Here is a 126,701-nt window from a genome sequence, read left to right on the forward strand (position 1 = left end):
GGAGAAACTGGATGAGACATTCTTCTCCACATGCTGCACCGGAGGAGATACAACACATGTGGTATAGACTGATGCAAATGGGCCAGAACTGGGGTAAGGAGCAAGGGTTCCCTCCACCTCACAGGTGAGGAAGGTAGACAATTTGCCACAAATCACCAGGGAAATTCAGGGCCACATCTCAAATTGAACATAAACTGTCCCAGGCTCTGCAGCATGATTTCTGCGTGGCAAGAAAGGAGATGTTCAGTGGGACAGCCCCAAGAGCAGCAGTGGGGCAGTGCCTGCTAGGCCAACATTTATCTGATACATTTATTAGGAAGGGAAAATAAATTAGTGAATAAATTCAGTCTTGTCCCAACATATAAGGGTGTCCCCATAAAAAAGTGTCCCTGCCCACTGCTGGCATATCACAGAGAGATTAAGGGTTTAATGGAGCAGAAAAAGATGGTGTCAACAGCAAAATCTGTTACTGCAGCTGTACCTCTTCAGAGCATTAAACTGCAAATTGGGTATTTGCACCCTTCTCCACAATTTCCTGGGGAGACCACACTAAGAATACAACAAGAGAAGCCCAGATATAGGCTCAGCCCTGCCAAATCTTCATTGTAAACGGAGAGAGGGGTTTGCAATCAGCTTGTAAATCTGGAAATATTTGGCCTTAGGCTCATGTCTGTCATTAAACTGTGGCAGTTTCTGGTAAGCAGGCAAGACTATATTTTTCTCATAACTTACTGGTCTTGCCATCATCTTCCAGTTCACTAAGGCAAAATCCTATTCTACCTACCTCTGATGGCATGTGAGCCTTCTCTTTCAGGCAGGATTACGCAGCTAGTCCCTATTTACAATCCTTTATCATGCAAGCTGGATACTGTACCTGCTTGCACATCCTGAAGATGTGACTCTGCAGTTTTTCATTATTGTCTCTGAAAACCATTCTGTATCCTTTTGTAAAATGCAGGTAGATAAAACTGTTCTCTCCCTCCAGGCCCTATAGTATTTTAATTTTTTCAAATCTTGAATAAAGCAAATTTAAAAATCATATTAAGTGACTCTTTCTACTGCTGTTCATACCTAAGATATGACATTTTGTGGTGCATCAATAAGAAATAGGTATGCCAGAACAAAGAATTACTAAGCTTCACCCACAGTGCATTGTGACAAAGCATTTATTTCTGGCTGTATTCAGCCACCACCTGTGGCTCACAGTGCATCCTGACAACTGCCACTGGTGTGTGACCTCCTGAGCAGTCCTCGTTAGCATAGTTTCCTAGCCTATCATTTCACAAAAATAAATTACTATGGAACAGCTCCCAGATGAGCACCTCTCCCTGCAACTCAAATTCAGGGGATGAGGCAAGAGACAGAACATCTGCCAGAGAACTGGAGATTTTGTATGTTGATCAGCAGTGGAGAGCAAGTAAACCATGCTCTGAAAATAGAAAATTGACTTCCTCCAAATGAGGAGAGATTATAAGCATCTATGCTTACTCTGAAAAGGAAAAGCAAGTGACTGACTCTGCATGCAAGAGTATGCAAGTCAAAGGCAAGGTTACTTCCCAGCCTCGATACTGTTCAGCAGGCAGAGGAAATGCTCCCTTTCCCACAAAGGCTGAGGTTTCTGGATGATGGAAACACTGTCCCTTCAGTGTAGGCATTACTTCAAGGAGAAAAGTAAAAAATAAAAAAAATAAAATAAATTGCCTTCCTGACTTTTTTGGTTGGTACCTTTCAGGCTCTTGGATGCTATGTCCTTGGAACTGAAAGCTCAAATGTGACTGCAGAAACAGAATTTTTCTTCTTTCTTCTTCAATCATTTGTCAGAAACAAATGCATTTGCTTATTGATCTACGTGTAGAGAAACACAAAGCAATACTTCAAATATCCATTCCAAATCAGAAACAAAAGGTAAAAGCCAAACAACTGGGTGCCTGCTCAAGGATCATAAATTTCTTTATGCAACTCCCTTTCTCTAACAAGCTTCTTTTCCTGAAAGTACTATTTAAACTTGAAAAAAAAATTCTCTACTTCAAAGCAATTCTGGAATGGCAGAAAATAATTGATCAGAGTACTGTTTTGAACATGTTTCAAGTATTCATCATGAAGTTTCCTGAATGTATTTGACTGGTAGCTCTGGAAATAAAAACTAGGGCTAGAAAGAGCAGAGCAAGAAACAGAATATGCTGGCTGTTTCACTCCAAACACATCTCTTAAGCCTCACACAAAAGAACATATCTAGAGTGGGGAAGACAGCTCTGTCATTATGTCAAAGATGAATAAAATACCCAGGTATACATTTTAGGTGTTCAAGTATTGAAAGACTGTTTGTCATTAATTATTAGGCTGCAGGTAAAAAGAGAAATTAACAGAAAAAGGAGTTCTCTTATTCCCTAGTCAACCAAATCTGTCAAGCAAAAGTTATTTTCATTGATTTTCTTGTCTGTGTAGTAATTTTGTATATTACAAATTGTTAACGGTTAGTTATGATTATAAAATAATTCTTAAAATATGAAACAGATCCGTTTTATGGCATCAATCCAAAATCATTTGGTGCAGCACATAAGCTAGTATATGAAATTTGCTGAAGCCAGGGTTTCACTCCAGCTATAAAATCACAAGACTAGAATACAAAACAGACCATTCAAATACAAAGACATTTATGAACCTTAACTACCTGTGTTTAGAGACTATGAGATCAGCGATGCTCAGAACAAGAGGAAGTGTTTACAAAGTATACACAGTCCTATTCTTTGGTCAATCCATAATAACAAAAAATACTTTATATTTGGGGTATTTCATCCAATCTTCAAGATCTCTCATAGAGGAGTACAATGATAAAACATGGGGCTGGCTTTGTCTTTCACAACACTGAAATCAATCAAGTAACTGTATGCAGTCCAGAGGGATGATAAATCATGTTTGTCACACCTACAACCAATTTTCTGTGGGGGAAAAAAAAAAATCTAACAATTTAGAGGAGCCTAGATGCCTTATATTTATTCTTTCCCTGAAAGCCAGAAGTGAAGACAGAATGCATCTCTCCTTTATCTTTTTTTTTTTTTTTTTTTTAAATTAATAAACATCTTTGTAAATAGAGCCTTTCTATTTAGAGCTACATTTCTTACTACAGCTGAAGCTTCTGCTTGAGGCAGAAGCTATTTGAAATGTTTGAAACAGCACTCTGGGCTCCATGTAGTGACCTAGACTGTACTTCATAAAATGAAGTTATATTAATCTCAGCATTTATCAGGAAGCATGAAAAAGGTTAAAATGCCTTAGATTTTTTATGAAAAACAATATAATGAAAAATCCTTCCTATTATATCTGTTTAATTCACTATCTCCTTCTACATATATATTCTAGTTACAAGACATTTGTTTTCTTTATTGGTAAATCCTAGACAATATGAGATTTTAAATTAGAAAAAATATGTGCTGTTGTGAGCTCTTAGTTGCAGAATTACTTGTTTCCACTAGATCTCCTAGATACATCACTGAGCTATATAATCCTAATAAATATTCAAGCAGGTCAGTCTCAAATACAATGCTTACCAGGCAGATGATGTTTCTCGAGCTAAGAAAACACAGGAGAGTAATTTTCTCTGCATCATCTCCAGCCACCTTTGGTTACCCCCAGCCAAAATTACCAGGCACACAGAAGCATTCATGCAGGTTCAACATGAGGGGTGAACTTGTGCCTCTGGGTGTGCCGTGAGACTCATTAGTTGCACTGCAACAGTGACCAAACAAGTCTCTGGAGCCTGGGACTGAAAACATAACCTGAAGTCCGGGGTAGAAATAAACCACATACTAAAAAGACACAAGAATAAGAAATATGAAATGCACAGAAGAACATCTGTGTGCAGAAATATCAAACACAGTAAGACTTCTGTTCAGAAAAACAAGGACAGCTAGAACGTGCTATTTTGAGAAGGTGAAAGTAACAGCAGTTGTTTCTCATCGTACAACATAATGATATGATCAGGCACCCAGCTTAAAAAAAGAAACATTTTTTCGTATAATACAAAATCACATCATGGAAACACAAGAATGCCAAGGTAAAAAATGTGAGTTACTTCAAAAAACGGCTTTAAAATTCACAGACTACCCAGAGAACAATCACTGCCCACTTGTTTCCTTCCTTTCCTAAGCATCCAATGAGTTGCAGCTGCCAGGGATGAGGTATGAACTAGAAAGATATAGGACTCACTCAGCTTCATCAGGTAGCAAAAATTCATTTCAATTCAAAATGCTCAGTGAGTACAAAGCAGCAGCAATAGCAATGAAACTTTAAGATTAGCCCATCTGAAAAAACAATATACAGAATAGGCAATAAACATATATCAAGCTTGTTACTGCCATTCTATGCTATGAGAATTAGGGCTGGGATTGAGAGATTCCAAGTAGCTCCAGTACTTCTCACCTGAATTACAGAGCTACTCTCTAACCAAAGGTCTTTAAAAACAGAAGATACCATGACTAGGTTGTGTGCATTTACTTACTTTTATTTGGACTGAAACAAGCAAAGAAATCCAGGCTCTAGGTGCCCTTGTGATCACTCATAAATGCAATTCAGTGCACTAAACCCCAACACATTAAAATAATCTTTATAAATAATTATGAGCTGACACCTAAGAGCTAACATGGCTGAAATGACAAATCAGAAATGTCATCTCATGATGTGTTAGCCCAGTGTCACTCAAAGCCAATGTATTTTAACTCGTATCAAATTAGAATTGCCAGCTACTGCGGACTTTTCTTTCCTTGGACAAGGTATGGCTGAAAGGCCTGCCAAGAGAAACCTGCCTCTAAAGCATTTCTTTTGGAGCAATCTATAAACCTTCTGCATGTGCCATTAATGTTGGACATGGGGCAGGGCTGCTGCATGTCAAAGTGCTTCCATGGTGGAAATGAATGCTTCCACACCCTGCTTTGGAAAATAAACCAGGCTAATAAAAATGTCTATTATAAGCTGACAAAAATATCACAAAGCTGAATGAAAGAGACTTGGAAAACATCAGAAACAAAACCTGGACTGTTCTGTCTCCAAAAGTTCCAGGCAAAGGAACAGCTAAAGCTTTCTGAACACTGAGAAGAGGAACAGTATGACTAAAGGCCTTACCAGACACCAAAGCACCCTTCTCATAGACATATATGAGAAACAGACACATTCCAGTGCCTTTTGTTATCATTGCAATGCCATATCAATAATCCAGAATTAAGAGTCAGAAAGTGAAAACTCCTGTTCATACAAGAGCTTCTGCATTGTCAAAGATCCTGAAAAAGTTTGTGTACAGCAAGAGAGCACAGACAGCAAGGGAGGCACAGACTTCATCTCAGGGTTAATTTGCATATAATTCAATTTCATGTATTTTCTTACCTTTTATTCATTGATTTCAAATCCTTCCTCAGTATCCAATTGCCAGCTCATATTGGATAGGCAAATGGCCAGCTGAGACTATGGACATAATCAACATCTATTTTAGCAACCCACCTCAAACCTTCAGTTTATACAACACATAAATATAAAAATATCTCTGGTCACAGTCCTTTCCATTTTATATTTTTATCATCTGCCCCTCATATTTGTTACATTCACTCATCACATCACATCATCTCATAATTTAAACTATAAACTGTTAGGGACAAAAAATATTCTGTCTTCCATATTCTTATGCAATGAGACCACGAACAGTGAGACCCTGACACAACAGCTCCTTTGGAAATCAATACATGTAATAATGTTATTATATCCTTCCAACCATTTCTTTATCATTTTGAAGTATGTTTTTTGCTATATATTTTTAGGACTAGTAATGGAAGCTGATTTGCACCTCTTTGCATTATGCACTGTGTGCCCCTTACAGCACACATCTTCCATAGGAAAAGTGTGTTGTAGCAACAGCAGAGTAAATTAATTCAGCAGGGTTTGTCCTTCAGAGGAAGATGCCTTGGTTTTTTCACGCTCCATATTTTTGTGGTGCTCTAAAGTCACAGGACAGCAATCCACAGTACACAGCACCTCAGTATTGCAGTGGAGATTAGGAATGGAAATAGTGTTCTCTTGGAAAAAGCAATCTTTCATTCTACATCTAGTGACCAAAGTGCTGCAACTCAGGTGGCTCATTATCCTTTTAGCAACTTGGAAGCAGACGGATCTTCAGACGTCCCTGGTACATATTTTCCCTCTTTCCAATTTGTTGAACACAGAACACACAAAAAGAGACAATGGCAAAATGAAGTTTGCCTGAATGTTTCCATTAAGCCAAAGCTGTTTCTAAGAGCAAACCTGACATTCAAGCCCCATCTGGGGAGTGTTGTCAATTGAAAACCTGCTCAGAGATCGCATGCACACAAAAGGTCTCCTGCCTACCACAGGGAGATGCTTGTGGGATTGAGTCACCCTCTTGTTAGTAACAGTGAATAGGAACAGCAGCATTGTCCTCTAATAATGGAACCACACCGTGCCCTGGAATGATCACTTTGTACTCTTTGGTTTACAGGCAGGTTTAACGTCACAATTCTTCTGATAGTCTGATTCTGTGCATTCATAGAAATGAAAATCTATATGGTTTGGGGGATTTTTTTGAGGTATTTATATTCTAAAAACCATGAGTATTAAAAAAAGTCCCTCAGATGTCACCCACAAGACTTCCAGTTTTTCTAGGTACCTGATGGCTGTTGACACACAGCGCCCACAGCCCATGTCCCATTTACTGCACAACCAGTCCATGCATGCAGAAAACAAACATACTGATGCTTTTATCCCTCCCTTTTCTATTCCAAAGCCACCCTGTGACCCCAAGGACCAGGCTGGACTGTTTTCAGTGCTAACAACTGTTCTGAATCATGAGCAAAGCAGGACTGATGGCCAGCAGGAGCCTTCTTTACACTAGGAAGTCAAGATTTTACCAGTCACTTACAAACATCCACTGAGACTAGTTCAGAAGTATATCTTTAATTATTAGAGTTCAGTCTTCCACCTGGCAGAACAAACATGCAAAATAACCCATGGATTTAATAATTTACCCTCTGCAGCCACAATTTGGCCATACAGCTAATTCATGCTGTAGATTCTGCTCAGTGAGGCACCACAAAATTATCCACACAAGCAAAACTAAAACCACTTCCAGTGAGTAGATTTAGGTTAAGCAACATTCAAGGGTTTGCATGCAAGATTTTCACCACAGTGAACCATGAAGACATTAACACTGTGATACATTAGATGCAACAAATGCATTTATTTACTTAGAGCACAGAAAAGAGCCAACTTTTCATTCCCAAAACAGTCATTCAGCAACTGTTGAAAATTAAAACTCTTCAAAAGTACCTGGGAATAGCATGTGTTGGTGGTGTTTGTTTGATTTTAAATGAAGTATTTAGACATTTGGATTTTACAGGAATGCCATCAACCTTCAACTTACTGGTAGAGAAAGGAAATAAGATACTTCTAGAATATTTCTACCATTTCATTTTAGTTCACAGTATTAAAAACCTTAGTCCGAATCAACTTGCTTTTCTCCTTATGCAGCTATAAACTGAGCATTCAACTTGTGAATGAATTCTCACATTAATTCAGCATGTGAGATCTGAGTTTTCTAAGCAGCTACTCTGATACTAGGAATCTCAGCCCTGTTGAGACATAATTGCAGTACAAACCTTGCTCAATAAAAGGGCTCTATTCACTTCTTTATAATGTCAATTCAATTTAACAACAACTGTTAAAAATAGTCCCTACTAAAGCTTGGGATGCACTTATTTAGACAATTCTTCCAGATTTATGGACAACATCAGCTATTAGTGATTAAATGTTCTCTATAGTTATGGTGATTAGGAAGATGACAACTGGAAGAATAACACTATATACAGAAGCACTACTTTCCTTTCTGTTTTAAGACCTTGTTGTTTCAGGCCATGGAAAGTTCCTCAGGTGATTTTTATTAGAGAAAATTATTACTGCAGTCATTCTGAATGAGGCAGACTCAGGCAGGTTTAGGTCTACTAACATGAAGGGGGAAAAAAGTAACTTATTAGGAACAAACTTCTTTGCTGGCAATAACTCCACTGAATTAAAAAAACTTCAGTAACAGACTGTAATTAAGAAATGCAGCATTTTTTCAGCTTAAATGTAATTAAAACTTTTTTTAAAAAAATCTTATTAACATTACAACAAAATATTGAATCATTACAGCTGAAGAGTGCAAGTGAAATTTTTGAAACAGCATTAAATTCTATTTAGGAAAAAAGCATTTCTAGAGTTTGCTACTTGATGAAAAATAAGATTAACTATGAACAACCTTAAACTGAATCTAAACTGAGAACTGAGATTGCTGGTGGTTGGCATTACTGCAGAGAACTGGGTTTAGTGATCTAAATCTGCATAATAGACAATTTAATAAATATTGAACTTATGAAATCATCATGTGCTAAGAACACTACTTGCAAAAGTATGACAAGTCTGTTAGGATACAGCTGTTGTTATTCAGACATAAAATCCATTTATAGGAAGCACTTTAGCAAAACCAGTTATACAGCTGGATGGCATACACAGAGAGATGATTTTTTCCTCCAAAATAAGTATTTAAGCCCCTTAAGTAAGTGTCACACAGGCGAACCAGCTTTAATAGTTTTCAGCTACCTACCGGAAACAACTGTCTCTCCTCTGCCATCTAATTTGATCCATGCTGGGAGCACACATTGCAGTTAAAAAGAGTGAATATCCCATCAAACTTGCTTGACAGCCAATTTAGATATTCCAGCGTGATGGTTGTGCTTCAGATCACTTTGGCCTTCAGGTTGGAAGCAGTTCAGCAGGCTGAATATTCTATTTTCATTTCTGATAAGGATAGTGAGGTTGGTTTGGCTTTCCCTCAGAAGTGAAGTGTCATTTATATATGCTCCAAAACAATTCAGAAATGAAAAGCTTTGCCTCTAGAACTGGCATAAATATAGTCATGGGACCTCCCCAGTGTAGCTACACCCCCCTGGATAAGTTTAGAAGAAAATTAATTTCTTCACTTATCATTTCATTTGATGGGAATTTTAGAAAGGCAAAGGGAGGAGTTTATTTCATATGACCTATGAAGGTCTTAGGAATTTCCATTGTGTAGGGACTTTTTCCTAGGTGATGCATGAAAAAAAATTGAATTAATTTGGATTCTTTAATCCAAAACTGCAAAATCCTGAGGTTTCAAGGTAAGGCTTTACATAGCTCATGAGAGGGAGCTTAAGCCAAAACAGAGACAAGAGACAGAAAATCCATGAATATCAGTGATGAATTTTAAAAGGACATTCCAATGTATTTTTCCACTGCATAATAAATTTGAAATCTTTACAAAACAAAATTATAACAATCTATAAATGAATGGTAAAAAAAGGGAGAAATATACTTTTTAAGGCTCATTTCTAAACACGCCAAGTAGAAATAGACTGGGAAAGGAATACTGCACTCCTCACATATGCTTGCACTCACCAGATTACTCGGGCTGCACTACTAACATATTTGATTATTTTAACTCTGATCACACACCCTACAACTCATTTGATACACGTATTTAAAGAATTATTTTTATTTTTCTTATTTGTATGTTGATTCAGATATTTTTCCTCGTTATTCTTGACATACTAAAGTAGTGATGAAACTGAGAAGTAAGACCACAGGTGAATACCTAAATCTAAGTGAAAAGTTTCCCCAACTGTAAGAAATTATGTTTCTGTTAATGCTAGGTCCTGGAAAAGGAAGTTTTACAGCCACTCCTTAAGATATCATAATAGAGAGAAAAATTTGATCACTATAAATAAAACCACTCATCAACAGTGCCTCCTGATTTAACAGAGACACAATGTAAGAAAATCCTTGCATCCTTCCTAAGCCACAGTTGACAAGGATTCTCCTTTTCTTCCATTCAAAGTCTTATAGTAATTGCAGTTATTATTGGTTTTTACCTACAGCATGTTAAGAACTTTACGTATTTTTAATTATGCTCCCATACCAAAAATCAAATTAGAATCAAAGTCATCAAAGTCATTCAGCAGGTTTCCTGGTATTTTTCTACAGTCAACCATTTCTCTGAAAACTGTAGCTGGCCAAGCCACTGACACTTCAAAGACCTGAACACCGAGTGGCTGAATCACACATTTCTGACTCTTCTGTCTTAGTTTGCTTCTATATTCCACCCAAAAGCACTACAGCAGCTGCCTGAACCAAGGACACTTTCAGCTTAGAAGATTAAATTGTTATTAAATCCACACATCATAGACTCTAATGGTCAAAGGGGCCAGCCAGGCCATCTACTTTGAACAGCGCAACAGAGACCATTACATTTCATCCAGTTCTGCACGCACCCATTTGACTGCTTCAGTTTGAGCAAAGACACTTCTGATCTAAACTGATTTTAAGTGAAGTTCACTTTATGAGTCTGGCCATTGAGCAGGGCAGAGACTTTCTGTTTGCATAACACCTACCATGATACAACTCTGATCCTGAGTAGAATGCAATATTCTTCTAAAAAAATTAACATTGTGCCATATCTTCTTCTATTACACTGATGTCTTTTTCATTATCCCATGTTCATGAACCATCTTAATTAAAGTCGATGATTGTGCGACCAAACATCTTCAACTTGGCGGAAAACTTTCATTTCGGCTAGAAACACAGCTTCTCATGATGCTTTCATTGTGGTTGTAATTTTTATTCTAAGAGAAATTGAGAGTTCATACATCTTATTTCCATCCTAATCACCAAGTCCTGCTCTCCCTCAGCTGATACACACTGATTTCACTGTCAAGTCTCTAGCTACTGATCTACTTTTCACCCACCCTAACCCACTTCTAAAGTCTTCCACTCCTTCCTCTGTTAATAAGTTAGTATTTAGGTATCTATTCCTACATATTTCACAGCTATAATTCACTCTTGACAGTATCCCAACCATTTTTCTACCAGTTTTTCAATCAATTTACCTATATAAACACTTCTGGTTCCTTGTGGGATTGAATTACAGCCATTGATCATAACCTTTGTCCAATCCTTCAGCACTTGAGGGATTTAAACAAATCTCAGCAAATAAATGTGTTAAGGGGTGAAAGTTTTTTTTTTCCTTTCTGTCAACTAGATACCACAGGTAGAAGTTTTGATGTTGAGGTAATACCATTACCAAGAGTACAAGCATGAAAAAAAGTGAGGACTTCAAATGGATATGGATTTTAGAATATGCTATATATGCTTTAAAAAAAACAGTAACAACTGAAGTATCATGATGTGAAATACACCCAAAAGAACCACTCAAATACTGAGACCTTGAATACATCTTTCCAGCTGTTTTTCTGATATGTACTTGGGGAAAACAAGGAAAGCACCTGTAATTGTTTGCGATCAGTAAGCTTACCTGAAAGCTCACACACACCACAAACTCCTGGGGAGGGAGCTGGGGAAGGGGTGAGAATCAAAGCAAAAAAAAAAACCCCAAACACCTCATGGGTTGAGATAAGAACAGTTTAGTAACTGAAACAAAGTTTTTTTTAAAATTATTATTATTATTATTATTATTATTATTATTATTATTATTATTATTATTATTATTATTATTATTATTGGAATGAAAACGACAGAGAGGAATAACGCCCAAGAGAAAGAAGTGATGCAACTGCTCACCCCACACTGACTGGTGCTCAGCCTGTCCCTGAGCAGCAATTGGTGATTCTCAACCAACTCCCCTCAGTTTATACACTGACCATGACATTCTGCAGTATGGAATATCCCTTTGGCCAGTTTGGGTCAGCTGTCCTGGCTGTGCTCCCTCCCTGGCTTCTTGTGTACCTGGTCACTGGCAGAGCATGGAACATTGAAAAGTCCTTGATTTAGAGTACACCCTGCTCAGCAACAATTAAAACATCAGTGTGTTATCAACACTGTTCTCATACTGAGTCCAAAACACAGCACTCTAACAGCTGTAGGAAGAAAATTGACTCTATTCCAGCGAAAACTTGGATAAATTACATGGGCTAAAGACTGTCTGAGATGTTCACCGTTTTCAGGGGAATCTCTCAGTCACCTCCATTTGCTCTGCTTTGGCTCACGCTGCCAACCAGTCTGAGTGTGTGCAAACTGGGTCCCTTCTGGAAGAAATTCACACAAAAGGCACATTCTGCACATTCCTCTACCTGCTAATGACCACCCCAGCCATAGCATAAGACAAAAACTAGTCCAAAGTAAACCTCCCAAAACATGCAGAGAAGGAACACAGCATGCTCAGCATCAGGCGTGTGGCTGCATGGATCGGCTCCTATGGTGCTGTGACGGTGGTGGCTGCTCCTGCCATTCCCCTTGCCAGGGCACCACTCCTCACCTCAGCAGAGCACTTTTAGTCACACTCAATTGGGGAGCTCCTCACCCTTCCTTCTGCTGAACACCCGACAGTGACGCTCTCTTCATCATTAGATCTTGAAAGGCTTTGAAGTCAGAGACTGTTTCACTGTCTTTGATGCTAGCACTTCACAAGCTTTGGACCAGCATTCCTTTTGAACCATCCATGTCCAAGCTGAACTGTGGTACATTTGAGATCAGATGTTGGGTGGAAAGAAAACTGCTTCCTATATCAGTATGATTGCTGCACAGGGCTATGTTCTGGCACAGTGCAACCCCTCAGAAATGCAACCAAATATTATCTCAGTATCTCCTTTACTGACACAGAATACTGAAGTGTCTTCTGCTGCAAAATTTCAAGCTGTAGGTGTGCATCTCCTGTTTTTATTCAAGTAGCAAAATATAATAATTTACTTTAAAGATCCACTTAGAAGAGTTGAGACTTGCAAAGAGATCCATCTGCAATGTGCAGAAACACATTTTCTTTTCCACTTGTAAAATAGGAAGTTTCTGGGGCTTTGGTTTATTTGGCAATTGGGTTTGTTGCTATTTTTTACTATTTCATAATACTATCAGGGTCCCTTTTGTTTTCAGAATCCTTCTAAGTATAACTTTAATAGCACTACTACAAGGCAGGAAATGTTTTCAAATGAACTATTTACATATTCCTAGTGATTCTGCCTTTCTGATCTCAAAGAGCTCCATAATCATGAAACAAGTGATTCTTACTGAATTTACAAAGCGGTAAGAGCTTAAAGCTCCTTGGTGTCCAACAGCTCAAAAGCAGGATTCTCTTTTGGATTTTTCCATATTATCAATTCCAAAATATTCAGCTTTTAAAGGAAATTCAAAATGGTCAAAATGTGTGAAATACAGTAAATTGCCATTTTCTTCAAATAGCAACAAAAGCATTAATTTCAATCCTTTGCTAGTTACTTGCAACTGTATGCTATAATCTGTACATTTTTCTACTATAGTTGTCCTGACTAAAAAAAGGAAAGAAAATACTGTTTAAAGCAATTTGTAGTACTATTAATCAAGTAATGTAAACAGACAGTACTGAAGTAAGGCAATAAAGCCCAAAGGCTTTGCCCCATACCCTTATGTTTCTTGCACTTCAGTTTAAGATTTTTCATTCAGAGGATTTGTGTGGTTATATTCTCTTCATTGTAACAAAGACTTATTTTTTTAAAAAATTTATGCTTGAATTTCTAAAAATAAGTTTATTCTAATGTGGCAGTCCATTATAGAATGTGTGTGCAAGCAACCTATTCCCAACATAGATTTCAAAGCTGAAGCAAAGCTCAGAAAGGAAGAGCTGGAAGTTTAATGTCGACGTGAGCAGGATCAGGGCTGAACCAGAAATTACATTTTCTTTTCGCTGGGAAACACCACCTGCACCCACCGCCCTGATGACTTCATTCTTCTCCCAAATGTTTCACTTGGGAACATAAATCTCATTGCAGGTCTGAAAGAGTTTCACTTCTATTGAAAGAATCCATGATGTCCACTGAGGCACCTCAAACTCAGGTATTCAGTAACACAAAATCAGAGGACAGTTACCACTTCCAAAAACACTTCAAAACCCTGAAGTTTTTAACTATCTACTACAACCCATGGACTTCCACACATCAGGTGGGGTGGTGCCAAGAGCTTAACCAGCAGGAGAAACCAAGCCCTTGGCTGTTTGTTACTCCTTGTTCCTTGGGCTCAGGACAACCACTCTGGCAGGACCCAGGTACAGAGCCTTTGCCCAGGGTGATCTCCACAACTCCTTGAATATAGGATATGCAAAGGTATCAAAGGTTTGGTAGTTCACATGAAAAGTCCCTAGATAAACTAAGGAATACTTCAAGGAAGATAAAAGGAACAGTGAACCTGGTGAATCCTCTTCTAACAAGAAATGACCTGTTATTTTTAAAGCCTGCTGTTTCACTACCACTGTGCAAGTTTTGCCCCTTTAAAAATCCATTCTACATATAAGAAACCAAAGATTTACAGTTAGTCTAAACTCTTAATCAAAGAGTCTTTAGTCCAGTCACACTCTTAATAGTCTAAATCATCCAATTACTGTAGAGAAAATAAAACCTCTAACAACCTCTAACACAATACGAACATTTAACATAATATTATTAGCTACTCACACACTTTCTTGTGTCTATCCCTTGGGTCTTTCTTGTGTCTACCCCTTTCTCTAGTGCTGCATGCACCTTTCCATGGCCCCTGGGGGTCCTGAGACCGACATCACATAGTCAGGGTCCCACATTGCTCATGAGGAGTTGCAGGATGCTGATGGTGGGGACCTTCCTTCTCTCTAGAACCCACCTTGTGTAATATAACACATTTCCAAAAACATTGTACTTGCTGGTCTTTCTTCGTTGTCTGGCAATTCCACATTACAGCCAAATAATTATTTATATATAGTGTTGTATATTTGTTCTTTCTTCTCTTACCCCTAGAAACTTGTTTTGCACAACACCTTAGGTTGTACTTTTTTAAGGATCCAAGGGCACTTGGATGATTTGTTTATACCCATGGAGACTCTGGCACCTAAAATCATAGGTGAACTCATTCTATACAAAATAACTACTTATTACTTCCTAGCCATTAGCCACAGAAATATCTCAGAATCATATAAACATAGGCAGCACAGCACGCAACTGTACAAAGCTAGGCTGTCATTTGAGAGACAAAGTTACAGCTACAACAAAGCTTCAGGTGGGGCAAGGCAAGCTCAGAAAAATGGAGACCAATGAGTCTTCATGCCAAGGCCTCACAGAGTTGGTACAAGTCCCTGGCAATGACAGTACTGTGTTTATGTGGTTACAGGCTGCACTGGTAGGACGGTCAGTCTCCAGGAAGGGCATAATGTTGTCTTGGAACTCCTTAAGCACGAGGTAAAATAAACTGAGGCCTTTTAAATCCTCGTGAGGGTACTCAAACAGCATGGTAGAAAATACCAGCTCTGCTTGGAGCTCCCACCCACTGCATGATGGTTGCTGCTGGACTGAAAGCAGTTTGTGTGTTGGGTGACCTGGGCTTTGGGGGAATGGGTGGAAGTTAGGTGACCCAAAGCTTCATTCAGATGGCTGTTTAACTTAGCAGGACACAGGAGGCTCCAGCCACACTCAGACACTGAGGAAAATTTAAAAGGAATATATGAGTCAGTTGGTAGAATATCTTTTTTATTACTTTCTTACATACAGGTGTCTAAACTCTGATTATGTTCTCTTCCAAGCATCAAAGACAGCTCTCTAAATTTAGTGTCAAGGTACAAATTAAGAAGCTGATTTCCCTCAGCTCCTCCTATAGAAGAGACAGACTCCTCCAGAGGGTAATTTTGATCATAAGAACTCCTACTTAATTAGCATCCCAATATAGCTAAAAAGAAAATACAAAAAATCTTGCTTTGCAATTTTTTTATTAAGATGATACATAGAAAAGTGACCCAAAAGGAGATAAAAATATTTGAACATTTTGAAGAAAACCAAAAAAGGTAAGTCAGACAAAAATTACCTAATAATTGGGAAGTTTCATTTCCCATCCTTAAACACACCATATAAAACAGCTTCCTAAAGCAGTAAGAATAAATACTGGATGCAATTACAGCTTTTATATTGGTCTTTCTTTATTTCAGCCTACTCAAAGCACTAAATGCTTCTGTATTCCAGGTGAAGTGCATATTCCTCAGTATAGGGACAAATCCAGCTGAAGAAGAGAAAGAATGAAAGAAAGACAAAATAACACAAATAACACACAAGTAATACAGCTGCTTAGTCTTCAGTAAAGTATGCTTCCAGTCCTTCCAGTTCTGTATCAGCTGTTGCATTTGAAGAGGTGGGAGTAGAACTTGAATTTATGCTTTCCTGACTATTATTTTTCTGTTGAAAGTTTCCTGAGTTATTTAATTCCTTCTTCAGTTCTCTACCACCACTCAATAGCTTCTGACTCTCTGTAAAGTACTGATTAGGATGATTCAAAGAAAACCCAATGTCATCAACCTGCACAGAAAAGGAAAGGAACACCAAGTTATTACATTTCTTTCTAAAAATAACCTCTTTCATATTCAATAACAAATTAATCAACAATTTATAAGTTCCAATTTTGTTGAAGAAAAAAAGCATCAGTTTGTATATACTATCTCAGTAAATGTTAGCATGACACAGATCTAGTTTCATCAGGATTTTTCTTCCTTCATTGTAGAAATAAAATAACTTTGGCTTATTCAAACATTATTTCACACTGTCTTTACTACAGTAAAGAAAAATAACACCCCAAAACATCTAAAAACACGTAAGTAAAATGTCATCTCTTTAGAGATGCAGGACTATTGAACCTACACCTTAAAAGGGACTTTCCCCCCAAAAGAGGGAGTGAGACAGGTCTAGAGTGAAAATGAAAGTGGAAAATACTACTAGGAGTTGTAGCAACTGCACAGTACAAATTTAGACCTTAAGTATCAGTGTGAAACTGCAAATGGAAACAGGGAGCTTCACTTCTTTCCCTGGTTTCCCCAGTAGGCACAAATGCAATATTTACAACGGAGTGGCCAAGACAGAAGCCCCACAGATCAAGCTTATCTTTGCTCCATCAGTGCCACCATCAGCATCCTGACTCTAGATGCAGAACCAGTACCACAGAACATTTAGTCTTCAGTGGAAAAGAATACTAGCATAAGGTGCAACATATTCGTATTACTACTTTTTACTTAGCAGGTGCATTCTTTCAGCTTTGCAATTATTTGATAAATGAACATTCAATTAATACTCATCAAATATTTCAGATCGACAAAGCTTTCAGCTTTAAAAGGAAGCTATTCTGACGTATTCACCACAAACCACAGTTATAACCTTTGTATGTCTTTTGGGAGGCTCAGAAGTTAGAAACGCTTACTTTAAAAGGTGCTTTCACCTCCTATTCAAGGCAACCTGCACCTTTCATCTGCCTGTCACTTCATGTGGATTCCAGGAACATTTTAAGAAAAATACTGCTCTTAAAATACATTGGAAGACTTACCAGACATGGGGTACAACAAACCATGAAAGACTAAGAGTCATATACCAGTAAATTTCTGCTCCCACTATATTCCTTTTTCCCTGGAAGGGAGGGGCCAATTCAGGCATAAAATAAGCAACTCTCCACACACACAGAGTCTCCTGAGGACATACTGTGGCTAATTTAATATGCCAAACCCCATCAATTTAAATTTCAGATGCTTGTGAATAATCATAAAGCAGAGGATCAATGTGTGCTCTAAATGGAACCCTGATTAAATGCATTACCACTGCCTAGCTTAGCTCCATTAGAAAATGGCGACATGGATAACAAAATCTAACTCAGACACAAATTAGCAACTGTAGTCAGTGACCTTGCTTGAAAAATCTTAAAAGTAAGTAACAGTCCTAGCACTCTAATTTGGTACTCCAAGGCATAAAGAAAAAAACCAAAAAACCTAACCCAAAGTCATCACTGAATTTCATTTTAGTCTTATCTGGATGAGTTTCATCCAGCCAGCTTTCATCCATGCTCCAATTTTCATTACATGGAAACTAAATTACTTCTTCACATGAAAAAGACTTAAAAAGAAGTGATATAGTGAAAAACTGGCTTTCCTAGTAGAAACTCTTAATTAGCTCTGGGTTTTTTAACCTTAAAATCTCAGTTCTCTTCAGACCAATTTAAGAGTCACTTTGTAACTCTTAATTTTATTCTAAACTCTTCTCTCCCCAACAGACTGGAATAAGCTGTAGAAGCAGCTCATTGTATGAATGGAGCCTACAACCATGTTTTCAGAGGTGATTGATGGTATTTGTGGGTTTTAATTTGTTGGTTCTTAAAAGCTATTTACGGCTTGTTAGTTAAAACTGTTGTATGACTCCATGTATCATTTTTCCTTTTCAAACTTAAATGCTACTAAAATAAAACTCTACCAGATGAAGCTTAGACAACTCCTAATTAAAAGAATTCCATCCCTTCAAACCATCACCTTTTTGTGAGAGCCTAAAAAGAGAAAGGGGAAGATTTGTTCATTATCTTCATTTGTGATATAGTGATATAAAAAGAATTCTGTTCTCTGTAATTTTCAACAGGGTTCAGTGAGCATTTCTCTGAATAAAAAATATTCTGCTGTGGCTGGGAATTCTCAAAAAATTTGAACACAAAAGTGGAAGTTTTTTCTGCATTAGACTGATCATACTACTTTACCTAAGTTTTACAATGTTTTTAAGTAATATAGATCAAAGCACATTAATTTTAAAAGCCTCATCATTAACTTAGCAGTACGTTAGCTGAGACTTACTACCAGAAATAGAGAAAGTAGATTTCTCTAACAGCTTTGCCAATTCACACCTGTAAATCTATCTGGAATCCACCATACCCAAAGAAAAATGTATTTTCTGTGCAGTCAAAGCTTAAGCTTTTAAAATGCAAAAGCTTTAAAACTTTAATCATTTAACCAAGCAAAAAGACCTGCCACTTCAGACACAACTGTATAATCCATCTAAGTAGGTGATACTAACATACTAACACAAGACTTTTTTTGGATTCAGCACATTTTGCACACACTGGTTCTCATACAAACTCCAGTTTAGTATTCCTGCTATAGGAAATATTGTTTTGAAAATCCTGAAATAATAATTTTGCAGCTATAACATCTTGGGGTTTTAACCAAGAACTTTTAAAATGACAGCTGATAACGCTACAGCTGGTATTACAGAAAAACCACGTGGAGCAATCATGGTGCTACAGCTTTCCTTTCTCAGACTTACTGAAGAGTTAACAAATTGCCTACATGTTTATTAGTTCCTGCCTGTAGACAATGCACTGGACCACACAAATGATGTCTGCTTTTGTTCTGTGGTTGTGAAACAGTGAAACCAAAGTTCAGGAGAGCTGAAGCATTGAAGTTAATAAGCCCAGGTTACACAGAGCATCAGCTTTTTGTTAGCCCGTGCTGTTTGAACCACTAGCACTGAAGTGCAAGGACACAACCCCCATCACCCACCCCCCAAAAAATATATCTAAACATTTTCACTCTAGTCCAGCTGCATGTATTAGCATAGTTTTAGTGCCAAGCACTAGGCTACTGAAGCTGACCCTGTGAACTCAGAGAAATAAAATAAGTCTCTGTTACAAAGTCATTCATAGTCAATCTAACCCACATACACACCATAACTTGCAGGCAACACCAGCAGCTCTTCCCAACATATATCAAACACTTTCTTGGTAAAATTTTTACATAGTTTAAGTTAAAATTCTCCATGTGAGCAAGTCCATTATTTCCATGAAAATTTTACATAAGATCGTGCCCCTGCTCAAAGAAACAATCAGTGTTATGCTAATTGATTCTTCTGAAATTTCCTTCACTGAAAAACTCTGCTAGTGATATACAGGAAAGCAAAGATTTGATTGAAAACAAAGGTCACCAGCTTCAAGACACATCTTTTACCACCCCACAGAAAAACATTAAAAATTAATAAAGCATATCATTGTAGAATAGAAAAATCAGTCCAAGCAGGCTGATAAGTTGAGCAGCTAAATTCTGTAAAAAAAATTCCCATCATAAGCATGTGCCATTCAAACTACAGTCAGTGTCTGTGTATTCTGCTTTCTCTCACTGAGATAATATCAAGAGCAAAGCAGAAAGATGATTCTGAGTGCAAGCAGCAAAGACAGATATTTATATTACCACAAAACTGATAAAAAATAATGCTTTTCTGGAATTTCCTATAGAAGAATGGAAAGACAGCTTTCCTAAAATGCACAGCACTGATTTATCTTTTGATGAATGTTGACCTTGGGGTCTATAGTCATCCTGAGTAAATATTATTTCTACTGACATGAGCTTACACAGGGCGAGTGTTACCTAGATGTAAAATTGTACATTATTTTTAATAAATAATGTTCTCCTATTTTCTAAGACTGTTAGACAAAGTGTTCCTCTCAAAATACAGCTGCCAAAACAACACTGGACACAGGCTCAGGGTACGCCTTTGCTATACATTCATACATTTGACTGCTGAAAATACGTGAAGACAACCAGTTCCACTTAGTTCAACTGTGAAAACTGCTAAGAACAAAAGGACCACAAGAACAGTGGTCACTGCCTCTGGGGTGGGTCATCTAATCCTCATCCATATCCTTCGTAAGGCTGTCCCATAGTCTGCTGTTTGAAAGGGATGTTTACATTTTTTGGTTTGTGAAGAGAACAAAGCTCTAAGAACAGCTATGCTTCACTGGGTTGGGTTTTTTCTTACAACAAGGAATCTTGAACCGGTGCAAAAGCTGGTTCTTTAAATCAAGAAATCACACAGGAGATGGAGTGTGGCCATTCGTTATCTTAAAATCTTTTGGAGAAAATAGTAAGATAACTTTGCTTACAATTAAGCAAATGGAAAAGCTCTGAGAATGTTCATTTTGATTTAAAAAAATAATTCCACGTGACTGCAAATGTGAAAAAATACCAAGTAAAAATTAACAATAAGAACCATGCAAATGCTAGGAGATTAAATTAAGAGGTTTTAGATCCTGTTTATTTTTTAAGGTGTATCTAAACACATCAAACTTGCACAATGCGTTAAAGCCTACAAATCTGATTAAAAGCAGGATATTGAAAAAGCTAAATGACTTGAAATAGGTAAGATTCCGCAATATTGACCTTTTCAGGAAGATAGCATAACATTTTACATCTTGTAATGTTGAGGGTATTAATAAAATCAATATATAAATGCAGAAAATGGCAAAAGAATATTTCAAATTGCTGAAAAGAAAACTAACAAGGCAAAACAGCTAATGCTGGATGTGCAAACAGAAAACAGTCTCTGGGCTTCACTCCTGAGTTCCAAAGCCTTCTGCAAAGACAAAGTTGGTGATAACAGCTGAACAAAGAATAGTAGCTACTCACATCATGCGTGAACTCGAAGTACTTCTGACAGGCCAGCTGGTAATGCATGCCCTTCACCAGCTCCAGGATCTACACGGAGGGAGAGGAACATGACAGTCACAAGTAGCACACATACATCTTATTGATACTTTCAACAACAAGGAATTCCACAACAGCCTTGTACAACAGCTCATGGACATGTGCAGCACATGACATCGGTGAATCCTTCTAATAGCTGACAACATTTTAAAATGCCCTGGCTACATTAAAAACAAGATGAAACCACAAGAAGTTACGCCTGACCCTTAAAATGTAATTTCAATACTCTTAACTTCAAGAGTAAGTTGAATCTATATTTTGGTAATATAATTGTGACAGTTATTGTCAAACTATCATATTGCAACATCTCTTCCATAATTGCAGACATAAGTCTAGTAATTCAAGTGGTTGAAGCATGAAGCAATCAAGGACACGATTTGTGTTTTTATTTTCCACATTACCAGTTCATGCAGATGCACAGTAAAAGACTACTGTGCTCCCATCAAGAAAATTTAATGCAAATCCTTTAGACAAGTATCTGTGAGAGGGGAATGCTTTTACCTTCAATCAGATTTGCCCTTTTTGAAATGAAGCTATTTCTAGTCAAGCTCAGCAGAATATGTGAGTGAATAGGCTGTTTTGAACACGTATTAGGAAAATCATGCCATCTTTTGTAAATACAATTTGCTTTCCAATTCTACTTCAGGTAATCTCTTCTGTGCTGCATAAAGTCCCATTCTTATCACCAGAATGCAATGCTGGTTGAAATATTTTAAAGTTTCATTACCTCCTCCCTCCTTTATATAATCAAAATGTATGCTCTCTCTGCTCATCAAACAGAGAAAATTGCTGGAATTAAGAGACAGCCTCAGTGGAAGGAAAAATAGTTTTCAAGAAATGTTAATTTCAAGCCATTTCCCAAGGTTGACCTTTGCGTCAAACACAGCAATATACAGCTTAAATCCCTGCTGTACTCATTATCGGATGCTGCCATGTATTTATTGACAGATATATAAATAAATTACATTTGCTGAATGGATAAAAACAGCAACACACTGCCAGGAAAGTACTTAGTCTCATTATTTCTCTGTAATAGCCCAACTGATTACATTTCTATCCCTCTTGCCACCTCCTGTTAAACATTCTGTAAAAGAGAAAGGCCAAGGCCAACTAGGCAATGGAGTCTGAAATCTGGCACTATCTGTGTACATACATATATTTCTGTTTTTTTTCTCCTCTCCCCTTGAAATTGACTGAACAAATTAGTAGTTAAGGATTGAAAAAACTCATCTATTCTAAACACTTCCATTTCATATTGCCTTACACTTTCTTGTTTGTTCCATACAATGCCATGCAAAAGAGGTATCTTTATTTTGAAGAAAATGCTAACCATGTTATATGTGTATACTTTCTTAAAAAGTATTTTTCACCTAATATCGAGTAATTATCAGAAGACCTATTCATCTGTTGGTTAGTTAAAAGAAACATTCATAATATTCTGTAGCCTTCAGACCTAACGTGAATTTTCCAGTTGAAGTAAGTCAGCTAATTCAATCTAGTTCATAAATACTTATGGTTTTCTCAAAATTCTTCTTTGTTTAATCAAGATTACAAGTAATAAAATTATATAAATAAAAAGTTTTCTAAATTTAGGTGTAAATACATTCTAAATCTCAGAACCTTAAGTGAGCAAACAAACTCAGGCATGCACAAATTCTTAGTATAAACCCCAAAAGATTAAAAGCACCAAGGCTCTCTTATAACTTCAGGAAACTGTTTGAAACAGATGATCAGTTAATAGTCTAGGAGACATTCCACAGCTTGTCTAACTTTTGAATTGCAGACCACAGTTACAGATGCTTTTTGTATCAATGATGCCATTGTTCAACTACTCTGAAAAGCAGAAAAGACAAGGATTACCAAAGCTAGCTTTTAATTAACTAATTCACAACAACTGAGAGGATGAGAGATCGAGCTGCTGCTATCTTCTCTGACAGTTCAGACGGAAAATGTTAACTTCAAGTGGCAGATACCAGATGAGGGATTGCTGACTGACAGTGCACAGATGATGACAGAATAAAGGGGCACTTACAAATAAATTCCAGTTCTGAGCAAACTTTTGGAAATCAAGCTCATCCTTGGCAAAAACTTTACCCACCTTTAAGGTGGAGACGAGGACTTCATTGAGTCGATGCTGCTGACATACGAAAGCTACAAGGGTCATGTTATCAGAGCTGGCCTCTAATTCTTAAAAGAGCAACCATGTTATTTCACAACATCTCAGTCTTCATTGCCCAGCTGCAGTCGTTTCACCACGGAACTACTGCCCCACTCCCTTGAAAATCCCTATCAGATCTCTTACAGGCTACTATTAAGTCACCACACAGATTTTTCTGCTGTTCTGCTATGAAGACATATCTTGGAGAACTGCTGTGAGAGGAACCTATATCAGCATTCTCCAGTGAACTTTGGTAACTGGATGTTCATGCTACTTCTCTTCCTGACATTGACAGTGCTCCAGAGACCAGATGCTCACCAGAACATTCCAGAGAGCTTCATCCAGTTTGTAAAATTTATCAATGTACGTGATTATACTGGTAGCCATCATTTCTCTCCTGCTCCTTTACACCATGTGACCTCCCCAGCTTCGAATGGTTGGCCAATTTCAGCTAAATTTGACAAGTAGAGATGAAAAAGCTAAATGCTGATTAAAAGTTGTGGTTGGCTAGAAAAGCCAGACCAATATTTGTTGCTCATCCAGAAGAAAAGAAAAAAAAGCAGTTATAATTCAGCTCCTACTCATTCCGGGAGGCAGCCACAAGGCAGACAAAGAGTAAGCCTGATAGTACATCTGTAAGTTTAAACTGGCCACGTCATGGGGGACCAGGTTCACCTTCTGCATACATGAAAGGGAGGAGGAATAAGGGGCACATTTAACATATTTAAAGAAGAACAGCTTTAGTAGATGAACTTGCTTTATCAGGGAACAATTTGCTAAGAGAGGAAACAAAAAAGGTTAAACACTGCAAGAGAATGTAGCCCAGCTAGAAAGGAGTCCTCTGTGTGAGAGAAACTAACAATCCTCTATTAAAATAAAACAGATTTACCATCCATAATAAATATTACCTTTTCTACTACATTTGTGTCCATAAGGAAAGCAAACTTGCAGCTGTTTTTCCCTAGTATTTTCCAGAAACAAACCTCCACTCAAAGCTTAATTCCCAGCAGCAATCTTTTGCCTCTACATACATTAAGACATTTACACTGCATTGCTTTATTGTGTAAGTAAAGGTACATACTCAAGGACTTTTCCTGTTAGTCCTTATGTGCCTTTTTCTTCACTGCCATCTGCAACTTGCTTTTCTGATGTTGCTCTACTGACTGCTAATGAGGCTGAGATGATGTTTGGCAGCTGTATGCAGCCACCTGCTTTTATAGATCCTCAGCACTCCAAGTAAAGATGCTGCATAGCAGGATAGTTTGAGCTCTATAATTATCCACTGTTATTTTTAATTTACTCAAAGTCGGTTTGGGTTTGGGTTTTTCACATTGTGGAATTAACTTACCATGAAAATCTTTCTACTATAGACTCAGTTATGTACGCCTAATTTCTAACTTTCCCTGGAAAGTTTCTTTAGCTGCAAGGGAAAATATTTTTACAGCCAGCAACAATCTAAAACTTTTAAAATATTAGATCAACAGGGAGAGCGTGAGGATTTTTTTTCACTGGGGTGAGTTTTTTTGCAGGTTTGGCAGTTTTTTGTTCGGTGTTATGATGGGATTTTTTTTCACTAATAGAAACATATAGCCATATCAGAGGCCTAAGACAGACTGGCTTATTTATTTCCATCTCTGTGAATAATCTCCAACCCATCAAAACACTAAATCTGTTGAAGAAGTTCAGTGAGTGACTTATTCAAAACCTTTAATTTAACCCAGTTATAGGAAAAGATAAAGATTTTTAAATTAAGAGAAAAATTCTACTTGAAAGAACAAACCTTCTTCTGAAGTTATCTGCTGTTCACCTACATAAGCTTTTACTCCTAATAGAGAAGCAGAAAGAATTAGTCTAGGCTCTCTGTTTCTCCTGTTTGTAGAACCAGAAATTTTTACCACTTTTTGCTTTTGCTATTGTGATTGACATGATTTGGGAAAAAGGTAATTTCTCCAAGAAAACTTTCTGAAACAAATAATAGATACTTTGAAATAACTAACTCAAAGCCTATCATTTCTATCTCCCTATATATGAGATGTGCAGGCAATACATTCCAGGGCATTTAGTACAACACCACAACAGATGTATTTATCACAGAATCATAAAATGGTTTGAGCTGGCAGGGACCTTAAAGATCATCTAGTTCCAACCCACCTGCCATGAATGGAGACACCTTTCACTAGACCAGATAGTTCAATGTCCCATCCAACCTGGCCTTGAACACTTCCAGGGATGGGATATCTACAATTTCTCTGGACAACCTATTCCAGTGCCTCACCACCCTCACAGTAAAGAAATTCTTCCTTATATCTCATCTAAACCTCCTCTGTTTCAGTTTGAAGTCATTCCCCCTTGTCCTGTCACTACATGCACTTGTTCAGTGTCTCATATATAAAACATATCTTAACATCTACTTTAATCTTTATATTCTTCAAATGGATTAGCTGTTATCAAACCTGATTTCATTACGATTTTACCTAATTAGCAGTATACCAGAGAGAGAAATGAAAACTTATATACTGTAAATTCAAATGCTATGCTTACACATTCACACATTAGATGCTCAGCTAATGCTTCTTTATCCAAGAACCATTTTTAAAACAAACCAAAAAAGCTACTATCACAAATAAAGATATAGACTAGCCTAAGGAAAATGTGAAATAAATACAAGTTAAATAATTCAGTTCTTGGAATAAACATCAGGATTAGATCTCTGCTTTAAGCACTATGATAACTAAGCAAGACCTTTAAGTCATATGCTGCATTACTTTGAGACAATTACTTCAGCAGATACAATCCCAGACAAGATACAGCCTCAGAAATCTAGACTGGAACAACAGGTTGGATCCAGATACTTCACAGCAAGCAGATTCACATATTCAAATGCTTTGATCACTTTTTTCATTACTACAAAATGAATGCAATGAAGCAGTCTAATGCTCAGACTGGCTACTGAAGTCACGTGAGGTCTGGCAGTATTTGCTCTGTACCAGCATCAGAAGGTCCAGCTTTCCCTTTCCACCCCTAGTCCTGTGAAAAGCCCTTAAGGATGGGGTTTGTTCTTACCACACACTGGTCAAATGCTTTATCTGTATTGGAAAAACTCAGAAACTCTTATGAACCTTAAAGGAAAGGGTGCATGTCAAGAGTATGGACGGCCTAGAAACAGAAGGCTGAGAACAACACTGTAAAACTGAGCATCTTGGGTAAAACCACAGCCTTAGGGCTGAACACTAGCCCACACTGTGGCTCATATAATAGCCATGAGGAACAAGCTTCAAAGACAAGGAAGCAGCTTGTTTATGGGCTTGAAGGGAAGACATGTGAGTACTCTAAACCAAAATATGAAAACCCCAGTGGGGGACCAATTCATAAGTGCACAGCTAAGTTCAAAATAGATGTTTCTATTATGCAAAAATTATGCATCATCCCGAAGATTTTGAAACAGAGCAAGGAACAAGCATAAGAGGTCCCGAGCCCCAGAAAAAACATACCATTTATTAAAATAGATAGGTGAAAGGTCAAGCTCTGAACCATTCATTAAAAACAGGTATCTACCAGTTTGTAAGGGAGCTCTTGTTGGACCTGGAGTTAATAGAAAGTCTAAGAGTAAAAGGGTATGGTTTGAGTGAATGTCAATCTTGAGACCAAGCTACTGGAAATGTAGTTACATGAAAGCACTGAAAGATTAGTAAACCATCCACCCCTAACATCTATTCACAGAGCTAAAGGTAAAAAAAACCATTTCTGATACTCAGCAACTGTCATCAGCATCAGAGAAAACTACTAAAAGCCACGGTCTGGACTGAAGGATCCTGAACTATGATTAGTCACACAAACATTACTGGACCATGCAAACAGAGCAACAAGGAGGGGCAGCAATAATGACAACCTGGAGACAGATGGGAACTAATTTTATTCCTCTTCTCCTACTGGCTATCTCAAAGACTGTCTGATTAATTTCTGAGAACCCAGGTACAGCCAACATTTTATTTTCTTTTTATTAGGTTTGCATGGAGGGTGTATTGTTTCATGGGTTTTTTGGTTTAACACTAGGAGTGGACACTGAAGAGCCCTGTATCCTAATCACACTTAAACCATGTCAAAGTAATGGACAGGACAACATCTTCCAGCAAAGAAGATGTTTATGGAGACAGTTTTTCTTAGTCACTTTTGATAAGAAAAGACTCCTAGTGAATCCAAATTCTACTTTGCAAAAGAAAAGCAAACAAAAAATCCTAAACACATACACAGAAATAAAATCACAATTCACATTAAATAAGGAACTACATTAAATATAAAGATACTGCCTTAGTGTGCAAATTCACTGAAGAAATAACCTCTACTAAATCCAACCCACACATACAGCAGGGCATCTAAGCCAGTAAATCCTCACCAATCTTTCCAATGATTAGCAGGATAAAAATCCCAGACCAGCATCAATTCTTGATGCATATATAAGGAAAAAGAAGCCAAAGGATAGTATCTCTAGGGCCTGTCAGATATATAGATGCTTACTGATATAAACCAGGAGAAAATAGGGGAAAAAAAAGAAAAAGGAAAAACATTCCGAGGAAAAAACATGGGTATTTCAAGAATTTGTCAAGAATTACTATAAGTGAACAATAAAGTCTTTAAAACTATTATCTTTTAATTTGTATCTTAATCCTTCCAAGGGAGAGTCCTTTAAGTGGAACTTTCACATTCCTTTCTAGCTAGCACAATAGTTTGTTGATGCCTGACAAGTAGTGGTGACATTCCATATGAACTAAAGACAACAACTTAAAGCAGGTTTTTCCTATGGATCTCAAGCAGGTTCCAGGCAGCTAATACACAGAACTCATTGGTCTCAGCTTAAATATCACCAGTACATCTTCCTTCAATGAAAATGATGACAACCTCTTACTGCCTTAAGCTCTTGCTAGAGCAAGCAGTGGGAGTCACAGTTCTTCAGGACACATCTCAAAGTACCAATTCCTACATTGTTTTTGCTATTTAAGATAGATTTTCAATTTAAGTTTCCGTTTTTTAAAAGCTGATAAAAATTTATGCTTAATTTCATTAGGTGTTTTATGTGCTTTTGTTGTTCAGAGGAAGTTAGCACAATAGATAATGAGGAATGTATGGGTTTTAGAAGTTTATTATAGAAAAGAATTACGTTTGTGTACTGACTACACAGCAGTCATCCACAAGTCACTGCATGAATAAAATAAATTCACTAAAACACTCACAGATTCATTTAAACTTCTTTTCTAATCACAGTGCAATAAAACAACATATAAAAAAATTCTGCATCGTATCTACTATAATAATAAACCTACTCATAATATTAAACAATAGAAGGTGGTGACTATAATCATCACATCAGTGGGAGCACTGCAGCCAGAAAGCCAAAATTCTGGTATAAACCTTTTATAAGAAGAAATATTTCACAATACACACTGACAAATTGCATATGGTATTCCGACACGACGAGAAAGTAAAATTGAAAAGCAGTGCCTTATTAATGAAAGTGTCAAGCAAAATATGCCTTACCTGAGTTATTCCACTGGGAGGGATCTTGTATGACTGCAGCTTTTGCTTCAGTAGCTCAGGATCACTGTGGCGGAATGGGCACCCTGACAGTAAAAAATAAGCAAGCTCACAAACAAGGCTGTTTACTCAGGAGTTAGTGCAGTAAGGCACTCAAGAGACCAGCTAAGCTGTTCCTAATTGTCTAACAGCTTATTAATAGGAAAGTTAATTACCCATGTGTACAATTGCTTACTTTTTTCTTCTTTAAATAATTACTCTACTGCAGAGTTATCAGGGCACCACAGGCTCAAGAGTCACATAAAATATCCCACCATAAACAGGCCACAATTCTCATCCACTGACAGCAAAAGGGTTTAAGTTAGTTCCTTACTAACAATGATAGCATTGGTACATTTAATAGCTGTGGAAAAAACTCAAGAAAATAAAAGTAATGAGAGACAACTGGTCTTTAAAAGCATAGTCCATTGTAAAAACATCCCTTTATAAGTACCTTAGAAAGTTCCACCACCTAAGTAACGGCGGAAGTTTTTTGTCCCAGAGTGAGTTTTGAGACACAACTGAATGAATGACTTAGTAGTGGCATAACAGTGATGCCAGCGCAGGCTTCCCATGTTTAGTCATACAGCTGTAGGAGCTTTTAAAATACCCTAGCAAATTTCAGACTTCCTGTACGATTGATCCATATTTCAGAACACATCTACCTGGTCATTTCTTAAAGCATCTGCACATTTAAAGTCTCCTTGAATTGCATGACACAATGAATATAAAAACAGCAGTTATCAAGTCTGATCTAAAGAGAACAGTTCAAGACCACTGTGGTCTGGAAATTAAATACATAATTTAAGAGACTACAGGAGGGAATAACTTCTCTAGCCAAAGGATTCTGATGTTTGTAAACACTTGGGATTTTTCCCCTTAAGGAACTCACCATGATAATCCCCTTGACTTGGTGGATTGGACATGATAATCTTCATGCAGCTGTATGGGGTATAATCAGTCCTCTTTCCTTCTTTCCCATAGTTGTGGCGAATGCTGTAAGCATATCCTTTGTCAAACTGAATAAAAACAGAAGAATAAATTCATACATATTGGGTCAATAATTCTATCTGCTCTGCAAATAGAAATGCTGAATAACAAAATATATTTTCCAAACACACTCAAACTGAGGAAAATGAAAACCTATTTGCTTGCTGCTAGCTTTGGGGTTTATATTACATGAACTTGAATTTGTACATATACATGTTTTACAGACACATCACAAGAGAAGTGAGTAACTGCATTGATTTAAGGTCTTTTCAGCTGATTCTTTAATGGCTTTAAAGATAAGATGATATAAAGAGGAAAATTTTGAACCCCACAGTATTATTAAATGGAGAAAACATGGTAATTTAAAATCTTTCACAAATGTCCATACACTGATTGCCTGATCAGGGAAAAAAAATAGAAGTACATATTTCTTTACTCAGGTTCACATTCTTGTTCTCCCAATCTATAATGCTACACCTATACTTTGCTTCAGCACTGAAGTTCAATTCTTCAGATTCTAAAATTAAGTATACTTTGCTTGTATAAAAAAAGATTTTCTCTTTTGTCTACCAATAGACTATCAACTCCTCCAACAAAATGAAATCTTCTAAAGTAATACAGATGTAGTCAAACATTTATCTTGACAGCTGAGCACAAAGCTATCAATATATCATTTTAGATAAGTCCTATGGAGACCATTCAATTACATGACTTCACATCATTTTTTTACATGGTAAGAGGTGACCCATAGTAGAATCAGACTACTTAATATACAGATTCCATTAAATTGCATTAGCTACTGTAAGACATCAAGGAACATTTGTTCAAATACCAAACTTCCAGTTCTAAAAACCACAAATATGATAAAATAATGAAGCATCATATTTATAATTACACCTCTTCGGTGTCTCTTCACCTCAAAAAAGAGCTATGACAGTACGTAAAAGGAAAAACTCTGCTCTTGCTCAATTCAAAATTATAGCATTAAATTCTACATCTAAGTACAGACAATTCCCATAAGAATTTAAGCTTTCTTCTCAAAAACCACTTTAAATTAATTTTTTACTCTGACTCTGGTATTTTCCTAATAGAAGACAATGTAATATATTGAGAAAAATCATTCAAACATACAACTGCTAACACTACTACTGCAAGGATATTCTCATTTCTACCGATAAAAGTAGTTCCCTATTTGGCCTGTGGATGTCCAAATAGTACTTCAGAATATTCATATACCTATGAAATCTCCTGACTGGACTAAAGATGACAAAAACAAAATAGAAACAAAAATGTATTTTTCTTCATATAAAACACTTGAATGTTTTTGAAAATACAGTCACTTGAAACTCTGTAGCATAATATGCAAATATACATGACAAATGTGTAGAAAAATATACACAAACTTTGAGAATAAAATCCTAAATTGCACCTGACTCAAACAGTAAAAAAAACCTCATCCATCAAGATGCTGCTCATAACCAAGTCAATGCATGAAGAAGACTAAAATTCAGCACTTACCCCTAATAAGGCTTAAGACATCCAAAGCTCTGAACCAACATTGACTAATTAATCCATACTGTGCACTTGGCAAAGTGACTTTACTTTAAAAGACTTTTTAAAAAGCAGGAAAGGGAAGAAAAGAGAGACAACAGCATTTTGTTTTCCAGCATAGCCACAGGCAGGATCAAAGCGGGTGGGAATACTCCTTCCTATCTAGCCAACCTTTCTGCTCAGGAGATAAAAGAACTTGTTGGTTGAATAGCAAATGAACACTACTTTTTCTAGCAACAGAGTTGGGCTTACCAACTCATCATTAGAGAGAACTCTCTAGGTGTGTGCACACACTCAGAAAGGCCAGGGAACAGCTCCCCACCCCTTCGCAGGGCCCCAGCAGCTGCTGGCCAAGTCCTGCTGCTGCCCCTGTTGGAGCAGCAAGTGGTCTGGTTATCCTGAAAAACAGCAAAGATCAAATACAAAGACGTGTGCATTTTAATTTCCAATCTCTGCATGAACCTGTTAAACTGAAGATGGAATCTGTGATCCTGTAGCCACCCATTCTTCTACACAAAAGCTTTGGAATTTTTGCTCCTTTTCAAAAGATGAATTAAAGCACATTTCATCTTCTTAACAAAGGATGTTTGAGCAAACAATTAAGTTAGACTAAATTATTTTTTTCCAAGGGCAAAGCAAATTGTGATTGCTTCAGGATGCACTGCTTAGTTTCCTAGAAAATTAACACTCCTCTTTAACAGTTATGTATACTAAAATCTTGAGCTGTACTTTTCACATCACTTGCCTTAATGCCCACAGAAATTACTTTTAGTACTTAACTCAGTACTTTATGCTGAGAAGCAGCTCTTGCAGTAAACAGAAACAACAGCTACATAATAACACAACACGGCCTTGGGACAGGCTTCATCTTTTCTCATTGCTTTCTTGTAATCCTGTTTGGTTCCCAAGAGCTTTTGCAGTGGCAGATGGCAGAGAATAACACAGCTACGTGGTGCAAGTTGGCACATGTGCAGTTACATGCTTCACTGAGAGCTCTCTCATCCTTGTGATTCAGCTTTTCTTACCATTGATCACAGAAACGGGATTTTAGCATGGCCAATATCTGACAGGCTGCATGGTCATCCTCAGCAGGAAGAAACCATGAACTGCGGCATTTCATTATAGAAAACACATCCTGCAGAACAACCTTCTTTGTACACTGGGGATTGAACTCCATGGTCTGCCTCATTCTTTCCTAATATCATTACTCTAGGATGTGCATAAAGGAAAAAAAAACACAAGGAGCAACCCCTTTTGCTAGAAAAATCACCAAGGTAAAATTAGACATGTTTGAAATCTGCAGAAACAAGAAGGCAGAGGGATCTGTTCCTTCCTGTTTATTCTAACACCCCAAATTGAAGTGGTTCAATTTAAGTTCCTTGAAAAAAATAAATTATACACAGCACATATCATGCATGTAAGGTGTTTGCAGGGTCATTCTAACTGCTTATAAATTGCTTGGTTTTAAACTATTTTAGAAAACAGCTTAGAAATCTGTAAAACTACTATTACCATCTATTCTAACTGCAATCTACTAAAAGGGCATTATGGCAACAACCTGTAAAAGGTCAGACTCAAATTAAGTGATTTGAAAAATCACCAAAAATTTTTGGTGATTTTTATAAGAACTTTTGAGGGTCTTACTGAACCCAGATATGAACGTGCTAAACAGTAACGAAGCTGCAGGAGCAAGTATATTGCCCTTGTATTCTGCATGACAGTTTTCACTGAGATGAAACTAAAGAATACAAAACCAAAAAATGATTCATCAAAAATCTGGGCATGTTCTACACATCCCACCATAGTCTGTGCTAACTATAACAGAAACTGCCAAAGTTACTATGAAACAGTAATACTGAACCAAGACCATTACATTATTGAGATGACCTACTGCTGGTCACACTTGACAGCAAGGATTCTCTGCAAGTTTTTAACTGTAAGCCCACATCAGGACTATCTCACTTACTTTGCCTCTATTTAACTCTCTGAGCTTTGTAAAATCTGCAACTCATTTATAATTTATGTGTGAGGTGAATGGGCCATGGCTTTGGCAAGGGAGAAGGAGATTAAGAAATATGTCTCGTTTAAGCAATGAACTGATTCACACTGAAGCCAAGAAGCTGAGGCAGAGGCAGCCCTATCAAAAATTGTCACTCGGATCTTGGAACATGCAAGTCTAGGCATAAGCAGCAGTGTCAATTTTTGTTTCAAAAAACTGCAAGTCAACTCTTCAAGCTTTAACTTGATCACTGAAGACAAAGTTTTTTAAGGACTTCTCTTTCCTTTAGGCATGGCTGTAGGATGCTCGTGACATCATCAGCAGAGCACTTCAGACCAGACAGGTGGGTGGTTTTGAGGTTTTATGCACCAGTGTTTGTTGTAATAAACTGGTATGTCCACTGTATGATACTGAATATACTAAAGATGATACTGGGTATCCTGGTGACACTGAGGCTTTCTTAGACAACTTCTACCTATAAGAAACAAAGCTCTCAGTACTGACAAGTGGGACAAAACCTGTAGTCCAAAGCCAGAATCAAGGAGGCTTGGGAGACAGTTCACTTGGTATAGATAAGCGCACTGAAGCAAGGAATTTATATTTTGCTTTTATGTGGTACATTCACAAGAGTATCAGGGTAATGCAGATTAATTTGCCTAATAAATGTTAGTTAAGACACACATACTATACTAGATACCCTTCACTAGAAGATATACAAGTTACAAATTATAGTGTAAATAAAAAGGGATAGATATAGATACAGATATCTAAAAGGTGTAAATTTGCAACTGGTATAGCCTAATACCAGATTACCATGTTCCAGATAGAAACTTCAGGAAAACCTATTTTCAACAAGTTCTGATCATATAAATGCATACAAGATCTTTAGACATGGAATGAGGATGTACCTCAAAGGGACCATTTGGCAGGTGTATGTTCTCCTTTGAAGGAAAGTTTTCAGTGGACAAAGCAGGAAAGCATGGGTCATGTCTGCCACGTAATTATCAGTTTGATATAAGAGAATATACTGTCAAAAGAGAACTACAAGAAATGACATTCCCCGGGCACTCCAGCAACTGAACAATGGGCATCATGTCATCACTGACCATTACCTTCCTTGTATCACTTGCCAAATTTGCAGATTAGTATCTGTAAATAGAAATAGGTGCCCCATAAAATTTGTTATCAAATCTGATATTAAGCATGCATATTAGGATGGAAAATGATTTGCTGACAGGTCTTGCAAGCCCTGTATGTTCAGGTCCATACTTCCACAAAACTTTCATGATTCAGTTAGAACTACTTTTATATATTCATGTAAGATTTTATGCATCTATTCCTTACAGTACTGGGCAATTTATTTATTTGAAGTCTATCAACTAAGAAAAATGGCACACGAACTTTGTCTGACTTCTTGGCTGACCACCTGATTATTTCCCAATCTGCAAAATTCAAAGAAGTAATGGCTTAACACCTCTTTTTTTTTAAACAGTCATTGGGTAATTTCCTGTCTAAAATTGTTGAGCCTGTATAGATAACAGCTTCAAATTTATAAATTTATCACACACAGTCATGTATCTGCTGAAATAGTTGTTTCTCTTTTTCATCTATTTCCTAGGCAGTCACTCAAATCATTACTGTTGACACTGCTTAGTTGGCGTATCTTTATCCAAGCAACTTTTCTTTCTTTAAGCTCATTCTTAAAATAACCTCAATTTAAGATTATCTTTTTGCAAGCACAGTTGTATTTAGGAGCACAAATAAATGCTTCTCCATCTGCCGACAACAAAAATTTTTCCTAAATTACCATCTTGTAGCCCAATTTCTACCTCAAAAGTACAGATCAGAGACATCACCTAAAACCGAACTGGAAAACTACTACATCGTGTAGCAGTCAGCACAGACCAATTCACAGCAGTATAAAAAACCTTTCCCCCTCCAGTTCCAGGATTTCCAAACTACATGAGGCAAGAACCGCTTAGCCCTGGAAATGGTTTCATCTGCTATAAGAAAATCAGAATTATTTTGTATCAGTCAAACACCTTGTATACTACCCATATGAGCATAAAGTGTGTGGCTGATGAACTAGCAAAAATCTGATACCACAGGCTTTTATTTACAGCAGTCTAAGCTTGCCTTAGTATAATTTAGCTAAATATACAATTTATGTACACAATTTCTTCACACATTTACATGCACCAAGACTTTGAACCAGGAAAAGTAAAACATAAACCACAGCAGGCTGTCTTCTGCCTTAAGACACTGCATCAAATTATCAGCACAACACATCTTAAAGCCATCTCTGTAACAACTTGATTTTTCTTAGGCACATGCTTGGTCACCTACAAACGATTTTATTAGCTACTTCAAAACACTGCAATATTTCTTTCTGTATCTAAATTATTCTGATGTTTCAGTCGGGATAAAGTTAATTCTCTTTTGAGTAGCTGGTACGGTGCTATGTTTTGGATTTAGTATGAGAATGATGTTGTTAACACACTGATATTTTGGTTGTTTATAATTAGTGCTTACTCTGAGTCAAGGACTTCTCAGTTCCCCATGCTCTGCCAGTGAGGAGGTGAACCACAAGCTGGGAGGAAGAACCAAAGGGACAGTTAGTGGCTTGTTGGGGGGGGGATGACAGGGGTCCTCTCTCTATTTTTATTTTGATGCCTATGAAAGTTAAACAGAAGTAGAATAGTAACTCACTGCATCTGCACAAGTAAGATTCCGCTCCAGACATCTAAATCCAGACATCTGCCATTATTATCAGTGGTGGTCAATGCAATCAGAGGAGTCTGGGGAGCAATTCCATTTGCCTGGGAGGCTCATTAAATAAATCATTCTCTAGACACTGTTGACTATAAGGGCTAGATTTCTATCGGTCATAATGGCAGCTTATAATCCTAGTGTAAAGAGAATGTATATCAAGGAGAAAAGAAATTCAGTATGTCTGTATCAAAACTGAGAGAAATCCATACTCTTATGTACACCGCAGCACTGTGTATTACAGATTCACAGAGAAGATGGATGAAGACTGGCAAGGGGCCCAAAGTCCAAAAACTAATTTCCTACTGCTTATTCAAGCTCTATCAATTCCCTAAACAAGAATGCTCTCATATGATGTTCTATAGTTTTTATTTGAATTGTACCCTAAGCCTCAGATTTTTAAACGTGGCCACATCACTCAAAGAGATTCAGTGACTTAGACTGAAAAACATCCTTTCAACAAAAGTTACAAAGTTATCAACATTTGATACAACTGTGGAAAAAACCCCTGCCTTTTACTGATATGGTTAAACCTCTTGTACAAGGATCAATGACAGAACAAAAGGATATAAAGTCCCAATCACATGTTTCAGGATGTCAGCAAATCCTCAGTATAAGTGTAGATTAAAACAAATTGATTTATTTTCTGGATAAATTGATCATTAGAAAAAAAAATCAAATAATTCTTAAAATAAAATTACAAGGAGTCAGAGTAATGAATAAATTTCCTCAGGCTGATAAGTATTCCTTACACCTAACTTTTTTGAGGCAGTCATAAAAGAATGACAAAAGCAAGGCAATAAAACACAAAACAGTACATGGATAGTTGAGGTTTGTCAACCCATTTGAACATAGAGTAAACCAGATATTGGAGCTCTCCTAACAGCATCGTTTGGCTCAAGATCACTGGCATACTCTCTAAAAGCTCTGCTATAAAACCAGATTTTTTTATTTATTAACAGGACAATAAAAGACAATCTCATTTTAAGATAATGATCAAGCAGAAGTTCAGAAAAACAGGTATCAGCCCTTGCTGTCATAATAAAAAGAACTGCTTACATATAAAGAACAATTTATATTCTGTCTTATGCAAAGTTCACTATAATCAAGACATATTTCAAATCTAGACTGCAATTATGACAAGAGCTTTTCTGCACTCAACAAAAGAAAGCTTGTTTCAAAATACACAAGACTATTTTCCTATCTTTTTTTTTTTTACTAAAAGATGACTTGACTGCAGGGAAAATGGGAACAGAAGAATAAAGAAGCTCTACTACCAGACTGCTCTGAACTGTCTCAGAAGAAGTAACACACATCTCATTTTTAGTGCCTGCTGTAAACTTCTAAAACAGGGAAATAACTGTGGTAAAAAAAGTAAAAGGAGCCCAACTACTGTAATTGTGGGCTTTTTATAAAAGTTTGTTATAATTCACTAGTATTGCCCCAATTCTCATGCCCCAAATTCAACTCCATTAAGTAGATGAAATAGAAAAAGAAAATAAATTGGAATTTAAACAGCAAAACTTGACATAAAGACCACATGCTTCCACTCCCACATGTACAGCAGGTGACCAAAAGAAAAACAGGGAAACAGAAAACAAACTAACAAAAAAATCCAAATCCCCAAAAAGCCCGCAAATAAACCATATTTGAGGGACATTTTGTTTTTCTCCTTTGTGAGTGGACATAAGGGATGCAGGGAGCAGTAAAAGCTTAGCACACACCACATTATGTGGAATTCAGTTTCACAGCTAAATAGCATTGTACATTTCATACAAAATCAGAATCCAACCTTCTTTCAAGAAGTAGTAACATCTATAATGTTGAAATACTTAAGTCCTATCATAGTCATTTCCTTTTCCTAAATCAATATATTAAACTTGCAAAACATGAATTGCACATAGAACAAATAATGTATGAAGAGCTGTTCTGTCTTTATTCATGAGATTCAACAGATCTCAAAGACATGAGGCAGAATGTTAAATCAATTCTGAAAGCAAAAGTACATTTTTATTTACATCGTTCCTATTGTGATATATCAGCACATTTGATACAACATGCTGCTTTTCTGGATGACTGAATATGAAATACAGCCATGATTTACTGGCTGAATATGGACTGAATATGACATGTATATGATGTTACACCAACTACATGAACATTATCAAACAAAAGTATTCAGAATTCTGGGTTTTGTTTTTGAAAACAGTTTATACAATTACAGGATACCTGAATGTTTGATAAAATAATTTTAAAGTATTATTTCAACTAAGAGTACCAAGATTAAAAAAATTTCTATCAAAACTTTTCTGTTCAAAAAGCACAGGAACACAACTGGAAGAGACCTGCTGTGTCATTCAGCTTGTCCTGGAAGGTAATAAAAAGATACAGATGAAAAGATTTGCATCTCAAAAACCTCCAACCCCCAAGTCTCAGAACTTGGGGTAAATAGCCAAAGAGCTTAAATACATTACCAGTGGCGTGTGCAGCAGATGGTTAGAGGCAGCTGTATGGTTAAGAAGGTATTCAAAAGAGTCTGCTAAAAGCTCCATATTTAGCAACACTCAGATACTTCACAATCCCTAAACTTAGAAATGTATCAGCCAGATAGGCAAATCCATCTATTACTTTTCTTAAAATGTCATGGAATGACTTTCTTGCTGCTGCTGTGAGGGCCAATAAAACAGAAATCTCTTCTGACAAGTACAGTCCATCTACACTGATAATGAAGTGCAAGACTGACAAGTGGTTCAAAACTACAAAACGAATCTTAGAAAATTAAAGGTCTGGCTTCAATATTCATTTTTATACATGGAGTTCTAAAAAGACACTACATCATGGAATATCAACAGCAATGTGTGTTGCTGAGAATAAAGCAAGCCATAAGAGAGCAGATTCTGATCTAAATTAGTTTCAGTACAGGAAAGATAATTATTGCTTTCACTCTCTTCACTGCAAGAACCATATCACAACCAGCTCATACATTAGATTATTAAATACAGATTTCTGTGTCTAATATGTAACAACTACAAAAAGTGATCCTATTTCTTTTTATGGTAGTTAGCACAGTTAAACATCACTAAAACTATGCCATCACTGTTAATGTCCTGGAAGAGAGATTATAGCTAGAGCTCTTCTCTATCCCTAAGACATGTTACAGGCTGAGAAATGGCCCCAAATGTTCCCTTTTAATGTAATTCAGAAGACTGAAAATCATACATTTTTAACAGGGTAAAAAAATGCTGAACAAATTAAAGCACTTTAAAGTGCATAATCATAGGCAAATGCCATCATAACTTGGGCATCACAACAAAGACTGCAGAGTTTCAGCTTTAACTAGGATAATTGGGAAAACCGAAAAAGGGATTGAGTTTCGAGTGAAAGAACACACATTTTTACCATCACGTATTACTGTGATTCCTCAAATATTTAAGTGCACACTCTAGCCTTCAAGTATATTACAGTCTAATATTCTTCAATGTTTTCTAGTACCTCATCCTCAGTTGGGGTCCATTGGAATAACACCCATGAAACAAAAATATGGCGAAAAATAATGGGTTTATACCAGGTCCATTTCATTTAAGAAATACTGCTTTAAGACTTTGAATCTATTATGCAAAAACTAGTGGTTCTTTAATTAGAAGTTTCTGTAACAAAAATACTGTCTTATGAAAAAAAGTTATAAAATGAAAGTGGAACAGATTTTTGTCAATATTCCTAATCTTAGATAACTGTAAGAGACACTGATATGCCGATTTTTGAGTTAAGGCTTGAGAAAAGGAAGTTTCAGAGGGAAATACACAGAAATATGGTTGAGTTTAACATGCATCTACATTAGCTACAGGGCATAATTAAAACATAATTACGTCCCAAAGACATTTCCTCCTTAGCATCCTTAACTTCACTGACAAACCTGTAAGCACCTTGGGTTTAAAAGGTCAGGCAACATTGTTTGAAGTAAAATAAATTCTTACAAGTAAAAGGTAAAAAAGTAAGGGTTTCCTTTGTTTTTATTCCTTCTAGTGCTCATAACTTCCAATGTGTCGGTCAAAAAGCAAATTATAATACAAACTGAAGGCAAACAGTACCAAGTGAAGTTACAGATTATTCCCCTGCCAAAAGGAACTGGTGCAGCATCTACCATTGGAAGGGATCTGCATGTTTATTTATATATTTCTGTTTACATTAAGCGGTAAGTTAACAGTACCTTTTCAGTGATGGTTACGTATATAGCACATGGGCAGAAATGGTGAAAAGAAAATTACTTTCATCTTACTTTCCTTAAATAAGTGGAACACCTAATCTTATATTCACATCTGATTTTTCACCATCTGACTTCTTATGTGTCAACTGGAATTATGATGTGTTTCGTTTATTTAATTTGGAACCAAAAGTAAAACAAACTATACGAGAGAAATAGCCACAGAACAAGTCTGTACTTTTTTGTTTAGTGAAGAGGTTAGAGCAGCAATACCTACAAACTTGCACATATTTGTGTGAGGACTGTGAACAATGTAGATGCTACTGGTAAATCTCTTTGCAGCAAAGTCAGAATTTTTTATCCATCAAGAAAGCAGAAATGGTACCAACTGCTTTGTAAAACTTGTACTATTAATCATATCAGGCAGCAACATCCACAAATGCAACATGGCATGTTATTTTAATGACAGCAATTTCATACTATTATTTATATCTAAGTCCTAATAAAAATCATTATCTGATGCAAACAACTTTAAACAATTTTGATTTGATCTCATGATGCCTAATTAAACAGGAAGCACACAGCTATCTCTAGCTCTGATTAGATGAGCTAATTTTCTGCAGTCCTTCTAGAATCACTGTGTACACAAGACTAAACACAAGTAACACTGACAATGCTAATAGGGACTTCCCTCTAGCCACGGTTATATCTTTACAGGCATTGCTAATCATCTCTACTTTTGATACAGCAAGTAAGGAATCTTATCCCAGTTCCTTCCTATGATTTGGCAGAATTTAACAGGATTCTGCAAGAAGTTATTCAAGTACGATCACAGAAAGACAGAATCATTTATGTTAGAAAAGACCTTTAAGATTGAGTCCAACCATAAACCTAGCACTGCCAAATCCACCACTAAGCCATGTCCCTAAGTACCCTCCTTCTTGGCATACAATCAAATGCAACCCCTGTGAGCGTGCTTTCTCAGTCCTCTCTCTTCCAGAATCCATTACAGATCTCCTTCCTACTGCTGTAGTCAATAGGCACACAAAACAAATTGACAAAAGCAAACCATGCAGATCAGTGTGTCAGTAACACCAACAGAACTCAGATGATCTTTCAAAATTCTGAAGCACTCCACAAGAGATGGGAATAGAATGCTAGCAAGCATAAGCAAATGTGCACAGCGCACACAAGACATGAAGGACACAAAGGACAAATTCCCGCCTATAAAACACAACTTTAAGTAACAATATATGACAGCAAGAATCTTGCACAGACTTAGCACACATACTGTGATAGCCATAAAGCCAAAACCAACCTAATTTTAATGGCCATTGACGCTTATTTCCATTCAGCTAAAGAAGGATATAATGTTTCTATGATTCCAAACTTAACGGCCAGATCACAGAGGCTTTGCAAGAAAATCCTAGTTGTCAGGCTCAGCTCCAACCATTCATATGGAACCAAATGGTGAAGAAAAATAGCTGCCCACAACATAAGTTCTCAGGATTTTCAGTTATTTACATCTAGCTCCTTACTGCTTATTACTAAACTACTACAGCCAAAGGAAAATAAAACAAAATCTTTTTCCAGATACAACCAACAAGAATACTACTAATTCAGCTCGACTCAAATGTAACACCAGCAATCCATGCATTTATAGTTTGAAGTCATGCTTTTCATTCTCATGCCTAGTTGTATAAATTTTTACTATGAAACAAATTCACTCAAAACGCCTCTTCTGCATATTGCTTATTAAAATACAAAAGGGCCTCCAGACTATTCTCTTCAGCCAAGATCAAGGCAGCTAATTGATCTCAGCAGCCACCTGTCTTCATGTGAATATCACCTTCAAAAACAGTTATGTCCCATTTGAACAACACACCTGTTCTCCTCCAGGCTTCAATTAGTGTGCAAAAAAACACTGAGGAAGTTGTACGAAAGGAGTAGATCTCCTGATGTTTGGCTCACTGATATTAAGCTGATTTCTGGAAACTAACATGACTAACATTTTAACTTTGTGTTCAGTGTATCACTGTCTCAGAGGCTGTTCAGTTCCTAACAACCATCTCAATATATAACTCAACATCTTGGTTGAATCACTTCGCAGTTGTGCACAAATACTCTGATTTCATAGACTTGTCCTTCTTTTCTTTACCTGGCTCTTTTCTTTAGCCTTTGGGGTTAAAATTAAAATTAAATATTAATTTTTACTTCAAGCCTACATGCCTAGGGTGTAAGCCTTGGACCACCTACTGTCTTGAAACACCCCTAACAATTGCACATTACTGTATTTTTCTTTGAACTTGCATTAAAAGAAAAGGTTTAATGTAAATTAAACAGTAAGTTTGGAACAAAAAATGAGTTGTGCAAATGAAAAATTTTCTTGTTTCTTCTGACAATTAAATCACTTTTAGCCTGCTATTAAAGAAATTTCAAGAGCTAACTTTGTAGAATACACAACACATTTTGAAACATATCATAATAGTGTTTTTACTTTCTTTATACTATGTAAGTATAGCCATTCAACATATAATAATTTTATGAATGTAATGTAATTTTGCCAAAACACAACAAAAATTATTCATTCAAAATCTTTAAGACTCACTTGTTATACTTCACTATAACTAGAGTATGAAATCATAAATTCCAAATAGTCCAAGACAAATACAGATAGTAAGTGGTTCTACTGAAGCTAATTTTTACAATCATTGGTGGAAGGAAAAAATCTTTTTGATTTTATGGTAAGTTTAACACAAAAATACAATTTAATCAATAATGTGAATATCTTGACCCCTGATAACCAATGAAAGCAACAACAATATTCTTTACTATATCAACGTTTTGTTACCATGACATGGTCCTCCACTGCTACAGAATTCAGGAAATAAGATCTTACTGCTACTATATGCTGCACTTTTATTACAATTTTGTTTCATATGTCCTAGAAGAGAAAACAACATTTTCTTGAAGTTCTGTTTTAGTCTTTATACATCTCAGGAGAATTCAAGCCTGGCCACCTATTTACATTACAGTACTACTGATGTAAAAATTTTTTTAAATGAAATTTTAATCCATATAGAGGAATTTCAATTTTATCTCTTAGATGTTAAATATTGTGGTTTGCTGTCTAAAATGTCACTCTAGCCTGCAGATTTGTAAAGTTTAAATAATTCAAGAATAATAAGAATAGCAGATAACCTTAAATTAGAGAATTATAATTAAAAATGTAACAGAATAAAGATCCTTTTCTGATTTATGACACAAAACGTTCCTAAAATAGTAGGCAGCAATAGCCAATATAAAGGGGCCAAGTAAGAAAAAAAAAAAAAAATCTAAGAGCAAAACCACCCTCAAATCTCTAAGAAATGAGACAGTAAAATACCAAAACCAAATGTAACCAACTGACTGATAGAGAAAATATTCATGAGGATTTGAGCAGGTGGAGGTTGTTTTAAAGAACCACCACATCATCCATGCATTATAAATTCCACTGGGCATAGTTGTATGTGCTTAAAAGCACTGACCTGAAGATTGCCAAGTGCCTACTTCTATTTTACTTTAAATACACAGGGCTTTGTAAATAATATAATTGCATAGACTTACAAAGCATTAGATCATAAACACTTCTAATTTACATCTATACATTACATTTGTTTATTCCGTACTATCTTGTCTCCCTCTAGCGGCTCGCTCTCACAAACATGTGCTTCTACCTGAATTCAGCCCTGTCTGCAGAATCACAGGGTAATTCAGGCTGGAAAGGACCTCAGGAGGTCCCTAGTCCAAGCTCCCCCTCATGGAATTTCTGGTTGGCCTTGGTAGAAACATTCATCACCAGCTGTTTGCAATCAAGGTAAAGGCTCACTCTTGAATCCAGACTCAAGGATCTCCTAAGATCATTTGGAAAAGAAATCAAAGAGCCAGGAAAATAAAGTCACTGGAACTATCTCATTGGAATGTATCTTCATCCCAAAGTTTACTGTTTTTTAACAGAGACATATTCCTTTGCCTATTGATGCACTATATGGCTGTCACATTATCTGTACTCAGCTTCCACATGATTACCATGTGTGGAAGAAACATAATATATTAATAATCTCCTGAATTTCAAAAGCTTCAATCTGAAGGGTTTGCTTCTTTACCAACAACAGACTCTAAACAAGGTTGAATTTGAGTAAACTTTCCTTTTCCTTCTTCCAGCAAAACATCTGTCATGAGGACCTCCACTAGCAGGAAGGGATGAAGAGGCGTACTCCGACAACTAGAAAACAACCTGCTCCTTCCCACTGGTGATCAGCCATGATAGAAAACCACATGCCCTATGAAACTACAGTGAATTAATCTGGAAGACTGACTCAGGATGAGTAAGAGGCTTTGCTGGCCTGAGTGCCACCATGTCTCTGAGGAAAGAGTCCTAGAACATGGGCTAAAGAGCCATGTCTCACTTTCTGCAAGAAGTCACAAGGACAAGAAAGTTGTTTTGTCACAAGGAAAATTTGGTAAATACAGTAATACGTTAGTTTTGGAGAGTTACTGAATAAATAAATAAACCCCCACACTCTTACACAGTTTTAAGATGTGCTTCAACAGCATATGCAACAATAATAAACACTGGTGCAATTATCAAACTGCAGTATCAAAGGAATTACTTTTCAATACAGAAGTGTATAACTAACAACTGTTACTTCTGCACAAAGAGGTAAAAAATCAGAGTACTAGAAGAGGGCATTTTGTACCACCATACATCTATTACTGCTAAGAAAAAGAACATGTATCACAAGTGTATGTAGCAAAGGAAAGCAAAAAGCGATGGGCTGCCTTAAAGCCTTCTGTCTGTATCCAAACCTCAGATCCAGGCTATTAACTAAACATGTAACTGAATAACACCTTAAAGAAACTGATTCTGCATTCCTTCTTTCCTTTGTTCAAAACACTGCATTATTTTTCAACTCCTCCTTTTCACATTCACAGGTTAATCATACAAAAGTATCTGTAAACAGTAACAATCTCCACTTCAATGATTTCTTAGAGGACTTTATTTACAACTATGAAAGCATTTTTCAATCGGTACTCTAATTATGTAATTTATCTTGTCATCTTATTACCTTTGTGTATTTTTAAATCACACTGGAGATACATCTTTCCCCTCCCTTTTTTTTTTTGACAGGGTCAGGAGCTACTTTTTAAGCAAGAATAGTGAAAGATTCTATGAGAATCAGTATCTGTTTAGAGTAAGATTACAATTTATAGAAAAAACAAAACAGTCTTAAAATAACACTGAAGTATAAAGCCAACTGGCACAACCATTCAGTCAGAAGTAATGCATCTACTCCTATTTGGCAGATGATCCTTTCATCTGAACAACAACAATTTACCATTTAGGCACTCTTAACCTAGCAATATGCAGAGTAATTTTAATTGCAGTGCCTAAATTAGATAATGTTTTATTTTCCATTCTGCATTTGACCTTGTTGTGAACAAGCCAATACATGACCATTCCCTCCCCTGTCCCACCAAGAGAGCATCTCCACCAGTTTCAGCACTTTCTTTGTAGGTGTTACTTGATTTTTTTTCCCACTGACTACATGGTTTCACACCTCATTCACACTTCACAGATTCCTCTCTGAAGGTAAAATATAGTTTCTTAAACTTTCTACAGTGTTTTTATCAATAAGCCCTAAGGTATGCATGAATCAGTTACTCAGAGCACAGGAGGAGTTCTTTATGGTGCAAATTGTCCATATGCCTATGATCAGCCTGGAGACCGTGCTTAGCCAGTTCATTGCTAATGTGCTCATGGTAACTTCCTTCCTGCTGAAGACTCGAGTTGTGTGCCAAGAATTCTTAGGATTGAGAATTGGCATAGATGTTGCAGCTATTAAAGACAAAAATGAACAAACAATTTTGAAATCATAACCATTTCCAGCAAATTGAACACTCCCTCTTTGCAATATAAGAGTCAGTAGGTAATACATCATTAACCTTAATCTTTACGAAGTATCATGCATATATCTTCAGAATGCTCCAGTAAAATGAAACAGTGTAATTAATTATCTCCACTCTACAGGAAAGGAACAATGGCATGAATGCCAGAAAATAAAAATGTCAAATGAAGAAAATAGCAATAAGAATTGTATTAATCTTCCTTTTCTCAGGACATTAAACATTGTATGACACTACTGTGAAAAATCACGGGCCACCAGCCTCAGTTAGAGGCATGAAAAATTAGTTTTCTTTTTTATCCCACTTTGAAGCTGGTTATCTAGAACTTGAAAAGGACCAAAATTACACGGAAGTAACAGACTTCTTGCGAAAAATGCAGTAACCAAACTCCTTGTTTGATTCACAATATGCTTTCTAACTCTTGAAGCTAAACACAGGATCATAAAACTTCATTTATTTCTAGGGCCTATCAACAGAGATGCTATAGTAGGAAGTCATAACCCTGTGATTGAAAACAGGATCCAAGGTGCATACCTGTCTTCATACATGTGCATGTACATATTTGGTCAAAGCACAAGTAGGTGGAATCAGATGTGTTCTCCCAATATTTTTTGAAAACAGAATAACAAATGTGTGTCTTCATACTGTTACTGTTATACTGTAATAGCTTGTTTTTATTCTTTCAGTTCCTTTAAGCACAAGATATTTCAACTGAAAATTCTGGATTTTCCTGAATTCAATTAGTCTTGTGAGTTGACCCTTATTGGATGTCAAGTGCCCACCCCAAGTCTCTCTCTCACTCCCCTCCTCAGATGGACTGGGGAGAGAAAATACAACAAAGGACTCATGGATCAAGATATGGACAGGGAGGGATCAGTCACTGTCACAGGCGAAACAGACTCGACTTGGGAACACTAATTTATTACCAATCAAATCAGAGGAGGGAAATGAGAAATAAAAATAAATCTTAAAACACCTTCCCCTCATCCCTCCTGACTTCCAGGTTTGACTTCTGGTTTTCTCTACCTCTTTCCAAAGGTGGTGCAGGCAGACAGGAAATGGGAGTTCACCACACATCTCTGCCGCTCCTTCATTTTCGAGGGAGGACTCCTTCCACTCTTCCCCTGCTCCAGAGTGGACTCCCTCACACAGGAAACAGTCCTCCATGAACTTCTCCAATGCTGAATGTTCCCACAGGCTGCAGATCTTCACAAATTGCTCTGAGATAGTCCCTTCCATAGTGAGCAGTCCTTCAGGAACAGCCTGCTCCAGTGTGAGTCCCTGTGGGCCCACAAATCCTGCCAGCAAACCTGTTCCAATGTGGGCTTCTCTCTCCACGGGGCCACAGGTCCTGCCAGGAGCCTGTTCCAGCATGGGCTCCCTACTGGGTCATAGCCTGTTTCAGGCATCCCTCTGCTCTGGCATGAGGTCCTCCATGGGCTGCAGGAGGATCTCTTTTCCACCTTGGTCCTCCTCCATGGGCTGCAGGGGCACAGCTGCCTCACCATGGGCTACACCACAGGCTACAGGGGAATCTCAGCTCCGACACCTGTGCACCTACCTCCTCCTCCTCCTTTTGCACTGACCTTGGTGTCTGCAGAGCTGTGCTGCTCTCATGTATTCTCACGCTCTTCTCTCTGGCTGAAGCTGCTATTGTGAAGGTGTTGCTTTCCCCCCTTTCTTGAACATCTTATTCCAGAGGTACTACCCACCACTCTTGATGGGATCAGCCCTGGCCAACAGCAGGTCCCCTCCTGGAGCCAGCTGGCATTGGCTCTGTTGGACAATGGGGGCAGCTTCTGGCAGCTTCTCACAGAACCTAACCCTGTAGCCCCATCCACTACCAAAACCTGGCCACATAAACCCAATACAACTAGTAATTAATTGGCATTCCACTTCAAAATGTATTGCCACTCTTCAGAGATGTTCTTAGGACCTTTGAAAAAAAATGCATTTTTAAGGGTTTTTTTTAATAAACTACCTATCTCCTTTTAAATTGTATCACATTTAAGAAACTAGATAAACAGAGGTTTAGATACTCATTCAATTCATAGCTTTAAATCCCTTTCTCCTTCCCAAAAAATTTGCAGACAAGTTGATCTATCTTCTGGGTCTTGAAAGAGGCATACATACCATAATTCATTTTAGCTGACTTTATTTTTTGCCCTGTATCTTGTATAAATAGCCATGGCCCAGAGAACCTGAGGTAACAAGAGATTGTCTACCAAGCACTCCAAAATACTTCACAGTACTCCGGAAGGCTGAGATCTCACAATATTAAATATGAAGTATCACACTCCACCCAAAACTGAGATAAGGTCCGAAACTGTGCTCTAACACATACCACAGGCCAGGCAGAGAAGGATGAGAGTGGAAGCCTGCTTCATTGTACCTGAGCTGTTCAAGATAAAGAGCAGTTCATAGTCCTCCAAAAATTAGACATTACATCTTCCTCACCCACAACACTCTCAAAAATATTGGCAAGAGTGAGGCTAATGACTACTATATCAGTTATATCTCCCATTGCACTGAAGAGTATTTCTCACTGTTTCCTTGAACATATTCTTCTGACTTCTGTCCCCAGCTGCTTCTTTCATTCTTCAACTGTAAATTTGCTGAGGCAAGACTACTTCACACAGAGCTGTCCAATTAGTATTTTTTTTATTAAACAACAAAAAAGGCTAACCTTTTCTTTCAGATAGTACTGGTTTTGGTCACTTGTCTGCTTGGTGAATTAATTTAGTTACATAGTACCTGTATTTCGTAAAGGACACTTGTTTCCTAGTAGTATGGTTTTTCTAGTCTGTATCTATAAAAAGCCTCTTTATGGCTTGCCTTTTTTACCAATAGTTCAGGTGAATACCCAACAAAATGACTAAAATCATAAGCAAAGAGATCAAAAAAAACCTTCCCACCTTTAAAATACATTACTGTACCTTTTGTCCAATTATCTCCTTCAAAAAGCATCTACTTAAATCTGTAGCACAATGTACGCATTAACTACATCTCCACCACGTTCACATATTGAGATATGTTTGAGATACTTTCATTAGTTGAGTTACCTTATCTGCATCCACTTTTCCTCTGATAAATTCTTTCTTCCAAAATTCCAGTGCCTGCTCCAGAGTCAGGCCAATGCCTTTTAAGAAGAGTCCGTACTGCATCCGGCCTCCGTGACGGAGGTGGTGGCTGTCCCGGAGGGCTCTGTGCAACTGCCGCATGCAGAGAGGGAATGACTTCACAGAGAGCTGACAAGAGAAGAATTTCTGTTTAAGCCATACTGATCATTTAATTTGTAGGATATATGTTTACTGGGATTATTAATTAGCTCCATTTGAAAATGCCAATGGCTGGAAGAAAAGGTGCATGTACAGAGAGCCTTGAGACTGAATTCATAACACAAGTGAGTCCATAAACTATCCAATTCAATAACCATCTCAAGAACAAAATCCAGAGGACAGAGTAATACAGGTGGCAGTGTCAGACTGTCTCCAGCTACAAAGTAACACAGGTTGAATTGCTATCAGGAAAAATATATCCACACTTGCATTACAATATTTCTTGACTCTGCTTTATTTTAGCATCTGGAATGGCGAAGCGGCCTTTGATAGAGTTTTGGGGGACTGGGGAAGGGGAGGGGATTTTCATTCACTGACAGAGAAACACTATCATGGTTAAGATGGACACTGAAAACACATGATTCCTAAAATTCAGATAAAGGAGTTATGGTTTTAATCGTCTCTATACAATTCATGCATGGTGTTTTACATCCCATGTTTTACTTCCATTTTATTTACTTCCTTGTTTTCAAAACCCCTCCTGTAAGTCAAAAATCAAAAAACAGCATTGAAAAGACTAATACTGCAACACATTAATCATAAACTAAACATCATAGTTTGCAAGATTGTTAAATAAGAACATTTTGTTAAATTCTGCTTATAATTATGTTAGATATTTGTGAAAGTACACAAAATTAAACAGCAAATTAAGCATTTCACTCTGAGTGAACTTCACTCTGAGTCTGAATCCTGATTAGATGCATTTTCAGTTAATTCTGCTCCATTTTGAACTTTAATGCTGTTTCATTCAACAGTTACAAAGCAAATATGAATTAAAAGAAGATAAAGGCTTTCTATTTTGTTTGTACATACAGTACTTGAATTTAAGAAGTTATACTTCAACATCCTACATAACTCCAACATTCTATATAACTATAGAAACACAACTTACAGCATCGATTTGCTCTAGATAAATTTTTCCAGTGTTCTTTTGGATGCTGTAATCTGGGCCAACATAAGAATGGCTGAAAAACAAAGCAAACATCATTTAAAGCAGTTCCAAAATATTTTTAAGTTTACAAATTTAGAAAGAAAATAATTTTTCCATTATGGGCTGCAAATATTTCATATCAGGCAAAAACAGGAAACCAAGTAATTAGGACTCATAAAGCCAGCATTAGAGCAAATATATCAAAGAAACCCTCTCTCCCTTTATCAGAAAGGAGAAGTGAGGGGTCATACAGGAATACACAAAATAAAGTGTAGCACTTGGTATTGTCATTTAGCAAAATGTGTTTTTTTCTGGAGTTAAACTCTGCATGCTTTCAAAAGACTTAAGATATGATCCTTGTAAATTAGTTACAAAATCCCTCCTGCACAAAGAAATTTGTGCTGACCCACACTTTACAACCTGCTTTTTGGACCAATAATCTGTATCCAAAGTCCCCGTTTACTTTATTGGCCGTAATACTGTACTGTCAACTTTTGAGTTTGGTTGGGTTCTGGTGCAAGCATTTCCCAGGCCTGTTCTGCAGCCCTGCATATATCTTCATTCAAGAAGTCTCTATATTTAAAAGTAAAAGCTGGGCGTTAGATGCTTGTATTGGATTTGAAATTACTTGTGTGACAATGTCTGTGTGACTGTCTCTGCTGTAGTGTAGGGTTACCTGAACTTAGCTCAGCTTTCAAAGGTAGCTTCTTTGCAGTATGAGTGAAAGATGAGACAGCACATGTAAATAAATTCCTGTGCTACTTTGGCTAGGTCTTAAACTTCTCCCTACAATTCATGTACAGGCCCAGCCCTACAGTAGCATGATGGGATTACATAAAACGGGTTTTGTCCATCTGAAATTACTCCTGCTGAGTATTTTAAACAGTAGAGCGTTAACAAGCCTGTACACCCCATAAAAAGCTGGAGTTGCATAAGTGTTCTTCTCACACATTTAGATATTAAGTTTCCATCTCTATTAAATTGTTAGTTTCAGCAAGTTAAATCTCTTTTAGCCTACTGTGAGCATGTGAAATCCCTAAACACAATCTTGCATCAAATACTTTAACATTTTTACTAAAAATGTTTTCTTATTTTTGGTCTAGTACAAATGGTACTAGAAAGCACCAACGAAACAGAATAGAATAAAAAGAGTACTAAGTAACAGAAAAAATACATATTTAGTCTAAAACTAGTTGCAAAATACATTTCCTTTAAAAAAAATAATGGGCATGGGTTAAAATCTCTATGAAGACATAATCCACAGTAAAATCACCTTTTCAGAGGACTAGCTAATTTGTAAGTCACAAGCAAACATGAATAGGTGCCAAAGCATGTGTGGGGCATTAACAACTAAACAATGCTCTGTAACCATCAATTGTACAATCTTTTCATTAATTTCTAAGCTTTTGCTTCCCTGACAGAGGTCTATTGACGTATGCCAAAAATAAAATACTGCTCTACATATTCAGATAATGAAGGTAGAAGAAAGTCTACAACTAGCTAATATTCTCCTTTCTCAAGAGCAAGATGAAGCAAAATGAATCACAGATTCACAGAAACAAATAACAAAGATGACCTATTTGGTCACCTGTCTGTTCACTGCCAGAGGCTGCTTTTCAAATTGCAATATCTGATTTATTTTGTTCATTTTAAAGGAACTTGCAAAAAAGGTGACTTGGAAGCATTTGAGTAATTTTTTCAGTTGGTGACAAACCGGAAACAGTCCCTCCATTTTCACAAAAGCAAAATGGAAGTGATTTACCAGTTGTGTAACATACATACCCAAGGTAACATAAGAATGCACAAGAAATACCAGTTAGCATAAATGTGGGGTACAGTATCCCTGTTAAAGTAGCTTTTTTTGGAACCTTTCCTTTTTCTATATTTAAAAAAAAAGCACAGACAGGACTGATTACTGTGAGATACTGAAGGACTGTTCCACTTGCATAGATGCAGAGTATACATCAAAAGAAATTTTCAATTTCTTAGTGATTACTCCTAGAGAGCACAGTTTATGAAAAGCTAACTTAATTTCTCTTGATCTTCAAATGGAGAAAGGTATACCACTGAGGCGTATTTTTTACAGTCCCAGTACAATGTAGGGTAATAAAATCATGGAATGTTATTGGCATTCAGAAGTATCCCCAGCTATGTAACAGTAACAATAACACTGCAATCCTTGTTTTCATTCCCTGCTCTTGAACAAAGTTTAATCATATGTAAATAAGCAGAGATACCATGAAAGCTTTTTTTTCTATTCTGATTTACACTAAAAACAACAAGACATAAAACTCTTCCTATATAATAAAAATTATGAGATTTTTAAAATCAAAATAAAATGTCAGGTTTTGGGAACAGATAGCTCAAGCAGTACAGCACCACAGAAAATAAGGAGCATGATCTAGCAAACTAGATCTGCATCCCAATTCCCCATGCAGTACTGCCATGACAGAGCCTCAACACTTTCATTTTTAATTAATCCAACATCATTTCAATGATCTTAATGCTAAGCTGTATGTGTTCAAAAACAGCATTCGTTACTGACATCCAATATTTAAGTAAATTTCTATCCTTAAAGACATTAAAAAATCGACAAAAATAAACACCTGAGCAACCTGATCTAACCAGATCTGCATTAAGCACGGGCTAGATTAAGTCATCTCAAGAGGTTCACTTCAAGCTAAATTATTCCATGATTCTAAACCAGCTCGCTCTAATTGTAAGGACCTTGTCCTTTTGCATACTACCATAGTAAGAAAAGTCTCCCATATAAAGTGATAAAAAGCAACCATGCATGTAAGAAAGAGACCTATGCTTAGCCTTTCCTAAAAATAAAGTAGAAACTTCTATACATATATATATACACACACACACATAATACTAAGAGGGAGGCAGACTATATATTCTAATGGTTCACACTTTCAGCAATCTACTTAGGTCCATTAAAAAAACAAATTAGTACTCCATTGATCAATGACAGCAAAATCTCCCAAAAAGAGCAGAGAGCATAGAATATTTGCAACAAGGAAGGCCCATGCTCTGAGCACTGTAATTTGGAATCTGTTTTGTTCATAAAGAAGCTTAATAACTTTGCACTTGCTATTAAAAAAAAACTTTATAAAAGCTACAACTATTTTTTGTTACTTAGAAGCAACACTAGTTCTATAAATTATGTTCCACATCATTTACAAAGGGAATTAAGTTGAAGGGTTACTTTTGGGGTTTTTTTTCCAGTCAAAGCCAATCACACAGATGAGGTCTGTAAAAAACCTGTACCTAAGGCATTCTACCGAAACAATTACTTTAATCTGCATGAAGGAATACACTCATGCTTTCACTTCATACTACCTGAGATGACTAAGCAGAGGTTGAAGTCTCTCATCAGACTGTATGGAAGGTAGTGATCGTGCTGTCAGCTGGAAGAAAAAAGGAGTATAATCAATAAAATACTAGCTTAAAAAACTTGGTATAACACAAGGCAGGATTATGTTAGAAGTCACACTGTATTGTCACAACTTTATACAACATTGGGTAAGATGTAATTTCTCCTATTAAAAATAATGAAGCGCAGCCTTCCAGAATCTGAAGCTAGCAGAAATATTCACAAGTTAACAAACAGTGAAAAATAATTTTTCTAAAATTACAATGCTATTAGAATTAAATAGCAAGACTTCATTGAAAGTGGTGTATGTTTTCCAAACATATTTGAACTAGAAGTCATATTGTGCCTAGACAGCCTTCTACAAGTGTAAATGTAATACATGAAGCCACATTATATAATTTACACAGTATCTAGCACCATGTGACTTATATAAACATGCCTCTGTGTACAGTTTTTTTAAAATGGGCATAACCTGTTTTGCAATTTGGTTGTTTTAAAATAAACACTTTTTTTATTCTTATAACTCATATGACTAGTTAAAACATTCAATTTTTCTGCATAAATAAACTTAGCAATCTATAGATAACAAATACATGTCACACTATTGTGGAATACTAATTAACTGGTGTATTAACTAAAATAATTGGAAAAATATATGTATTAAATTTGCTTAGTATCTGTATATAAGGTGGCTACCTTCACCTATAAAAGCTACAAACATAGCACTTTTGATCATTCTGACATACATCTAACAAAATATTGAACATAACATGCATTTCATGATTCTGTGGCTGTATTTTGAAAACTATGAACAAATTAGAAACTCTGAGATATTTCACACTGCATAAATAAGCATCAAGTACTTAAGTATTTTACAAGTAACTCAAAAATAAAATGCAGTATTATATATGCTAATTAAAAATATGTAATTCCTGAAAGACCCCCCCCCCCATTCATTACATCCATTTCATAACCTTTGCTGCTAGGCAGAAGTCGGACTAGAATCAAATTTGAAACTTGCACCTCAAGCTCGCAATACCATGCCCCAGCTAAATGAGAGGAGGTTCGAAGCAGCTGTCTGCCAAGGGAAGTTGAAGCTACTGAACACAGGGACAGCAGCAAAGGAGGAAGGGGCCATTTCTGCTGCTGAGGGAGCCCTGGACTGCAGCAATCACTGTCTCACAACGTGGCTCTTCTCAGTCCCAGGTAATCCAAATGTACTCATCTGTGGATGGTATCTTTTCAGCTTTATACCGGCTAGCGCTTGTATTTCAATGCCTTAGAAAGCCTCGAGCAGCCCAGAGAGGCAGCACAGGCGATCTAGCACCTTAATAGCTCTAAAATCGGTACCTGTATCAGCTGCAGAGCAAATACCATCAGCAGAAGCAAAGAGGGAGAAATATAGCTCCCTGCCCGCTCAATTCCCTGCAGTTAGAAGCCTTAAGAAAGAGAGAGACAACCACAGATGTTCACAGGAAGATAGCTGAGCTGAGAGAGGGCGGAGCCTCCCCTCGACTATCCTTTATTCGGAGAAGAGGGAAGGGGAGGACCTGGGGTGAGTGGCCAATCAGACACTGCTGAAGAGTTTGAGTTACATTTGGTTTTGCCCGCGCTTCGAACAAAGGAGCTCGGAGCACGTGGCCGGAGCACGTGTCTTTGGGAGGGGGAGGGGAAGTTCAGAACAGGCAGCAACAATTCCCTATTTTTTTTTCTTTAAAGCTGGGTTGTAACTCTTAGTAACTTAAAGTGCATAGAACAGTAACAGAACAACAGTGCAAAACATAACTGGAATCTATCGTCCCTACAACTTCGATAGTACCTAGGATGCCTTTAAACTAGTTCCCCAGCAAAACTCAGGGGGTTAGTTAGGACATCTATGGTATGGAGTATCAGGACGAAGACTTACAGAGTACAGTGCAAAACCTGAGTGCAAAACAGTGCAACTTAACTCAAGGGATTAACATCAAAATCTGCAGCAAAGGGTTTACATGAGGGTGCAAAATTAGGATCCTTTTTACGGCGTCTCTTCCAGGAGGCAGTTTTAACCTCCTTAATTTTTGAGGAAGTGACATAAGGCTTTACCCATTTCCCTGGGATCCATCTCAGTCCTTGAGGGGTAGATACACTGGCATACCCACGTCCCCAAGTTACAAGTTTGTATGGTCCTTGGATTTTCTGAGTCTCTGGGTCCCGGATCAGGACTTCTGGATTCTCCTTCAGTTTCTGTCTCCCGGTGTTCTGGAAATGACGATAGATGGGAGGGTTTGGATCCTCAAAGGTGCCATTCAGGAAGTTTATGGTAAACAGTGCTTTGCTGAGTCTGAGGACAGGTGAATTGAGTTTGGTGGTCCCTGATTGTTGTAGCAGCATTCGCTTGAGGGTTTGATGGGCACGTTCAACAATGCCTTGTCCGGTTGGGGAGTGAGGAATACCTGTAACATGTCGAAATCCCCACTGCTGACGGAAGTTTTTAAACTCCTGAGAGGTGTAGGCAGGTCCATTATCAGTTTTTATCTCCTCAGGTATACCGAGCACAGCAAAAGCTTGGACAAGATGTTTTTCAACGTCCCTAGCTTTTTCGCCTGCATGTGCAGAGGCATACATAGCACCAGAGAAGGTATCAATAGAAACATGAACGTATTTTAATCTCCCAAATTCAGGGAAATGTGTGACGTCCATCTGCCACACTTCACCGCTATTAATGCCTCTGGGATTGACTCCCATGCCCAGTGATGGAAGCTGTAGCTTCTGGCAGTTGGGACATGTTGCCACTATTGCTTTTGCCTGCGTCCGTGACAGATGGAACATGCGGATGAGAGCAGGAATATTTTGATGGTACATAGCATGGCTCAGTTTTGCCTGTTCGAAAACTTGGGGGAGCTTTGGTAAGTCGGCTGATAGAACTATGTCTGCTGGCATAGCCAGAGCATCAGCTCTACGATTACCTTCCGCAATAAATCCTGGCAGGTTTGTATGTGACCTCACATGCATGACAAAATAGGGATGCTCTCTGTGGGAAACCAGATAAATTAATTTTGAGAGTAAATCATAAATTTTTTTGTTTGAGATTTCTTTTAGGAGAGCATGCTCAGCTCTAACAGTTACTCCAGCTACATATGCTGAGTCTGTGACCAAATTAAAGGGTTCTTTGAACCTCTCAAATGCTCTAATGACAGCTGCTAATTCAGCTACTTGTGGTGATCCTTGGATTACCTTTATGTCAGATTCCCACTTTTGTGTCTTTGAATTTCTCCACGTGACCACGGACTTCTTACTTTTCCCTGATGCATCAGTAAAAACAGTAATCGCATCGAGGGGTTTTCTGCTTTGTATCTCTCGAGGGATGAAAGAGAATGCCAGATTAAACATTTCATGTTTTGGGTAATGATTTGAGATTTGGCCTGAGTAACTATCTAATGCAAATTGTAAATTTATATTATTTTGGAGTAGGTGATCTAATGTGTCTGTTGTTACCGGTAAGTAGATGCATGCAAAGTCACATCCTGCCAGGGTGCGGAGCCTTGCTCTACCCTTCATGATAATTTTTGCTATTAATTCTTGTGGCTGTGTGATGGTTTTAGGAGGCTGGAGTGGAAGGAAAACCCATTCAATTATGATGAGGTGGTCCTTCTGCTCTTTGTCCCACTGAAATATGAGGCCGTGAAAGCGTGGTGCCTTCCCTAGAATGACAAGCTTAAAGGGTAGGGAGGGCTGATACCTGTGTGCTTGTCTGGTGGAAATGAGCTCTTGTATCTTTCTGAGAGACTGCCTTGCCTCTTCTGTCAGGGATCTGGGGGATGCTGGACCGCCTTCCCCTTTTACTAGGTTTGCAATAGGAGCTACATCCTCTGTGGTGAGTCCTAACCAGCGCCTTAAATACTTCAGTGTCCCACAGATCTGTTGCACTTCCTCTAATGTTTTTGGGTTATTATTAATGGTGACGGGTGTTGGGGTGATAGAGGTTTCTGTGATTTTGAGTCCGAGGTATTTCCAAGGGCTTGTTCTCTGCATTTTTTCAGGTTGTAATTCAAAGCCCTTGGCCTCTAGGGCCTCAATCACCATGTTAAGTGTCTGCTCAAGATACTGATTATTGGGAGCACACACCAGCACATCATCCATGTAATGTAGGATGATGGCTTTCTCTGCTTTGGCACGGATGGGAGATAGAATTTTAGCAATGTACTCTTGGCAGAGAGTTGGGGAATTTTTCATACCTTGGGGAAGCACAAGCCAATGGTAACGTTCCATGGGGGTTTCATGATTAAGAGAGGGTACAGAAAATGCAAATCGAGGGGCATCTGCAGGATGGAGTGGAATATGAAAAAAGCAATCTTTAATGTCAAGAACAGCTAAATGCCAATGTTGTGGGAGCATTGAAGGTGATGGCATACCTGGTTGAAGGGGTCCCATGTCTTCAATAACTTTATTAACTTCTCTAAGATCTTGGAGTAGCCTATATTTGTTCTTTCCCGGTTTTTTTATTACAAACACAGGTGTGTTCCATGGGCTGTTAGTTGGAACTATATTTCCTTTAGCCAATTGTTCAGCTACTAATGTTTTGAGTGCCTCTAAGTTTTCTTTTTTTAAAGACCACTGTCTAACTTGCACGGGTTCATCTGTTTTCCAAGTTAATTTTTGTGGATGGCACTCTGCTTCAGTGGCCTGCAGGAGAAAATTTTGATATCTAGGGCTGATATCAATTTTTGTTCCCCACTGAGACATGGCATCCCTTCCCCACAGGGTGAATTTGGTGTCCAGGACATACGGACGAAGAGTTGCTATTTGTCCTTCAGGACCTTCAATTTGGATGGTGTATTTGGATTGCTTTGCAATTTGGGTACCTCCAATCCCTTGTATGATGCCCTGAGACTGCAATTCCCATTGCTCAGGCCACTTATCAAATGGAATGACAGTCACATCAGCACCTGTGTCTATCATTCCCATTATACTGATTTTTTGTGATTTGTGACGGAGCTTACATTCTATTATAGGTTTGTCATTTCCCAAAACCTCAGTCCAACAGATGGCTGGGATATGACCATCTGTGGGCAGGTATTTGGGCAGTGGAATGGCCTGTGCAATGACTTGACCCTTTTGCATAAAGTACGGCGGATATATACATTGTACCATTAGGTTAGAACACCCATTCTGATCCACTTTCATGAGTGTGGGTGTAACCTCTATCCCAGCAGGTGTTACCCGAGTGTCCCCAATAACAAAAGGGTATGTAAAGTCTTGCATGTGGTCCACATTCTGGAATGAGATGGGTATTGCAGTCTGTTTGTTGTTGTTGAAATGGTGTGTTTTGGCACAGGTTACCTTAAACCTTAGTCCAGAAGTCCAAGTTGCATTGTCTGCAGCTCTATTTTTGTCTGAACGCGGAGCTGTTAGGACGCGTTGAGTCACTAGTTTCCCTGCTGTTGACCTGGGGAAACAGTCTTTGGAGAGTTTTTATCAGCAGTTATAATGGCTCTGCAATTGCGAGCTACATGTCCCTTTTTCTGACAACGATAGCATATAAGGTTACCACGCGATTGAGTTTCTCCTGTACCCATAGCATTCTCCACAACTTCCCCAACCATCCCCACCTTTTTTAAAAGGGGAGCAGCTGTGTTCAGCTGCACCTTCTTTGTACAGACTTCGAGGATGGATTCAACAGTAGGAGGAGGATGAAGAGGGAGAGTGAGGATGACTTGTTTGCAAGCATCATTGGTATTCACTTGGAGAAGTTCGAGTAGGAGCGCTTGTCGGAGGTCAGGATTAGGGACCTGAGAAGAGACAGCTTCGCACAAACGGTTATAAAAGTGAATAATATTTTCATTTGGCAATTGCTTGATGGCGGTATAATGAGAGTTAGGAGTTTGAGATGGTAATAATGTTAAGGCCTTTTCAGCAGCACGTGTGATTTCAGTAAGAACTGGACGAGGGATAAGCATTGCTTGTTTTTGAGGATTTGCCATATTATTGTCACCAGATAAAAGGTCTAATGTGATATAATTATTCTCAAGGTCCAGGTAATTATCTGGAGTTTGCCACAAAATTTTTAGTAAATCAGATAAAATTATTTTCCATTGCTTTTTCCACATCATAAAATCACCAGCTGTTAGAAGAGTTTGCATCAATGTAAGTAAATCATGAGGTACTAGTAAGTGAGTTGCAAAAGTAGCACTTAAAAGGCTCTTAAAATAATTACTATGCATTCCAAACTCCTTAATGGCCTTGCACAAATCCTTAATATTAGAGTAAGGTAAGGGTTTCCAGTCAGGGTTTGCTACATTGCTAGTAGGAGAGAGTGTAGTAGAAGCAGTTGGAGTTACTTCCTGGTAGCCATGGGTTCCCGGATTTAAAGAGGTATTTACAGGATTGTGGGAACCAGGGACGGGACAAGAGGAAGCAGGGGCGGGGAGTGGAGGCGCAGGGGCGGGGAGTGGAGGCGCGGACACGGCCGGAGGAGGGGAGGGGTTGGGGGCGGGGTTGTGGGAGGCAGGGGCGGTACTTGAGCCATGGGCGGGCACAGAGGGAGGGGTGAAACACGACGCTGTGGGGGCGCGGTTAGGGGCGGGGTCAGGTTGTGACGCGGGAGTGGGAGGGGATGGGGACAAGAAGGGGTTTGTGGGGTGGGGGAGAAAGGGATTGTGGGAGGTGTAGTTTGGAGAGGAAGGAACATCGCGGCCGCCATTATTGGAGACGAACAAACTCGAAGAAAAGGGGTTGGGGGGAGGGGTTTTTCCCCGGGCTGCGAGCACATGGCAATGGCTCTCCCTGGGAACAAAGAGATCAGGGGAGAAGGGGTTTTTTCGCGCGCTTGAAACATGAGGGCTAGAAACTGGGGACAAGGGAGTGGAGAAAAGGGGTTGGGAAGGTCCTGGGACGGGCTCCGGATTCCCGTCCGAGGCAGGGTGCTGAGGAAACACGGGTGAGCCAGGAGGACGGTAGCTCTCCTGTGCTAAAAAGCAGTCTGCTCGAGCTGTGTTTACCAGCGTAGGGGAAGAGGGGTCCGGGACAAAGGGGTTGGAAGAGGGTATAAGGGAATTAACAGGGGTATTTTGCAGAGGCTTTTCATGTACTGCCTTTTTCTCAGGCAAAGTATAACTTAGTAACAGGAGAGGAAAGAATTTTGAAACTGTTTCATCTCCTGCACGCCTAAGAGAGGAAAGTTTTCTGCCCACCTTATCCCAAAATTCAGGAGACCTTATGTCTTCGGAGGTAAGATTAGGAAAGTACTGAAAAAGCCATCCTACAAAAGATTGAACTAGATTTTTAGGGTATTTATGCCCAGTTAAGGAAAGGTAGCTTTGAACTTGGTGGTATATTTCTCTATGGTGTGCAGAAACTTCAGATCCCATTATGAAAGCAACACCACAAACCTCAACCCAACTCGCCCAAAAGGAGAAAAAAAGAGAAAGTTTGAACCGGCACCAGCTTAAGACAGGAGCCCCTAAACCAGCAGGGAAATACTCACCAGAAATCTGGATTTTACCACAGGAAAGCAGGTCCGGAGAAAAAAAACATGCGAGAAGGGTCTTCTGCTTTCAAGCCGTTCCCTCGCCACGTGGTGTGGGGGAGGTACAGGCTGAGGCTCTGGGCTCACTGTTACGCAAAAAGTAACAGCTCGCTACACAGAGCTGGCACAGCACGACGTGCAGAGCTAACTCCAGCAGACACACAGCTGCCGGGACACCCTAAAAGTCTCTCAGAACCGGAGTTCAGAGATAGCACGTTGGGCGCCAAATGTGGATGGTATCTTTTCAGCTTTATACCGGCTAGCGCTTGTATTTCAATGCCTTAGAAAGCCTCGAGCAGCCCAGAGAGGCAGCACAGGCGATCTAGCACCTTAATAGCTCTAAAATCGGTACCTGTATCAGCTGCAGAGCAAATACCATCAGCAGAAGCAAAGAGGGAGAAATATAGCTCCCTGCCCGCTCAATTCCCTGCAGTTAGAAGCCTTAAGAAAGAGAGAGACAACCACAGATGTTCACAGGAAGATAGCTGAGCTGAGAGAGGGCGGAGCCTCCCCTCGACTATCCTTTATTCGGAGAAGAGGGAAGGGGAGGACCTGGGGTGAGTGGCCAATCAGACACTGCTGAAGAGTTTGAGTTACATTTGGTTTTGCCCGCGCTTCGAACAAAGGAGCTCGGAGCACGTGGCCGGAGCACGTGTCTTTGGGAGGGGGAGGGGAAGTTCAGAACAGGCAGCAACACTCATCCGATCTGACTGCTGCAGGAAAGGTTAACCTGGCACTCTCACCAACCCATTCATCTTCCTTTAAGAAAAGGCAGCTATCTCAGCAATAAAGCATGATCCACATTCCCTTGTTTTATGGAGCTAGATTGAGATGCATATGATATGCTAGAACTTCAGTAAACTCTGCATTTACTCAGAAGTTTTTTTAATTAAAAAAACCCCTCATTTTCCTACCACTGAGTTTTAAAGGCCAATATAAGCATTGTTCTATATTCATGTCCCCTATAAAGTAACCCTCTAATTTTGTTTTTGACACAACCAGAAAATCAGAAATTATTTCTGAAAAGAACTTGGAAGCCTTCTAAACACCAACCAAGTTACTCCACAAGTTACCAGAACAAAGACTGAATCACCCGAAGTACCATCTCCTTCTTTTTCCATTAATAACTTAAGAGATACAGAAAATAGTATTTGTGTGCACACTCAAATACAGATACAATTTTACATAACGCAAGCATATGGTATTTTTCTCTATGCAGTACTTGAAATATTGCATTTAAGCAGAAAAAAACAATGCATTTATGACAAAACGTTTATGAAAGTCTGACTGGACAGTGATGTAAGCAGCAAAAAAAAAAGTAACATTCAAAACCTGAAAAAGTATCAACATTATTATCAAAGTTATATATACAGTAAAGTACGTTTTTGTGTAAGCACTATCAATTAACAGAAACACTGGTTTAAAACTAATTTAGGAGACTTGTAGTAACTGAGGCAGAACCAAGAGCTAGTGATCTTTAACGAAGATCTTACTTGACATCGCAATGAAAGAATATGGAAGAGGTGGTCCCTGCTGGCTGTTTCAGGATCCACCATTAAAGGGCAGAAAAACATAATCCCTTGAAGTCAAAGGAGAATCCACATGGCCAATATTTTTCTGAATCTGCAAATCTTAGGAGCAAAATGACTCCCCATTTTCCTCTATTATGTTGCCTGGACAAGGTAATGTTCTCTACAGACCATAGTGTTGTGAAAATAAGATCTAACACTTTTCAAATCTTAGAACAGATACTTTGTCCAGTTATTTCAAATGTTTATTTTCTGGAAGATGTGGAATCCTCGTAACACTGCTCTTTTCTATCTAACACTGAGGATGATAGCTTTCCTTAAACATAGTTGAGGAGACCTCATCAAAATATTTGAACAACTTTAATTGAAAGAGCACATTTTCCTTCAACTTGCCTGGATTATAAAAATAAAAGGTAACATTTTCAAGTATAAAGTTTCTCCTTATAACCTTATGTTTTTTCTAACAGAGCCAGAGTGTAAATAAAAGCAGCTTTTACAAAGGTCATGGTAAATTAACGCTAGTGTTTTTAAACAGCTAAGAATTTTATGAGCTTTTTCAACAGCATTTTTCTAAAAGATGATCCCTATCACACATTCCAAATTGAGATTCTGAAGACTTTTTTCAACCACTCTGAAATAAAATTTAGACAAATTCCTACAAGCACAGCCTTGCCTTCACCTCTATATGGTACTCAACATAAAGGTCATCATACCAGGGAAAAAAAGGCAAAAACATGACATTTGATATTTTAGATATATGAAAGATATCAAAATGTTGTCAAATAAAGAGCATAGCTCCAAACTTTAATCATGTTGAAGTGGTTCAATTTACAGAGAACATAAAACATTGCTGACTTAAGATAATTCAAGTCCTGAGGCCTGGATCATCAGAGGAGGGGGCAGAGTGAGCAGCAGACAAGGACACACAGACAGAGCTAAACTGAGATAGTGACCTTATAACCTCAAGTTCAGCAATAAGACTGAGGGGTAGTTTTTCCAGAGCTCCCATTGCTCAAGGCCTGTCTGGACATCAGTCTATTGCTGGTAAGCATTGCTTGTGGGTTTTTTTGTTTTGGTTTCCTTTCTTGTGTAATAAACTGTTTTTACCTCATTTCACTCCTCTTACTGGTCACAAGACTGAAGAGATCAGTGTCTGCCCCTCAACTTCCCCTCACGAGGATGCTGAGGACCGCAATGAGATCTCCCCTCAGTCTCCTCTTCTCCAGGCTGAACAGACCAAGTGACCTCAGCTGCTCCTCATATGGCTTCCCCTCAAGGCCCTTCACCATCCTTGTGGCCTCCTTTGGACACTTTCTAACAGTACTTAATATCTGTCTTATATTGTGGCACCCAAAACTGCCCCCCGGACTCGAGGTGAGGCTGCCCCAGTGCAGAGCACAGTGGGACAATCCCCTCCCTTGTCTGGCTGCCGATGCTGTGCCTGATGCTCCCCAGGACAGGGTTGGCCCTCCTGGCTGCCAGGGCACTGCTGATTCCTATTTGTCTTTCCAACATCCAGGACCCCCAGGTCCCTTTGCACAGCGCTGCTCTCCAGCCTCTCATTCCCCGGTCTGCGCACACAACTAGGGCTACCCAATCCCAGGTGCAGAATCTGTCGCTTTCCCTTGTTAAATTTCATATGGCTGGTGATTGCCCAGCCCTCTAATTTGTCAAGGTCTCTCTGCAGAGCCTGTTCGCAACTTACTGCCTGACCTACCTGTGCCCAACAAAGGCACTAGAGTCTATCTGTTCCCATTAAAAGCATCACTCAGTTTAGTATGAGCCCTCACAGTAGCAAAGTGCAAGAGGGAAAGAAGGTAAAAGCTAAATGTAAACAAAGATATGAGTAAAATATGACATCATAGCAGTACCTGCAGCAGTAACACCTCTAAAGGAATGGTATACAATTAAAAATTATCTTTTATGGAATTAAATAAAGTTACTTTCTGCTCTGCTAATCCAACACCACTTCAGGTAAAGTGCCTTTTTCTTGAGCTTTTTGAAAGAGATAGGTATACATATATATAGCTATATATATATATATATATATATAGCTATATATATATATATATAAACTTTAGCGATAGCTATTTAACATTAAAAGACACAACACTTGTTCCCACTAACTCATTATTTAAAGATCTGTTTGGCCAGCATTTTAAGATGTCTTCTAAATGTAACCAATCTAACAGAATATCAAATCTTATGTAACCAAACCATACTTTTTTTTTTTTAATTGACAACACTGTAGCCATGGCATATCTGAGAGTCAGAATTACAGATCCCAGCTTTCCCCCTCCACTGGGAATAACTGAGACACAAGAGAAGACAGTAAGACACTTTCTGTGAAAGTCTTTACCTTAATTCTGAATTTTTTTCCATAACCCTAGTTTATCTAGATTAGGTTTTTCCATAAGCTAGTTTATCTGTGGCAATCTGTTTACCCCTTGCTTTTCCTATCCCAGATTGTTCCCCCCTATTCCTTGCCCCTTGCCCTGGCCATTCCCTCGGGCTCTCCCTATTGGTTCCTGTACCCCAACTCCACCCATGTACCACCCCTGCGATCTGACAAAACCCCCCTGCGCTCGGATCACGAGGTCTCTGGGGATCGCTGGGACAAGATGTAGCTATTAATAGATCCTCTTAAACTCTTATGGAGAGACCCTTCTTGTCTCCTTCATCATCACTGGTTGTAAAGCTGACAGCTGCCGGAGCAAAACCGCGGAATTGTCCGAAATGGACTACGGGAGGGTGACAATGGTCGCACTGCCCTAAGCAGCTCCACTGAGCTCTCAGGGAAAGCTGCAGATTGCTAAACTAAACCTAGCATTACAACAGCTATCCTTCTGGAGTATCCGTTTGATCAAAAAAAAAAAAAAAACAATCTTCAGGAGATGCTACAAAAGCCTTTGGGAAGCTTTCCTCTCCTCATTTTAAGATGTGGAACAGGTTTAAAATAATGCTGTAGAAACATTTTAGTTCTACTCAGTAAAGATTGTATCATAATAATCACTATATTGTTATAGATACACTACACACATCAGAGTACTCTTTACATATTTATAAGATCAACATAGAATCATAGGGTGGTTTGGGTTGGAAGGGACCATAAAGCTCATCTAGGTGCAAACCCTCTGTCATGGGCAGTGACACCTTCCAGTAAACCAGAGCCCCATCCAGCCTGGTCTTGAACACGAACTGCGCAAATATCCAGCAAGATTATGATAAATAACAGGCCTTTAAGTCTCAGTTCCACTTACAGAGTCCAACTATAATTGCTTCTCAAAATATTTAACCAAGGCCATGCTTTTATATAAAAAGGGGAACTCTACTATACAATGACATTTCACACACAAATCACTCACATAAAATCTCTTTCCTGCAGCAATCTGCTTTCAGCCACAAAAAAGTAGTTTTCATGTACATTTTATTAAGCCTAAATAGAGGAAGTAATAGTCACAAAAGACTCCTTAATGCATTTCTCTCTGATTAGAAGCATTGTTCATGAATAGAAGCTCTAAAACTTTAAAACAACTTCATTTTCAACGAAACCTGAATTTTAGCTGGCTATTCTCTAAAATGCAGTTTTAAAGGATATGAATTCTCCAGTAAGGCATTTTAATGCACCAGGCACCAAGACACTTGCTTTAGATTAAATTTCAGATACAATGTCTAGAAAGGTTTTGTACTTCGGAGAAAGCCTTAATATTACTTTGGTTTGCCTTTATTTTTTTTAAAAGACATTTCAGAATGATATTACATGGTTTGTATGATTTTGCACAAAGAAGTTATGAGATGGAGATACTGCCAGAACCCAAGAATTCAAGTTAATTACATTCCAGAGAAACACCTTCAACATCCAACTTTAGTTGCAGGCTGTCTCATACCAACAAAAACCGATTGATTGTGAAACATCAGCTACAGTGCTAATGTTGTTACAAAATGTCACAATGCAAATGTTATGCAGCTGGGGAACCTGAAATAAGAAAGCAGTGTTTGCATGCCAGTATGCTGCTGTACCTAGACAGTTGACATTTTAACACTGATCAATTTTATTTTGAAAAAAAGCTGGGGTTTAACCTTTCACAGCATCTTACATATCTCAAGCATTGTATAAAATTAATAAGTATTTTTTGCCAAGGCTTCTTCAGCTATTAAAAGTTATTTCAGCAGCACTTACACTGAAATATGCTCAATAAAAACTACACCAAAAATTAATGTTACATCTATTCCACAACAATTGTTAACACACAACCTATAACAGCAAATAACATTCTTCAAAATTAACAAAACTATGCAAAAAATGCTTTTGACATTATCAAACTTTTTTTTAAATGGATCAATATAATTTAATACATCAAGCATTCCAATTATTTCCACCTAGTACCACCAAATTTATGGACCAAAGGAAATAAATAATACAGACTATAATTACTGGGCTTCTAGTATAAATGGAACAATTCTGACATTTCTCAAGCACGGGAAAAAATTTCGCTCTTGAATCTGTAGTGGATGGTATAAGTGTCAATATAAGGCTGAAGATGGTTTGGTGGGTTTGCTTTTGTTTTAACTACGTAAAACTCCCCACCAACTCCTCTCACACACACACGCCTCCCCCTCCCCCCTTCACGGTAACACAAGCCAGCCAAAAGAAAATCACACAGAACACAAAGTGGCCTTTTATGTTTAAGGAAAGCAAATCAAAGGCAACAACTAACTTATTTAAAAAACAAACAAAAAAAGGAATTAGTTATATTATTAACACTGTCATTTTCTTTTTGGACTCTAAAAGGCAGGGCACAATAGTGATCAATGTTGCTTAGATGCTGTATCTGAAAATTTAAAACCTATATACTAGTATAATTAAATATAAATTATGTTGTAAGATATATATTCTAAATTATAAATATTACATATACAATGTCTTCTTTCATTTTGCCAGTTAAATCAAGCTACCAAAGGACAAATTTTCCATAAAAGAAGAAAGAAATTAAGTTATGAAAAGTGTCCTTGCTTGTCCTAGATATTTACCTAATACTTTAAGAACTCTGAAGAAACCAAACTCCACTAATTTCAGCTCAGCATTTGTCAAATGCACTCAGAATAATAATGTTTTCCTGAGGCACTTGCTTCTGAAAGTAATTGATTTATTTTTTCTATTTGGAAATGTCTAGGCTTTCACATTCACACTGAGGTATAAATAACATCTGGATTGGAGTCTCATACTTAGTCTTTAAAGCAAAATTTTTCAATAATTAAACCTTGTTTAATTGCTAAGCAAACTGTTGCTGGGTTTTGCAGCATTATTACTTGTGCATATAATCATTTCACTTGCATGTGAGGGTGACAGCATGTAAATGAACTCATCTCTTGTACTTTTTTGCATACTAAAATAAAGCTGAAGTTGACAGTTATGAAGATGATCATTAGATATTTTCCTCCAAAAATAAGTTATTGATTCCATCTTTCTTACAATAGTGTATAGTGTGTTTCAGGCTTTAATTATATGTAGATTGAAGCAGACATTTAAGAAGCTACCTTGTCAGCAAAATCCAAATCTTCTGTTAAATAGTATTGCTTCCCATAGTTGTAAGGGTTCTTCAGTGATTTTATCAACTGTTTCACCATTGACTTGGCCTTTACAGAGAGCCTTGTCAACTTTTAATTTAGTCCTCAGTCCTTTTTATTAACTTCCAGATACCTAGTAATTTTCAAACCAAACAAACAGTGTACTGCAACACTCACCTTCGCGGCAAGCATGGAAAATGAAATAGTTTCTTTTATTCCACTTTATTTCACTATGAACTTCTGATTCATGCAAACAGTTCTTCATCTCTTCATTACTCCTTACTATTCTTTGGCTACATGCAGATCTTCTGTTTCTTTCTCTGGCATTATTTATGAACAGAAATTTGTTGCTTTTCCAGTCCTCCCAGAGACAAAATGGTGATTCCATTACTCCAAAGTAACCTGGAATGTGTTCCTCAGTTCAGCTATACAGTAATGCCTTAATTAACTTGCATCCACGGAGCATTACTGAAGTGGGAGAAGGTAACTCAGACAGCAGTGATTTCCCCAAGATCTTAATGTTATGATTTTAAAGTTTCACACGCACATCCCGTGCCTCGCTCTTCATTCGTGAGAAGGAAATTAAGAAAGCCAAAATCTCTTAATAAAATCTCCTCTTGGTAGAAGCTACTAGTCAATATCACACAAGAAGCAATTGGATAGAATGTATGAAAGATCATTATTTAAAGACCCTCAAAGTCATGGTCACAAACCATGGTAGGTGTTTCCCAACACAAACTTCATCAGTCTAGCATTGTGTTCCAAAACTGCTTTAAGAACAACCACACTACCAGAAGTTCTCTGATGATGAAGACTATATAGTCAAAAAAAGAAGAAACAACTCTCTACATACCCATCCAATACACTTGATTAAAAGCTCATTTTACATAGTCATCATTACTACTACAGGGCTTCATCAATGTAGGCCATCATAAAAACCTTCAGTTAAAAACTGCTATGTATTTTATCTTTACAAACCCTATTACCAAAGCCCTATCCACTATAGGAAACAAATGTCTGCTACTGTATAAAAATCAGTTACTATAAATCAGTTTTATTACAGAACTTCAGAAGAGATATTTAAATTTTAGTAGTAATAGGATTTTACTACCCGGAATTGATTATCTGTCCAGTTCTGGGCTCCCCAGTATAAGAGAGATGGACACACCAGAGAAAGACCAGCATAGGGCCATGAAGATGAAGGGACTGGAGCATCTGTTATGAGGAAAGACTGGGAGAGTCGGGACTGTTCAGCATGGAGGCAGAAAGGCTCTGGAGGATTCTACCAATGCATATAAATACCTGAAGGGAGGGTGGAAAGAGAACAGAGCCAGGTTCTTTCCATGGGTGACCAGTGACAGGACCAGACGAAACAGACAACAAACTGAAATGCAGGAGATCCCATGTGAACATCAAGGAACACTGTATTATGTACTGTGTATTTGGGTTTTCAACAAGTGTGATTCACAATGTGGCCGAGGTTTGAAAGCACCTCTGAAGGTCATCTAGAGCTGTTTGACCAGGACTGCCCAGGCAGGTTTTAAATATCTCCAAGGATGGAGACTCTGCAATCTCCCTGGGTAATCTGCTGAAAATCAAATACATAATATAGCCCATAAAACAGTACCAAATATTTCTGAACTACTAGCCTTCCTGTTGTGCATACAAGAGCTTCCATTCTCTAACCAGCCTCCGAAGTCCACATTTTCATCTGCAGTGTAGGGAAATTTTAAAAACTACTTGTGATTTTTCTGACAAATTTTAACAAGATTGTCAAGTCCTTTTTCAGGAGGATGAAATGAAGGGGTTTTTTTTTTTTGGAAACAAGATCATTTTACTCTCAGATATCTTTCAGGGAAAAATTATTAACAAAACATCTTAAAACCACTTGTTCTTAGGGACCAGGATTACTTACTGAAGTCAACACTAATCAAGGCTGTGTTCTTATTCAGCCCTTAAACACTAAGATAGAGACACTAACATCTAAGGAAAAAGGATACTATTGCAAACCATTTTTCTGTGTTTAATGAGCTTCTCAAATCTCCATATAGTTACGTTTTTCCCTTGACAAATTTACCATACAATTTCAAATAAGTTTAAATAACCCTTAGGAATTCCATACCTGATTTTTCGTAACAAACAACATAGAAAACATTTTATTACGACAACCTGGATGACAGCAATCTCTTACTTCCAAAACTCAGAAGGCAGCATTTGAATTTCAATTGTTTTATTCTCTCAGTATGGGTACTGCTTTAAACTAATCATTTGTTGCTAAAACTTAGAAAAATATCCATCTTTTAAAAGTAAAAAGGTATTTGGAATACTTCTGCTCAGTTGTGCATATTTTACAATATTCATTAACTTTTTTTAAGAAGCAAAATCAAACCTTGCCAGCCTTTAAACCCCAGTTTCCCATATGTTCAAGTATCAGTGATTACATTCTTATCTTTAGTGAGTAGAGCTAAAAACATGACATGCACTTAAATTCCATACTGTTAAAACCCAGCATTCATCTGAGCCTACTTATCATCATTTTCCAACATTTTACTTCATCTCAACTCTCCGCTGCCAGTAACAGCAATGACACTTCCCAAACACGAGTAAGAGTTAATGTTTAAATATTTTCTTGCCAAAACAGAAAAGGACATTCATATTAAGGAGAACTACTAGCAACTACAACAACACGCAATGCTCTGATTTCCTTAAAATGTTCTTTCTTTTAAATGTTGATTACTTGTATTTACAATTATTACAAATATTTTACTTCTGAATAAACAAATACACTCTGACATAAGAACACTTCCCCCAGGAGTAAATTTCATGAAGCAGAAAACCAAGCCTTCAAAACAGCTACTTATTTATAAAACATAAATTTTGCGGCCTTAGAACTTAACCATGTAAGTGGGACCTCCATTTGACCCATATGAAGGCCTGTGGCTCAGTGCCTTTCAGAGCAAAGTGCACACAGCAAGCCGCTGAAGTGAAGCCGAAGCTGGTGGCTTCAAGGCCCAGGGATGTTCTCCTTCCCAGCCCCTGGCAGCCAGGCTGCTGCCAGCCTCTGACCCCAGCCAGGCTGACCGTGTATTCCTCACACACACACTGTGCAGACACTGCTGGCCGCCTCAAGAACTCCACAAACACAAAACCAGGCACCACATGCACACAAACAGCACATGCACAGACAAACCACACAAGATGGGCTGGGTTGCTCACATGTGTTGGCTGATTTCAGGCATATAAGCCTCTCATAGCTGGCCACAAACTGTGGTCTCCTCAGAGGCTGCCTCTCGAGCCCTGACTCTCCCTCTAGACATCTTGGACACCAGACCCTCCAGCACCAATTCCCAAATCCTCTGCTCTCTCCAGTATCTTGCCCCCAGACCTACGGGCTCTGGCTCTCAGCCTTCTGAAACTACCCACCAGCTCCATGGGACTGAAGGTTGCTAGCACTACACGCACAGAAAACAGAGAACAAGCTCAACCAGGAAAATAATTAGGAATAATGTTTAATACAGATTTTTTTATTAAGCTATTACTGCAGTGATAAGACACTGAGCAGAAGCCTAATTATCATAGATTTCTTTCATTCCCTTTTCCTGACATTGGCTCTTCTGCTAGATGATCCATAACCACTTATACATGATCCCACAAGTCTCCTCAAATATCCCATAATAAGTTTGCTCTTTTCCATGACACACATGACAATCTTGTTTCCCGCAAGGCTTTGAGCTGCTTCCTCAATGGTCCATCAACGAATAGCTGAGGTTAGAGTGATCCTACTATCTACACTCATCTTTAAGTGTTAGAATTAATAATTTTTGCCCATCTTAGGCAATCTTACCACACTTAATAGAGAAATAAAACCTGTAAGACACTAAGTCCTAATAAATTTCACAGTAAAATATTGGGTGAGAGACATAATTATCTCTTGGAAAGCAAAACACTACAAAAAAACGTTAGAACAGCAGAGACTCTACAAGGAAAACGTATTATGTCAATTATAAGAGAATTTTCAGTTTGTATTCAAACACCAAAATAATCACAGGAAACCAGCCCCCTGCTCAACTAGCAACATAACTGAAAAGATAAGCAGACAAATAGATAACAATTAACTACTTACTGAGGTGTATGGACTAGTTTTCAAGAACAGATTTCAAGAATGGGATATTAGCAATAGTATTAGAACCATGTCTCTCATGGTTCTCAATAAGCCTGTATTTTTTTCTGATTACTGGTCATCTGGAAGGATCTCTGGAAGCTGCTCCTATTAGCTAATACATCTGACTTACTGTGAGATGACTAATGAAATAATGAGACCCTGAATAAATGAATATACATAACTGCAGCAGCTGAGTTGAAAAAGACTATGGAGTCCAGCAACCAAAAGTACAGGATTAAAAGATGTAAGTTATGTGAAGCCAGATGAATGTGTAAAGGAATAACCAACCCAAAAAAATGGTAAATCAGGTACTGCAACTGCATTTCAGAAGATAAGGTAGGCTACTTTACAATAATGTCTTAAATTCAGGAGGTACTAAAAAAGAGTTTTTATGAAGAATGTACTCTCCAAACATTAGTATTTTAACAAATCTGGTATTCCTTTTCTGAAGCAAGAACAACATATTGTTAGGCAAAACCTGTTAGCAAATATCCTTTGTACCCTCGTATCATTCTAACATTCTTCAAACCACAGTTTATGATCCATTGGGAGCCATGAAAATATACAATAGTATTGGCCAAGCGTCTGGCAACAGAGAGCAGAAGTTTGGTTTCTCCTAAGTTACAGCAGTTCAGCACCCTCGGGGCGGAGAAATAGAGGATGTAATTACTAGTGGCAGAGGATCAGAGGCTGTAATCAGTAGTTCAAGTATTTATATTAGCCAAGGAACTCTTGCTGCTAGCATCAAATCTGTTTCACCATGGCTGCTGAGTAATTATAAAGCCCTAAAGGATCTCTAAGCTGCTCACAACTACTTACAGCATTCTCTCATAACAGAAAATAACCTGTGTAGAGGAAGGGAACCTATAAAGCTACTTTCTACATAGCTCAGCAAAGCCATTGTTAAATACAGTATAAAAATAAGGTCAAAATACAATTAAAAGTTAGAAGTTACTAGATCCAAATACATATCATATCAGTCATGTTCAAGTAGTTTATCAACACAGCAACAGCAAATAAAATTTAAAAAATCACTTGCTAATGACAGTCAGCTTACTAATTCTTTTGCAGATTGGTTTGGCATAACCCTTGAACACCAAAATGGCTCCAAAGCCCTCACTAAACTGTGACCAGGTGAAACTGAGTGACACTTTTTTATATATATCCATTCGATACTTATTGAAATAGTGCTCACAGGTCCTACTAAGCATACTTCCTACAGCAGTCAACATATCACATCATCCCTATGACCATAAAAACACAGATTCCAAACCTACACAGTTTTTTAATTTTGCTTTTTATGACATTTTCTCTAATTGCTACTGAAAATCATGTGGAAGCCCACTGTCCATTTTGTATAAGAAAATTAGCTTCTTTTCACACTAACACATGACTTCAGCATGACTAAGCCTGTACAGAATACTCTAGCAGGAGAAAAATTATCTGGGGCAATAAGGTTACCAAGGCTGGGAAAATCATATCGTTTTCATCTATGTGCAAGAGATAATGGAAAGGGTTAGGAAAAAGCAGAAAACAGTTTCCACAAAATACCAGAGCAATTACAGTCACCCCTCAGCCTATATAGAACATTGCTTTAGAAAGCAAAGTTAAAGGAGAAATTATTTGTCTAAAATATTATCTCTTCTCTTTAAGGTCAACTCACTAAGTCAAAATAGAAGAACACGTGCAAAAAAACATCTTTATTTTCCTTTATTCAAACTTTCTGTCCCTAATGCCTTCAACAAGTGACAGAAACAACTGTGTATTGTCCAAGTGTATCACTCAGAAAATAAGACTTTTAACTACATTTGTCCAGCTCTAGCTCTTCCGATGATAGCAGTATAAACTGCTAAAATGAGGAAAGCACAGATGACTGGTGTAAGCTTGTCCAAAAGACAACATCTGCCTCTTTCTAATGGTTTAGGTATGGGCAGGACAAAAACAAGAAGAATGGATGAACTCTTATGAGTTTTACATTCTTGCAACACTTGGGCCAAAATGCAGAACAAAGACAGCACCTCAGGTATCAACAGCGGGTTGGCTTTAGATACAGAGAAGGTCAAAAAGACAACATCACAAAGGAGGCCACTGACAGCTTATGCCAAGTGTCTAAATTAGAATGCAACAAATAAATAAAAAGTAATAGCCCTGAATAAGGAGGTGACTAACCCATGAACGTTCAACACTGCAAAAGACTGACCCCAAGAGGGAACCACTATGCATAGAAGCCAAGCCACCAAGCCAAGACCTGACCCTTGCTGGGAGTGCCCTGTTCAAGCATCCATGGCACCAGTCACAGCTTGACAGGAGTTGTTTGATGTGACTCACTTTTCTTCACAGAATGTGAGAGCTGGTCATAGAAGCATTTGGTGGGTAGGCTAAGGGCCAAACTCCCACCCAGCCACTGGCATATTCCCCCTCCTCAACAGGAAGTTGGGAGAAAATAAGATCTACAAGTCCATGGATCACTTATCAATTCCCATTATGGGCAAAAGAGACTCAACCTAGGGAAAAGTTAATGTACTGACAATTAAATAGATCTGGATGGTGGGAAACAAAGACAAAAAACAAAAACACAACCTTGCTTTGACGCTCCTCCTCTTCCCAGGCTCAGTTTCACTCCTGTATTCCCCATTTCATTACCCAGCCCTATCAAGTGGTATAGTTGGAATGGAAAATTAAGAGAGCAAATCAAAAACAGTGTGCAGTGTTTTAAGAGATTGCAATGTTCTTAACCATATGCTCAAAAAGACATACTAAATTGTCATGCAGGTTTTCAATTGTACTTTTTGTTTTTATTAGGCAATTAATTTATCTTTTGCTATATTTTTCAGTGAAATAATCTATATAAAAACAAAAATTACAGAACACTTACTGCCAGTGAAGCAGTATTAAAGATGATCGGCTCTTTTGTAACATCTAGCAAGAGGTTGTTTTCTGCCAAGTAAGGCCAAATACCTCTTCTTTTCAGAAAGAGCCACTTCAACTCTGTCTCTGACATCCACTGCCACTTCAGTTGCTCTTCACTGAATATCATATCTGTAAAGTGCTCCAGATGAAGAAGGCAATGTGTGCATGAACCATATAATTTTGTTTGCCTGAGACAGTCTGAAACTTGGATAAAGACAAGGATAACAATTTCCACCAAACCAGTCCCCCTTTATCTACAGCACAAAGTGATATCGTATAGAAGCAGTTGCCTTGCTCTCGAGGTGACAATTGCTAGCGCACTTTTGAACAGTGTCAAGCTAACATGGGTCAGATCAACATTTTTCAAGAATATCACCACTATGGTAATACAACTGGATAGTAAGATATGCCAACCTTGCACCAAAGAAGCATCAAAGAGAGCAAAAGAGATCAGAGAGATCAAAAGCAACACGCAAGGGAAGTCACAGAATTCCAGCAGGGCTTCTGGGTAGAAACAGGTGATAGAACACAAGTTGTACAAGCTAAACAGTCATGTCTAGGCGCAACAAAATTTAAAATAAAAACCAAGACAGTCTCCATAAAACATCATTGCTTAACTCAAATATTACATTTCAAAACCTAAAAACATCTCTAGTTCTTTTTGAAAAACACAGCAAAGATGTTTGAAATAGCATGCTTCATTTCTGCATATAACCAAATACTCAGAAGCAAGATTCTGTCAATTCTCATATATGTTTTCAATAAAAATCCAACTGTTTTTCACGCAGTGGTAATGGTTAACCAAGTACACAAACAAACCCACCAAAAAAACAACCAACAACATTTGTGAGGAATGCTGCATAACCAGATCATAAGAGGTGATTAAACTCTATTTTCAATTCAACAGTACACAAGTGTATATACCACTGCTATTCTGACTGAAACTTCACAAACAAGGCTTAAAATTGCAAGTCCAGGAAAAACACAGACAAGAATTTTTATCATGAAGGTATCACCAACCGGCTTAGATTTTATAAAGTCAGATCTCTACTACTTGGGAAGTACTATGCCTCTTACTACTTTTATTATTTTGAGAAAGACCATTGCAAACTGCAGGAGGAAACATTGTTACAGGAGGAAAACAGCAAAACTGAGCTACATAGGAATCACTGCTTACAGACAAACGATGTCAGAAAATGTGTCAAATATTTTTCAAAGCTATTTTATTGCTTTATCTTGCTGCAAGAGCAGACAACTGCAGAAGCATTCCAAACTGATATATTTTTTTACTCAAGGCTCTACTTCTTCACTGGTTTACCAGCTAGAACATTGACAGTAACAAGGTTTCAGATTGCTCCTAATGTGTGAGACAACCTAAATTTATATTGTCATTTAAATAGGTAGATGTGAGCTGAAGTAGAAGCATACCTGAACTATGTTTGCACTATATTTAAGTTCACATGCAGAAAAGCCATAATATGTGGAATGATTTTCAGAATATACTTGCCTCCATTTGTGCTAAACACACAGAGCTTTCACTAGAGATACCACCACAAATCCTAAGAATAAAAGCATTATGTTAACATGGTACTCTGCCTCTGTACTTTCATCTACTTCTCAGAGTTATCAGTCATAGCTTGGCGTAACACAGATATGGTGTGGAAGGTAATAGAGCCACGTCACTAATTCTGTTATCTCTGCAGTGAGCTGCACAGTTACCACCTAGCATAACTATTTTTTAAGGCTATGGCTTTACAAAGAGTAACATTGCTTGTTTATTTACTTTTATTGTAGCCTATGGTAGAATTGTGTTTTGGTTTTTTTAAGCTTGCTGCAGATTTGGATTTGTTGCCAGGCAGGGAACTCACAATTCAACATAAGCTAGATCTGACAATGAAGAGAATTCAACTAGAACACAAATCTGGGAGGAATAAGATTGTAAAATGCTACATCCTCTCCTTGAAAAGTTTTGGACATAACCTTGAGATATTAGCTAAAATCTGAAACACATCTTTTCTACAAGGAACCTGACACGCAATTTCATAGCAGTGCTGACAAGAATAAAAATCTGGGACTGAACCCCTGTGTCACTGTAGCTCCAGAGTACCAGGAATAGGCTGTGTTCTTCTTACAGTATCAAATGCAGGACAACACTCTAAATATCCAGCTGGTAAAATGGAATCTACAGAGATCCAATACACAATATTTGCAAGAAAAAAAAAAATCAAACACACACAGAGATCTTATACTAGAATACTAATGAATATAACCACATCAGGGCAAAAAACAAAGCTCTAAACACAGGATGACTCTTACAGCTAGCTGTCCACTGATGATGATACATCTGCAGTATTTCAGGTTATAGAGGACTTGAGGGGAAATGCTCAAGTAATGACCTCAAAAAGCTGAAAAGACAGGCAAACAGAAACAGTTTTCAAACCAAGTGAGTAGCCAGTTAATTAGTAACAGTTTTCTGTTTTTTTGGCAAATCCAAATAGCATTATTTTCCAAGATCAGCTTAGCTGGTAAAAAAATATTCAGAGAGAAAGAATCACTCATCTTTTAAAGATGACAAAAAGCTTTTGACATAGATAATTTAAAAAGGAACATATGCCCATTTAGTAAGAATACAATGACATCAGGAAGAAAATTAAGACACTAAGGAAAGAAAATAAGAACAAGGAATTGACCATAGAAATCAATGGTAAGCAGTCTCAACAATAATTAACAAGAAAAAGGTAATTGCTCTTTTATGGTCAGATACTTAGTTGACGCTAAATCTTATGGAATGAAGTCTAAAGACTGAAAGATTAACCTGTATAGCGTTAACATCATGTATTTCAGCTGGTGGTGGGGTCCGTGGCTCTGACCCAGGAAGAGGTGACTGGTCCGGAGAGATGGTCCCGGAAGGGATCGCCTTCCCGAGGCCCAGTGTCTTCCTCTCAGCTGCTGGCAAAGGAGGGCCCTTGCAGAGGCTATCAGCTCTTTAGTGATTGTCAGCTCGTGATTTCAGCTCAGCTCTGCAGGGCATCCTCCAGGCCAAACCAGACCAGAGAGAGACGAGAGGCCCGTGTGGCTGGTTCCACACAGAGGTAGCTTTATTGTTGGTTCCCTCCGGCGAAGGGGAAAATCCAGGGACGAGCTCTCTCTTCCTCCGGCGAAGGGGCTTTCTTTTATAGGGATACAGGGGATCAGCAGGGGACCAATGGGTTACAGAGGGTCTGGGACAGACCAATGGGTTACAGAGGGTCTGGGACGGACCAATGGGTTACAGAGGGTCTGGGACAGACCAATGGGTTACAGAGGGTCTGGGACGGACCAATGGGTTACAGAAAGATCTGCATAGTGTCTCTCAAAGGATTGTGGGTCCACTTTTCCTCGCCATGACCCAAGAAGCGGCTGCCCCTTTCAGGGAGTCCTGCTGGGCGATTGCAAAATCTCTTGTCTCAGCAGAGATCCCTCCAGGGCAAGGGCTGGGCATATCCCACAATCATGGACAAAACAAAATATTACCTAAGACACTGAAAACTTTGAATGCAGCAGATGTTAAAGATGGAGCTACAGATCACAAATACACAGAAGCCTACTAACTGTGAATGACATACAGATTCCCAGTGAATGACAGGAGTATTCTGCTAAAGACATCAACAGAATTTTTAAGTGTTGACTATTTCTTAACTTTTGCTTATTAGTTCATGCTGGCAGATACAGGTAAATTAATCACAGAAGCAAAAATTAATGACATTTTATGAAATGCTTATTTGCATATGGTGCATACCAAGGGAATAAAACCAACCTCATTTACATACATTCTGCACTAGTCCAAACACAACACAAGTTGCTTTAGCATCAAGAGCTCAACCCCACGTCCCGTGTCCTCCACAGAGGACGTCGCTATCCATAGCGGAGGCTGCGGGACCGCGATCCCCGCGCTCCCGTTGGGCGCTCCCGCCGCGCCCTCCGCCGGCCGCGCCCGGGAGCTGCAGCCACAGCCGCGCCCCACGGAGCTCCCGGGCACGGCCCCCGCAGGAAAAACGCTGCGGCAGCTGCAGCCTAAGGCAGCCAGGAGCAGGGGCAGGCTCCCAGACCTCACCGCATCACCCGTGCGCTGGCCAGAGCTAAAACTGCCACCGTAGCTTATAAACAGAGTCAGCTCACAAAACACGAAACGGATAAAACCACTCCAAGCGCCACACTCGGCGGGCAAAACGTCCAACAGGACCACATGATGTAAGTTGTGGAACTGCAGCAGCCTGGAGAGAAAATTCATACAAAGCATTTGATTTTAAGTATTTAGTCTGAGCTTGCTTTCCTGAAAGTGAAAGTTTCCTTGAATTCGAGCCCAACACAGAAAACAAAGCATTCACAGAGTGAATAAAGACTTCAGGAGACAAAAAAAATCTAACTTGAAAACTGGCAGAATTACCCAACAGTATTTTGAAATTCCCACACTTTGCCTTTTGAATCCTGCAAATATAGGAAACTTTTGAGTCCAGTTATGCAATCACTGAAATACAATTGATATAGCAATTTCCAAGTAATATTAAAAGTGCATAGTTTAATTATGTTTGCTAAGTGACAAGACACAGTAAACAAAAAAAGGAGTATTACATACTGACTTTCCAAATTTCCAAAATGTAAACAGGGATCAATTAGATCTTACGTATTTTAGCTTCTAAGAGTAATGCCACAAATTAAAGACAAATGCAAGTTTGAGAGCAATTCTAACCTTCACGTTTTTCTCTCATCTTTACTGATAAATTTCCAGACATTTACGCCTTATAAAGATTATTTAAGGAACCAAAGAACTACCTAGTAGTCAAAAAGGATTGAGTAAGGGATCTACCAAGAAATGTCCTCTCATGCAACTCTGTGAAACCTGATGGGATGTACCTTAGGGTACTGAGAGCTGAAGTTATGAACCCACTCTCCACCATTGCTGGAAGGCCACTCTAATCAGGAGAGGCTCCTGATGACTTAAAGGCACGTCCTCCGTCCATCTTCTGATGGAACAGTAAGGATGAGTGGGGAACAACAGTCCAGACAGTCTCACTTCAGACCTTGGGAAAGTCACAGAGCTTAGTATTCTTGAAATGCAGTTAATAATTCATTTGTTTTTAACCAACCTGGCTTCCTTCTGTGACAAAAACAAGTAGATCTGTGGGTAAGGAACAGTGGATGTCATTTGCCTTGGCTTTGACAAGACTTTTGATACAGGATCCCTGTATTGATGCTGTAACTTTACAGTCCAGGTTAAGTAAAGCTGTTGGAAGGTTGTAGTGATGCTCACCAGATCACTGCTCACTGTATAAAGCAAGCAGCTAAGGATTCCATTTACAGTAAACCTCACTAATCCAAGCCTGGACTGTGCTACTCTGTATGTGTAGCCTGGGTTTCAGGCCCGTGTTGTGCTACCCATATTCCTTGGCTGCAGGAGAAATTTAGGTGACTAATTGTAATTGAAATTCACCAAGCACAACTGAGAAGTCCTGTACCTATGACAAAATGGCACAGGATGATGGCCAACTCACTGGAGGACAGCTCTTCTGGAAAAGAGCTGAAAATCTGGTAAGCAGTAGGTTCAACTTCACAAGTGAGGACAGGCAGAAAACATAGAGGGTAGAATTTTACTAAACTTGCCCCAGTTTATCAACATCTTTCTTGTGCTGCAAGTCCCCTGTGGCAGGATGTGTCTACCCCCTCTCTACCATAGATGGTTGCTGCATATGCAAGAGATAACCCAGGTGGGTCACAGGCCTAGCATGGAGTCATCTTTGGTGCCAAAAGGGCTCAGGCCCCCAGCTAAGAATCAACATCTTAGTCCGCAAAGCAAATGTGGGAAGAGATGAAAGAAAAATAAATATTCTTGACCAAAAGACATGGTTCTTATGTCTATAAAAGCCCACACAATTATCACAGAGGCAGAAGTCTCCTACACACAGCCGGAGAAGCCTTCAACCCGCACGCCCTGAAAGCGTGTGAGACTTCTCCACAGAGCCTGGATGGAGATTCCATGGTCCCTTTCCTGGGAATTGAAGGAAATTATTTCAATGTGTGCTCCATCAGGATTTGGATGGTAAGAAACATTGGATCCTAAGTTATATTATTTCTTTGCTAGCCATAAATTTCACGGTACCTTTAACCCCACATATATGTATTTATTATACATATATGTATAATATACCAGTGTTCCCTTTTGTCTTATCCCTGTGTAGTAACAGTCTGTTTTAAGTCTTATGTCTGTTCATTTTGTGTCTGTTAATAAATAATTCATTCTATAATACACCCAATCAGCCATTATTAAAGAACTTGTGAATGAGAGTGGGTCTTGGGGTGCTGGCCACCTCAAAAATGCGACTGCCTGCTGCCAGAGGCCTGAGCAAAAGGCAGGAACTTATTTAAACCCACATCATCCATTAACAACATCCCCAAACTAGAGGTAATATTCTAGATGTGGTCTAATAAAGGGGTAAAGTAAAGGGGTAATTCCTTCTCTCTACGTACCTACTAGACTTCTGTTGATTACAGCCCAACGTATTGTTAATCTTCTCTGCTGCCAGGGCACTTTGCTGGCATACATAGAGCCTACTGTTTGCTTAGATGTGAACTACACTAAATCCAAACTGCAATGTTTGTACTAGAAGTTTAAGCAACAGCATCACACAATCCCATTGTGGTTGCTTTTGCTATGCTATTTAAGTGGCTGAAGAAACACGCATCAGTGGCCAAGGAAATCCTTGGTGACTGTGACTTAGATTTCAATAATGCTACCCAACACTCAGAAAAAAAAAAATTTAAGGAGAAAAATTGAAGAACTAATCCTGAGCTCAGAGTAATCACTTGTCAGATAAGAGTATGTTACCATCTGCTACACAAAGTATTACATTTCTATGGTGAACCATGTCTTAAAAAGAAAAAAAACCAAAACCACAATACACACAAAAACAACAGCTGCTTCTTTTCCTGAGAGGTTCTCTGTGGCTTCTAGACACTGTCACAAAAGCAAACAATGTTATGAAAGAAAATAAAATTGATTTCTTTTTTTCAAATATCTCATATCCTTCTCCTGTTCATAATAACATTCATGCCTGGGGAAAAGTTGTCCACCTGAACAAAGTGCTCACAATGACCCTCACACAGCTTCTGCACAGATTTGCCAACAGTGCTGGCAGAGCACCCTGTGCTGAGCAGGCCAGGAGCTTTCGTTATCCACTACTCCACATCTACTTCTTAATCCCTCAGCAGCAGAGCACAGGTTTATGCTCACGCTCTGTACAAGGTATTCTCCCTTGTAACAACTGAATTCGAGTATCCCACATCCGCCCACAAAAAAAATCCAACTCTTTTAGGAACCAAGTACTTAATGTCACAAGAATTACCCATTATCTTGGAACCATTATAAATTCCAAAAGTCACAGGTCTAAACACAGTGCTGGTTTGAAAAACGTGCAGCTTAGAAGAGTTTTTTATTATTGCCTCTCTAATTATTAGTTCAACCATCTCTGTTCTTCTTGCAGGCTCTAACAGCATTATCCTACGACGTAAGAAAAATACATAGATGAATAGAAGTGTCTAATAGTTTTCACCTAGAAAGGGTACTAATAATGAAAATCAGGGATTATTCCCCAGCCTAAATTCTGGGAAAAGCACATCACCATATGATCCATTACACTCCCCTCTTCATTCCTCCTGAAATAACTTAAGATCCAAAGTCCAACTGGACTTGCTATTTAAAACTGGTTAGTCTAAAACTGGCTAGCTGTATTATGAGTGATAAAAGTACTGAGAGGGAAGAAAGAGAAGGTAACTACGGGCATCAAGATGCCTGCTCTCCAAAGCCTTTTGTTTTTATACAGGAACATCAGAGAACATACCAAATTTAAAAGCAGATTACCCCAATATTTTCATTTGTTCAGTAGAAACAATCTAGAGAAAGAATTTCAGTAAAGTTTAGAAGCATAATACAAAAGAAATAGTGCAATTTGCCTTTGAAATCACACACTTATTAAAATATCTAACAGCAAAATGTATTGTGTGTGACAGATAAGAGACTGATTTTAAATTTAAATATGTCCTAAATTAATTCATAGCTCTTTTTGTTTACATCCTCCTATTACATTTCTTTTACTTACTTGCTCATGCAATATGAGATATCATCAACTTTTATAGAAAAACAGATATTTGCTTTCTGTCACCAAGGAGTACCACATGCCTAGCATTCTACAATAGTGCGTGGGAGACTCAACTCTTCCAAAAACTACTTTAAAAGCCTGTCATCTGGAGTAAGAAGTGATTAATAGTTTTATTCATTCACTTTGACAACTGGTGGCATTCTACTCACTTTGAAAAAAAAGTAATTCTACATTTCCACCATCCCCAAAGAGGATTCTCCTGATTCACACTTCAGTTTTAAAGAGAGAGGGTGGAGGGCAGTGTGTTGGGATTTCCACATTTTTATTTCTAATGTCTATAAATCAAAATGATGGAGTAAAAAGAAATATAAATAATGTTTGGGATTAAGAAATCTGGTAACAGAACAACCTTCACCTCACTTTGGCATCATAACTGTGAAAATAACAGGGAAAATTCATGGGCTTTTCTATTACTTAAAAAGCTCTAAGCAGTACATCCAAATTTAATCCTTTTTTTTTCATGTGTACATATATAAACAAAGGCTGCAGTCATTAATAAACCATGTCATTTTGCTTAACTTGTGACAGATGGTAATAAAAAGACCTTTGCTTTCTGGTATTTGTTCAAGACTACAGATTATTTAAATTAAACATCAATCCTTACAAACAAAAAAATACTAGTATTTACACAAAAAGGAATTTGTTTACATAATTACAAATAAAAGTTACAGCTAAAAAGATCTTTCAAAGCTACATGTAAATTGAAACTGAGTATCTTCATTGGTCTGTTTTTCCCTGATACTTCACCTTATTTTCTGCCTTTCTATAACTCAGACACTGGACACCTAATTCAGGGTCCCTGCAAAAAGTTACTGAGCACATGCAAGATTTTACAAAATTTCACATGGAACTGGAGACTTCCAAATACATCATCACCTTCCAAAATCCATTTTTACAACAAAATATCTATATTTTACTACCTTCTCCCTCAGACCGATGAGATATCATCAGACAATAAGATGATACAAAATATTTATGTATGTTGACACTATCAAACATACATAACTCACATAGGATCTATAGAAAAATCCAACAGGAAATCCAATCAAAAGTAACCCCAAATCAACCGACCATCCAGAATCCATTGAGCATAAGCCACTGATTACCCTACTTTAAAACATCCCTGCAGTCAAAACATTCAGGGATACAGCAGTACTCTCCTGAGGCAGGTAAGTCACTGGCCACTAGAAGGGAAGTGATGATCCAGTAGGAGCCTGACAGCAGAGCACAGGCAATGCAGAGGCACCTGATGCCTCGCTGGAGATTATTGTCCATATAATCCAAGTCATTATCCAAATAAGGACCTGCTTCTTTTCAATCCAGAGGTGCAAAATGAAGTCACAGCTGGGAAGGAGGGGGGCAGGGTTCACCAACAGGCCCAATGCTACTACAGCCAAGTTTAACTACTCTAGCTCATATTTGCAGCCTAATTAAATCATGTTTCTAATATTCCAGGAAGACAGTACTCCAAGAATTCTAGTGATAGCCTGTACAGACTGCAGGGTGTGATTTTATTGCAAAAACTCTATAGTAAAAAAATTTATTGTAAAAAATTTCAAGTATACTGCGCCTCTGAAACATACCCTGCTTTCCTATTACTAGGAAAAAGTTACTCTGACAAATAATCTTCATTTACAAGAACTAGAAAAAAAACTTCCTCTCTATCATAGGTATGCAAATTGACACAACAATACATTAACAGATGAAATATCCTTTGGGAAACTGCACTAAAATGGAAAGTCATACAATGACACCACCCAGAAATCAGCTGCAGCAATACTGACAGTGACTAGCATTTCTAAAAATACTCACTTCATCTATATTTAAAAGTTGGAAAATAAATATTCAGTAACTTCAAAAAGCATATTGCTACTTTTTTCTTAAAAAAGAGTTCAAAACACTTGAGTCGTGTAATCAGTAAAATTAGGGGGCTTTTTTAAAATTAGTTTTACAGTAGAATTTCTTTTAAACACATCTTGGCAAAGGCATTGCTGAGATAAAACTTGTGCATACTTCACTCTGACATTCACAGCTTAAAGGAGTGCTCCAACCTCTAAAAAGATTCTCTACATTAATCTACCAAGACCTGATATGACTACCAGGTGTTCAATTTATTTCAGATTTGATTTTGATCTACCGACATTCATTTCCCATTTTTCCTTCTGACTGAAAAAAGGATTTAAGATTCAGTCCTTCCCCAAAGGTCAGCCAATCTTTATCATTAATAGGAATGGAAATGAACATGATAATGTCACATGTGCAATGTACATTAGGATATTATAACACTTTACTCAGGAGAACAGCCATTCTCCATATTTCATTGCAAAATGTGTGAAAAAAAAATCATGTAATTGGAGAGGTAGTAATCACAATTTTTAGTGATTCAACCCACTTCTTTTTGCCTGCTCCATAAACTTGCTAAGCCAGAGTATAGTGGATGAAATTAACTCCAGATAGATACTACTACAGCTATCATATAGCAACTGGCTGTGGGTCACAGGCTGCCATAAGAAAATAATCAGGAAAAATGCAAATTTGTAACACAGTGTCATCCTAAGATACAGACTTTTGTTTACTCACCAACTGCATATGACATTATAGTTCTTTCTCACTGACTAAAGTGCATCATCCTCAAATTACTGTTACCAGCATATTAATAAATAACATTTAACAAGTGTCATATTAACTGATGAGTTTCCAGGTTATCACATCTATCACACAACATAGAAATAAAACTGTACTTGCAACTAATATATTCAATTCCAATTTTTTTCTGAAATTTGAGGAACAACTTACTTAATTAAGCAAGCCTTCCACATGCTCCAAATACTGCAAATCTTATTTTGTTAGCTTGACTATCAAGAAATATGGATGTGGATTTGAAGATTGAAGCATTTTCACACAAATCAAACCAGAGACAACCACATAGAGATCACAACAATTGTTTATGCTGCAAATTTAGTGCTTAACAAAATCTTATACACTGTACAAAAGATGCAAGGAGCCAAGAGAAGAAATAGAAAGAAAAAACACACAGTCAAATACAGTCAAATTTCATTTAGCCTCCTAACACTATTCATAATTACTATATGCTACTAACCTATGTGGTCTCTAGAAGGAACACATGTACTTCAATTAGTAGAGGAGATAAAACACTGAAGGATGTTAGGAAGTATTTTAGAAAACAGAGAGCAATGGGACAATGGCCAAAAAAAACAGCCACAAAGAGAAGTCCAGGAACAATTCCACATACAAGCTTCAGTCTTCTCTTGACACACACACACTCTAAATAATTTCCCTTAATATCAATTCTCCCACTCAAAATATCACCTTTTATTCAGTTGACCTGTGCCTTAGACAATGACTGTGTAGTACTCAGAAATGAGGACCAGCTGCTTCTCTGCAAAATTCTCACTGCAAACTTTACCTGAGAGATTCAGAGGACAAAGTCACTGTAATCACATTTTACCTTATACTGCCAAAGTTATTACCTCACTAACCTTGTATGTGCATATTACAAAAATCATCCATTTATGTTACAGTGAATTACTTTAAGTTAACACTGGGAACACAACACCTGAAATGAATTTCAAGTGACAAGACCATCATTAATCATACTTTCTCAACATTAATGCCACCACATAAAGCCTTCTGCTCCACTGCTTAAAAACATAGGTGTTTTAGGAAGAAAATGTTTCACAGATGGTGCTATGTATACTGATAATTTTCCTGAATTAGAAGGTTCTTTGTACATATAGCATAAATCAACCAAAATAGCATATTTATTTGACTAATATTTCATTTTAAAAGACAAATCATTACAAATACTAGTAATGGAACTTACTTGATCCCCATTTCTAATTATTTAAAAGATTACAAGCCAAATCAGGAAAATAATCAAGAAAAAATATACAAAATTAGAAAACACCAGGGAGGTCTTCCTTTTACAATGGGTCCTTGTAGTGGTTTATTTGTAGACATTTTGTCAGATTACACAAGATCATATTTCAAAGTAAAAAAGTGCAGGTATTAAATTAGGAAGAAAAAGGTTCTTTTAAGATTGTATGTATTCATATTGGAATCAATTTCTTATGGCACCAATTAGTGCTATTTCTAGGTTATATTTTAATTTGCAAACAGTAAGATCTTATATAATTTTCTGATGAAGTGTTTTCACAAAAAGCAACTTTTTTGCAGTAATTCAGAGACCAGCCAAGTTATTACTTCAATTGCTAGGCAAAAAAAGGGGCAGGATTTAAATACAAGTATGAGAAATCTATGGCTCAGTTATGCTAGCCTAGATGATTACAAGTCTTTGTAAAATAAACTCTTCAATACACCACAAAAGCACTCACACAACAGGAATATTTAACACATTCTCAAGCATCAGCTTATGGCTTTAACATGAAAAGCACTAAAACTTTAGGACAAAGCATTTTCTGAATGTAATGTTCATTAAGGTAAAATGACAATGATTCAATCTATTTGATTCAAACACTACTGGAGGCATCCCAGTGAGAGTCAAGTTTTTCAGTATCTAAGATCCCCACATCTTGAATTTATTGGGGAGCTCTTTCAGAGGAAGAGCAGAAGAAACACAGAAGTTAACATGACTGTGTGAGCTGGAACCAGAGTGCTGAGCCTCCTTTCCTCCACTATCCAAACTCAGCAGAACTACAAGCCTCATGACAAAATATGAGAAGAACAGCCATAGATAACTCACCCCAACCTAATGGCCAAACTCCCCCCCAGATGCTGATAAAGACAGGGAGATTGATAAACAATTACCACTGCAAGCAAAACAGACTCAACGTGGGGGAAATTCGTATAATTGACTGCCAGTTAGACTCAGGTAGTGAGGAGCAGAGACAAAAAAGACTACACCTTTGCTTCCCTCTCTCATCAGCTGCACTGTGCTCCTTCACCCAAGATTCCCACACCTCCCACCCTGAGCAGCAGGACATGGACAGCAGGGGCAGCTGTGATCGGTCCAGAACAGCTCCTCGCCACAGCTCCTGCCTGCTCACAGTTCCCCCTGCTCTGGAATGGGCTTTCTCCCATGGGATGCAGTCCTTCAGGAAAAAAAAAATGCTTAAGCATTGGTTCTCCACAGGCTGCAGTTCCTTCAGGAGCTCTCCACCTGCTTCAGTGTTGGTTCCTCCTTCTGTCCTGTACCTATGTGTCAGCTGCTTCTTCCATCTTCTCCCCCTTTTGTCCTACTGTAGATTTCTCTAGAGCAATCTTCTTTTGTGCAGTACTGAGTCCAATACAGCTCTGATATGGGTCTGTGGGTCTGAGCCACGACACTAAGCTTAATCTTCTGACTTTTTTTAAAAAAACAAAATTTAAAACTACTTTCCTTTCCTCAAACATGATATGCATAATTTTGTATGTTAGCGTAAACACAGTGAAACCCTCGTATAAAACATTAAGCAAACTTCTATGAATTTACATTGTGTTAAGTTATAAAACAATTGTAGAGCTAACATTACAGCTCACATGTTACAGAAAATGTTTAAAGCCTTCTACAGTTTAATCATCACTAATGGCACAAGGATATTATTTACTATCAAATGGGTCAGAGAATATATAAAGAAGGCCTTTGCAGTATTGATTTTGCACATAAAATTAACGTCTTCAGTTGTACTTGGAACTGCCAAGAGGGCCTGACTAATATCAACTCCCCTTTTTATAAAGCCTCAAGAAATAGCCACAGTTGGGATGTCAAACTTGTTTTTAAATGATGAAAGAGAACATGTGCGTGCTTCATGAGCTTGATTAGTAAGCGATTAAAGCATAACTGACTGAACTGAATTTCTGCCAGTGTCAACATAAAACTTTTTTTAAAAGTCAGTGCTATGAATTATTTACTGTTCTTTCAAAGCTTGGTGTCAACACATCAATTCACTCTCGTTCTATTCCTCCCTTACAACCCCAACTAGAATCACTCTAACATGCAGGATTGGTGACATACATCTGCAGTGTAGCAAGCAATGTAACAAGGCTAGGCAACCACTCAAATTATTGAATGTTTTGGAGACCCAGGAAGAGCATCTTTAGTACAAGCACATTCCCATAAGCCATACAATTTCAGAGCACCTTGGAAAACACAGGGCAGACCTTCATCATAGTATCACTCCTGCATAAGCATAATTTCTTCCAAAAACCTGTGTGTGTGACTACTTGGAGTAGTACCAAATAAGCTCCACGAAGCAAAACATGGATCAAGTATAAATAATCAATAATACTGCACAAACAATCCATACTGGAAAACTATGCTGCTTTAACACTGAAGAACTGCACCACTAACAAGAGCTGAAAGAAACTACATTCTTGAAAAACCATCTTTCCAACATCTAGAATCAGGGTATTTTGTCTCAGAAGTATACAGCAGACTGTCAAAACCAGAAGTATTGCCCAAAGTCACAGAATCACAGAATCAATTAGGTTACAAAACACCTTGTGAGATGATTAAGTCCACCCTATGACCAAACACCATCCTGTCAAACAGACCATGGCACTGAGTGCCACATTCAGTCTTTCCTTAAACACCTCCAGGGACAGTGACTCCACAACCTCCCTGGGTAGCCCATTCCAATATCTAATCACACCTTCTGTGAAGAAACTCTTCCTGCTGCCCAACCTGAACCTCCCCTGGTCCAGCTTGAGGCTATGTCTTCTCATCCTGTCACTAACTGCCTGGAAGCAGAGACCGACCCCCACCTTGCTATAACCTCCTTTCAGGAAGCTGTAGAGAACGATAAAGGTTTCCCCTGAGCTTCCCTTTCTTCAGGTTAAACAACCCCAGCTCCCTCAGCCATTCCTCACAGGACTTGTGCTCCAGACCCTTCACCAGCTCTGTTGCCCTTCTCTGGACACCCTCCAGCCCCTCAATGTCCTTCTTGAATTGAGGGGCCCAGAACTGGACACAGCACTCGAGGTGTGGCCTCACCAGTGCTGAGTACAGAGGGACAATCACTGCCCTGGTCCTGCTGGCCACACTATTGCTGATACAGGCCAGGATGACATTGACCTTCTTGGCCACCTGGACACACACTGGATCATGTTCAGCCGGCTGTCAAACAGCACCCCCAGGTCCTTTTCCATAGGGCAGCTTTCCAGCCACTCTGCCCCCCAACTGTGGCACTGCCTGGGGTTGTTGTGACCCAGGTATAGGATCTGCCAGTTGGCTTTGTTGAACCTCATACCACTCATCTCTGCCCATCAAACCAGCCTGTCCAGATTCCTCTGCAGAGCCTTCCTACACTCCAGCAGATCACACTCCAATCCACCTTGGTGCCATTCATGAATTCACTAAGAATACACTCAATTCCCTCATCTAGATCATCAATAATGATGTTAAACAGGACTGGGCCCAATACTGAGCCCTGGAGAGCACCACTAGTGACCAGACACCAACTGGATATGACCCCATTCACCACCACAGTTGGGGCCTGGCCATCCAGACAATTTTTAACCCAGTGAAGTCAAAATATCCAACAGGAGATACAATTTTTTAACCTAATTTTACAACCCCCTTCTTTAGAAATAGCATCAAGCCTAATTTAGATTATTGCACCATTACAGTCTTTAATTCTGAAATTCTAATACAAGGACTGTCCACTAGAAAGTGCTGAGAAGAAAGTGTAAATAGCCAGATGCTGCAAAACCACCAGAACATACTCCCAAAAGAACACACAAGTAACGCTTACCAAAGTGATAATTCATTAAGAGACAAATTAAATAACAAAACAGGTGATGATGTTCAAGGCTTTATTACTTCTTAATTAAGTCTGGCCATGATGCACAACTTCTGTTCAAAGTCATGAAGACCTCTATATTGCCAGAGTGCCTAAAATGAAACATTTCTGTTGCCTGAGTTGTCCTTTGCAGCAGATGCAAAACAGCATCCATGTCCTACACAAGCACAGCTAAAACAGCTGTACTTGCAGAGCTCGGGCCCAGATCAAATAGTATTTCTACAACTACTTTTCACAAACAATACTGGAATTGTGCTACTGTGTCCTAACTTCTGCCTCTTCAGTCCAGATATGGCTGAGGAAATTGTTAAGATTATCCTCTGGATTAATATATACACAATCTTTTCTTTAGAACTGTATTCTTACAGTTTCACTGAAATGTAATTGATGTTTATGGTTTTGTTTCAGTGAAAACTACACTAAGTAGCCAGCTACCAAGTACCACACTTCAGTTAAGCCTCTGGTGTAACAGAGTTAACATTAGACTGACCTCTGTAAAACATGCTGGAACTTTGGCCTTTATTTCCAAAGACTCAAATTAATAATATTCCTAGCATCTCTCAGCAGTGCACTGTGCTGGCTGGCTAAAATTAGCTGAAACAGTTTACTAAATACAGTTTGTCAAACTAAATTAGCAATCAAACCCCCCTTCCCCCCCCCAGTTCAATTAGGAGCTTTGGAATAGGACAGAAAACACTAATCTTTTATTCCTTACCTAGAAAACATGGTGAACTTTAATAAACAAAGCTTATATACTAAAAGATTAATGCAAACCTGAAGCACTGCAATAACACACAGCAGTTCTGTAGAAGATAGTTCTCCTAGGTCATGAGTGTTCAAATTTCTAAGCCATGACTACAAAGTACAACATAAAGAAGTACTTCTTTCCTATAAAGCAGCTATTGGCTTTAAGAAAGTAATCCAGGTGAAATGAATAATATGTAAGATAGTGTGTGTGTTCTCAGATTTATGCTCGAACTAAGAAGTCAGCGACTACTCATTGCAGTTCTTACTGGTTTTCAGACTTCTCAGCTATTCACACGACACAAATTCCAGAAGTCCACAAAGCTTCTCAAAAGTATTTTGAATAGATGCAGATAATCTGCATATTTAGCCACATTTCTGCAGAATACATTCTTTTTTTTTTAAATCCTACGCAAGTGTTACCAGCTTTCAGCAAGAACATTATGCATCAACTCAAATACAGATACCTCTAGTTGCAGTTGTATTAAAGACTTCTAATGGAAATGTTCACATTAGACTATCACAATTTCCACTGTACATGAAACAATTCCACAGATTCCAGTTATATTCAAAATTGATAAGATTCCAGTATGCTAATTTTCTAATTTGTTAAAGGAATTCATTTTTACTTCCCATTGTTTGTTTACTAAATGTTTGTGGTCACCTTGGTATTAATGTAACATAACAATACAAGGCTTTGAAAATATTTTTAAAAAGCAATGCAAACTGCCTTCATGTGATTCAATGCTGCATTTTCTAGGACTAAAATTTCGTGCTTTAGGCATGATCACCCACCTTTAAGCCCTGTGAAGAGTCTCATACTGTAAAAAAGCAATTCCTGAGTTGATCACTGAATTACTAACAGAAGGTCATTCACATACAGTGTTTGCCATAGAGGTCCTAACTAGATGTGATACCCCACATACTCATACAACAAAAACTTTAGCTTTGCGTGACATCTTCTGGCTTATCCTCATTTCAGTTCACAGAATATTCTGAGTTAAAAGGGATCCAAAAGGACCATCAAGTCCAACTCTTAAGCGGGTGACCTGTACAGATATTGAACTCATGACTTTGACATTATTAGCACCATGCCCTAACCAAATGAGCTAATCTCAGTTCTTACTAATAAAAAAAAAGAGAAAAAACCCCACAACTATTTTACCTGTTCCAACAAAAAACTGTTGCAAAATGTTGTGGTAGAAAAGATAGATACGAGTAGAAAAAAACAGTTGTGTGCGTAAGGGTAACATGTTCAATAAAAGGGCTGTTACTATCTCTGTGAGAAACAATTTTTAAAATCCTCTAGCACAAATTTCTTTAGAATGCACACCACTTGAAATTAATGTACATTCAGCTCACAATGAACTTTTTTAGTGCTGCCAGTACTTGTAGTAAAGTTTCTGGTATTCTCCAGATGGAAGCATATCAATTTAAAAACCAAAAAGGCTAATTGTCCAAGAGCATCACCAAACAATACAACAAGAGTTGTAAAAATCAGACTTTATCTGACTTACCGCCAGTGCTTTAGACAATTTTGTTCTATAATTATTCAAAACAATCACATCAATCTCCTTTAATGGCACATAGGCAAAGCCATCTTTAATAAATACTCTTCTGGCTCTAAATAAATCCACAGCATCTGCAAGTCCAACCTGAGAAAGAAGAAAAACCCACATTGTGGAATAGCAAAATAATGCAGTAACAATGTTTACAGCCCTAAGATTTAAGATGGGCCAGTAAAGCTTTAAGTCATTCTCTGCCTTTTAACACTGTCTCCAGACAAAACTCAAAGACTGTGAAATTAAATGTTGACTTAGGAATAGCTGATCATTATTTTGGTGGGAAAATACTGCTTGCTTACAAAAAGTCATGCAACTAGGCACAAAAAAGCTACTTTAAAGTTTGTGTCAGATTATTGACCCAATTATATGATTTTGCATCACTTACTGATTCGATATTTGAAAATGAGTTTCTGTTGGCCTTCTGTTTCAGACATCTTGAAATACTTGATTCATGTAAGCAACATACAAAAGGTTTTGTAAACAGATCTGGAACTCAACCAACTTTACTGCAAAGAAATAGTAGGCCACCTGAGAAATTTTTTTCTCTCCCCTTGCTCTCTTGCAAAATAAATTTCGGACTAATACAATCAGACCAAACCTAATTTCAGCAATAGATGTTTGAGAGTATCTCCATCCTGAACAATCTGACAGCCAGGTAAATTAAGTCATTTGTGTGGGAAATATTAAAACTTAAGATCATTTTTGTGGCAAAAGTCAGGGATGGCAGAAGAGGACAAAAGACATTATTAGGAGTTTGAAGCTTCCTTCATTTTCCCAGTCCCTGCCTCCACCCTTATATTCACATGAAGTAGAGGAACTCTCATTAGTCTTTTAGATACTTGGATTAACTGTTAGTATTAGGTAAAATTAAAATTAGTAACTCTGCATTTAACTGAGAGAGAATGAATGCAGATCTGTGGGACTCAGCAATTTTTACTTACCTTATAGAACATTTGTTCTTTTACTTTAGACATATTAAAGCCAGGGGTTGATGCACACAGCTCATCAGCCAATTCATTTTTCAGGTCTTCACCAATCTAAAATTAAGAATTTGTTTTAAAACTGTTGAAATACTTTAGGATAAGGCTTTTTTATTTTATTACCATGAGTTAAAATATTACTTAACCTGTAATATCATCAGTTTAGATGAAAACAGAAAAAGAATTACATATTCAGCAAGCAATCACTAATAATTAATCACGCAGAAACCAGCAAAACACTAGAGGTCAACAGTGTTAAGCAACCTTCCCTCTGAAGTAGAAGAGCAGATTTTAAACTACAATAATTTTAAGCATTAACAAGAACTGTAAAACACACTTTTTAGAAGTCAACCTCTCTAAAATAAAACTTGTGACAATCCTTGCTTGTCTCTAGATATGCATTAAAACAAAGCAAGATGACTAAATGGCAGTTAGTAAGGACTTAAACAACTTTGTCAGATTTTTAACAAAAAAAAAAGCCAGTTTCAGCTTATTTTTAAATACAGATTTAACAAAACTATATCTAATCTTATATTCAGGAATTTACCTTCACGTTTCTAAGCAGCCAGAACAATGGTATATTTATGGTCTTCTAAGTGTTAGTGCTTTTGCAGTTCTTGAAACAAGTAAGCAGCAATGCTCTAATTTAACAACTCGAAGTATTTTAAAATCACAATGTTACATTTCCTATTAAAAATCTTAAATAGTGCATACACATAAATTCACATCATAGAATCACAGAATATGCTGGGTTGGAAGGGACCCATCAGGATCATGGAGTCCAACTCCTGGCCTTGCACAGGACAGCCCCAAGAGACACCACGTGCCTTGAGCATTGTCCAAACGCTTGAGCTCTGTCAGGCTTGGTGCTGTGACCACTTCCCTGGGGACCCTGTTCCAGTGCCCAACCACCCTCTGGGTGAAGAACCTTTTTCTGATACCCAACCTAAACCTCCCCTGACACAGATTCAGGCCATTCCCTCAAGTCCTGTCACTGGTCACCACAGAGAGGAGATCAGTGCCTGCCCCTGTGCTTCCCCTCACAGGGAAGCTGTAACTGCAATGAGGTCTCCCCTCAGTCTCCTCTTCTCCAGGCTGAGCAGCCCAAGTGACCTCAGCCACTCCTCACAAGGCTTCCCCTCCAGACCTTTCACCACTCTCACCGGCCCTCCTTTGAACACTCTCTAGTAACTTTTTATCTTTCTTACACTACAGCACCTAAAACTGCATGCATTTGCATAACACGTTCTTAATGAAGTGTAATGGGAGTAGTCCCTGACTGAAAGGAATTAAAGTGTTAAGGAACACAGAATACCTTCTCAAAATGTAGATGGACAGAAATGTCACCAAAGCATAACACATGTGACACTGCTCTCCATAAACTGGATGTGTGCTCCAATACCTACAATGAGCTGATATAAGCTTGCAGTCAAGGTAGTTTTTAGAGACTAATCAGGAACCAGTCCTAGGCCATCAAATGCAATAGATGAGCAGACTCCAAATGCAAGATAAAGTCACCCAGTGACTTTTCTCTCCATGGGAAGGGATGTGCTTAAGCAGTTTTCTTCTCTGAATGGGACAGAATATCTAATTTGTTGACCAATGCCGATATGCAGTTAAATGGACATTTAAACAAGATTTTTGCCTTCTCAACTGAAAAACCCAAGAAAACAAAACAAGTCATAGTCATTGGAAGTCATAGGAAGGACCCTTTAATTTCAAAGTTGGAGGAGTAGCTTAGTGAAAAACAGTGATTTGATATATGCATACAAAATGGCCAAGGCAGCAATGTTGAGGAGGCTTATGGTTACCCTGTCTGCATCTTGATGTAATCTGTAGTACTCTCTCAGGAAAACCAGCCTTAAAAAATAATAAAGATGCCAGCAAGGCAGAAGAATGTAGCTTTGAAGAGAGAGGAAATACACAATAGCATTATATATTATATATTATATATTTTTTAAATAAACAAATATTAATCAAACCACTATTTATTATATAAATAAATAATATACATAAAGCTGTAAAATAATTTACTTCTTAGAGCCTCAAGTCTCTTATAGGTTAGGCAAACATTCAGCAGCCCTAGAAACACTTTGCTCCTTGCCTTTACACTAAATTCACATTGCCTTCATGTTTTCAGCTAATAGAGAGAAAGAGGAAGAAGAAACAAGAATAATCCTAGCCCCCAAATAGAGCTGGGAAATTACTCAAGAATGCATTCAAAAATAAAATTGGCTTCCCTAAAGACTGAAACATGAAAAATAACCTTTCACCGGCATTACTGATTTCACCGTTTTCACATAAAATTGACTGAAGATGCAATGCAAAGAAATATGCTCCTCATAGTCTAAAGTCAGACTCCAGCTTTCAGTTAGGCCATGCCTGTACCTCTGCATCCAGAGCATAATGAAACATGTATCCCAATTTTTCTTGGTTCACAGAAGCTAGAAAAGCTTATTTTTACTGTTGGTTTTGGGTTTTTTAATTATTTAAATAAGAATACTACAGTTTGTATATTTAATAATTTCATCTTAAAATAGCACCTGCAAAAATGCATTCCGGTAATCATTAAAAAATTAGATACACTTAAATACAGCTTTTAGGATTCTAATCAAGACTGGAAAGATAAACACGCTGCTTAACTTCTGACAGAACTCAGTGATCTTCACCAGATAAAATACTGTGTTGCCCAAAATATTTTTAAAAAACCAAAACAAAACATACAATTCTTCTGAGGGTCTCACCTGGTGATCATCTGACCTTCCACACAGAACTGATTAAACTCACCTCACAGAAAACAACTCACTAGTTTTGCCTTGCTCATTTGTAGCCAGTTTAGTAAGCTGCTTATCACCGTGTCAGACTTTGCTTTGCACAAGCAAAGAACACCAGGAAAAGGATCTTCCCTTTTCAGTGACAGTGGGTCAGGTAGCACAGCTTGAAACAATTCAACTGTTCATTGTAGGTTTCTGAGACTTAGGAAAAATAAAGATAGAAAAAAGAGAGGAAGGGAAAAAAGCAAGTACTCAGGACAAGTTGCATTATTTCTGGTTTTCTTGCTTCCTATGTGCAGTTTACTCATTGATTTTTAATCACAGAACTGTCCTGGAAACACAAAGACACATAAATTTAGATTAAAATATGAATAATTTAATATGCAGGGCTTGGTTAAACAAACACAGTCAGTGAGGTAGTCCAAAAACTTCAAAATAAATTTGATATCCCTACTCTGTTTTAATGAAGAGATAAAGATGCATGCATACATTATAATGCTATACATGTGCAACTACCTAGTTTCACTATTTCTAGGTCTCCCAGTAAGGAGCAAGAAGAACTCCATGCACAAGTCCTTTCCTTTTCCAAGACTCAGCTTCAGACACATGCCACTGGTGTCCTTAGAAAGTGAACTTCCTAAAATTTGCTGTAAGTCGCAGAGCACCATGTACTCAAGTGGCACAACGCCCTTCCCAAAAACAGGCGGTGTCAATCAATACTTTGCTAAATTGCAACTTTAGGCATGAAGCAGAAAAAACAATCATTTCCTAATCAATCTTCTCCATTGTCACACATCACACTACAAACTAAGCTAGCACTAGAATACCAAAGTATTAACCTAGATGCCATTAAATTTGAGAATATAAATTTAAAGTGTAATCAGCCAGTTAATGAATACTAGCTTGATTAGCAAAGGACACCGTTCCCAGCTCTCCTACCAATTAAAAGGATGAAGAGCCTTAAAGAAAACACTCCAGAGGCTTGTAAATCTGTCATTCACAAACCTGATGATTATCAATTTCACTGTGGCCAAGGAAAAAATTAATTAAGAACAAGATTTTATCTTCCATAGTACTACAAGTTTATATTTTAGCTCAAGTTCAGCTTGCTGGCATACCTAAAAATATAAAGGGCAGCACTTGGAATTATTATCTATTCTTATCCCTGAATTGAAATATTGTTTGGGCTTTTCTTAAGTCAAGAGTGGGCACAGAAAGAACATTTTATGTTTTCTTCTGCACTATTTGGCTAACTCATGGTTACCATAATCACAGAGAAACTCAATGACACAGGTTCAGTCTCCTACACTCCTGACAAGCATTTCCCTATATCCATTAAAAGGAAAGCTGAACAAAACAATTACTACAGAATTACCTAGAAGTATAGAAGTAGAATTAAAAAGAAACTTGTTAGCAAATGTTTCTCTAGACTGAATCCCAAGATTAGCAGGGAAGAGTGTTTCAAAGTTGGCAGACCATTTTCTGAAGTTTATGTCCAAAATGGCAGCTAGTAAATTCTACTTGCAGAGTAATTATATCCTGCAGAAACCATCCTATCAGCTTTTATGCTGCTGTATTAAGGATCAATATAAACATCTCCAAAGCTACTGCATTCACTGCTATGTAAAAAATAAATTCATTTTACAAACATTATTAACTTCAACCACTACAAAAGAAATTAACACCTTGATTATTCAAAGAACATATTTTCTTCTCGGACAACATATGGGTATCACTTTTAAAAACACACTACTGATTTCCCAATTTTCTCTCTTCTCATTCCCCAAAAGAATATCTAGAATATATACCAACTGCTAAGAACTGAAAATCTATTAGGATGAAGTTAGGATTTTCTATGCTTTTCACCCTTTCCAAGCCTTTAGACAAATGGCAGTCAAGTATGACCTGGTCAGCTACTGAGTGCTATAGCACATTATCACACAAGCAGTGTGGGTCCCCTTCCCACTTCTACCTTAGGCTGAAGAGCCTATTTTCCCTACAATTTTGGCACAGCTGCCACTTTAATTTTATTTTAGAAACCCAGAGTTACAGCAGAACATCTGCCTCAGGATTCAGACTGTATACCAAATGTTGTCTAGTAGCTGTCAGCTAGATTAAGAGGAAGAATATTTTTATTCATCATATCTTTACTGCAGCCTTTTCTGCAATTTTATTTCAAAGCCCATAACTTTTTTCAAAGCAGTTAGAAAATGTACTTCAAAGCAGAAAGAACATATATAGTACCTAGTACAGAAGGATGCAGCCTTACAGTGGACTGTAAAGTTTCTATTTAACTCAAATGATGAAACACACAAAGCCATTTAGTAAGAATCATAGTGCCCCAGTCCACTAAAGGGGCATAAGTAACTGTACATTTTGTCGTGTAGTTAGACTTTCGTTCCACAAGTCAATTTTAAGCAATAAAAAAGACCTTCTAAGGGTCTATTTAGGTTTCTGCAGATAATCAGCATCTGTTTCTAATCAAACTGAGATGATTGCCAAATTAAAACTTTTAATTAGCATTTTGCATCATTTACAAACTGTTGTTCGTTATGTTTATGAAGGTGAAAAAGGACATCCCCAGTAGCTATATATTCTTTAATCACATCTATTACTCAATTCTACAGTTTTATAGAATATCACCAATACCATATGTGCAAATAAATACATGCAACTAGAATTACTGCAGCAAAATGCATGTTTTCTCCATAACTAAAAGTCATGCTTACAGTTCAAGGATCAAATAGAGAAGAGTAAATAAAGAGACCCCATACATCCTGTCAGTGCATAAAAAAAAAGAATTTTTTTTTTTTTTTAAATTTTAAAAGTCCGTGAGAGAATGTTGCGACTGATTTTAAGCTTAAATGTTTTAATCAAACCTCATCCCATCTACCTGTCCCTCAAAATGTTAGCTCACTACAATACCCAGGCTGCTTGGCAGTCAACCCAATTACTTTTGTATGAGAGTAACTCACTAGATTTTTTAAAGCACTAATAGTACATGTTTCAGTGTCTTATTTAACAAAATCTAGCACTTACAAAACCACCCTACTCCTAAACCTTTCCACATACAATTTTGTTTCTGTTACAACTTGAAGCATGGAGTTAAATGACAGAATACATATTTTTAGCTTATTTTGGCAGTAAGGCCCATTTCCCACTTAGGCATGCATCACTTATGACCTTTGCTGTCACCTGTAAGACAAGCATCACCGGTTTTCAAGCAAAGGGACAAAAACAAGATCTAAATAGCAGAAAAGTAAGATACAATTCAGAACCATTTCCTTAGCAAATGCAAATCATAGCCTACTTGCATAGTTATTGTCTTAGCTTGGCGTAAGTTTCCACACAGTAATACAGACTCCAGACAGTTTCTACTTTTAAGCATTTTCCCCATCCTGTTTGGGAAAGGAAGAAATACTGTTTGATGCCCCTGAAATGAAAAGCCATAAACTGTATCAGAATAATATTCTGGTTTAAACATCTGGTTCCAAAGTAGATAATTATAGTCACAGCCCTTCAGTGGCTAGACATGATATTGAGTATTCTTTCAAAAGTATCTGTCCTTAATAGGGGCAAAAACTAGTCCCCATTCTCATTAATCCACATCTGACTTTAGGATCTTCTGTACCAAATAAAGGCAGTCATAGAGCATTTTTCAAGAAGTTGAACTACAAATATTTCTACAACTGCCCCACTACCAAGATAAATGTTTTTGAAGAAAGCATAACAGTGATATCAGAAAGTCTCTCATAGGACTACTCTGATCATAAAAATGGAAATTAAAGAAGTTTAATTTCTAGTGCTTAAAGCAGCTAAAAAAGCACTTCAATTGCATCATCAAAGAGCTACTGTGGAAAAAAATTCCATTGCTAATGCATTTTGCTCTTTCCATTTTATTTTGCACTTCTTAGTCCTTTCGCTCGAATGTCTGCAGATGCACTGAAGACCTTTAGCTCCCCCAGCTGACTATTCCCATCTGCCATTCCTTCCCCATTACTATGATCCAAAACATTTATTAAAATAATGTGCTTTATAACAGCACCTAAAAATCAGGACATCTGATTCTGCAATAACTGGCTGTTACCCAAAAAAATAACTCATCTAAACTAGAAGTTATTTAAAAGGTCATAATATTTTTTAAATTTCAAGAGGCTATTCAGAGGTAAGAAAGTTCAATTTAAACATGACTTTTTTTTCTGCTCTGTGGAGTGGAAACAGCAACACAGATGTATTCAAGATTAAATACACCATGCTTACAAGTTTATTTCTTTTGCACAATGCAGAAAGATAATAGTGAACAGAAGCATTGCAGGAAATATAAATCCAATTATACAACATCCTTACACAGATTAAGACATGATAATAAGTATTAATTTTCATTTCTTCTGGAAGCAACAAAGAGGTACAAACAGTCTGAAGATAAAGAAACCAGAACAGCCAAAATGATGACCACAATATCCCCAAAAAAATAAATTTAGGATAAAATTTTGCATTCTATTCCCCTCCATATTCCAGTATGTAAGTTTGATTGCTGGAAAGGTACAGCAACAAATCAAAGCATACAATAGTACTTAGGAAAAAAAACACAAGACAAGCAGCAATCCACCCGTGACTGTCAAAAAACCCAACTGTGTTAAGCTGATTTCACTGCCTTTATCACAGTGCAGCAGACCTCAGGGGCACAGAGAAAAGCAGGTGTCATATTCTGTCACATGCCCTTGAAGTCACCAAAAGACACTTTCACATGCAAATGACCAAACAGTTCCAAACAGTTCCACTGAATCTTCTAACCTGAGTTCAAAACCCATTGGAAAAGTCATGCATGGAAGAATTGAACTCAAAACAGAAGGATGACTTAAGCCAGATTCCACAATCAAACTAAAATTTAACACTTCAGTTCCTAACCTGTATATTAAAAGAGGAGCAGATCACATATTGAAATACCATGAAGCTGAGGGCACTGTAAGAGCTCTACAGAATGGGATCAGGGAAGAAAATCTGATCTAAAATTGAAGGATGTAAAAATGGCAAAGGGTACTCACAGAAATGACAAAACACCACACAAAGAAAGGCTAAAAGAAGAAACAAGAAAGCATCATGACAGATAGAAGGCAAATACAAAGAGAAGGGGAAAACAAACAAAACAGGAAAAAAGCCCTATCTTTCTCAACTAGTGGATAGAACAAGAAGAAATATGTTAGGTTTGACATTAGTTTAAAAAGATTAAAAGGAAAGTAAAGCAGCAGAATGATGACCACCACTGTGAGACTTGAATATAGAGTTGCAGGGAACTGTGCAAGCAGAGCTGTGACATTTTCACAGACAAGGCAAGTGAAACTACTATCATTTTCAAAATGCTGTTGAAAGTGTTGAAGTAAAAAAAAAAAAAACCACACACAGCACTTTGAATGCAACCACAGAACATTTTGGTCCACCTGAGCAGAAGAGACCCTAGAACCAACCCCAGGGAGAGACAAAGTGTGACTGGTTAAGGTGAACAGGTTTTGTGGCAAATTTTCAGAAGAATCAAGTGGAAAGGACCCATAAGTTCATTAGATCTTCCAAATCAAAACAAGATGTATCACACACCTACAGCTGCCGATGCTGAAAGGACAGATCTTCCATTTGATGTCTAAGAACAAGTGGCAGGTCTTGGAGAGTTAAAATTATGCAAGGCAAAGCAGACAAAAGGCTGAAACTCACATTAAGGGCTTCAAAGGAGATATTTCTGACCATGTCAAGAGCAACTTTGTAGTTGAAGCCCAAGTATCACTTACCTGTAAAACCATTTATTTTATATAATTCCTTCATATACTGAACAACTTACTTTGAGATTAAAATATTTTCTTCAATGACTTTAATATTTAAAATATTCACAAATTTCCCTTTAAGTATCTTTAAATCTGTTAGCACCTTTTACTGCCAGAAACTGTCAGGCATCATTGATGTAATTACTCATTTATAGTAAGATTTTAATACTTTAATATCCTAAATTGATGTAAATCTCAACTGCACACCTGTGTTTGCATATTCTCTTTGATGGGCTCTGTCACCTTAAATGTCAGCATTTACTCCTCCTGAGTGGTGCTTAAGGGTTTCCGATGCTCCCTACGTGACTGACTTTGCACCTGGATTATTTAATAGGCCATGAGTGCTGAAAATTACATGCCATACATAAAAAGCTTCCATATTTATCTGGATGAGGGGAGTACTGTCCCTTAAAAACCTTTTCTCTTCCCTTTTTTTTTTAATACCTAAAGTGTAGAACAGACTAAAAACATTCTGAAATACCTTCAGAACTATTCCATTATTCTCCTTTTACTATGATAGAAAACCAATTCATGTATCAGGGGAAAATACTCTTAAAGCAGAGATTTATTCTTGCTTTCCTTCTACCCTCTTCCTTTCTTAACATTTTATTCAATACCATGCACTCTACTCCTTGCTCGTGCTGGCATAAATTGGTAGGTGTAAACAATAATATTCCAGACTACTGTAAAATTTTGAGCACCAAAGCAATGTTCCACTAGGCTGGGCAGCACCAGTCCAGCCATCTTCCACACTTGTCAGAGAAGAGACTGGCCAAAGCTATTCCTACAAGTGATTAAAATGCAATCTATATGTTAGTAGTTCAAAAAAGTGTCTCAAATACAAACTCAAATCAAGCTTCATTTTTTTTTCCAAGAAATCCAGGTCCCAGAATACTAAATACTTTAGCATTCTTACAGAATACTAAAGATGGACTAACTTAATCCAGTACCAGCTTTGTAAAAACTTTCCAAGGAAGAACTTACCTAACCTTCAAATTTCCATGATTTATACTAAATGTAGAGTATTACTGTATCCCGCAGCCATAGGGAGGAGAGATCCAACAGGCAAGAACTGTGCAGCAAGATTAATTTATTTAATTATTTTACACTCTTTTATAAACTTTTTTCTTCATAGTCTAATTGGACTAGTTGGATCAGCCACCCCCTGGGTGGATTGGCTAGAAATCCTAAACATCCATTGTCAAAATATTTTTGTACTGTACCATAAACACAGCTCTACAAGGTTGCAGGCGTTCATAGTTTATAGAACTTCTGCTATTATCTTCTGTGAGAGAGAAAAGTATCCCACGGGTTAGAAAGAAGCAAGAAAATTCTTGCTAGCAGCAATATTGTATCCACAGAAGAGAGGCTTATTTTTTAATCACAAACATGGTGAATATTTTGAATTGGAATAATCCTATACATGTTCGGACATTTCATCATACTGAAATCATCACGTTTATCTTGAGTACCATGAAGTTTATAGCCTTCCTTTTTCAAGTGAAGGGCATCTTCATAATCAGGTAAAACTCCCCAGAGCAGAAATTTACTAGTTTTAATAAACCCTGTGCCACATATTTTGCTCCTTCAGCAATACAAATGTCAGCCACATGACATAGGAAATCCTATTATAAAAATTAAAACATTAGTTTTCATTAAATTTCAATTCTGTTTTTAATTTCAGAAAGCTCTTGATTAAAAGTTTACTTAATCATGAGATCAGAACTACTATCATATCAAACTCTCTACAGCTGACCTTCATATTAAAAAAAAACCTTTCAAATCTGGTATTTTTTCCTTCTAGTTGCTAACAACTTCTTTCTTTCAAAAATTTGGTAAATAAGATCATTTTATTAAGTATTCAAATATCTTAAATATATAAAGATCTTAACTTCTTAAGTATTATCCATTGGTGGGATTGAAGATTTCTTGATTCTATAAAGCAATAATTCTCAATGCATAATTTACAAAATCTCAGAAATTAGTCTGAAAATCCCCTGCAGAATACATATGCAAGTCTCACTTCCTCATGCAGGTAGACAAACAAGAGAAGGTGAAAGGTGACAGTTATTGAATTCTCAATTTTAGGTTCACTTTGTCAGCGCTGTAAATGAAGACAACTGTGACAAAACTGTACAAGGCAATCCAATTATTCCTGCTCCCCACAAAAGAGCTGACCAGTTCTTTTAATAAATACTGAGAATCACTTCTTATAATGGTTCTTAAAATTGTTAACGTTGCTACACCAGACTATGTCAAGGTCAAGCTTTAGCAGCTCTGGCCTTTCTCAGATTACAGTTCTGAAACCAGAAACATTATCTAGAAAATGCAAGGCACCTCTCTTCCCTTTGAAGAAATTTAACTAGAAGTTTCTTAGTGCATCATAAGCAACTGAAAGTTCCATAATAGAAATCAAACTTCATGCTCTACCTATTAGAAAAGGGGATGGTCTTCAGAAACAGGAAGGAAGTTCTGATGTTACAATCCATTTTCTATATGGGTAAATGGATAGAAATTCTATCTTGTGTTTCATGCCACAGTAAGGCATGAAAACATTGTAACTTCTAACAGAGAAGCATAAAAACAATAGTTCATCCTAATCTTCTTCTTAAAGCCTTTTACAAATAGAACATTGAGAAAAAGAATACTGCTTTTAGAGTGCCCTTATTTTTGTAGTGGCCTTTACATAGCTCCATAGCGTTTAAACCTGTTTCATGTACATATGGAATTCCTTAGTAATATTCAAATGTTTTATACATGATAGTGCAAGGAAGGATTAGTTTTGTCTAAATTCCCATGAGAACTGGAAGCAGGGGGTGGAAGTAGAAGCACGGAAGTAGATTTTCAATGATATGATGCTTTGTTGCCTCAACAGGAGTAAGAAAGTAATACCTTCTTAATCTTTTTGACATATTGAAGGCACATTCAGCAGCACAGAACCAAGCCCTACTCCTAGCTATTTCCAGCAACCTGCAAACATTAATTTATCCATACAAGCCTGAATGCTGAAACCGTGACAGAAGAATATGAGGCTGGGGAATAAGCAACAGAAATACAGCTCCACAAACACACCTCTCACTGAAAGGTCTGTTGAACCAGAGAATGGCATTTCTAATAAGTCTCTCAATGACACAGGAAAGCCTCTGTTACTCTTAACACTGCACAAATCCTATTTTACCAACGTGCACTGATGCCAAATATTTCAATCCAGCAACATAATGTATGTCAGCCACATATCTTAGAATATTTAAGTTCTTCTAATAAGCAGTATTTTAAGAGAAAGGCTTTTTCAGTAGAGTGATGATTGCACATTAATTTTTATTAACTCAAGTTTACAATGAGAGCTATGGGCAAAAGCTGGAGTTTCCTAAAGAAACAGTTCATAGCTGCAGTGCGAAATATTGTTAAAATCATTAATGCAGACACTGCAGTAGACATTTTCCTTTAATCCACTCAGACAAACAAAGTAGTATATAACAGCAGGAACTCTTTTGTAATATCCCTAAAACACCAACAACAGTTGTCTAAACAGATTTTGCATTTTCAAGGTTTTTCATCACTTGTCAAAAGAAACAGAATGAGTTTAAGTCAAAAGGGAAAAAGTTTTGAATCTAACTTCTAATGAGAAAGCAATAACTGTGAAATTAGAGCATTTACAGAATTTTGGACAATTTATATTCTGCATTCTCCATAGCATGCACTTACCGGCCAAAAATCAAATTAGCTATTAAAAGAAAATAGGATAATTTACATGTATGTGCATGTATAAAGTCTATGTTCCAATGAAACTTATTTAATTGTACATAATTTCTCTTAAAATTATAAGTAAGTCCTTAACCATAATTTGTAGCTACTGTATTTAACACCAGCCTTTAGTTTTTCATTATTTAAGCTAAATCATTATCTTGGTTATACACCTATAGCTCCAGTAACTCATATAATATGCACAAACAAGAAGAATCAAAATGGTTTTTGGCACGCACAAACATGTAAACCATGTGTCCCCATGGAGACAATAACACAGAAAGCTACATTTTTGAGCAATCCATACAGGATTTTCATAATTGAATTATTAAATTTTAAGTATGTCCTCAACAGTTATCATAAGCATTCATTGAATGCACTTATTTTTCATTTCCACATAGTTTTCCAGATGTCAGTGTTCACAAATGGAACAATGTACAAAGTCCCCAGGTCATTGTAGTTTGCTGCAGTTTCTATAGCAAAAAGCCACATCTTAAAAGTAGTTAGTAGATTGTAAAGGTTCTAGAGCAAAGTTCATGAACAAAGACGTATTTTGGCCACAATTATTTTTCAACTGAAGTCAATAATGTGATGAGAACAAACTGCATATACAATTGACGTAAGGATCAAACACAGCCACTGCCTTCTTATTACTGAAACATTTAGGGTGAATTACCACACAATCCACCAAGAAAGCAAGGTAATTTTAACATGAGTGTTATTTGACCGAGATGGCCAGATAAGGCAGATAAGACTTTACATGAAGAACACAGACTGTTCTTATCTGAAGAACACAAACTAGGGACGTTAGATGCATCCCAGAGTCCTGAGAGACTTGAATGACATAGTTGCCACTCCCCATGATATTTGAAAAGTCATGGTAGTCAGAAGTCCCAAGTGAATAGAAAAAGGCAAACATTGTACCCACCTCTAAAAAGCTTAGAGAAAACCCTGTGAACTACCGACCAGTCAGCCTCACCTCTGTGCCTTGAAAGACCATGGAAGAGATCCTCCTAGAAGCTGTGCTAAGGCACATGGCTAACAGGACGGTGATTTGGGACAGCCAGCATGGCTTCATCAAGGGCAAGTCCTGCCTGACCAAACTAGTGGCCTTCCATGATGGAGTGACTACATCAGCAGACAAGGGAGGGGCTACAGATGACATTTATCTGCATTTCTGTAAAGCCTTTGACACAGTCCACAAGATCTGTCTCTCCAAACTGGAGAGAATTGGATGTAATGGGAGAACCATTAGATGGATAAGGAATTGGTTGGACATCTACATCCAGAGGGTAGTGCTTAATGGCTCAGTGTCCTGATGAACATGAGTGACAAGTGGTGTCTCTCAGGACTAGGACCAGTGTTATTTAATATGACATAGGTTAATATGACATTAATTAATGACATAGGTGAAAAGATTGAGTGCACCCTCAACAAGTCTGCAGATGACACTGAGCTGAGTGGTGCTGTTGACAAACCTGAAGAACAGGACAGCATCCAGAGGGATCTGGACAATCTCCAGAAGTGGCCCATGGGAATCTCACATAGTTTAACAAGTGCAAGGTTCTGCACCTGGATCAGGGCAATCCCTGGTATCAATCCAGGTTGGGGGATGAACAGATCGAGAGCAGCTCTGCTGAGACAGACTCGGAGGGTGCCGGTGGAGGAGACGCTGGGCATGAACCGGCCATGCGCACTCATAGTCCAAAAATCCAACTGTATCCTGGGCTGCATCAAAAGTATAGTGGCCAGCAGGGCAAGGGACGGGACTGATGGCCATAAGCTAAAATGCAGGAAGTTTCAACTTCACATGAGGAAGAACTTCTTTATGCTGAGGGTGGCAGAGCACTGGAACAGGCTGCCAAGGGAGGTTGTGGAGTCTCCTTCTCTGGAGACATTCAAAATCCACCTGGACGTGTTCCCATGTAACCTGCTCTAGGTGACCCTGACTTGGCAGGGGGGTTGGACTGGATGATCTCCAGAGGTCCCTTCCAACCCTAACAGTTCTGTGATTCTGCCCCTCTACTCCACTCCAGTGAGACCCCATCTGCTGTGCTGCATCCAGCTCTGGGGTCTTCAGCACAGGAAGGACATGGACCTGTTGGAATGAGTGCAGAGGAGGGCCACCAAGATGATTAAAGGGACAGAACACTTCTTGTATTAGGAAAGGCTGGGAGAATTGGGATTGTTCAGCCTGGAAAAGAGAAGGCTTTGGGGTGACCTAACTGTGGCCTCCAGTACTTGAAGGGAGCCTACAAGATGGAGAGGGACTTTTCACAAGGGCCATGTGGTGACAGGACAAGGTGGAATGGCTTCAAATTGAAGGAGAGTAGGTTTAGATTAGGAAAAAATTCTTTACTGTGAGGGCAGTGATGTTCTAGAATAGGTTGCCCAGAGGAGTCATGGATGTACCATTGCTGGAAGTGTTCAAGGAGAGGTTGGATGGGACTCTGAGCAACCTGGGGCAGCGACACTTTCCGGTAGACATGGCAGGGAGTTTGTCTTAGGTTACAATGTAAAATGTAACCAAAAGTATGTATTCTATCATCATCCGTTAAAACCAGGTGGGGCAGTGTTCTTTATCTCTTTTGTGACATCCCTGATAACCCCCTCTGGAGAGGTATCTTCTGTCAATGGGCCATCCAGCTTCACTGCATGACTCTTTAAAGTTACATCATCCCAGTGTGACATGCCCCGCCCAGGGGGAGGAACCAAGCATTCCTGGATATAATCTGAGGTTTGGAACACCACAGTCAGCCTTACCTACTGGATTCCCAGACAACAAGAGCTACATAACCACCACTGGACCTTCAAAGGAAGACCAGACCCTTCTACAGGATCACCACTTCAGCAGAACCACATCTCTCACTTCAAACAGGACTGCAGCCACCACTTAATCGGACTGCTACCGCCACCCCACCCAGCAGCATGTCAGGTTGTGTATCCTGACTCTGGCAATTTAAGCCAGTGTTTCTGTATTATTGCCTTGTTATATATACTAGTAAAGAACTGTTATTCCTATTTCTCATATCTTTGCCTGAGAGCCCCTTACTTTCAAATTATAATAATAATTCAGAGGGAAGGGGGTTGCATTTTCCATTCCAAGGGAGGCCCCTGCCTTCCTTAGCCGACACCTGTCTTTCAAACCAAGATAGATTTGGAACTAGATGATCTTTAAGGTCCCTTCCAACCCAAACCATTCTTTGACCTATGATCTAATCCACCTGAAATTTTGATTCAAAAATACTTATCAGCTTTTGTAAACCTTAACTTACCTGTGTAATCACATCTTTTTTCAGTTGTGTTTGTAGACTGAAGCAGACTGAGCTTCTCTTGTTTTTCACTCAATCAATTTTATCACTCAATCCTCATGCATACTACTCTCCAAATTCAGAAGTTCTGTGTGGTTGGGTTTTTTTAAAACCATAACTGCACTATTTTTCAAACACAATTGATAAAACTATCTTAATGAGAATTTTAAAAAACAACAGGCATGTGCAACATAAATACAGAACATACTTACACCTTCAAATGATAAGTTAATGTGTTCCAGAAATTTCTGCCTTAAATTTTCAGTTAGTTCATTGAAGCGATATCGGAAGAGATCCATTTCTTGTTGAAGAAACCAACGCCTGAGATCCTCACTGCAAAAAAAAAAAGTAAAAAAAAAAAAAAAAATTCTGAGTATGCATTATTTCCTTGCTTGGAAACTAGACCTCAAACCCGGTGAACACAACAGTGATGCTGACTATGGCATGTGACTCACAAACTGAGAAGCTTGGAAGTGAAGGCAGGAAAGCTTCAGTAATGCACACTCAATCAGAAAAGACTTGTGGAGAGACAATACCTTTTACTTTTTGGATAAAAATATTCAATTGTAGTTAACATGCTCCCTTGGTATTTAAAGGACAGGTTTTTTCTGTAACAAGCATATATCAAACCAGGAGTCCCGTGGAAAAGAAATATATATGGACAAATTCTTGATAGATGTTTCAGAGAGATGTTTATTTCTCCAGCCGCATGGCCGGGGCTCTCTCAGCAACTCCCCCAGTCACGGGACCTGAGGGTCCTTCCCACCCCGGGGAACACAAACCAACCAATGGGGAATGAGGCTGACCAGGGGCAGGGAAACCCCGTGTCTCCCCCCCAGGACCCATCTCCCAGGGTTCCATGGCATGGGGGGGGAGACCCCAACATTTTTCTACAACATGGCACAGTATTTCTTCATTGTACAATTAATGTCACAATTAATGTGATAAGGCAAATATATTTTGAAGGCTACTTCTTTTAATTCTCACTTTTGGTGTATCTCTAGCTGAAAAAACATGCATACATCTCAGATAGTATGACAATAGTGCACTCTATTCTGGGCAACAAATAGACTGGAAACAGGCAAAAGGAAAATATATGGCAATGAAATTGGGTGAGGAACACAAATAGCACATCTAACTCTTGACAAAAGAGAAAAAGGGATTTACCAACTGCAGGTGAACAGGAGAACAAACAGGAACACAGAAACAGGACTCAGCAGACAAAAAAAAACAACACTGAAGCCAATCCAAGTACTCTAAGCACTCATGTAACTCTTCACATCCTAGTGTTCAGATTCCCAGGCAGCAGCACATTACTCAAAGCTACAGCAAGTAGGTACCAGAGTGCCAGTACCGAAAGCCACCCTGTATGTGCAAGCACAGAATGCAAATGATGCATTCTCACTACCACAGGGCACTCTCTTAAACTGTACTCTGAGAGCTACCCTGTGGGCCACTGCCACTGGAATTCACAGAGCACAGAAATACTGCAGTCTTATTTACAATATTTAAGTCTCTTTACAATATTTAAGCATCTTTTCCCATAAGGGAATGTGTGAATCACAACAGAGTTGTTTGTGGTTTTGTGACAAAACCTCTGCTTGAAATATGGCTTGAAGAAAAGTAATTATTTTTCACGGTAATTCCAGATGGAAAGGCTGTCAAGGTGCTTTGTAAAATATAACCCTGTGGACAGTTTCAGTGCTTGGGATGTAATAATAATCTGTGCAACTTAAAATGGAAGTTAATGCTTTAATGACTGATCTGTTGCAGCTCTTCTGTGGCCATCTTGGACAGTAGTAAAATCCTGGGATGTGTCAATTTTTTCTGTTTTCCTAGATTTACACTGCATTTGTTTTCCTAGGGGGAAACCAACCAAACAAAACAACACCACCACACACACACACAAAAACCAAGCAAACCACAAACACGATTATGTATAACTGCTTTGGAGACCAGCCAGTCTGTTGTTCCTTTTCTTCAGGAAAGCAGACCAAAGGCTATAATCCCACCTACGCATTTAAGTCACCATAACAAGAAAATATTACTTTATCTCTTATATGTGGGGTATGCCCAGCCCCTGCCCTGGAGGGATGTCTGCTGAGATTGTGTAATCACCCAGCAGGACTCCCTGGAAAGGCAACCACTTCTTTAGTCGCAGCGAGAAAAGTCGGACCCAGAATCCTCTAGGAGACCCTATGCAGATCCCTTGTAACCCATTGGCCTTTACCCTCTGAGACTCATCCCCTGTATCCCTATAAAAGCTAGCCCTCTGCCCCTACGAGCACAGATGTTCACCCATAGCTCCCCTTTGCCGGAGTACGGACCAATAAAGCTGCCTCATGTGGAACAGCTACTCGAGCCTCTCATCGCTCTCTGGTCTGGCTTGGCCTGGAGGCTGCCCTGCAGAGCTGAGCTGGAATCACGAGCTGATAATCACTAAAGAGCTGACAGCCTCTGCAAGGGCCCTCCTGCCAGCAGCTGAAGGGAGACACTGGGCCTTGGGAAGGCGATTCCTTTCGGGACCATCTCCCCGGACCGGTCACCCCTTCCTCAGTCAGAGCTACCTGACCCCCTCACCAGCTGCAATACTTATACACACACCTATCTGGATTCTTCCTATATCTGACAAAGTAGCTGACAAGCTGACTTCATGCTACTGTATATGTCCAGCATATACTTTAAAATTGACTTTCCTAGGATCATCATCATTAGGGCATTATTTACATCATTTCTAGAGCCAAATCCTATTATTTACGCATTAGTCACATGAAAAAATTGTACCTTCTCATCTCAAACTCACACTAAGTAATAATACTTATTATCAAAACCCCAAGCTTAACTGAAAAGCAATGTCACTGCCATTAGATAACTAACCAAGTTGCTGCTGAAGCTGAGGGAGTTGCAGGTCATTGAAGTGTAGATGTTAAGAATATCTCCTCGTTTTTTGCCACTTAACTTTCTGATGTGCAGATTACTCAACAGTTTAAACCAGTTCATAGATTCCCAACTATAAAAATAGTATAAAAGAACAGTCTCTTTCATATACAGAACAGCACTTGAGGGGCTGGGGTTGGAATAGAAATATTCTTCAACCCAAGGAGGGGTAGGAAAAATCACAATATTTGTTAGGAAGCATTAACATAGAAGTACTTTAGGAAAGGCATGCAAATGCTTGTAAATCTGGAATTTAGACTAGTAGCTGACATTCCACAATTAATACAAGAGTTCTAACAACTTAACACTGACTTATGAAAACTCTAGGCATGGGCCAGATCACTGCTTTACTAGGCAATCAAGACCACCAAAGGATTACTCAAAGTTTAAGTTTTAAAGACTAGACAGCAAGGGGAACATGGGTACAGACAACACACAAAAGGAAATGCTACTCAACATAAGAGGCAGCAATTTTAGCACACAAGTCTAATTTATCAAATAGAAAAAAACGTCAGAGAATAGTGAATAGGCCTTGCTAAGTTTGAAATAGAATTTATGTCCTTGTTATGTGACACAGACACAAATCAAACAAAAAAAAAAGGCACAAAAGTATGTTTGAAAGTTTCCTAGATAAAAAGAGTTTTGCTGCCAGAGAACAGGCAGAATTTATTTCTTCCATCTTAAAGTAAAATGAAAATTATGCTCCTGTGACTTTCAAGGTTCTTCATAGCTGGTTTGCTGAAGTGACAAGAGATGCAGCAAACAAAAGCAAAAATGCACAGTCGTGTCCACATCCAGATAAAATTACCTTTACATCTGCCATGAAAGCAAATGAAACAAGATGATTCTATTTCCTGGTCTTGACAGATCTAAGCAACATTAGAAGAGGTGTGAAAGAAGGGTATGGATGAGACTGTTCTCTTGAGACTTTACATACGCTATCTTACGGGAATAAGCTTTAAAGTCTTGGATTTCAGACGGCAGAAGAAGAAAAGTCAAGAGATAATGACTATCTTACAGATTTAACTGACCAGAATAGCGGAGCTGGTCACTTCAGATCATATGAAACTCAAATCAAAACAATCCAATTTACAAGTGAGGACTAAGACAGACTAGAAAAGAAAAATCGATATTGACTTGTACCCCTGGGTGGCACTGTTGGCCAGCTGAAAACTGAAAAAAGCACTATCACAGGAAAATGCAAACACATGTACACACAGCTGCCACAGGAACTGAATTCAACCTAGTTTGCAGTTATGACTATTTAAGTGCATTTTTTTCAGTCACTCCTACCTTAACAACTTTCTTTGATTAACCTAATGATTTGTGCCAACCTTTTTTTTCTGACCTAGTATGACAGAAACTTGAAGTATAGTATATTCTATTTGCCTCCCAATTTTATCTTTTTGAGAACAGGCCAGTTGCAGACGATATAAATACCCCCAAAGTAGTTGCTTTTCGAGAAAATAAAGAACACTGGGTATAGGCGCACCTCACAGTTCTTAGAATGCTATTTTCCATTTTATGAGTGAGTACTAAACCCACCTTTTCAAAGAAAAGTGCTATCTGAAACTGACTAAAAGCTGCTTTATCAAAATCAGCAAGTATATATAAACAGGAACACAAAATGGTGTTTGCAAGTTGTTTAAAGGGTGCCCCAAAGATCTATCCAAGACCTCTCCTCCATCTAAAGAGGTTTTTCCCCCTAGATTACAAAGCCAGGCTCTTTCCTGCTGATTCTGTGGCCCAAAATAGCTTGTATTCATTTCTGCACAGTGGTTCACCTTCAAAAAGCTGCCCACTTCTGCCCTGCTTATAGCTAATTTTTAAGATACTTCCCTGAAACACAGGGTTTGAACAGTATCTCCAATGTATTTACTAAGCAAGAACTTCAGTCAAATAACCTCTGATAAAAGACACAAGCATCTTCTTTTAAAAACACAGCTTGCAGAGGAAAAAGTAAGCATCTGCATCTATCATTAATTCTAGGAGATTCTAGAGCCATTATAGACATGTAGAGCAGGTAAAGATCACATCACTGACAAAGGCAGATGTTTAGCCGAGTCCCTCCTTGGTTATTTCTAACTGAGGCAGCTTTTCACTCAAGCCTGCCACCCACTGTCAATTTACAAGTGTCTTCCTCCCTGCTCAGTTCAGTGGACAAAGCCTCAGGAATTTCACTCCTGAGCCCAATACCTAACCTTCAGGCTTTTGCTAGGTGACTTGTGTTGCCTTCTGTAAATTTGACCCAAACTCATTTTCATGAAGTCACAGACCAACCAAAAAATAGATACCTCTTGAATTCCAGATCAGATTCTCACCATCAGACAATTCTACCTTCCACAAAAGCAGAATTTTCATCAAATGTGTCACTACCAACACCCTCAACGCGTCTCATCTCCCACGAAAAGAGTAATGGTCTAAACAATCTAAATAACAACTAGATATTTAAAGTAAAGTTTTGGCTTTGGAATTAAGACAAACTGATTATTCAAAATGCCGCTAATACAAAACACTACATTTTCAGGGGCCTTTTAGTGCCCAGACTACTTGAGGATACTACCTTTTAGGGGGTTTTGCTAAACTTACAATACAGGTAAAGCAAGATATTTTCTTGTGAAAATCACCAGGACTAGTATGATTAAGGGAGTTTATAAAAATACAACAAACATGGGCACTAGAAAGAAGGCAATATTTCACTTGTTAAACACAATCACAAACTATACATGTAGAATACAGAAGGGATTTCAGTTGCAATTTTGTTATTCGATCTGCTCCCTTCTTTCAGGATTCCAAGCTACACTATCAGAGTCACTGCAGTGAAGGCTGGTATTGATCTCCACATCCACAACCTGTTCCCCATTGTACATGCATCATGGATCTAGCAGGCTCATTGATCACACACATTGACAAACTGTTTTCAGCACAGCCCAGATGTCTTTTGAAAGGTCAACAGGATGGGACATGAATGATCTAGAAAATTTCAGGGTGTTTAAAAGTCACCCAGGGCCTGTCATGGCAAGGTTTCATCCATCTGCAGGCAGGCTTTTGGGGCCTCTGCTATTTCCTACTCCGATCAGATGGTCTGCAGCAGGAATCCAAAGCCATTTCAAAGAAAAGCCCCATCCATTCCAGCTCCATATCCTGGCTTAGACCACAATCTCTACTGCTCACCTTCCCTATCTGTTTTGCTTACAACTCTGTATCCATAGCAGCATTTCAGTCATGTCAGCTATCACAGTATCATAATATGCATTCTACCACATTCACCTAATTAAAATGAACTGTGTTGCAGTCTTAAGTGCAATTGAATTAACAATTCAAAACAGCACACACTTCATATCTGCCAGTTTTAATTCTAAAAAGACCGCAGTGATAAGGAGTAAAGACTTCACACCAATGTATAACAAAACTACTTGCAAACAAAGCACTGACAACCTCTAATTTCACCCAAAAACTACACGGGAAACAAAAACAATGCATTTTACAGGATCAACTTTTTGCTTGAAATTTCACAAAACAAAAAAATGCAGTGTAACCAGCCACAGCAATGACTTTGGACAAAAAACAGAGGAAGTAGAGGAAACCTCAAAATCAGATGGCATTTTTAGTCCATCAGAAACAGTGCTTTCTATACAGTAATAAAAAGCCTGTTTAAATAGTCAGGTCTTTGGTCAGTTATCAACAGTTAGCATATACAGAAGTTAAACTATGTTATCAATCACTGCAAATGACTGACAAACTCTTAATACTGATGTGCTTTCATTAAAAAAAAAAGATATCACGAGACAAATCAATGCTGTGTGTTTAAAAGCCAAAAGTTTCTAAAATTTTTAAGTTATTACAAAATCCAGATATTAATTCTGATTCCACATATCCCTTTCCATCACAGTCGAAATCAGATTTCTAGCAAAAAAACCCCTCTTTGAGCCTACTTCTTTTTAGTAGCCACGCAACTCTAAAGCATCCGTAACGTCTATAATAAAGCACTGCAGTATCTGTATACATTTAAAATTAATAATAAGAGTACAGCATAATCCAAAAAGTACTTACGACTGGCAGTAAGCAAGGCGCAGTATGAAATGAGAGATATGATCTTTTCTTCTTGCCTCATAATCATCCTCAGCCAAAGCCTATAGAACATATTCTTATTATTTTGGAGAAATAATCTCTCCCAGATTAAAAATTTACAATCAATTTACCATTGGTTTTCAACAGTGTATTAATAATCATCTTTAAGACAATAAATGCAAACTTATTGAGGAAGGAGGTTACCCTAAAGAAAGAATTACATACCTTCAAAGAAAAACTACACCTCTGACAAAATGACCGAACTGCAGTTCTAGAAATAGCATTTCATCACCTCTATTCTTAGTCATCATTGTTGAATGGTGTAAAGAAAATAAAGTGCAAGAGGGTTCCATGTTTTGATCTTTACTTACTCTGTAGGGAAACTTCAGTTTCCGGAGCTCAACTTCCAGCTTGGTTTTGTATAAATCAGTACCTCTTACATAGCTCACACCAAGATTTTCAACTACTTTGAGCACTGGGCAAAAAAAGAAAAGGTTCATGTTAGAAACAACATGCTGAAATCGATTTCCCACAGCTTGGGAAAGGGCACAGGAATTGCTTCTAGTGGTATGAGGAGCAAAAAGGTGAGAAATATGGAGGATGAAGTGTGGCCTGTGAGTCCTGAACAGCTGGCCCAATTCTGGGATCCATACTGTCAACAAAGAAAGGGAGACAGCTAACTGATAGACCAGTCTCAGAACATCGGTTTCAACTCTAATGGAAACTTGGAGCCAGAAGTTTTCAGGACTTCAGAGGAAGCCCTGGCTGCCAGGCACAGCGATCTGAAATGCAGTCCTGAGCCATCAAATATGTCACAACATCTACAGAAAGTGAAACGTGCTCATAAAAACCCCCGGTGTAAACCAAACTACACAGTCCCGACAGCTACAATGAACCCTCATGGTAAAATCTCTCTCAGCTCTCCGAAACGCCCAAAGCAACGCGTTTTCCCTTAACGAGAGCTCATAGCAGCACGAACAGCCAGCCCAGCTCCCGTTTATGTCAGGGGAACAGAACATCCAGGCCCGCCAGAAATACACACAGCCATGACAGGAAGGATTCAAGGCATCGAGCTAGGGAAGGGACGGGAGGAAGGAGAAGGGAAAGGGGAGAGGGGGGAGGAGGAGGGAGGTGGAAGGACGGAGGGAGGGAAGGAGGGAGAGACGCTACTCACGCTTCAGGCGGTCGACGGCAAAGCTCTCAAACTCCACCAGAGAGATGCTTTCCGTGGGGGGCTCCAAGTAAAACTGCAGGCTGTGAGGGTACTGCTCCCGCCGGTCCCCAACCAGCCGCGCATGCTTCTGCCTCGCTCGGCTGGAGAACTCCATCTCCCGCGCCCCGGGGCTGCCTCTGGCACGCTCCCGACCGCCCGACACCGCCCGACACCGCCCGACACCGCCCGACACCGCCCGACACCGCCCGGCCGGACCCCGACCTCTGCCCGCCTGGCCCCGCGCCCCGGCTTCCCGCGCTCCGCCGGCCCCGCCTACTTCCGCACATGGCCACGCCTCCTGAGCGGCCATTGGCTGCTGCCGCGATCTGGGCGGGGCCACGTTGGCAGTGCCCACACCCGGCATGGCGGTCCCGGGGCGGGCAGGGAGGTGCTGGCAGTGCCCACACCCGGCATGGCGGCCCCGGGGCGGGCACGGAGGTGCTGGCAGTGCCCACACCCGGCATGGCGGCCCCGGGGCGGGCAGGGAGGTGCTGGCAGTGCCCACACCCGGCATGGCGGCCCCGGGGCGGGCACGGAGGTGCTGGCAGTGCCCACACCCGGCATGGCGGCCCCGGGGGGGGCAGGGAGGTGCTGGCAGTGCCCACACCCGGCATGGCGGTCCCGGGGCGGGCAGGGAGGTGCTGGCAGTGCCTACACCCGGCATGGCGGCCCCGGGGCGGGCAGGGAGGTGCTGGCAGTGCCCACACCCGGCACGGGCGCTTTCGGCACCGTCATGCTCTACACTGTTCTACAGGTTTATAATTTTGTCATTTTTCCAAGCGAACTGCAGGACTTGCTATTTTTGCCGCTGTGTTGGCCATTTTCCTGCATCTGAGGTTATGTTGTTTTATGCCTCTGCCACAAAATGCCACTTACTTGCTAATTTTCCCCTACCCAAGAAGTTGGTTAATGATCTTGCAAGAAGTTCGGACCGTAAAGGTCTGGGAAATCAGAACTGGCATACAGTTTGTGCCAACAAAAGTGAGGAAAATCAGTAGTTTAGGCTGGCAAGTTCTTAAGAGCAACAAAAGAATCGATTATGGATCAGGACACGCACTAGTCCCGTGTTTGTGGGCAACACCTGGGACATTCCCGAGAGATCTGACTGCAGCTTTAACAAACACTGCCCTGGAAGCCGGCCTGGAACTGCAGCCTGCCTCTGTACTAGCAGATTAAACGTGGTGCTGAGCTCACCTGAAGCGGGATAATCCACTCCACCTTCAAAACAAGGTGGCCACATCCAAACTGCCTACAGTGCATAATCCTATGCTCGTGCTAATTCTCAAAATATGGCATCTCCTCTTTGGTCTGAGCCAAATCTCTGCCCCTGCAGTATCTGAACGTTTTAGCAGGATAGAAAGTCAAGTTTCATTCTCCAGGATACCTCTGTAATTTTCCAGGGGGAAAACATGCTATTGATATATTTTTATGTATTCATATTTTTGTAATATTTGATATTTAACCGAAATCAAGTTCATATCTTTTTATATATACTAAAAAAACTTTAACCCGAAGCAACGTTTTTTTCAAATACCAACTCCTCATCCCACACAATTTCTTCCCTTCACCACCTGGCGGCAGCATGAGCTGTTAGGAGTAAGGAGTGCCTCTGCCAAAATCCTCCTCATATTTGCAAGAAGGCGGAGGTTTTGCCTTTGACCAGTGTGTTAACACCCTTGAGATCTTACAGAGACTGGCAATGCACTGTCCAGGGCAGGTCAAGGACTTTCATCAGAGTTCCCACATTTGCTTGGAGTGCTGTACCCTGCCTGGACCAGAGGGGGAGAAGTGTGACAATGCTGAGGAGCACAGCAGACACCAGAGTTGCTTTTCATTTTAATTTCTACTCATGTTTTAAGTTTTGGCACATAAGCAGCACCACACCTCTGGAAACCACGGTGTGGAGTTTGCTGTCCGTCACTAATTCCACCGAGCCACGTCCTGCTGATTTTTGACAGGTCAGCAGCTATGTATACATCTGTTTTGTTTTGTTTGTTTTACTTCTAGGGTTTTTTTCCTTTCTTGCTGAATACTAATCCCCAAATTGTCTGTAATTAGGTGAAGATCTACCCTGTTTGTTTGGGTTTTTTAAATTCAGTTTACTGGTGACACTAACAGCATTGCAAAAAGTGATACATAAGAATATTTCAGCAGAAATTAAGAATCAAAATTAACATCTCTATTACTAGACTTAATTACTATATTACTAGACTTAAACTTACAGTGCAAGACCTTACCCTTTCACACAAAAATAATTTTCTTGGGAAAAGAAAATAGACAAGTGAAATCCCCCCAAAATTCAAAACTCAAACTTTCTTACTGATGCATCTATTGAAACCTACAGATGGTAATATTTCTCACTATATTTTGGTTACTTTTTTCTAAATATATTTTCACTACTCCCACAGTAACACTACCACTGGGGGCTGATTTTTTAAGCACTTTTTAAGAGAATAATTGATGTTGTAACAACCCACCTCACAAATGTTTTACAACAACATCCATATGCTCAGCTGTCAACTGTCCCCATCATGCCATGCAAACAGTCAAACTCAGCATACCCCAAACTGTTCTGCTACTTAATTAACACACTTTTGGGAGGAAAGGGTTAAAAGTGGAAGAAGGGCAAGGAGGAGGAGGAGGATGGTAGATTCACTCAAGTGACCTTGCATCTGGGAATGTCAGGGCCTGGAGAATAAAAGTGTGGGGAGCCCCTACGGCTGTTTATACTCTGTTTTGAGAAGCATTTCTGTGAATAGATGACGGTGTTTTAAGAGACTTGGGGGCACTCTCATGGACATGCTTCAGCTCCCTGGTTTTGGGAGAGAGAGGGTCAAAGCTCAGAGATCATAAAAAAACCCCAGAGGAGATCACAGCATGTTGGTAAACTACAAATGCACGGACCTTTGATAAATAGGTGCAAGCAGCAGGCCTGCCTTTCCACTCGGATGGACTGAGCCTAGCAGTGCTTGCCTTTCTGCTTGTGTGTCTCTGCCAGGGTGCTGCCTTGCGAGGTAATGCAATAAATTTACCCTCTGCATTTTAACTGTGTTTTTGTGCTTGTTCCAGCTGCCTGCCTGTGTCAACACAGATACACAACACACACACAAAATCCTTGTTTGCACTAAATATGTATCATTGCAGAGTTGTTACTCCCACTTTTGTTATATTAACTAGCAGAGTGCCTATGCTAATCTGCCAGAGCCCAGTTGTTCTCTATTTGTTTAAATACATCTGCTAATAAAAGGGTAAATATGGTGATGCTTATATGTAGTCTCTCTTTCAAACCCCTTTCATCCCTCATGTCTGGGATGTTTGGATCTGTATGGATGGCAGTGATTAGCACAAAATGTCCCTTCTCTGCTTTGGGCTCCCTTTTCGGCTCTTATTATTAACTGACAATCTTACTGCATGTATCATCAGCCTGATTGACTTATCATATAATTCTGTCTTCAAATATATTGTATTAAAATCTTGGAGTTTTAGTGTTTTCACCTCTTAAAATGTTCTTCTTGAATAATTTTTTAACTTTTGTTTGTTCAAAATATTTATTTACGTATTTTCCCCTTGTCTAACTCTATTCCTTTACTGATCTGACTTTTTCAGAAATCTTTTCTTGTAATATCTTTGTGTAATTCCTAGCCCAATTCCTATTTATTTTTTCTGTTTCACAGTTCTCCATTTTTCTTATTACTTCTTTAAATGTTTGACATCCAGGTTATACCGGGATTTCAGTTCTGACCACAATGCACAGATACCTCTGTACTTACTATAAATAGCAGAGTAAATGTTCTGAGCTGGCCTTAAAATTCCTCGGGTTCTGAAGTGAGTAAAGCATGAATCATGCAGTGAAGAGAGGTTCAGAGGGCTGCTTTAGCTGGAATATGCTCTCAGCATTAATTTATTTAAGTGGAGAGTTACAATGGTCACATCCCTTGTGACACTCTGAATCTCTCTGGTTCCACTTACATATGGCTCACAAATCCTAGATTTATTCCCCAAATCCCCTGTCCAAGACTCTAGTGCAGATACATCTTTACAATCTTCTTAAATTTATCCTGACAGGTAGGTCTGTCATTCACCTCTGCTTCTCGCTGCATGCATCTTCTTCAGTATGTTTAGGCTGCTGTAGCAAATACTTTCATTGCATTTTTCTTCTGTTATATATAATATTTTTGATTCCTTAATTTTATATATAATATTATTATATATATTATATATAATTTTATATATTATATATAATTTTATATATTATATATAATTTTTCAGGGTACATATAGAGGCAAAATCTGCCCTGTCCCTGCACTAGGCTTTTTTCAAAAGGATGTTATCTTTGTATTTCCTTACAAGATGCTCCATGTACTTGAAATAATTTTGTTTGCCATGCTGGGGCTTGGGGGGGAGGAGGAGTTGCCTTTTTTTTCTCTTGTTAATCTTCCTCTGGTTACTTTTGAGCATTGAATTAAAGAGAGGGGTTGCATTATCAAAGATAAGATGCACTCACATATCTGAGAAATTAGATCTGAGTAAAGAGAAGAGAGGCAGATTCATATTTCTACCATGGAAAAGAAAAACAGAACTCGATCTTTTGTGTGTGTGGAGCAGCAGCAACAAGACAATTAACAGAAACATGCTGGCTGGTCAGCATAAATACAGCTTGAGCTCAGCCACCACTCCATCGTCTCCAAACAGACAGGAAGGTTTGAACTATCCAGAATCAGGACCAAGAAATTAGAATTCATTTCTAGACTTAATTTAATCTGCTGCATAAGGATCTCCTTCTTCTTCTTTCTAGTATGTCTATCTTTATCATAATTATATTGTGAGCTTCTGAAACACACATAGAAGTTTTTCAAAGTCTGTCTATTTGAAGGGATACTGATGTTTTCTTTTCTTGGATTTTTATTACCACTAAACTAATTTACAAGAAGAAAATGCTTTTGTGACATATAACATTTAATATTTACTGCATTCCTAATACTCTCCTGAGAATAATCAAATTTCTACCTGTATAGCAGTGAAGAACAGGATGCTTTTGCATCAAGTAAGCTGTAGGTAATGGAAACATTTCATTAACCGCAAAAGTATTGCTACTCAACATAAGAACTAGACATAGCTATGTAATTAGGATTTTTAACTTTTTTTAATCAGATAAAGAATTATTTGTCAGGATTCAGAATAATACAAAAAACCAAAGTTTAAAATATTTTTACAAGGAAAATCTCTTATTGTCTGAAAAATTTTAAATATTATTCTGTCTCACTTAAAAGAAACCCACTTCAGTTGAAGGATTTTGTTCAGCCTTTTTGGTGTTTGATTAGGGGTATTTTATAATAGAGACTTGGCCAGGAAGACTTCCTGGTTTAAGCCAATGACTTGATGATGAAAAAATGTCCTGTTCAGTTCTAACACATACTGAGTGTTCAAATACTCAGCCACTTTGTAAAACAGTCTGCAAAATTCCAACCTAACTGTAAGTAGCCAGCCTCATTCCAATTGCTAAGAAATCATGTTAGACTTACTCAGAGCACTTTCACCATTGCAAGTGAAACCCCCCAAAATAAACATTGGGCTGGGATTTAGTCTGCCTAATCTAGCCACTAAACCTGCACCTACCTTTTAAGCTCTTCTTTTAAAGGGAATAGTGTTCCAGAGAATACTTGGAAAGAGGTAGGTATCCTGAAGGCCTCCGAAAGGACATCTAGACTGCCTAAATTTAGGTGCCTACATAGCTGATTTGTTTTCCCTCAAGTTTGTTTGGCTTTTTTACTTGCATTTTCTGTGGGTTTGGGGTTTGTGGTCTTTTTTCAAATATGAGTGATGTTCAGGAGTGGAAACGTAAATCTTTTTGCAAATTAGGGGAAAGAAGTCTCCCTTGCATGTAATACGAGGTCCTCTTCCCCATTAGGAATAGATTCCAGCATAAGGAGTTAGAGATAACTTACATTACCTATGTAAGCAAAATTCCAATTAATTGAAAGTTGCCTAAGCAAGACATATGAGATGAAGATGATTAATAAACACACCAGCCAATTCTTCACCCACCTTCCTACTGTAAACTAAATATATTACTTTGTCTTAGTTCATATTATTTTGCCTTTGTGTTACTTTTGTCATGCTCTGTAATTTCTTTTGGCTGAGACTTTGTGGAACTTGAGCTAAAGAAGTAAAACTGACTAGGAAAAGTGGAAAAGTTCCAATTAAGGCTCCTCTCCCCATTAAGTATTGTCTAAAACTGCACTGGTTTCACCAGAAGCAGAATATAGCCTCAGAATATAAAACCCCAACCCCATGCACCAGCACTGTGGAAATCAGTTCCTACTGTAATGCTCCTTAAAATTCAGGGCTTGGTGGTAAAACTGTTGATTTATTTTCAGACTACAGAGCTAGTATAACTATTGGCACCAGTATCTTGGCAGTCTTTCTTCAGATCACCTACATGAATATGCAGAATCTGGTACACACATTGTTATTTTAAAAACTACATGGCACGTTTGCATAACAAGTTTCAGAAGCTGAGACTCATCCTAATAACTTTTGAATAACCATTAAAATTGCCTACAGTATAGCCACACTAAGTACAAGGGTTTAATATGTTTATATTTCCAGTTAGAAAACCAAGTTTATCAGTTGCACAGCTATTAGCAACATATTGCTTTAAAAACCACAATTCTATTAGATATATTGAAGACTTGATATTTTTATAACAAATTTGGTAACAGCTAAACAGCAAGGGTGGATCACAATCTATCTAAATGAATCCAGCTGGTATACTTTATATTTTAGGTGGTATTGATGCGTGGAGTAGCAGATAGTATATAGTAGCAGATAGCATATAGTGTTACAAATGCTTTCAACAGTGGCTACGTTATCTTTATACATATTTAATTTTTAGGGACCTGTAACTTACATGGGTACCTGGATGGTATGACATACTTAAGTGCCTGCAGTTTTGCCTTCTCAATGAACTGTATACAGTTAAATATGAGTAAAAATTATGGCAGCTATGTAATTGTATACTGCATGTTGAGTATGTGTGGTGTTGCACCTTCTCATCCAACGCCAACTAATCTCATCACCCTGCAGAAGTGAACAGATGATACTCTCAGGGAACAGACAAGAGTGTTAATTTATCAACAGGCCTCTGGGTATCTTGGTTTTTGCTTTGTATACCCGTGGCAGCCTACAAACTCTACACAGGGCATTGAGGAAGCCCGAGCTGTAGGAGGGGAGTACAGAGCAGGCAGTCTCAAAAAGAGAGAGACAGACACAGGTGTCCTCAGAAGTATGCTGGTTACACTGCCATCCTTAGCTCCTAAGTCACCCCATCTGCCCATTCCAGTTGACTTAGCACAACTCAGTCCACTCTGACAGTTTCTGGGCCCCAGGAACTCATGATGCTCATTTCCACTCTGGTCCCATCCATATGTGTGTGTGTGTGTGTGTGTATGTCTGTGTGTGTGTCTCCCCATATTTCCTTCTCCTGCTCTGTCTTCTGCATAGGCAGCACTTGGGTTACTGCCTGCCCAGATCGCCCAGTTCCAAGCATGTGCAGGCATCGCTCACTTGCAGGCAGCAGTAATACAGTAGTCAGAGTGAGAGTAGTAATGCCAGCAGCCTGGTGTCCTGGATCACACCACCACAGTTCACTTCTTGCCCTCCCTCACGGCCCCACAGTCAGTCCTATTTCTTCCCACACTTCTTTTCATCAGCATCACACTTACTAACCAGCTGATTGTGCATCTCCAGGCACT

The 126,701-nt window shown here is 38.4% G+C and overlaps 1 protein-coding gene across 3 annotated transcripts; it reads right to left on the reverse strand.

Moving 5' to 3' along the window:
* Positions 1–15,542: 15,542 nt before the first annotated feature.
* Positions 15,543–121,113, reverse strand: PRIM2 (DNA primase subunit 2). 3 transcript variants are annotated; one of them, XM_069011381.1, is made up of 13 exons: positions 118,909–119,153; positions 118,106–118,209; positions 117,717–117,796; positions 110,939–111,059; positions 95,046–95,141; positions 94,057–94,194; positions 54,137–54,204; positions 50,750–50,822; positions 49,582–49,767; positions 29,956–30,082; positions 29,028–29,110; positions 21,260–21,328; positions 15,543–16,358 (listed from the first exon to the last, which is right to left on the reverse strand). In XM_069011381.1, exons 1-13 carry the CDS (start codon positions 119,060–119,062, stop codon positions 16,131–16,133), a joined length of 1,527 nt encoding a protein of 508 aa, XP_068867482.1. In that variant the 5' UTR covers positions 119,063–119,153; the 3' UTR covers positions 15,543–16,130. The 3 variants fall into 3 exon arrangements, with proteins under 3 accessions (XP_068867482.1, XP_068867483.1, XP_068867484.1); XM_069011382.1 differs by lacking the exons at positions 15,543–16,358; positions 21,260–21,328; positions 29,028–29,110; ... (2 more) ...; positions 50,750–50,822; positions 54,137–54,204 and adding an exon at positions 89,182–89,328 and having other exon boundaries at positions 118,909–121,112; XM_069011383.1 differs by lacking the exons at positions 15,543–16,358; positions 21,260–21,328; positions 29,028–29,110; ... (4 more) ...; positions 94,057–94,194; positions 95,046–95,141 and adding an exon at positions 110,770–110,849 and having other exon boundaries at positions 118,909–121,113.
* Positions 121,114–126,701: the final 5,588 nt, after the last annotated feature.

This window comes from Aphelocoma coerulescens, chromosome 3 (assembly GCF_041296385.1).
Source record: "Aphelocoma coerulescens isolate FSJ_1873_10779 chromosome 3, UR_Acoe_1.0, whole genome shotgun sequence".
Taxonomy (NCBI): Eukaryota; Metazoa; Chordata; class Aves; order Passeriformes; family Corvidae; genus Aphelocoma; species Aphelocoma coerulescens.

Coding starts and splice junctions, on each gene's coding strand:
- PRIM2 (XM_069011381.1), bottom strand. CDS start 119,062: ATGGAGTTCTCCAGCCGAGCGAGGCAGAAGCATGCGCGGCTGGTTGGG. Junction 111,060..117,716: donor CGCCTTGCTTACTGCCAGTC/GTAAGTACTTTT, acceptor TTTTTTTTGCAG/TGAGGATCTCAGGCGTTGGT. Junction 30,083..49,581: donor GAAAAGTGGATGCAGATAAG/GTAACTCAACTA, acceptor GTTTTTATTCAG/TTTGACAAAGGATATGCTTA.